Source organism: Aegilops tauschii, chromosome 7 (assembly GCF_002575655.3).
Source record: "Aegilops tauschii subsp. strangulata cultivar AL8/78 chromosome 7, Aet v6.0, whole genome shotgun sequence".
NCBI lineage: Eukaryota > Viridiplantae > Streptophyta > Magnoliopsida > Poales > Poaceae > Aegilops > Aegilops tauschii.
This window is the reverse complement of record NC_053041.3, coordinates 49,383,473-49,497,229: the sequence shown is the minus strand read 5'-3', so window position 1 is coordinate 49,497,229 and position 113,757 is coordinate 49,383,473. Positions and strand designations below refer to the sequence as shown.

Genomic DNA, 113,757 nt, shown 5'->3' with positions numbered 1-113,757 from the left:
TCCAAATTCTAAATACACATTGAGAAACAAAAAAGACAAATCTGGATGTGAATAGTGACATTATGACTTTTGTCTTTTTGACACTATTCATGCTGGATTTGTCTTTTTTGTTTCTCAATGTATATTTGGAATTTGGATCTGAAATTTTTAGGGATTGTACACTCATGTGATGTCAACATCCACAATTTTTTCCAGAATTTTTTGAAACATTTAAAATTGAATTTTCGAAAATGGTATCATGGTATCACCTAAGGGATGGTATCATGTGATATTTTCCCGTGGGCTGATAGCCACTGCAGCTTAACAACGCTAGTGCCATACCGTGCAAGAGGGCGTCTATTATCTGTTTCTTTTTTTGCGTTTTTTTCGTTTTTGTTTTTCTGTTTCTTTCTTTATTTTATTTTATTTTTATAAAAATAGCAATTTTAAAAAAGTTCAGTATATTCAATACTTTGTTCGGTTTTAAAAAAGATGTTCGACTTTTTTCGTTCAGGTTTCAAAAAACATTTCATTCTTTTCAAAAAATGTACAAATTTTTGTTTGTGTTTCAAAAACTTGGTCAGAGTTTCAAATTTTGTTCGTGATTTTCATAAAATGTTCGCGTTTCCAAATTTGTTCATTTTTTCAAAAAAAAATTTGGAATTTCACATTTGTTCCCATTATTCAAAAATTGTTCGTGTTTTTAAAAAATTTGTTCGTGTTTTCAAAAAAATGCTCCCAGATTCAATAAATGGTCAGCTTTTCAACTTTTTGTTCAGAAATTTTCAAAAAAAGTTCTTGTATTTACAATTGTTCACGTATTCAAAAAATTTGTTTGGAGTTTCAAAATTTGTTCGCGTTATTTGACAAATGTTAACTCTTTGAAACATTACTTACCTTAAAATTGTTCATAATTTCCATGATTTGTTCGAATAAAATCAAAAAGTGTTGAGTTCTGGCACTGTTGTTATTCTTAGATATTAGCACTGTAAATCGTACAATTGGAAAGTTGGAATCATTAGCACACATGGAAACTAAATAAAGCAGTGCATAGCTTTTTCAATTTTTCTGTTCACATATTCAGAAAATATTCCTGTCTCCCTTTTTTTTCTTCAGGAATTCAAGAAATGTTGATACTTTTTCAAAATATACATTAAAAAACGTTCGCCCCAGTAACTAATTCAGATTCGCTACAATAGCTAATTTGCTACAGTACTGGTTCCAGTTCGCTACAGGATGCTGTTTCTGTTTTACATTTATGGTTAGTTCTTTAAGCTATGCACTGCTTTGTTGACAACAGCACTGGTTAGTTGGAGTGGCTACTAGTGCGTGCTAGTACGCAGCTAGTCTCAGGTTCGATTCCTGGGTCACAAGCGTTTCATTTTTTCTCCTCTACTTTTGCGTCCTGCAGTAGAACTCCATGGGCCGGCCCAGTCCCTCTCTGTGCGGTACAAACGACGTATGTGTCTGCAGAATATCCTATTCGCCGCATTTTACCTCGAACAGTCGAGGTTTCGCACAGAGACTCGCGAGCGAGTGGTAACCTGGACCCGGCCCTTTAACCTGTTCCATCGTTTCCGGTTTTGGGAAACTCTTTTTCTGGTTTTAGGAACCTTCTAGCAGGTTCCATGAACCAGTTTTCAGGTTTATTTTGTTTTTTTCGTTTTCCTATTTTTTTTCTTCTTTATCTCCTCTTTTCTTTTCCATTTCTGTGTCTTTTTTTTCTTTTTTCGTTTCTTTTTTATATTTCAATTTCAATTTCTTTTTTAATGTTCATATTTCAAAAATTGTTTGGAAACTTCAAAAACATTGTGCTTTTCAACAATTTCAATTTTTAAAAATGATCGTGTTTTCAAAAAAAAATCATATTGAAATATGTTTGCATTTAAAAAAAATCGGCAATTCAAAAATTGTTCGGAATGTTTTTGTTCGTTTTTACAGAATTTTAAATAATGGCCGGGTTTTTGAAAAATGTTGCTGTTTTCAAAAATTGTTCACAAATTTTAAAAAATGTTTCTCGTCTTCTAACTTTTGTTCACGTATTAAAAAATTATTCGTGTTTCAAATTTGTTTGGGATTTTCAAATTTTTCAAATTTTGAAATTTGTTCTAAAAATTCAAAATATGTTCATGATTTTCAAAATTGTTCCCATTTTGAAATTTTGGCCCAAAATTCGAAAAACAATCATGTTTATGAAAAAAGTACAGAAATTGTTCACAATTTTTAGAAAATATTCTCGTTTTCTAATTTTTGATCATGTATTAAAAAATTGTTCGTGTTTCAAATTTCTTTGGGATTTCAAAATTGTTCTTCATTTCGAAAATTTTATAAAAATTCATAATATATGCATGACTTTAAAAATTGCTCCCACTTTAAAATTTTGTTCAAAAATTCAGAAAATGTTCATGTTTACGAAAAAAGTTCAGAAATTTGAAATTTTGTTTGACATTTCACAAAATTGTTTGGGTTTGTCAAAAATGTTTTGAATATTTGTAAATTAAATCAAATTTTGGAATTTTGTTCAGGATTCTTTCAAATAGGTTTAAGTCCGCTACCGCTATTTAGTGTTATAACCTCGCGATGCATATTTATCACGAGTCCTCTTTAGTTGTAGTGGCTAGCAGCGAGCGCACTTGGGAAGGTAGTCCTTATTCCCACGTTTCAGCAAAGCAAACGGCGAACTACCTTTTCTCCGACTTTTTACCATCACATTCGCGGGGCACCGTAATGGGCCGGCCCAGTCGGGACGCACCCTGTGCTATAGGTCACCTCTTTGCCGCAGAATGCGGCACATCGGGGCTCACTGTGTGTGCTCCTGTTCGGTGTCGTAAGTGCCGGAACAGTTCCCTGTCCCTCATATATAAGGAATTTGATAGTGGGCCGGCCCAAAAAGAAAATACTCTTGGGCTGGCCAAAAAGTTCGGCCCACTATCATGTTTGGTGCTAAAAGAAGATGAGCGCTTGATTGTACATTCTTGAGGACAAGTTGAGCGGTCTCGTTCGTTTGCATTTGACCAGTCAACCGATGACTTAAAAAAAAGATAAAAAACAAAAAAGCAAAAAATAAATAAATCAAAATTACAAATATGTTCACAGATTTTTTAACAAGTATCATGAACTTTTCAAAATGTTCATTGATTTTGAAAAAAGGTCATCAAATCTGAAAAATGTTCAGCGATTTGAAAAAATATCATCAAATATGAAAAGAAAACCATTGATTTCAAAAAATATTTGATTTTAAAAAATAATTGAAAAATAAAAAGAAGCAGCAAAAACGGAAATAAGGAAAACAGAAAGAAAAAGAAAAAAGAAAAGGCAAACAGAAAGAAAATAAATTACTACTGAAAAAAGGAAGAATACCAGGTGAAAAAAAACCATCGAAACCTATCCAGGAAACCAGGTGGGATCCTAGCCCAGAAAACCGATGGCGCGGGAGGAATGGGCCGACAGCCTACTGGACTAGCAATGGCGAGGGGGGTGTACGGCCGCTACCAAATACACTGCATTGATCCTTAAAAAAACAAATACACTGTATTTGGTGCTTAACGCGCCAAATAGGAAAGGCTACAGCCGCGTCCCTTACACCTTAAGAATTGGTGGGTTTCACGAATGATATGTACCACCCGTGGCAAAGTTGTCAGGCCCAGTTGCGCTCGTTAGGGGGTTCCTGGCAGTTCTTCGGAATAAGTTTCTAACGGTTTTTTTGTTTTTTGTTTGGTCTTTGGAAGCTGGTTATTCTATTTTTTCTTTTCCTTTTATAGTGTTTTTTTCTTTCAGTTATTTATTTTCCTTTTTTCTTTTCAAAACTTCGTGTATATTTTATAAATTTGATAGTTTATATAATTCATGAATATTTGAAATTCATGTACACTTTAAATGGAGAACATTTATTAAAATCACAATTTCATTAGATTTCGTGATTTTTTTGCAATTTCTCAGAAAAATCAAAATTGTGACCACTGTTTCATATGTGTGAACATAGCTTTTCTAATTCATGAATATTCTTTGAATTAATGAAAAAAATCAATTTTTGAATAATTTCCAAATTCAGGGACGCTTCTTAAATTGAAACACTTTGTTTGGGTTCATGAACTTTCAAAAAATAAAAATAAACTGTCAACAATTTTAAAAAAAGAAGTGAAAAAATTATAAGAAAAAAGGAACAAAACTCAGTTGTGTGTGCGTTGGCTCGTGACTAGTGGCGGAGCTTGGAAAGGGCCTACGAGGCCATCGCCCCTACCCGATGAGAAAAATAACGCATACCTCCTCCGCCATGAATTTCCCCCAAGCCCTGCCACTATTTAGGCGCTTGCGGAGCAACGTGAGGCTTCATGGTTGAAACGGGCCATACATATCAGCTCTTGGTGGGTTTGTTTGGACGCCACGTATATACTCCCTCCATGCCAAAATGTAAGATGTTTTTTGACATTATCATAGTATCAAAAAACGTCTTACATTTACGATGGAGGGAGTATGCTTCACATGTAGTGAAACTAAAATGGGTAAATGTCCAGGGACAACCCAACAAATACGCAAAAAAGAGAGAACATCATATTTCAATCTTGATCTCCTGGCCTAGTATAATTTACAACCCTAAACTCCAATACCGTCAACATTACAGTCCTAACCTCTCAAAACAGGACAACTTTCAACCCTGTGTCCCTCAAACCAGTTTAATGGCCGGTTTTGACTTGTTTTGAAGAGTTGACCACCTAGTCAGTGCCTAGACATCACCAAAATTCACCCCAAAATAAAATGAAAGATAAAAAAGAATTTTTTTCTCAAACATGAGCGCTGCCATGATGATAATTCTGAGAAAGTTTGAATTTTTTTTCCAAACAGAATAAAAAATACAACAAACATACAAATTCAGGACCATTATTGGTCAAAATTTGACCAAAAGGAAAATTCAGGACCATTCTCAAAACTTTTCCAGAATTATCAGAATGGCAGTGCTCATTTTTGTGATTTTTTTTTCAAATTTCCAGTTTTTGGTCATTTTTTTAATATGACGGCTGACTAGGCAGTCAACTCTTCAAAACCAGTCAAAACCAACCATAAAACTGGTTTGACGGACACAAGGTTGAAATAGTTACAACAAAAAATTTATTGTTGGCCGCGAATGTATTCGCCAAACTTGTGTGCCCACCACCTGTCAAACCGCAAATACAAACCAAAGATGTTCTTAAATTTCCGGGGGTCATCTTCGATGGTGTAACTGTTGAATGATAACCATCTTTGATGGTGTAACTGTTGGAATGTAACACTCGCTTCATGTGTCCTAGTTATGCAAAAAAAAAAAAAAATCCAGAAGTACATTGTAATAACCATCTTCACGTGTTAGTAGTAGTTAGTCTGATAGTTTAGCTGAATTTGTATTAGTTTTCATGTCGCAAGATTATCTGTGTTAGACATAATATTATATAGAATTTGATACAAAAGCCGGCTAGACTCTTGTAGAGTACATTGTAATAGAGAAGGTCATAGCCAAAATAGGATTCGTTTTGGCTAGAGTGCCCAAATCTGCTATCTATTTGAATGATATATGGATGAAGGAAATAGATACTAGAAAGATCAGTGGGTTGGAATGCAAGCCTTTCGTGTGTATTTTGTTTGGGAAACGTTTTACGCCGGCTGACCGGCTTAACTTTGAGCCGGTCGCTCCCGCACATGGCCCTGGGCCCATGTGTGCTGCGCGCTCGCAAGGCGTGTCACTGCTTCCTTTGCTTGTCCATTTGTCGTTGACTAGGCCACTACGCCCATAACTTCCTCTTATCTCCTCATCTCCTCCACAAAGCAAGGTGCGTTCATGGCCACCGCTGGACACAGCTACCCAGCACCGCTGGATACATATACGCCTCGCGTTTTTCGTTGTGAATCTGGTGTTGCGGGTTGCGGGGCCGCCGACGGCAGCTGGCCGGAGCCGAGGGAGCTTCGAGCGTGAGGCTACAGTGCTGCAATCGGCGAGATGCGGGGCGACCAGCTGCGCGGCGAGGTGTCGGGTGCTGCGACCGCCTATGCGTGGAGCTAGAACCGGCACGCGGCCGTGCAGCGACCAGCACATAGCGGTACTGCTACCAACACGGTGTGGTGCTACGACCAGCGCGGCGGCGACGGCCACCGTCGGCCAAAAAGGTACAACCATCTATGTCGATGGATGTAACTAGCGGTTACCAATGCTACAACCCCGTCCTCGGCACTGTGGCGACATGCACACCGGCGATGCTACGACGGCAAGACAAGGTGCTACTACCGGCAAGTTTTTTTGCTGGAACCGATGGCCAATCTTGCTGGAACTAGCCGACACAGAAGCTACAATGGCGGTTCGCCGGATGCTGCGTGCACGCGCATCATGTGCTGGAAGCGACGAGCAATTTTGCTGGAAGCCGCTGGCCATTTTGCTGGGAACAGCAAGCCTTTTTTGCTAGGATGGTGGAGCGGCGAGCTACAACCATTGTTCCGGCGACGGTGTTGTGATTTTGCTACAACCGGCAATGAGAAAGCTACAACCGGCGCCCGGATTTGCTGCATCCGGTGAAGTGCGGCGGCGACGGCGGCTCTGCGTTTTTGCTGCAAACGGCAACCAGAAAGCTTCCACTGGCGACCGCATATGCTACAGCCGGGGGATGACGGTGAAGTGTGGCCGGCGGCAATGGTGAGCTACAACCACCTTATTTCTTGCTGCAACCGGTGATTTGGATTGCTGGATCCGGTGACTTGGTTTGCTGGAACCAGCATGCTCCGGAGCCGACGGGGGCGGAGACGACGTGCAGGCATCGAGGTGAGATGGAAGCAGGGCTACTCGGGAGCGAAGGCGATGAGCCGACGGGGGGCGGAGCCCACGTGCGGGCACCAAGGTGAGATGGAAGCGGGGCTGCTCGGGTCTCGGGAGCGAAGGCAGCAAGCCGGCGGGGGGCGAAGACGACGTGCGGGCACCGAGGCAAGATGGAAGTGGGGCTGCTCGGGAGGGAAGGCGGTGAGCCGGCAAGGGGCGGAGATGCGGCGAGCGGTGGCGAGCAAGGAAGGGGCGGAGATCCGGCGAGCTTCGACGCCGGTCATGTCGCTCGTCCATGGCAGTTCTCGTTCCTGCTCTCCCGATTTCAGATTCACGGGCAAAAGCGAAAAAAAAATAATACAACGGGGACATTGGATCAAATCTGACGGTTTAAAAAGTTTGTATTGGACGGGTGAGGTGTGACCGGCCGAAAGATTAGGCCGACGCGCCGGCGCCTATCAGCGCCCATTTTGTTTCCATTGTAAACTTTAATTGAGTTGGATTGGGCTATCGGAAGGGCACAAGTGATCCTCGGGACTAAAGTCTTGCACGTGGACATGCCCATCCGTTTCCTGTCATTGTGGACTTGTGGTACACTCAATCAGATGGTACTGTTTAATTTGCGGTATTGCTATTTACCAGATAGCTAAAATATTACCCCCTTTTTGTTTCATGATAAGACCAGACACACACTAAAAGAAAGCATGGATCATTGTATCACATATTTTGTCTGAAAATTTTCTAACACAAAAAGAAGGCAGAACCACATATCCTATATGTTTACATCTTATCCAACCAATGGACACGACTCGTGGCCTGGGGAACTTTTAATCCCTTAAAAAAAGCTAGACTTCCATTTTTTTATTTACGAGTTTTTATTTGCTTCGCAAAAATGTTCGAGCATATAGAAAACCTCGTATGCTTTTTTTAAAAGATTGTCCATATTTCTAGTTCACATTTCCGATTACTGCAAACAATTAGTCTTGTAACTCATAGAAAATGTAATCATGTGTTGTAACAAAAATAAAACAAAAGGAAATGACCAAAAAAAAAGAAAAATAGAAACAATTATTGCAAAAAGCTGTCAGGTGTTAGTTGGCCTATGGTCCATGAAGGCCAGCACGCAGAACGCTGCGTTGGCTGGTTTTGGCCGGGGACGGCCCACCTATTTCTATCGTTCTACAAACCACTCAAATCTTGCTCAAAAAAAAAAAAAAACCACTCAAATATTACCCAAAAAAAACCCCACTCAAATCTCATACGGCCAGCCCAACTCAGTCGAATAGGTGCAGGCTTTGCGCCATCCTCGCCTCCGCTGAGCCGTTATACCGACGCCGGTTGTGTCATCGTCCAGCGCCGCCTCCTGTTCTTACAATGGTATATACTATTGTTGGAGTGTCATATTGACACACCTATTTATTTCATGCTACAGAAATACAAATAGAAGAGATTTTATCCATTACTATCCAATCAATTGATAATATACATCAATGCTTCTGCGGTCAGATTTTTAAGCATGACAACTTGAATGTTTTTTATGGCAAATCATTTTGTCGTCAGGATGACAATTTTCTTTCGTAAGCATGACAATCCCTGATGAAAAAACTGAACTTGACAAGGATTTGTCATGCTTGTTAAATGAAACTGTCATCCTCGCGCAACATAATTGGCCATCTCGAGTGTTTGTTTTGCCATGCTAAAAACTCGGACGTTCGATTTGTAACAAAATCCTTAGTATAGCGACTCCAGGAAAAGACAAGAACTACAGAATCATGACTGACTGTTCTGTTTTTTTTGCCATCCTTTATCTAGTTTATCGGATCATAAAGCACCGCGTTCAAAATATTGAATACTACGCAATCTAGCCAAAATATTCAAATACGTGTCAGTTTAACAAAAATCTTACACACTGGTTCTATCTGATGAGTGATGACAGTTATTCCCATGTTCTTCTTTGGGTGATTATTCCTCCTCACATTGTACACAGTTTTTTGTGAAACCAGTACATAAAAATGTGATTTGTGATAGCTTTCCATGAGCCGACCCCCCCCCCCCCCCCCCCCCCCCCATCTTATCGTTTCCGTTCGAAAGCAAAATCAAACATGAACTCTCCAAGATTATGTATATACAGTGCAATTTATCATTACCAAGAATATAAATATCATCACAATCACATTGGAGCATAGACATTCGTACGTGTGCCAATTGAGACCTTGAATTTTATTTAAAATATATCCAGATGCAGGCTCCTTGTTGTAGTAAATTATTGTATGGATTAGATGTGCACGTCTAGTAATCCGTGATATGGATATGATATACACTCATGTCATTGCCGACATTTACATCAGTTGACTTAAATTATTGAAACTGAAAGTTTGAACCTATTATATATGAGTTCAACCCTTGGCAAAATATGGAGCCAAAACCTGACGAAATTCGGTTATGAAATATTCAAGTTGGATGTAAAAAACTCACATGGACATGGGAGATTACGAAATGTGGGAAGCAAGATGAGAATGGCGCATGGCCGAAGTAGGTAAGATCTGCTTTTTGTAACTCACTGTTGGTCATGAATTACCTGCTTTAGTTTGTCCTGCTTTACATTCGCCATAATAACAAACCATTAGTGTGAATCAACCTGTAGTTGGATGGTTAGGAGTATAGTGGTATCCCCAGCATTTTTCAGGATTTATTTCAGAATTTTCGGCGATGCGTGTTCTTTGGGAGGAGACGTTCCTGTCGACTACGAGGCGTTTGTGATGACTTCGTCAATCTCAAAATAATATGTCGGCCTAGTATCACGACGGTGCTCATAGGGATAGCGTTTACGTATGTGTTCATAGGGGTAAGTGTATGCGTGTATATGAGCGCATGTGTCTTTATCGTGTTCTCAAAAAAAAAAAACCATTAGTGAACGTCATACCCGTTGCAAGTAGATGGCTTGTTGGCCCTTTTTGTTTTTCTTCTTATGTAAAAACACGTCTCGCCTAGCGCCATCTGTCACTGACAAGTGGGGCCATACACATGGATACGTCTGCATACGCGTAGTGTGGTCGTATGTGCATGCATAAGTCAAGTTAGATGACTACAAAATCATATTTTCAAATTTCTAGCATCAAACTGAACATGCGATGTAAGTTATACGTCTCGCGTTACCTCTTTCTCACCATTGGGTTTCCCTTGGCGGTAGAGTGTGATGTGGAATCAGAAGACACACTCATAATGGAGATTAATAAATGGGTGGGGAAGGGGGCTCGTGATTTTAACTGTTTATTAATAGTTGACACACATCAACTAGCAGTGGCCGTGTGACTCGTGTCCGTGTGGAGTGACAGTGATCAGTTTTGCGACAACATGAGCGTCTTCCTGAAAGATGTCCCATCATTCTGCTAGTGCCTTTGGCCCTGGCATGGAGTACCAGTGGAAGCGACTATTGAATGATCATTCATCAAGATGTTGATTGAAACACCATTTTACAAGGTGAAAACTCTTGTTCACATTTTTATTTGCTAGGCTCGGCAATGACGTACTTGCGTCGTTACCTTATTAAAGCTGGCGTCTACTGCTGGTCTTTGCAAGCAGGATGAAAACCCTTTTTCAGGCTGACTACGTTAAACCTGACGATGAAAATTGACTTGGTTGTAGGTGCTAATTTCATTCTATTTTGTAATGGCTCGGCCATGGTTTTCTTTGCTTTGTACTCTGGTTAATAATCAATAAGAATGGCCGTGTGCACGTATAATGCAGACCCCGGGATTCAACCTCCTTTAGAAAAATCAACACTTGACACAATTTTTTTTTTTTGACGGGAACACTTGACACAATTAATTTCACTGGTGCCATGCATGTCAGTTGTCCTAAGATATTTTTTGCAATTCCAGATGAATCTGCTAGATCAAACTCTCCTGGCAATCAGCAGTGCCTGCCAGCAACCCCATAAATTCATCAAGACAAGAGTCCATGACCGATCTGGCGCCACAATGCCACAACTGGGAGAGTGGACTGCAGAAACATATACACCTGTCTGCATATTCATACTTTATTATCTCGTGTGCCGCGTGTTACTTCATAGCCTGTTGTGTCGTGTGGTGTCTATTTAAGCACTACTATCACATCAACGAATTCCCAAAGCAACACATAGCAACCACACACTCATCAAGAGCCCGGAACAGAGAAGGAGAGGGTCCGGGAGAGCGATGGCGGCTCAGGCAGACACCATTGAAGTTCCCACGGACGCTGAGCTGCTACAGGCGCAGGCTGACCTGTGGCGCCACAGCCTCTACTACCTCTCGTCCATGGGGCTCCGGTGCGCCGTCCAGCTTGGGATCCCGACCACCATCCACCGCCTCGGCGGGGTCGCTTCGCTGCCCGACCTGATGGCCGAGCTGTCCCTTCCATCGGTAAAGATGCCGTTCCTCGGCCGGCTCATGCGCGTGCTTGTCACGTCGGGCGTCTTCGCAGCCGACAAAGATACCGAGTCCGGCGGGGAGCTCTACCGCCTCACCCCGCTGTCCCGCATCCTTGTGGACGGCGTCGACGCGGATGAGCACCACAACCAAAAATATTTCGTGCTTGGCGTGACCGCGCCGCATTGCGCGGAGGCGGCGTTGGGGCTGGCGGACTGGTTCAAGAAGGAACTTGAGCCACCAGTGCCGTCACCCTTCGAGGACATGCATGGCGCCCCAATCTTTGATGAGAGAACACCACTCATGGACGAAGAGTTTGACGCCGTTGCCAACCAAGGCTTGGCTGCCCACGACAACCTGGGGATTGCCACCATACTGCGAGAGTGCGGTGACATCTTCAAGGGGCTTGAATCTCTGACTGACTGCTGCGGCGGCGATGGTACAACGGCGAGGGCTCTCGTCAAGGCTTACCCGCACATCAAGTGCACTGTGTTAGACCTTCCGAAGGTGATCGACAAAGTCCCAACTGATGGTGTCGTTAACTATGTTGCGGGTGACCTGTTCCACACCGTCCCATCTTCTCAAGCCGTGATGCTCAAGGTATATATAACATGACAAAGCATGGGAAATTCTTACATTTTGGTCTTACAACTCATAGAAGTCACACTTACCCACCTTTCATTCTTTGAACCTTACCTATATATTGTTGCAGCTTGTGCTACATTTCTGGAGCGACGAGGATTGTGTGAAAATCTTGACCCAGTGCAAGAAGGCCATTCCTCCGCGCGACGAGGGAGGAAAGGTAATTATCATAGACATCGTCATTGGACCTTCCTTGGGGCCAATAATGTTTGAAGCCCAACTCTTGATGGATATGCTCATGATGGTGAACACAAGAGGGGTTCAACGGAGTGAAAATGACTGGCGCAAGCTATTCGTTGAAGCAGGGTTCAAAGACTACAAAATTGTGAAGAAACTCGGAGCTCGATGCGTTATCGAGGTCTACCCATAAGATGACGTGCTCTAAGAATATGAATAAAGGAGAGGTGTTTGTTTTTCTAAATGAATAGCTTCATGGATCTTGTAAAGTAGCTACAGCGTCTGAATTAGCTGCCATATGGTCCATGTAAGGTTCATTTAGAGAAGTACTAAAACACTGTGTGTGTGTGTGTTTAGTTTTTACCATGTCGGTGGGCTTCCAAACGTCCAACAACACTTTCTTGTTGTTTGCCGTCCATATTATGTATTGTTGACACATTATCTTTTTATATCAATAACGATATTTTCCCTTCATATTAAATGCAAAAGCTAGAAACTAGAAATCAACAAGGAGACTCTTTGTTTGACGGCACCAAATGTTCGTGGACAGCGGGCGGCCATCTAACCGTAGCCAATAAATGTCCGCCCAGTTAGTCAACTCGGGTCAATTCAATAAAATTATTCTTCTAACATCATATTCTCATTGTTGTCCAAATCCTCGTATCACTAACAAATGCCTATGATCAGGAAAACAAAATCATCATGCAACACTTGAGCTAGTCCTAGAGCCAAGACTACAAATCAGGTTTTACCGTTTATTATTTTACACGTTCTTATGAGTTTTTCCCCGGATCACATATTTAAGAGCGATAGCAGTTATAGCATAGAATATGAACACATAATTATAAACATGGAAATAAATAGTACAAATATTATTGCCTCTAGGGCATATTTCCAACACAAATCTCTTCAACTATAAAAATATATTGTCAATCTACAATCCTTCTCTCAAACCACGGAATTGAGTTCTTTTGAACTTCTGATTCTTCAGAATCAAGCGAAAAGAACTGGCCCATAGTTGCTTGGTGCTGGACTGGGTTGCATGATGTTCCAGCCGGCCTGACATCTCCTTTGGTGGCCAAGAGAGTTTATTTCGTCGTTCTTCCTTCTTCCGATTTATTTTTTCCTTGCTCCTTTGTTATCTTTGTTTCTCAACCTCCATGAAGGTCATGACACCAAGCAGCTAACTCCTATGGTGCTTCATGCGGTTGTTCTTGATCTTGAATATGTTCCGCTCGTGCTAATTGTGTAGTTGTTCTTCAAGAAAAAAATGCTTAGGTTTAAGCTTGATTTTATTTCCTTTTTATTCGATTTTCTCTTTTGCTTCAGTGTATGCATAAATATACCTTTGTAACAGCGCACTGGCAAATTATTTTCGGGGGTGCATGTTGAGGTGATCGAATTTCATCAGACTGGTGAAAATTCCTCAGATGTTTGTAGAGAGAGAAAATAATTCCATTACTTTTCAGTTTCTTGTGATAATGAACAAAAGATTTGGGCTGCATTTGTCGCGTGCATGATTGCATGATGATCAATGAAGCTCCTTTTATGAGTTGGGCTGCTCCTCTCCTATCATTATCGCACTATACCACAGGTTATTCTTTTCAGTTACTGTTTTCTTGTCTTCTTTTCTAAGAAATAGCTATTTTTGTCAGCATAATATTAAACAAGAAATTTCTTAAGATCATGTACAAATAGAACTATAACTTGTTTATCCTTCTCAAAATATGGATATAAGAATAAGCATAAATCATCGTACATACACTGGCTGAAATCTTGAATTATGAAAATTATCCACATTGAGGCTAAGATTAATAAAATATTTAAATGATAAGATGTAAACTTTGGGTAATGTGAAGAGTGCATAAGATGACATTTCACCAAACCTTGTCATTTCGTCCCTTTTCAAAACAAGAGTACATCATGTGGACATATCACACATGCACATGAAAACCACCACATGAATGTGGGAATGTATCTGTTGCACCGGGGCATTTGGTGCTACTGGTGCACCGGACCCCGTAGCACATTTGAAGTTATACAAAATAAATCCGAAAACAAATTAGTGCATTGACACAACATCACTGTATTTCTCATAAAAATTCAAATCAAAATTTGAAACATTGCTCGAGATACAAAAATGAAAAATTCGACATCGAATAGTACATAACACAAGTTGGGCTTCAGATTTGGCCCATTAGCACATTCATGTCGAATTTGTCATTTTTGTATCTCGGCCAAATGCCCGGTGCACTAGATACACTCCCCATACTCACACAACATATACTAAAGATCAGAGTCTCTAGGCGAGTTTAAATATATTTAACAAAATCCACACACCTTTAGTTGCCGACGGCTATATATGTTGCTTATTTGAATTTATTGAACTTGAATGTTTAACTGCTTTAAGTGAAGTTCAACCTGGATTGAAGCTGAAAATTAATGAATTTAGCAGCTGGAAGTCGTGTGTACAGAACTTTGCCAAAATCCAGCCCATCTCCAAAATATTTAGTGGCTTTGTAATTATTTCAGTATTATTTTCCTTTCATCTTTATGGATTGTGTGTATCATGTCCGTGCGAATGGCGATGCATTTGATTCAATAAAACATACAACCAACTCTGTTCTCCATCAATCCGGTTGTCTATATACTCCCTTCACAAGAAGATATGAAGATTGAAATAACCAAACATGCATGTCACTCAGTGGTTGGATCCGGCGAGGCCCAAGCTCTGCAGTCTGCAGACGGAGAGGTCGTAGACGTCGGTAACAGTACCCTGGTGGGCCGTAAGCGCATGGGCAGCATTCTGATGGGGCCAGAAATGGCAGAGACGATGGCGGGGGTGACAGCCTGATGGTGTGGACAATCGGGGCAGACTGAGACACCCATGATGGAGATCTGGGGGATCGCAAACATCAATAGTCCACGCAGCAAGTGTCAGTTGTCTTCAATATTTTTTCTGCAAGGTTCTAGAGATAAGATCTGCGAGATCAGACTCCCCAGGCAATCAATAGTGTCAACTATCAACAACCCGTTTAAATAATGAAGATCTGATGAAGGTTTTTTTTTTTCCAGGGAAAAAGAGTTTATAAATCAAGCACCTAAGGGCATGTACAATGGTTGATAAGATAGTCTTATCTTCACTCTTGCATGTAATTTAGAGATGACAAAAAAAACATGTCTACAATGGGTCATATCTTAGCCTTATCTTAAATAACTAGCTATTCCTAAAAACATGATGAGACATATTGTGCTAAGAGAGCATCTCTTGTCTTCTCTTATTTAAGAGAAGACTAGCCTTTTCTTATGATTTCTCTCTCCTCCACCCCATCATTTATCCTACGTGGCATTGCTAAGATAGAACCATTGTACATAAGGAGTACCAAACATGTCCTCACCAGGCTCAGATCGAAGTCATGAAATTAGCTATGAAATGACTCTCAGAGTTTTGCTCTCTCCTAATGTGCTTGATTACAAACTCGCTTCCTTCAACCACATTAATTTATCAATTCATGAAGATCTGATGACACATGACAGTTCTGACGCCACGTTACTACAATTGGGACAGTGAACCGTGTGTCTCCTGAGACTGATTTGGGCTGCCTACACACTTACATATTCATTTTTTTATAGTCTCGTGTGTCGCGAGTGATTAATTTGAACTGACACCTTTCGCTCCGCAACTAACTAAACATTTACACGATTTACTCCTCAACAGTAGTAGGCTAGCAGCTATATAGAGACACTTGCATGCTACGCAAAGTCACACCAAGGAATTCTCAAAGCAACACAATCAGTCACACAGTCTTCACATAATTGAACAGAGAAAGGGAGAGAGAGCAATGGCGGCTCAGGCTGAGACCATCGAGGTACCCTCGGACGCTGAGCTGCTGCAGGCACAGGCAGACCTGTGGCGCCACAGCCTCTATTACCTCACCTCAATGGCGCTCCGGTGCGCCGTCGAGCATGAGATCCCGACGGCCATCCACCGCCTCGGCGGGCTCGCCTCGCTGCCCGACCTGATGACGGCGCTGTCTCTTCCCTCGGTCAAGATGCCGTTCCTCGGCCGGGTCATGCGCGTGCTCGTCAACTCGGGCGTCTTCGCAACCGACAACGACTCGGAGTCTGGCGTGGAGCTCTATCGCCTCACCCCGCTGTCCCGTGTTCTGGTGCACGGCGTGGTGGCGGACGAGCACCATAGCCAAAAGTATTTCGTGCTTGGTGTCACCTCGCCGCACTACACGGAGGCGGCGCTGGGGCTGGCCGACTGGTTCAAGAAGGACACCGAGCCACCGGTGCAGTCACCTTTTGAGGAGAAGTTCGGTGTGCCACTCTTTGATGAGAAAACTGCGCTCCTTGACGAAGAGCTCGACGCCGTTGTTAACAAAGGCCTGGCTGCCCACGACAACCTGGGGATTGCCACCATATTGCGGGAGTGCGGTGACATCTTCAAGGGGCTTGAGTCTCTCACTGACTGCTGCGGTGGCGATGGTACGACGGCGAGGGCCCTCGTCAAGGCTTACCCTCACATTAAGTGCACTGTTTTAGACCTTCCAAAGGTGATCGACAAAGCCCCAACCGATGGTGTCATCAACTATGTTGCAGGTGACCTGTTCCACACCGTCCCACCATCTCAAGCCGTGATGCTCAAAGTATAACATGACAAGCTACAACTCATAAAATTCAGGCTTATTCATCTTTCATTCTTTGATTCAAATTTACCTATTTTTATAGCTTGTGCTACACTTTTGGAGTGACGAGGATTGTGTGAAAATCCTAGCCCAGTGCAGAAAGGCCATTCCTCCTCGTGAGGAGGGAGGAAAGGTGATAATCATAGAGATTGTGGTTGCACCTTCCTTAGGGCCAGTAATGTTTGAAGCCCAACTCCTGATGGATATGCTCATGATGGTGAACACGAGAGGTGGCCAACGCGATGAAAAACACTGGTCTGAGCTATTCAAGAAAGCCGGATTCACAGACTACAAAATTGTGAAGAAATTGGGAGCTCGATCCGTCATCGAGGTCTATCCGTAAGATGTTGTGCTTTAAAAGTAGAAATAAAGGAGGTGCTTATTTTTGTAAGGGAAAGTTCCACGGGTGTTGAAGTAACTGAAGTATAAAGATTAGTTGCTTTAAGGTCCATGTGACGTTCGATTAGAAAAGTATTAAAGCACTTGGTATTATCATATATATGTGTTTGCCATGTTGGTGTGCTCCAACAACGTCTGCTTGTAGTTTGTTGTCGTGCCTATCATGTATATGCCGTATTCTATTACTATCCGTATAAATAATATCATTGGTTATATCGTGCTAAGTTGAAAAATTGGAACTGCATGAATCACCTGGCTAGCAATCCACAATATGATAAGTAGAAATAGGAGAAATGCAAATGAGAAAGGTGATGTATGGGGCTCTCGAGGTAGCTCAGTGCAACACATATACCAATGATATAAAAGATAAAATAGGAGCAGGTAAAAGAGATGAAATAGTTGAAAAAATTTGGTAGTCTAAATGTCTCAGATATTGCCATTGCAATCTCTATTCCTAATGGTTTTTCGTCCCACCTCTCTTGGTTTTTTTCGTCCTCCCTCCCACCTCCCACCTCCTAGAGATTCCCCCCTGAACCGACGAGCGGCAAAAAAAAACTGAGATTGCGATGCCCCCAGGGTGCAAACCTCCGGTCAATCGATAGAAAAACGGATGTAAAAAAATCTACGAAGAAAACCAACGAAAAAAAATCGACTTGGACTCGCACGCACGAGCGAGAACGACGCCACACCACCAGATCCCTTCGCAGCCGCCTCACACTTGCGTCCCTGCGCAGGCTGCGCTACCAATCCCATTGAGGACCCGCCGTCGATCACGTCCAGGATCCGACGCCGATCTCGCGTGCTAGGGTTTCCTTGTGCCGCCGCCTCGCTCCTCAACCAACCGCGCCTCCTCGTCCAGGATCCAAGCTTGCCGCTGGCGACGAAGCGTACGGCACCGCCACGGCCGTGCTCGGTCGCCTTCAGGAACCCGCCACGCGCTCCGAGGCGAGGGACTCCTGGGCTCCTTCCATCGCCGCTTTGCCGATGACCCCACTGCCGGGCAGGAGGAGTGCTTCCGCGCCTCCAGGAAACCGCCACGCGCATCAAGGTTAGGCGCCTCCTGGGCTCCGTCCGTCGCCTACCTGCAAGGTCGCCCCCCGTATTCCAGCAAATCAAATGTTGGTCCAGCCTTCAAGGATGAATTAAACCTTCTGTACCTGAAGAATTGTTTCCATAGGTGAAGAATCGTTTCCACCTGCAGAGGGTGCCGTGCGGGCAAGGGTTTCGCCGGTCTGTGGTCGGCTGCGATGAATTGGGCGTCCTCCTGTCTTTTCTTCGTGTGGGTGCTATTTGTTCGTGTGGACGGAGGTATCCGTGCTGGGGTTCGTGTGGATTTAAGATTGGCCGGCATGGTTGATTCGGATTAAGATTGGACTATTCCTAAACATGCCAAATGTTGCCTGGATGATTGGGATTAAGATTGACTAATCCTAACCATGCCAATGTTGTGCTTGCAGTGCTTCTTTGGCACCGGCACAACTCTGGTCAAGTACCTACTCTTCAGGTTTGTCTTCTTCAGCCTGTAGCTCCTAAACACCAGATGGCTGATTTTCGGGATGATGCAGGCATGAATGGGGATTCCTAAATTGGTGCTTCAGTGTCGAATTATTGTTGCTTATACATAGGTTCAGAATATGCATCCATTGCTCAGAAAAAATGCATATACATCTATGATATATACAATTTCGAAGGACGATTTTGTGATCAATTTCATACCACAAGAAATGATCAAAATGAGCAATTATCGACATGGCTCATGCTAGCAATGATAGCCATGTCCTTGGTTCTTACTAAATTACTCGCGCTGAAGTAATGTGTCTTTATGTTGGTCCTTCAGTATTTGTAATGTTCTATTTAATTTAGTACTCTCTGATTTGATTTTCATCCTTCTAACAATCTTTCTAATGTTTTCTCTTGCATCATATATGTGCAATGCATTAAAATATGGATGACATTGTCATGCACTTTTATTGTTAAATGATCATTATTTTTTCTCATTGTTATGTAGACTCATGATTTTTCAGAACATCAATTTCCTAGAGGTCTTGTTTTGATTTGGAACCTGAGTCGTAATGGAAAAGTGCCATCTTGCTAGAACCGATTCCCATGCCCAACAAATTAGCGCCATCTTTATATAACACTCATAAGCAATTTTGGCAATTGCTACATTGCATCTAGGTGACATGGTTTTCCATTATCAAGCTGTAAAAACCTTCATACAGAGCGCGTATATATGGTTTGGAGCCATTAGTATTGCATAAATTTGTTGCACATACATGGGAACTTGTTTTCTATGATCAGAAGCTAATTCAGTAAGAATCTCTTCAGTTTTCTGGAATCGCCTTGAGGACGCAGAAACCAATTTTGTAATTGCTGCTTATTCCTTTTGGTATTATCTAGTCCTATGTGATAACCATCAAGAACAGCGAGCCAAATATGATTCCTTCTTAAATTATCAAGGATAATATGCAGTTTAACTTCTAATGTATACTATCCTATTGTTAACTTGTTGGGGAACGTAGTAATTTCAAAAAAATTCCTACGCCCACGCAGGATCATGGTGATGCATAGCAACGAGAGGGGAGAGTGTGTCCACGTACCCTCGTAGACCGAAAGCGGAAGCGTTAGCACAACGCGGTTGATGTAGTCGTACGTCTTCACGATCCGACCGATCAAGTACCGAACGCACGGCACCTCCGAGTTCAGCACACGTTCAACTCGATGACGTCCCTCGAACTCCGATCTAGCCGAGCTTTGAGGGAGAGTTCCGTCAGCACGACGGCGTGGTGACGATGATGATGTTCTACCGACACAGGGCTTCGCCTAAGCACCGCTACGATATTATCGAGGTGGATTATGGTGGAGGGGGGCACCGCACACGGCTAAGAGATCCAAGGGATCAATTGTTGTGTCTCAAGGGGGTGCCTCCCTCCCCGTATATAAAGGAGTGGAGGAGGGGGAGGGGGCCGGCCACCCTTGGCGCGCCCCATGAGGAGTCCTACTCCCACCGGGAGTAGGACTCCCCCCCTTCCATGTTGGAGTAGGAGAGGAGAGGGAAGGAGGGAGAGAGAGGGGGCGCCGCCCCCCTCCTTGTCCAATTCGGACTTGGAGGGAAGGGGCGCGCGGCTGCCCCTTAGCCGCCTCTCCTCTTCCACCACTTGGGCCCATGAGGCCCAATAACCTCCGGGGGGTTCCGGTAACCCCCCGGTACTCCGGTATATATCCGATAACCCCCGGAACCATTCTGGTGTCCGAATATAGTCGTCCAATATATCAATCTTCATGTCTCGACCATTTTGAGACTCCTTGTTATGTCCGTGATCACATCCGGGACTCCGAACTACCTTCGGTACATCAAAACACATAAACTCATAATATAGCCATCATCGAACTTTAAGCGTGCGGACCCTACGGGTTCGAGAACTATGTAGACATGACCGAGACACGTCTTCGGTCAATAACCAATAGCGGAACCTGGATGCTCATATTGGCTCCCACATATTCTACGAAGATCTTTATCGGTCAAACCGCATAACAACATACGTTGTTCCCTTTGTCATCGGTATGTTACTTGCCCGAGATTCGATCGTCGGTATCTCAATACCTAGTTCAATCTCGTTACCGGCAAGTCTCTTTACTCGTTCTGTAATACATCATCCCGCAACTAACTCATTAGTTGCAATGCTTGCAAGGCTTAAGTGATGTGCATTACCGAGTCGGCCCAGAGATACCTCTCCGACAATCGGAGTGACAAATCCTAATCTCAATATACGCCAACCCAACAAGTACCTCCGGAGACACCTGTAGAGCACCTTTATAATCACCCAGTTACGTTGTGAACGGGAGTTGCATAATCTCATAGTCATAGGAACATGTATAAGTCATGAAGAAAGCAATAGCACAATACTAAACGATCGTGTGCTAAGCTAACGGAATGGATCAAGTCAATCACATCATTCTCCTAATGACGTGATCCCGTTAATCAAATGACAACTCGTGTCAATGGCTAGGAAACATAACCATCTTTGATCAACGAGCTAGTCAAGTAGAGGCATACTAGTGACACTCTGTTTGTCTATGTATTCACACAAGTATTATGTTTCCGGTTAATACAATTCTAGCATGAATAATAAACATTTATCATGATTTAAGGAAATAAATGATAACTTTATTATTGCCTCTAGGGCATATTTCCTTCAGTCTCCCACTTGCACTAGAGTCAATAATCTAGATTACACAGTAATGATTCTAACACCCATGGAGCCTAGGTGCTGATCATGTTTTGCTCGTGGAAGAGGCTTAGTCAACGGGTCTGCAACATTCAGATCCGTATGTATTTTGCAAATCTCTATGTCTCCCACCTGGACTTGATCCCGGATGGAGTTGAAGCGTCTCTTGATGTGCTTGGTTCTCTTGTGAAATCTGGATTCCTTTGCCAAAGCAATTGCACCAGTATTGTCACAAAAGATTTTCATTGGACCCGATGCACTAGGTATGACACCTAGATCGGATATGAACTCCTTCATCCAGACTCCTTCATTTGCCGCTTCCGAAGCAGCTATGTACTCCGCTTCACATGTAGATCCCGCTACGACGCTTTGTTTAGAACTGCACCAACTGACAGCTCCACCGTTCAATATAAACACGTATCCGGTCTGCGATTTAGAATCGTCCGGATCAGTGTCAAAGTTTGCATCGACGTAACCATTTACGAGGAGCTCTTTGTCACCTCCATAAACGAGAACCATATCCTTAGTCCTTCTCAAGTATTTCAGGATGTTCTTGACCACTGTCCAGTGATCCACTCCTGGATTACTTTGGTACCTCCCTGCTAAACTAATAGCAAGGCACACATCAGGTCTGGTACACAACATTGCATACATGATAGAGCCTATGGCTGAAGCATAGGGAACATCTTTCGTTTTCTCTCTATCTTCTGTAGTGGTCGGGCATTGAGTCTTACTCAACTTCACACCTTGTAACACAGGCAAGAACCCTTTCTTTGCTTGATCCATTTTGAACTTCTTCAAAACTTTGTCAAGGTATGTGCTTTGTGAAAGTCCAATTAAGCGTCTTGATCTATCTCTATAGATCTTAATGCCCAATATATAAGCAGCTTCACCGAGGTCTTTCATTGAAAAACTCTTATTCAAATATCCCTTTATGCTATCCAGAAATTCTATATCATTTCCGATCAACAATATGTCATCCACATATAGTATCAGAAATGCTACAGAGCTCCCACTCACTTTCTTGTAAATACAGGCTTCTCCAAAAGTCTGTATAAAACCATATGCTTTGATCACACTATCAAAACGTTTATTCCAACTCCGAGAGGCTTGCACCAGTCCATAAATGGATCGCTGGAGCTTGCACACTTTGTTAGCTCCCTTTGGATCGACAAAATCTTCCGGTTGCATCATATACAACTCTTCTTCCAGAAATCCATTCAGGAATGCAGTTTTGACATCCATTTGCCAAATTTCATAATCATAAAATGCGGCAATTGCTAACATGATTCGGACAGACTTAAGCATCGCTACGGGTGAGAAGTCTCATCGTAGTCAACCCCTTGAACTTGTCGAAAACCTTTTGCAACAAGCCGAGCTTTATAGATAGTAACATTGTCGTCAGCGTCAGTCTTCTTCTTGAAGATCCATTTATTCTCGATGGCCTACCAATCATCGGGCAGGTCAACCAAAGTCCACACTTTGTTCTCATACATGGATCCCATCTCAGATTTCATGGCCTCAAGCCATTTTGCGGAATCTGGGCTCACCATTGCTTCTTCATAGTTCGTAGGTTCATCATGGTCTAGTAACATACCTCCAGAACAAGATTACCGTACCACTCTGGTGCGGATCTTACTCTGGTTGACCTACGAGGTTCAGTAACAACTTGATCTGAAGTTTCATGATCATCATCATTAACTTCCTCACTAATTGGTATAGACGTCACAGGAACCGGTTTCTGTGATGAACTACTTTCCAATAAGGGAGCAGGTACAGTTACCTCATCAAGTTCTACTTTCCTCCCACTCACTTCTTTCGAGAGAAACTCCTTCTCTAGAAAGGATCCATTATTGGCAACGAATGTCTTGCCTTCGGATCTGTGATAGAAGGTGTACCCAACAGTCTCCTTTGGGTATCCTATGAAGACACATTTCTCCGATTTGGGTTCGAGCTTATCAGGTTGAAGTTTTTTCACATAAGCATCGCAGCCCCAAACTTTAAGAAACGACAACTTTGGTTTCTTGCCAAACCACAGTTCATAAGGCGTCGTCTCAACGGATTTCGATGGTGCCCTATTTAACGTGAATGCGACCGTCTCTAAAGCATAACCCCAAAACGATAGCGGTAATCAGTAAGAGACATCATAGATCGCACCATATCTAGTAAAGTACGATTACGACGTTCGGACACACCATTACGTTGTGGTGTTCCGGGTGGCGTGAGTTGCGAAACTATTCCGCATTGTTTCAAATGTAGACCAAACTCGTAACTCAAATATTCTCCTCCACGATCAGATCGTAGAAACTTTATTTTCTTGTTACGATGATTTTCAACTTCACTCTGAAATTCTTTGAACTTTTCAAATGTTTCAGACTTATGTTTCATTAAGTAGATATACCCATATCTGCTTAATGTTGGGAATCGTAGCATAATTTTAAAATTTTCCTACGCTCACCAAGATGCATCTATGGAGTCTACTAGCAACGAGGGGAAAGGAGTGCATCTACATACCCTTGTAGATCGCGAGCGGAAGCGTTCCAATGAACGTGGATGACGGAGTCGTACTCGCCGTGATCCAAATCACCGATGACCGAGTGCCGAACGGACGGCACCTCCGCGTTCAACACACGTACGGTGCAGCGACGTCTCCTCCTTCTTGATCCAGCAAGGGGGAAGGAGAGGTTGATGGAGATCCAACAGCACGACGGCGTGGTGGTGGATGTAGCGGGTCTCCGGCAGGGCTTCGCCGAGCTTCTGCGAGAGAGAGAGGTGTTGCAGGGGAGGAGGGAGGCGCCCAAGGCTGTAGGTTGCTGCCCTCCCTCCCCCCCTTTATATAGGCCCCCTTGGGAGGGGGGGCCGGCCAAAACCCATCTAGGGTTGGGGGGGCGGCGGCCAAGGGGTGGAAAGGGGTGCCTTGCCCCCCAAGGCAAGGGGGAAGCTCCCCCCTAGGGTTCCCAACCCTAGGCGCATGGGGGGAGGCCCAAGGGGGGCGCCCCAGCCCACTAAGGGCTGGTTCCCTTCCACTTTCAGCCCACGGGGCCCTCCGGGACAGGTGGCCCCACCCGGTGGACCCCCGGGACCCTTCCGGTGGTCCCGGTACAATACCGGTAACCCCCGAAACTTTCCTGGTGGCCGAAACTTGACTTCCTATATATAATTCTTCACCTCCGGACCATTCCGAAACCTCTCGTGACGTCCGGGATCTCATCCGGGACTCCGAACAACTTTCGGGTTTCCGCATACATATATCTCTACAACCCTAGCGTCACCGGACCTTAAGTGTGTAGACCCTACGGGTTCGGGAGACATGCAGACATGACCGAGACGCCTCTCCGGTCAATAACCAACAGCGGGATCTGGATACCCATGTTGGCTCCCACATGTTCCACGATGATCTCATCGGATGAACCACGGTGTCGAGGATTCAATCAATCCGTATGCAATTCCCTTTGTCAATCGGTATGTTACTTGCCCGAGATTCGATCGTCGGTATCCCAATACCTTGTTCAATCTCGTTAGCGGCAAGTCTCTTTACTCGTACCGCAATGCATGATCCCGTGACTAACGCCTTAGTCACATTGAGCTCATTATGATGATGCATTACCGAGTGGGCCCAGAGATACCTCTCCGTCACACGGAGTGACAAATCCCAGTCTCGATCCGTGCCAACCCAACAGACACTTTCGGAGATACCCGTAATGCACCTTTATTGTCACCCAGTTACGTTGTGACGTTTGGCACACCCAAAGCACTCCTACGGTATCCGGGAGTTGCACGATCTCATGGTCTAAGGAAAAGATACTTGACATTGGAAAAGCTCTAGCAAACGAAACTACACGATCTTTTATGCTATGCTTAGGATTGGGTCTTGTCCATCACATCATTCTCCTAATGATGTGATCCCGTTATCAATGACATCCAATGTCCATAGTCAGGAAACCATGACTATCTGTTGATCAACGAGCTAGTCAACTAGAGGCTTACTAGGGACACTTTGTGGTCTATGTATTCACACATGTATTACGATTTCCGGACAATACAATTATAGCATGAACAATAGACAATTACCATGAACAAAGAAATATAATAATAACCATTTATTATTGCCTCTAGGGCATATTTCCAACAGTCTCCCACTTGCACTAGAGTCAATAATCTAGTTACATTGTGATGAATCGAACACCCATTGCGTCCTGGTGTTGATCATGTTTTGCCCTAGGGAGAGGTTTAGTCAACGGATCTGCTATATTCAGGTCCGTGTGTACTTTACAAATATCTATGTCTCCATTTTGAACACTTTCACGAATGGAGTTGAAGCGACGCTTGATATGCCTGGTCTTCCTGTGAAACCTGGGCTCCTTCGCAAGGGCAATAGCTCCAGTGTTGTCACAGAAGAGAGTCATTGGGCCCGACGCATTGGGAATCACCCCTAGGTCGGTAATGAACTCCTTCATCCAGACTGCTTCCTGTGCTGCCTCCGAGGCTGCCATGTACTCCGCTTCACATGTAGATCCCGCCACGACGCTTTGCTTGCAACTGCACCAGCTTACTGCTCCTCCATTCAAAATATACACGTATCCGGTCTGTGACTTCGAGTCATCCAGATCTGTGTCGAAGCTAGCATCGACGTAACCCTTTACGACGAGCTCTTCGTCAACTCCATAAACGAGAAACATATCCTTAGTCCTCTTCAGGTACTTCAGGATATTCTTGACCGCTGTCCAGTGTTCCTTGCCGGGATTACTTTGGTACCTTCCTACCAAACTTACGGCAAGGTTTACATCAGGTCTGGTACACAGCATGGCATACATAATAGACCCTATGGCCGAGGCATAGGGGATGACACTCATCTCTTCTATATCTTCTGCCGTGGTCGGGCATTGAGCCGTGCTCAATTGCACACCTTGCAATACAGGCAAGAACCCCTTCTTGGACTGATCCATACTGAACTTCTTCAATATCTTGTCAAGGTATGTACTCTGTGAAAGACCAATGAGGCGTCTTGATCTATCTCTATAGATCTTGATGCCTAATATATAAGCAGCTTCTCCAAGGTCCTTCATTGAAAAACACTTATTCAAATAGGCCTTTATACTTTCCAAGAATTCTATATCATTTCCCATCAATAATATGTCATCCACATATAATATGAGAAATGCTACAGAGCTCCCACTCATTTTCTTGTATACACAGGCTTCTCCATAAGGCTGTGTAAACCCAAACGCTTTGATCATCTCATCAAAGCGAATGTTCCAACTCCGAGATGCTTGCACCAGCCCATAGATTGAGCGCTGGAGCTTGCATACTTTGTTAGCATTCTTAGGATCGACAAAACCTTCCGGCTGCATCATATACAACTCTTCCTTAAGGAAGCCGTTAAGGAATGCCGTTTTGACGTCCATCTGCCATATCTCATAATCATAGTATGCGGCAATTGCTAACATGATTCGGACGGACTTCAGCTTCGCTACGGGTGAGAAAGTCTCATCGTAGTCAACCCCTTGAACTTGTCGATAACCCTTAGCGACAAGTCGAGCTTTGTAGATGGTCACATTACCATCCGCGTCCGTCTTCTTCTTAAAGATCCATTTGTTTTCTATGGCTCGCCGCTCATCGGGCAAGTCAGTCAAAGTCCATACTTTGTTTTCATACATGGATTCTATCTCGGATTTCATGGCTTCTAGCCATTTGTCGGAATCCGGGCCTGCCATCGCTTCTTCATAGTTCGAAGGTTCACCGTTGTCTAACAACATGATTTCCAGGACAGGGTTGCCGTACCACTCTGGTGCGGAACGTGTCCTTGTGGACCTACGAAGTTCAGTAACTTGATCCGAAGCTTCATGATCATCATCATTAACTTCCTCCCCAGTCGGTGTAGGCACCACACGAACATTTTCCCGCGCTGCGCTACTTTCCGGTTCGGAAGGGGTGACTATCACCTCATCAAGTTCCACTTTCCTCCCACTCAATTCTTTCGAGAGAAACTCCTTCTCCAGAAAGGACCCGTTCTTGGCAACGAAGATCTTGCCTTCGGATCTGAGGTAGAAGGTATACCCAATAGTTTCCTTAGGGTATCCTATGAAGACGCATTTTTCCGATTTGGGTTCGAGCTTTTCAGGTTGAAGTTTCTTGACATAAGCATCGCATCCCCAAACTTTTAGAAACGACAGCTTAGGTTTCTTCCCAAACCATAATTCATACGGTGTCGTCTCAACGGATTTCGACGGAGCCCTATTTAAAGTGAATGCGGCAGTCTCTAAAGCATAACCCCAAAATGAGAGCGGTAAATCGGTAAGAGACATCATAGATCGCACCATATCCAATAGAGTGCGATTACGACGTTCGGACACACCATTTCTCTGAGGTGTTCCAGGCGGCGTGAGTTGTGAAACTATTCCACATTTCCTTAAGTGTGCACCAAACTCGTGACTTCAATATTCTCCACCATGATCTGATCGTAGGAATTTTATTCTCCTGTCACGTTGATTCTCAACCTCACTCTGAAATTCTTTGAACTTTTCAAAGGTTTCAGACTTGTGTTTCATCAGGTAGACATATCCATATCTACTTAAATCATCAGTGAGAGTGAGAACATAACGATATCCTCCGCGAGCCTCAACACTCATTGGACCACACACATCGGTATGTATGATTTCCAATAAGTTGGTTGCTCGCTCCATTGTTCCGGAAAACGGAGTCTTGGTCATCTTACCCATGAGGCATGGTTCGCACGTGTCAAATGATTCGTAATCAAGAGACTCCAAAAGTCCATCTGCATGGAGCTTCTTCATGCGCTTGACACCAATGTGACCAAGGCGGCAGTGCCACAAGTATGTGGGACTATCGTTATCAAGTTTACATCTTTTGGTATTCACACTATGAACATGTGTAACATCACGTTCGAGATTCATCAAAAATAAACCATTGACCAGCGGGGCATGACCATAAAACATATCTCTCAAATAAATAGAACAACCATTATTCTCGGATTTAAATGAGTAGCCATCTCGAATTAAACGAGATCCAGACACAATGTTCATGCTCAAAGCTGGCACTAAATAACAATTATTGAGGTTTAAAACTAATCCCGTGGGTAGATGCAGAGGTAGCATGCCGACGGCGATCACATCGACCTTGGAACCATTCCCGACGCGCATCGTCACCTCGTCCTTTGCCAGTCTCCGTTTATTCCGTAGTTCCTGCTTTGAGTTACAAATATGAGCAACCGCACCGGTATCAAATACCCAGGAGCTACTACGAGTACTGGTAAGGTACACATCAATTACTTGTATATCACATATACCTTGGGTGTTGCCGGCCTTCTTCTTGTCCGCTAAATATTTGGGGCAGTTCCGCTTCCAGTGACCACTTCCCTTGCAATAAAAGCACTCAGTCCCGGGTTTGGGTCCATTCTTTGACTTCTTCCCAGTAAATGGTTTACCGGGCGCGGCAACTCCCTTGCCGTCCTTCTTGAAGTTCTTCTTACCCTTGCCCTTCTTGAACTTGGTGGTTTTATTCACCATCAACACTTGATGTTCTTTTCTGATCTCCCCTTCCGCTGATTTCAGCATTGAATATACCTCGGGAATGGTCTTTTCCATCCCCTGCATATTGTAGTTCATCACAAAGCTCTTGTAGCTTGGTGGAAGCGACTGGAGGATTCTGTCAATGACCGCGTCATCCGGGAGATTAACTCCCAGCTGAGACAAGCGGTTGTGCAACCCAGACATTCTGAGTATGTGCTCACTAACAGAACTGTTCTCCTCCATTTTACAGCTGAAGAACTTGTCGGAGACATCATATCTCTCGACCCGGGCATGAGCTTGAAAAACCAGTTTCAGCTCCTCGAACATCTCATATGCTCCATGTTTCTCAAAACGCTTTTGGAGACCCGGTTCTAAGCTGTAAAGCATGCCGCACTGAACGAGGGAGTAATCATCAGCACGTGATTGCCAAGCGTTCATAACGTCTTGGTTCTGTGGGATTGGTGCATCACCTAGCGGTGCTTCTAAGACATAATCTTTCTTGGCTACTATGAGGATGAGCCTCAGGTTCCGGACCCAGTCCGTATAGTTGCTGCCATCATCTTTCAGCTTGGTTTTCTCTAGGAACGCGTTGAAATTGAGGACAACGTTGGCCATTTGATCTACAATACATAATATAAAGATTTTAGACTAAGTTCATGATAATTAAGTTCATCTAATCAAATTATTTAATGAACTCCCACTCAGATAGACATCCCTCTAGTCATCTAAGTGAAACATGATCCGAGTTTAACTAGGCCGTGTCCGATCATCACGTGAGACGGACTAGTCAAGATCGGTGAACATCTCCATGTTGATCGTATATTCTATACGACTCATGCTCGACCTTTCGGTCCTCCGTGTTCCGAGGCCATGTCTGTACATGCTAGGCTCGTCAAGTCAACCTAAGTGTATTGCGTGTGTTCCGAGGCCATGTCTTTACATGCTAGGCTCGTCAACACCCGTTGTATTCGAACGTTAGAATCTATCACACCCGATCATCACGTGGTGCTTCGAAACAACGAACCTTCGCAACGGTGCACAGTTAGGGTGAACACTTTCTTGAAATTATTATAAGGGATCATCTTACTTACTACCATCGTTCTAAGCAAATAAGATGCAAAAACATGATAAACATCACATGCAATCAAATAGTGACATGATATGGCCAATATCATTATGCTCCTTTGATCTCCATCTTCGGGGCACCATGATCATCTTCGTCACCGGCATGACACCATGATCTCCATCATCATGATCTCCATCATTGTGTCTTCATGAAGTCGTCACGCCAACGATTACTTCTACTTCTATGGCTAACGCGTTTAGCAACGAAGTAAAGTAATTTACATGACGTTATTCAATGACACGCAGGTCATACAAAATAATAAAGACAACTCCTATGGCTCCTGCCGGTTGTCATACTCATCGACATGTAGGTCGTGATTCCTATTACAAGAATATGATCAATCTCATACATCACATATATCATTCATCACATCTTTTGGCCATATCACATCACATAGCACTTGCTGCAAAAACAAGTTAGACGTCCTCTAATTGTTGTTGCAAGTTTTTACGTGGTTTGTAGGTTTCTAGCAAGAACGTTTCTTACCTACGTATGACCACAACGTGATTTGCCAATTTCTATTTACCCTTCATAAGGACCCTTTTCATCGAATCCGTTCCGACTAAAGTAGGAGAGACAGACACCCGCTAGCCACCTTATGCAACTTGTGCATGTCAGTCGGTGGAACCTGTCTCACGTAAGTGTACGTGTAAGGTCGGTCCGGGCCGCTTCATCCTACAATGCCGCCGAAACAAGAAAAGACTAGTAGCGGCAAGAAGAATTGGCAAACTCAACGCCCACAACTACTTTGTGTTCTACTTGTGCATAGTAACTACGCATAGACCTGGCTCATGATGCCACTGTTGGGAATCATAGCATAATTTTAAAATTTTCCTACGCTCACCAAGATGCATCTATGGAGTCTACTAGCAACGAGGGGAAAGGAGTGCATCTACATACCCTTGTAGATCGCGAGCGGAAGCGTTCCAATGAACGTGGATGACGGAGTCGTACTCGCCGTGATCCAAATCACCGATGACCGAGTGCCGAACGGACGGCACCTCCGCGTTCAACACACGTACGGTGCAGCGACGTCTCCTCCTTCTTGATCCAGCAAGGGGGAAGGAGAGGTTGATGGAGATCCAACAGCACGACGGCGTGGTGGTGGATGTAGCGGGTCTCCGGCAGGGCTTCGCCGAGCTTCTGCGAGAGAGAGAGGTGTTGCAGGGGAGGAGGGAGGCGCCCAAGGCTGTAGGTTGCTGCCCTCCCTCCCCCCCTTTATATAGGCCCCCTTGGGAGGGGGGGCCGGCCAAAACCCATCTAGGGTTGGGGGGGCGGCGGCCAAGGGGTGGAAAGGGGTGCCTTGCCCCCCAAGGCAAGGGGGAAGCTCCCCCCTAGGGTTCCCAACCCTAGGCGCATGGGGGGAGGCCCAAGGGGGGCGCCCCAGCCCACTAAGGGCTGGTTCCCTTCCACTTTCAGCCCACGGGGCCCTCCGGGACAGGTGGCCCCACCCGGTGGACCCCCGGGACCCTTCCGGTGGTCCCGGTACAATACCGGTAACCCCCGAAACTTTCCTGGTGGCCGAAACTTGACTTCCTATATATAATTCTTCACCTCCGGACCATTCCGAAACCTCTCGTGACGTCCGGGATCTCATCCGGGACTCCGAACAACTTTCGGGTTTCCGCATACATATATCTCTACAACCCTAGCGTCACCGGACCTTAAGTGTGTAGACCCTACGGGTTCGGGAGACATGCAGACATGACCGAGACGCCTCTCCGGTCAATAACCAACAGCGGGATCTGGATACCCATGTTGGCTCCCACATGTTCCACGATGATCTCATCGGATGAACCACGGTGTCGAGGATTCAATCAATCCGTATGCAATTCCCTTTGTCAATCGGTATGTTACTTGCCCGAGATTCGATCGTCGGTATCCCAATACCTTGTTCAATCTCGTTAGCGGCAAGTCTCTTTACTCGTACCGCAATGCATGATCCCGTGACTAACGCCTTAGTCACATTGAGCTCATTATGATGATGCATTACCGAGTGGGCCCAGAGATACCTCTCCGTCACACGGAGTGACAAATCCCAGTCTCGATCCGTGCCAACCCAACAGACACTTTCGGAGATACCCGTAATGCACCTTTATTGTCACCCAGTTACGTTGTGACGTTTGGCACACCCAAAGCACTCCTACGGTATCCGGGAGTTGCACGATCTCATGGTCTAAGGAAAAGATACTTGACATTGGAAAAGCTCTAGCAAACGAAACTACACGATCTTTTATGCTATGCTTAGGATTGGGTCTTGTCCATCACATCATTCTCCTAATGATGTGATCCCGTTATCAATGACATCCAATGTCCATAGTCAGGAAACCATGACTATCTGTTGATCAACGAGCTAGTCAACTAGAGGCTTACTAGGGACACTTTGTGGTCTATGTATTCACACATGTATTACGATTTCCGGACAATACAATTATAGCATGAACAATAGACAATTACCATGAACAAAGAAATATAATAATAACCATTTATTATTGCCTCTAGGGCATATTTCCAACAGTCTCCCACTTGCACTAGAGTCAATAATCTAGTTACATTGTGATGAATCGAACACCCATTGCGTCCTGGTGTTGATCATGTTTTGCCCTAGGGAGAGGTTTAGTCAACGGATCTGCTATATTCAGGTCCGTGTGTACTTTACAAATATCTATGTCTCCATTTTGAACACTTTCACGAATGGAGTTGAAGCGACGCTTGATATGCCTGGTCTTCCTGTGAAACCTGGGCTCCTTCGCAAGGGCAATAGCTCCAGTGTTGTCACAGAAGAGAGTCATTGGGCCCGACGCATTGGGAATCACCCCTAGGTCGGTAATGAACTCCTTCATCCAGACTGCTTCCTGTGCTGCCTCCGAGGCTGCCATGTACTCCGCTTCACATGTAGATCCCGCCACGACGCTTTGCTTGCAACTGCACCAGCTTACTGCTCCTCCATTCAAAATATACACGTATCCGGTCTGTGACTTCGAGTCATCCAGATCTGTGTCGAAGCTAGCATCGACGTAACCCTTTACGACGAGCTCTTCGTCAACTCCATAAACGAGAAACATATCCTTAGTCCTCTTCAGGTACTTCAGGATATTCTTGACCGCTGTCCAGTGTTCCTTGCCGGGATTACTTTGGTACCTTCCTACCAAACTTACGGCAAGGTTTACATCAGGTCTGGTACACAGCATGGCATACATAATAGACCCTATGGCCGAGGCATAGGGGATGACACTCATCTCTTCTATATCTTCTGCCGTGGTCGGGCATTGAGCCGTGCTCAATTGCACACCTTGCAATACAGGCAAGAACCCCTTCTTGGACTGATCCATACTGAACTTCTTCAATATCTTGTCAAGGTATGTACTCTGTGAAAGACCAATGAGGCGTCTTGATCTATCTCTATAGATCTTGATGCCTAATATATAAGCAGCTTCTCCAAGGTCCTTCATTGAAAAACACTTATTCAAATAGGCCTTTATACTTTCCAAGAATTCTATATCATTTCCCATCAATAATATGTCATCCACATATAATATGAGAAATGCTACAGAGCTCCCACTCATTTTCTTGTATACACAGGCTTCTCCATAAGGCTGTGTAAACCCAAACGCTTTGATCATCTCATCAAAGCGAATGTTCCAACTCCGAGATGCTTGCACCAGCCCATAGATTGAGCGCTGGAGCTTGCATACTTTGTTAGCATTCTTAGGATCGACAAAACCTTCCGGCTGCATCATATACAACTCTTCCTTAAGGAAGCCGTTAAGGAATGCCGTTTTGACGTCCATCTGCCATATCTCATAATCATAGTATGCGGCAATTGCTAACATGATTCGGACGGACTTCAGCTTCGCTACGGGTGAGAAAGTCTCATCGTAGTCAACCCCTTGAACTTGTCGATAACCCTTAGCGACAAGTCGAGCTTTGTAGATGGTCACATTACCATCCGCGTCCGTCTTCTTCTTAAAGATCCATTTGTTTTCTATGGCTCGCCGCTCATCGGGCAAGTCAGTCAAAGTCCATACTTTGTTTTCATACATGGATTCTATCTCGGATTTCATGGCTTCTAGCCATTTGTCGGAATCCGGGCCTGCCATCGCTTCTTCATAGTTCGAAGGTTCACCGTTGTCTAACAACATGATTTCCAGGACAGGGTTGCCGTACCACTCTGGTGCGGAACGTGTCCTTGTGGACCTACGAAGTTCAGTAACTTGATCCGAAGCTTCATGATCATCATCATTAACTTCCTCCCCAGTCGGTGTAGGCACCACACGAACATTTTCCCGCGCTGCGCTACTTTCCGGTTCGGAAGGGGTGACTATCACCTCATCAAGTTCCACTTTCCTCCCACTCAATTCTTTCGAGAGAAACTCCTTCTCCAGAAAGGACTCGTTCTTGGCAACGAAGATCTTGCCTTCGGATCTGAGGTAGAAGGTATACCCAATAGTTTCCTTAGGGTATCCTATGAAGACGCATTTTTCCGATTTGGGTTCGAGCTTTTCAGGTTGAAGTTTCTTGACATAAGCATCGCATCCCCAAACTTTTAGAAACGACAGCTTAGGTTTCTTCCCAAACCATAATTCATACGGTGTCGTCTCAACGGATTTCGACGGAGCCCTATTTAAAGTGAATGCGGCAGTCTCTAAAGCATAACCCCAAAATGAGAGCGGTAAATCGGTAAGAGACATCATAGATCGCACCATATCCAATAGAGTGCGATTACGACGTTCGGACACACCATTTCTCTGAGGTGTTCCAGGCGGCGTGAGTTGTGAAACTATTCCACATTTCCTTAAGTGTGCACCAAACTCGTGACTTCAATATTCTCCACCATGATCTGATCGTAGGAATTTTATTCTCCTGTCACGTTGATTCTCAACCTCACTCTGAAATTCTTTGAACTTTTCAAAGGTTTCAGACTTGTGTTTCATCAGGTAGACATATCCATATCTACTTAAATCATCAGTGAGAGTGAGAACATAATGATATCCTCCGCGAGCCTCAACACTCATTGGACCACACACATCGGTATGTATGATTTCCAATAAGTTGGTTGCTCGCTCCATTGTTCCGGAAAACGGAGTCTTGGTCATCTTACCCATGAGGCATGGTTCGCACGTGTCAAATGATTCGTAATCAAGAGACTCCAAAAGTCCATCTGCATGGAGCTTCTTCATGCGCTTGACACCAATGTGACCAAGGCGGCAGTGCCACAAGTATGTGGGACTATCGTTATCAAGTTTACATCTTTTGGTATTCACACTATGAACATGTGTAACATCACGTTCGAGATTCATCAAAAATAAACCATTGACCAGCGGGGCATGACCATAAAACATATCTCTCAAATAAATAGAACAACCATTATTCTCGGATTTAAATGAGTAGCCATCTCGAATTAAACGAGATCCAGACACAATGTTCATGCTCAAAGCTGGCACTAAATAACAATTATTGAGGTTTAAAACTAATCCCGTGGGTAGATGCAGAGGTAGCATGCCGACGGCGATCACATCGACCTTGGAACCATTCCCGACGCGCATCGTCACCTCGTCCTTTGCCAGTCTCCGTTTATTCCGTAGTTCCTGCTTTGAGTTACAAATATGAGCAACCGCACCGGTATCAAATACCCAGGAGCTACTACGAGTACTGGTAAGGTACACATCAATTACTTGTATATCACATATACCTTGGGTGTTGCCGGCCTTCTTCTTGTCCGCTAAATATTTGGGGCAGTTCCGCTTCCAGTGACCACTTCCCTTGCAATAAAAGCACTCAGTCCCGGGTTTGGGTCCATTCTTTGACTTCTTCCCAGTAAATGGTTTACCGGGCGCGGCAACTCCCTTGCCGTCCTTCTTGAAGTTCTTCTTACCCTTGCCCTTCTTGAACTTGGTGGTTTTATTCACCATCAACACTTGATGTTCTTTTCTGATCTCCCCTTCCGCTGATTTCAGCATTGAATATACCTCGGGAATGGTCTTTTCCATCCCCTGCATATTGTAGTTCATCACAAAGCTCTTGTAGCTTGGTGGAAGCGACTGGAGGATTCTGTCAATGACCGCGTCATCCGGGAGATTAACTCCCAGCTGAGACAAGCGGTTGTGCAACCCAGACATTCTGAGTATGTGCTCACTAACAGAACTGTTCTCCTCCATTTTACAGCTGAAGAACTTGTCGGAGACATCATATCTCTCGACCCGGGCATGAGCTTGAAAAACCAGTTTCAGCTCCTCGAACATCTCATATGCTCCATGTTTCTCAAAACGCTTTTGGAGACCCGGTTCTAAGCTGTAAAGCATGCCGCACTGAACGAGGGAGTAATCATCAGCACGTGATTGCCAAGCGTTCATAACGTCTTGGTTCTGTGGGATTGGTGCATCACCTAGCGGTGCTTCTAAGACATAATCTTTCTTGGCTACTATGAGGATGAGCCTCAGGTTCCGGACCCAGTCCGTATAGTTGCTGCCATCATCTTTCAGCTTGGTTTTCTCTAGGAACGCGTTGAAATTGAGGACAACGTTGGCCATTTGATCTACAATACATAGTATAAAGATTTTAGACTAAGTTCATGATAATTAAGTTCATCTAATCAAATTATTTAATGAACTCCCACTCAGATAGACATCCCTCTAGTCATCTAAGTGAAACATGATCCGAGTTTAACTAGGCCGTGTCCGATCATCACGTGAGACGGACTAGTCAAGATCGGTGAACATCTCCATGTTGATCGTATATTCTATACGACTCATGCTCGACCTTTCGGTCCTCCGTGTTCCGAGGCCATGTCTGTACATGCTAGGCTCGTCAAGTCAACCTAAGTGTATTGCGTGTGTTCCGAGGCCATGTCTGTACATGCTAGGCTCGTCAACACCCGTTGTATTCGAACGTTAGAATCTATCACACCCGATCATCACGTGGTGCTTCGAAACAACGAACCTTCGCAACGGTGCACAGTTAGGGTGAACACTTTCTTGAAATTATTATAAGGGATCATCTTACTTACTACCATCGTTCTAAGCAAATAAGATGCAAAAACATGATAAACATCACATGCAATCAAATAGTGACATGATATGGCCAATATCATTATGCTCCTTTGATCTCCATCTTCGGGGCACCATGATCATCTTCGTCACCGGCATGACACCATGATCTCCATCATCATGATCTCCATCATTGTGTCTTCATGAAGTCGTCACGCCAACGATTACTTCTACTTCTATGGCTAACGCGTTTAGCAACGAAGTAAAGTAATTTACATGACGTTATTCAATGACACGCAGGTCATACAAAATAATAAAGACAACTCCTATGGCTCCTGCCGGTTGTCATACTCATCGACATGTAGGTCGTGATTCCTATTACAAGAATATGATCAATCTCATACATCACATATATCATTCATCACATCTTTTGGCCATATCACATCACATAGCACTTGCTGCAAAAACAAGTTAGACGTCCTCTAATTGTTGTTGCAAGTTTTTACGTGGTTTGTAGGTTTCTAGCAAGAACGTTTCTTACCTACGTATGACCACAACGTGATTTGCCAATTTCTATTTACCCTTCATAAGGACCCTTTTCATCGAATCCGTTCCGACTAAAGTAGGAGAGACAGACACCCGCTAGCCACCTTATGCAACTTGTGCATGTCAGTCGGTGGAACCTGTCTCACGTAAGTGTACGTGTAAGGTCGGTCCGGGCCGCTTCATCCTACAATGCCGCCGAAACAAGAAAAGACTAGTAGCGGCAAGAAGAATTGGCAAACTCAACGCCCACAACTACTTTGTGTTCTACTCGTGCATAGTAACTACGCATAGACCTGGCTCATGATGCCACTGTTGGGAATCATAGCATAATTTTAAAATTTTCCTACGCTCACCAAGATGCATCTATGGAGTCTACTAGCAACGAGGGGAAAGGAGTGCATCTACATACCCTTGTAGATCGCGAGCGGAAGCGTTCCAATGAACGTGGATGACGGAGTCGTACTCGCCGTGATCCAAATCACCGATGACCGAGTGCCGAACGGACGGCACCTCCGCGTTCAACACACGTACGGTGCAGCGACGTCTCCTCCTTCTTGATCCAGCAAGGGGGAAGGAGAGGTTGATGGAGATCCAACAGCACGACGGCGTGGTGGTGGATGTAGCGGGTCTCCGGCAGGGCTTCGCCGAGCTTCTGCGAGAGAGAGAGGTGTTGCAGGGGAGGAGGGAGGCGCCCAAGGCTGTAGGTTGCTGCCCTCCCTCCCCCCCTTTATATAGGCCCCCTTGGGAGGGGGGGGGGCTGCCAAAACCCATCTAGGGTTGGGGGGCGGCGGCCAAGGGGTGGAAAGGGGTGCCTTGCCCCCCAAGGCAAGGGGGAAGCTCCCCCCTAGGGTTCCCAACCCTAGGCGCATGGGGGGAGGCCCAAGGGGGGCGCCCCAGCCCACTAAGGGCTGGTTCCCTTCCACTTTCAGCCCACGGGGCCCTCCGGGACAGGTGGCCCCACCCGGTGGACCCCCGGGACCCTTCCGGTGGTCCCGGTACAATACCGGTAACCCCCGAAACTTTCCCGGTGGCCGAAACTAGACTTCCTATATATAATTCTTCACCTCCGGACCATTCCGGAACCTCTTGTGACGTCCGGGATCTCATCCGGGACTCCGAACAACTTTCGGGTTTCCGCATACATATATCTCTACAACCCTAGCGTCACCGGACCTTAAGTGCGTAGACCCTACGGGTTCGGGAGACATGCAGACATGACCGAGACGCCTCTCCGGTCAATAACCAACAGCGGGATCTGGATACCCATGTTGGCTCCCACATGTTCCACGATGATCTCATCGGATGAACCACGGTGTCGAGGATTCAATCAATCCGTATGCAATTCCCTTTGTCAATCGGTATGTTACTTGCCCGAGATTCGATCGTCGGTATCCCAATACCTTGTTCAATCTCGTTACCGGCAAGTCTCTTTACTCGTACCGCAATGCATGATCCCGTGACTAACGCCTTAGTCACATTGAGCTCATTATGATGATGCATTACCGAGTGGGCTCAGAGATACCTCTCCGTCACACGGAGTGACAAATCCCAGTCTCGATCCGTGCCAACCCAACAGACACTTTCGGAGATACCCGTAATGCACCTTTATAGTCACCCAGTTACGTTGTGACGTTTGGCACACCCAAAGCACTCCTACGGTATCCGGGAGTTGCACGATCTCATGGTCTAAGGAAAAGATACTTGACATTGGAAAAGCTCTAGCAAACGAAACTACACGATCTTTTATGCTATGCTTAGGATTGGGTCTTGTCCATCACATCATTCTCCTAATGATGTGATCCCGTTATCAATGACATCCAATGTCCATAGTCAGGAAACCATGACTATCTGTTGATCAACGAGCTAGTCAACTAGAGGCTTACTAGGGACACTTTGTGGTCTATGTATTCACACATGTATTACGATTTCCGGATAATACAATTATAGCATGAACAATAGACAATTACCATGAACAAAGAAATATAATAATAACCATTTATTATTGCCTCTAGGGCATATTTCCAATACTTAAATCATCTGTGAAGGTGAGAAAATAACAATACCCGCCGCGAGCCTCAACATTCATTGGTCCACATACATCAGTATGTATGATCTCCAATAAATCAATTGCTCGCTCCATAGTTCCGGAGAATGGCGTTTTAGTCATCTTGCCCATGAGGCATGGTTCGCAAGTACCAAGTGATTCACAATCAAGTGATTCCAAAAGTCCATCAGTATGGAGTTTTTTCATGCGCTTTACACCAATATGACCCAAACGGCAGTGCCACAAATAAGTTGCACTATCATTATCAACTCTGCATCTTTTGGCTTCAACAGTATTGAATATGTATATCACTACTATCGAGATTCATCAAAAATAGACCACTCTTCAAAGATGCATGACCATAAAAGATATTACTCATATAAATAGAACAACCATTATTCTCTGATTTAAATGAATAACCGTCTCGCATCAAACAAGATCCAGATATAATGTTCATGCTCAAGGCTGACACCAAATAACAATTATTTAGGTCTAATACTAATCCCGAAGGTAGATGTAGAGGTAGCGTGCCGACGGCGATCACATCGACTTTGGAACCGTTTCCCACGCGCATCGTCACCTCGTCCTTAGCCAGTGTCCGCTTAATCCGTAGTCCCTGTTTCGAGTTGCAAATATTAGCAACAAAACCAGTATCAAATACCCAGGTGCTACTGCGAGCTCTGGTAAGGTACACATCAATAACATGTATATCACATATACCTTTGTTCACCTTGACATCCTTCTTATCCGCCAAATACTTGGGGCAGTTCTGCTTCCAGTGACCAGTCTGCTTGCAGTAGAAGCACTCAGTCTCAGGCTTAGGTCCAAACTTGGGTTTCTTCTCTTGAGCAGCAACTTGTTTGTTGTTCTTCTTGAAGTTCCCCTTCTTCTTCCCTTTGCCCTTTTTCTTGAAACTGGTGGTCTTATTGACCATCAACACTTGATGCTCCTTCTTGATTTCTACCTCCGCAGCCTTTAGCATTGCGAAGAGCTCGGGAATTGTCTTATCCATCCCTTGCATGTTATAGTTCATCACGAAGCTCTTGTAGCTTGGTGGCAGTGATTGAAGAATTTTGTCAATGACGCTATCATCCGGAAGATTAACTCCCAGTTGAATCAAGTGATTGTTATACCCAGACATTTTGAGTATATGCTCACTGACAGAACTATTCTCCTCCATCTTGCAGCTGTAGAACATATTGGAGACTTCATATCTCTCAATCCGGGCATTTGCTTGAAATATTAACTTCAATTCCTAGAACATCTCATATGCTCCATGACGTTAAAAACGTCGTTGAAGTCCCGGTTCTAAGCCGTAAAGCATGGCACGCTGAACTATCGAGTACTCATCAGCTTTGCTCTGCCAGACGTTCATAACATCTGGTGTTGCTCCTGCAACAGGTTTGGCACCTAGCGGTGCTTCCAAGACGTAATTCTTCTGTGTAGCAATGAGGATAATCCTCAAGTTACGGAACCAGTCCGTGTAATTGCTACCATCATCTTTCAACTTTGCTTTCTCAAGGAACGCATTAAAATTCAACGGAACAACATCACGAGCCATCTATCTACAACAACATAGACATGCAAAATACTATCAGGTACTAAGTTCATGATAAATTTAAGTTCAATTAATCATATTACTTAAGAACTCCCACTTAGATAGACATCCCTCTAATCATCTAAGTGATCACGTGATCCAAATCAACTAAACCATAACCGATCATCACGTGAAATGGAGTAGCTTTCAATGGTGAACATCACTATGTTGATCATATCTACTATATGATTCACGCTCGACCTTTTGGTCTCAGTGTTCCGAGGCCATATCTGCATATGCTAGGCTCGTCAAGTTTAACCTGAGTATTCTGCGTGTGCAAAACTGGCTTGCACCCGTTGTAGATGGACGTAGAGCTTATCACACCCGATCATCACGTGGTGTCTGGGCACGACGAACTTTGGCAACGGTGCATACTCAGGGAGAACACTTTTATCTTGAAATTTAGAGAGAGATCATTTTATAATGATACCGTCAATCAAAGCAAGATAAGATGCATAAAAGATAAACATCATATGCAATCAATATAAGTGATATGATATGGCCATCATCATCTTGTGCTTGTGATCTCCATCTCCAAAGCACCGTCATGATCACCATCGTCACCGGCGCGACACCTTGATCTCCATCGTAGCATCGTTGTCATCTCGCCAACTATTGCTTCTATGACTATCGCTACCGCTTAGTGATAAAGTAAAGCAATTACAGGGCGATTGCATTGCATACAATAAAGCGACAACCATATGGCTCCTGCCAGTTGCCGATAACTCGGTTATAATACATGACCATCTCATACAATAAAATATAGCATCATGCCTTGACCATATCACATCACAACATGCCCTGCAAAAACAAGTTAGACGTCCTCTACTTTGTTGTTGCAAGTTTTACGTGGCTGCTACGTGCTGAGCAAGAACCGTTCTTACCTACGCATCAAAATCACAACGATAGTTCGTCAAGTTAGTGCTGTTTTAACCTTCTCAAGGATCGGGCGTAGCCACACTCGGTTCAACTAAAGTTGGAGAAAATGACACCCGCCAGCCACCTGTGTGCAAAGCACGTCGGTAGAACCAGTCTCGCGTAAGCGTACGCGAAATGTCGGTCCGGGCCGCTTCATCCAACAATACCGCCAAACCAAAGTATGACATGCTGGTAAGCAGTATGACTTGTATCGCCCACAACTCACTTGTGTTCTACTCGTGCATAAACATCTATGCATAAAACCAGGCTCGGATGCCACTGTTGGGGAACGTAGTAATTTCAAAGAAAAACCTACGCATACGTAGGATCATGGTGATGCATAGCAACGAGAGGGGAGAGTGTGTCCACGTACCCTCGTAGACCGAAAGCGGAAGCGTTAGCACAACGCGGTTGATGTAGTCGTACGTCTTCACGATCCGACCGATCAAGTACCGAAAGCACGGCACCTCCGAGTTCAGCACACGTTCAACTCGATGACGCCCCTCGAACTCCGATCCAGCCGAGCTTTGAGGGAGAGTTCTGTCAGGACGACGGCGTGGTGACGATGATGATGTTCTACCAACGCAGGGCTTCGCCTAAGCACCGCTACGATATTATCGAGGTGGATTATGGTGGAGGGGGCCACCGCACACGGCTAAGAGATCCAAGGGATCAATTGTTGTGTCTCAAGGGGGTGCTCCCTCCCCGTATATAAAGGAGTGGAGGAGGGGGAGGGGGCCGGCCACCCTTGGCGCGCCCCATGAGGAGTCCTACTCCCACCGGGAGTAGGACTCCCCCCTTCCATGTTGGAGTAGGAGAGGAGAGGGAAGGAGAGAGAGGTGGGAAGGAAAGGGGGGCGCCGCCCCCCCTCCTTGTCCAATTCGGACTTGGGGGGAGGGGTGTGCGGCTGTCCCTTGGCCGCCTCTCCTCTTCCACCAATTGGGCCCATGAGGCCCAATAACCTCCGGGGGGTTCCGGTAACCCCCGGTACTCCGGTATATATCCGATAACCCCCGGAACCATTCCGGTGTCCGAATATAGTCGTCCAATATATCAATCTTCATGTCTCGACCATTTCGAGACTCCCCGTTATGTCCGTGATCACATCCGGGACTCCTAACCTACCTTCGGTACATCAAAACACATAAACTCATAATATAACCGTCATCGAACTTTAAGCGTGCGGACCCTACGGGTTCGAGAACTATGTAGACATGACCGAGACACATCTCCGGTCAATAACAAATAGCGGAACCTGGATGCTCATATTGGCTCCCACATATTCTACGAAGATCTTTATCGGTCAAACCGCATAACAACATACGTTGTTCCCTTTGTCATCGGTATGTTACTTGCCCGAGATTCGATCGTCGGTATCTCAATACCTAGTTCAATCTCGTTACCGGCAAGTCTCTTTACTCGTTCCGTAATACATCATCCCGCAACTAACTCATTAGTTGCAATGCTTGCAAGGCTTATAGTGATGTGCATTACCGAGTGGGCCCAGAGATACCTCTCCGACAATTGGAGTGACAAATCCTAATCTCAAAATACGCCAACCCAATAAGTACCTTCGGAGACACCTGTAGAGCACCTTTATAATCACCCAGTTACGTTGTGACGTTTGGTAGCACACAAAGTGTTCCTCCGGTAAACGGGAGTTGCATAATCTCATAGTCATAGGAACATGTATAAGTCATGAAGAAAGCAATAACAACATACTAAACGATCAAGTGCTAAGCTAACGGAATGGGTCAAGTCAATCACATCATTCTCCTAATGATGTGATCCCGTTAATCAAATGACAACTCTTTGTCCATGGCTAGGAAACATAACCATCTTTGATCAACGAGCTAGTCAAGTAGAGGCATACTAGTGACACTCAGTTTGTCTATATATTCACACATGTATCATGTTTCCGGTTAATACAATTCTAGCATGAATAATAAACATTTATCATGATATAAGGAAATAAATAATAACTTTATTATTGCCTCTAGGGCATATTTCCTTCATAACTTTCAATGTATATTGGTGTTCTTGTCGCCAACCATTAAAATATTGTTAACTGGAAAAAATCTATCAACGTTTTTGTAGGTAAGAAGTTCAGGAATCAAGATGAACTGGCTTTCTACAAGTAAACTGATGATGAATCACTATCTTGTCTTCATTGTTAAGTACATTTACAGGTTAGGCCTGCTGTCTTAGGCTGAGTGGTAGTTTTACTAACAAAGATATTACAAACAAAATTTAGAAGGATTTGGAAGTTTTACACTACAAAATAATGGTAGTAGCCTGTTTGGGGCTGAAAGGGTTCTGCTGCAGTGCAAGTTACTTGAGAGAAGAAATTGTACAACTTAAATAAAATCCTCGTTGTACTACCAACTCCACATAAAAGGCATCAGAGCCCTCCATGGAAGCATCCAATCCTCGCTGTACTACCAACTCCGTCGGGCGCTCCTGCTCCATACGCACAATCTCGCCGATGTACCAGGTACGATTGATCTCATGGAGCTACATTCAGTCCTGTCGTTTTGATTTGCAAGCTAAATTCACTTTTGCCATGTTGAGAGACTTAATATTATCTGTGTGTCTGCAAGCGTAGCTGCCATCATCATTACCTTGTCCATATACGAACAGTCTATTACCTGAGTCGGGTTTCAACTCAAATTGTGGGAATTACATATATTAACTGCTTGTTGCCTGCTCTGTTCCTACTTGGTGTGGCCACATATAAGTCTTCTGATTGTTTGAGATATTTTTTGAGAATCCACTGAATATTATTCCTATGTGATTGTGTGCTGTCGATCAGATTTCTTTAAGACCCACTGAGATTTAGCGGACCGTGGATACATCAAGGCACCAAAACTGCAGTACTTCCCGATGTGATGTGTGTGGCTCAGATGGGCACATGCCTGTTTACGAAAGAAAACACAACACATTTAATTCCTTGTTTTGGTCCAACAACAATATATTGTTGCCTCTTTGATGAATAAAGGTCCGTGTATCCTTTAGAATATTGTTACTTGACTGTTCTGATCTTCCACTGCTGTTTGGAATTTTGTGGATCTATGGAAATGTTATTTTTGTATGTATGTGGTGTGTTTGTAGTTGGAATCCTGAATTCTATGTTTGTAGTCGCCATGGACGGGTGAGATCTAGAGACGGCACCGCGGTCGCGAGGAGCAGCGGCTGAGGAGAGGCAACAATAACCCGTGCGTGGGTCGCGAGGGCCCGAGCATTTGGGAGAGGGGATGGAGCGGCGACTGCATCGACCCGCACAGTTGCGAGAGCGGATGGAGCGATGGCTGCACTGACGTGCTTGTGGAGGTGCCGGTATGCCCCCTAATTTTGAGCCTGGAACGGTCCTTGCTCTACCTTGGCCTCAAGGGTGTTCATCTACTTGTTGCCGTGCTCTGGAATCTGGACGACGCACTAATGCAGGTTTGATTTTATTTTTTTTGCATATCCCTGAATTTTTAGAGCCGTGATTTAAATGCTGCCGTGTGTGCCATCGTGTCCTGTATAATGATTTTTATTGAGGCACTGCTGCAACCCAGTTTGCTTATCAAATTGATGCAAGAAACGATCTAATACATAGAGAGTACAAATCACTAATCTATATATGCCCTGCAGTACGTGTGCGTCTGGATAGGTAGAGATGGATAAATTTTGTATGTTTTTGTTCCTGGTTTTTCCCATCGATTATGGATTTGGAAGCTAATCCTGGAATGATTCAGTTGCCTGATATATTATGGATTTTCAGTGAGCACAAGCCTGCAACCTTGAAGGAAAAGCCATTGCCGCTGATGACATGATACTACGGGTGAGATTTTTCATGTTTACTTTGTTATGTATGAGATTTTTCATGATACTACGGGTGAGATTTTTCATGGTTGGAGGAAGAGGAGTGAATTCCTGGTTTAAAAAATTGATAATGTCGATTGATGTGCATGATGATCCTCCATGTATAATATGTATGCCCCGGTTCCGGTATTTTTCTTTAGTTAACTGTTGGTCAGTTCGCCAAGAAGCTTTGTATTCCTGTTAACTATTCCTTTAGGCGACACTAGCTTTTCTTTTGTTTCTTCAACCTATTTCATAATGTAAATAATTTTCAGACTAACTCTTAAAATTTTGGATGACTGCGTTTCAGATCTTCAGCCTCAATTGGTTGGCCCATTTATATTTTGCAACATTTATTTATGCCGTTTCCTCCCAAGAGTAATAATTTCGGTTTCAGATGTGCTAAAATTCTCATCGTCACAAACCTTTCAAGGTATCCAGTATTACACTCATTTTGTTTCAGCATAATCCTATATATACTATGCTATTTTTTATATTAAACATATATGCTTGCTCTCCTCGAAAGTTAATTGCTCTAGACAAGCAACAACAGACATTTTTTAATGTCCTACTTACGTGCAAATTTTCGTCAAGAGAAAACATTCATAATGCACAATAATTAAAATAAATTTTTCATTGAGAGAAAAGGTAAAATAAAATCAGTGCTATTTTCTCACAGTAAGTTAGTTGGAGATGAATTGGGATGACTCGGGCATTACAACGAACAGTTTGTAAATGATGTACCGGCCAGCTGACTTATGTATCTTGCAGTGTCGGCGTCATACTTCTGTACATAGAAGGATGGATTTGGTAACAATCACTTGAATAGTTCTACTAATTTGGGTTTCCTGTATACGTACCTTGACCCTTTGTTCCTCTACACCAGCAATGCTTGAGGATTCACTGGATGTATTGAGATCAAATTTTGGATGTCAATTTGGATACTCAGATTACACGACCATCTGTGCATGCATAGATTAGATGTTTTTTCATGGAATGTTTTGACGTATGGTGGTTTTTCATACACTCTTTTCATTTTTTATCTGGTTAGGGTGAACAATACTATTTAGGTGATTGTGAAAATGCAGGCTACAGTACTAAATTTTCATAAGGTTTGTGAAAATACATTTTTCTACATTAAGGATGTGCCCAGCTTCCATGGCAGAGTTTAGTTGGTTAATACATTAGTGGGTGTGTTATGTATTCGCAAGGTTGTGTCCAGTATAAGACTTAATTCCTTGTAACCATAAATGTGAGCTAGGAAGAATAAAATTTCTGCTCTAATGAACTTACTGTAGAGCGGAGCAAGACGATCGAAGAGAGGGAGGGATTACAAATGTTTCATTCATGGCAGAGTTAGAAGTAGAAAGAGCAATGTAGATGGACAATTATGCTTTCTTAAGAGTATATATTTTTCGTGTGAACTATATTTATTTTTCCGTGGCAACTGCAGTTGGTCTTGAGATTGACAAAGTCGCAAAAACATCGCCTCCCATTGAAAGAATATTTCCCTGCCACCACAATTGTTACTATTATCAATTGTATGTGATAGTGAGAGAATATTACCTTGAGGTGTTTTAATGCACTATCATTGGTGGATAGGAAGGGTATGAACCATGACAAACAAGAGCAATGACTATGTGATAGCAAGGTCAGAGGTGAGGTCGAAGGGCTATCAGAAAATAGGAGGTAGGCAAGGAGAATGAAGATGATGTCATGTCTTGTTGCGGTGGTGATCCATAAGTAAATACTCTTTTTGCGGTCATGTCTCACGATGATGCAAGAGTAATTTTGTCCTACCTTGTCTATAATTGTGTGCCTTGGTCACCGTGCCAAAAATAATACACCTTAGATAAAGAATCAGAGTGAGTAGACATGAACAAATAGATCAAAAAGATTATGTTATGTCTTCCCACAATTTTGGTATGTATCTAAAAGTATATTAGCTATGTATGTACTCCTAAAAAAGCTGAGGTACTCCATCTTGGTGGAGAAGATAAAAATGCCCACAATTTATGGTCTTGTGCTCATCTATTTTTGTATTGCGCCCGTAGCAACGCACGAGCATTATGCTAGTGGTAGTAGTATCTGAACTGATGATTGAATGTGAGAGCGGTACATACCAGACATGGACTAGAGATGGGTCTCTCAAGTGGTGTGCTATTGTTGGAAGAGTGGTAGTTTTGCATCCGAAAGTCATGTTCTGCTCCCGAGCTCATTTGAGCTCGGGATGAACAGAAAATCGAAAAAAATGAAAATCATTTCAAAAAATTCTGATTTTTTTTGGGTGGAAACATTGACACAAATTCTCGGTGCTTGCAAAATTTCATCCAAAAATGACATTCGTACAAGTCGTGGCAAAAAAAAACAAATGAGTACTCCAAAATGTTTTTGGAAATAACATTTTTGGGGCATCAATTTTTTTTCCCTGCGACTTCCACGAATATTTTTTTGTGATGAAATTTTGTGAACATTGAGAACTTCTGTCAATGTTTGCACAAAAAAAAATCAGAATACTTTGAATTATTTGTAAATTGTTTTAAGGGTTACTGTTCACCCGAGCTCATTTGAGCTCGAGCTCAAATACATCACGTCCTTTTGCATCTCTGCATAAGCTTGCTATTCCTTCCTGGTTCAAACCCATAATATGGCTTGCTTACCTAGGTAGCGACGCTCTGGCTATATATGCCATTGCCACCCTCTTCAAGAATGAGAGGAGGCAGGATTGTAACTACGGGAAATGCAATAGCATTCTTGAAGTGGTGTGAGTGACACTTCTCCTGGTGCACCTTTGCGGGCAGGATGGCACTACCGCCTACAACATCGCAACGAGCTATGGACAACATGTCCTCACCACAGTGTCCTAGGCAAGGTTTTCAATTTCAGTTTCAGAAAAAAAATCGCAACAGCCGAAATCACTAAAATTCCGTGAATTTAGTAATTTCGGTTTGCATTTCAGCCAAAGGCTAAAATATTAACTTGAATTTAACCAAAATTTTGAAAAATATTTTTTAAAATATTTCAATTTCTATGTACTACTAAAATTGCTGAAATATTTTGGCTGGAAGGTAAATATTTTAGTTTCCACTGAAATTAATGAAATTCAGTGAATTTCATCGAAATCTCACCGAAAGTGAAAACCATGGTCACAGGTCGCCGTAGCCACGTACATGTTCTGAAAATCATGGCATGGTGACAACAAGAGGTTGTTGCCGGCATCAATCTTGTTCTTCATTCCAAGGATTCTCAAATGCATGGGGAACCCCTTGGCTCTCAAGAGCGCCAACATTGATAGTCTAGTCAGCTCTTCTAGCCCTCTTTCGAGGAGGACCACAGAAAGAGAAGGCGGAACGAGTTCACTTAAAGACTACGTACGTGCAGAAAGGAAATCAGCTATCCCTCCCGTCCCTCCCGAGTCGCCCCCGTGCGGCGGCTGGGAGGCCTCCAGATCCCGTCGCCCCCAACTCCCCCTCTCGTCCTCCTCCTCCCTCGCCGCCGCCCGAGGGCGCGGCCAGGCAAAGCCTTGCCGTCGCCGGCGGCGGCGGGGACTAGGTGTCCTCCCGCTCGTGAGGAGCTGGCGCGGGCTGGCGCCCCCGGGCCGGAGAGTGGCGTGCGGCCGGACGTCACGACGGGGACTGGCGGCGCTCCGGCGATCCCATTCCCCATGGCAGGCGGCTTCAAGATCTGGGGCGCCACGGTCGCCATGGACGGCGGCGGCGCGGCCGGATCTGGGCTCAGGCGTGAGCTTGGTCTCCGGGTCACGGTCGGCGCGATTGCGAGTGCGACACGTCGGCATCTTTGTCTGGTCCTTGACAACCCGGACAACTCCGGGGGAAACCCTAGATCTCCATGGGATCGAGCGATGGCGGTGCTCTTGCGTCGTAGTCCCTCTTCAGGGCATCGTTTTTGAGTTTGCTATGGTCGAAGGAACCAGCGAGGCCGGCGTCGTACGCCCGGTGACGCAACTGCCGATGAAAATCGCGCCGACTGCGATCATGGCGGACGATGGCGGCGTCTTTGATGTCGTTTCCTTGTCGAGGCATCGTTGTTGCAGTTGGCGTCATCAGGCTCAGGATGCTCCAGGGGAAACCCTAGATCTGGGTCTCCCGGATCGGACGATGATGGCGTTCTTAGTAGCGCTTTCCCTCATGGGGGCATCGTTTTGGAGCAAGTGATGGCTGGAGGTGACAAGAGGAGGAGCGGTGATTTATCACACACATTGATGGTGTCAGATCTCGATGGCATGGCGCTCTGGAGATTAGGCGTCTGATGTGCGATGATGGACTCGCGCAGGAGGTCGACGCTGTCTGGCGTCGTGGTGGCGTCAGCGGCAGCTAGACCGGACAGCGTTCATGCAACAGTACAGCTCTGAAGATGGATTGGTGGCAGGTGGCTGCGACGGCCTCATACCCGGCAGGCGTCTTGGTTGAGGAACACGCCGGACTGGTTGGTGCCCATACCCGGCAGGCGTCCTGGTTGGGACCTCAGGTCTTAGATGTTAGGTCTGGCTGCGAGGTCTGTTTGGTATTAGGCCCAGACTATCAGCATCACTTCATCATTTGGATAGGAGTAGCGACACTTTTATTGCCTAGACGGTGACTTCAGTCTTACTATTGTATGACTTTGTAAGGTCTTGTGTGAATAATTAATAAGTGGTTGCATGCATTGTTCAGATGCAAAGGCGGGGTCCTCCTCTATTTCTAAAAAAACGTACGTGCAGAAAGCAATGACAGGAAGGGCTTTTGTCTAGACGAACCCTCATCATCAAGCACAAGATCATGACGCGGTTAACTTTGTGGCCGACAACAATCTTCTTGATCAGACATAAAAAAAAGATGATGTTGTGGATCTTGAGACTGATGGCCATCTTCTTGTCTAGACTACATCTTTTTACCTTTTTGTTTATTTTATTTCCAAATGTTGATGATGTTTGAAAAAATGTTTCAAAATTAGAAAATCTTCTTGTTTTTTTTAAGGTTTACATTTTTAAATGTTCATGAAATTATAAAAAGTATCAAATTTAATTTAAAAAATGTTCATATTTCCTTTAGGAAATGTTGACAGATTTAAGATTTAGTACTTTGGAAACATATATTTCGTTTGCTTAAATTTTCACAACATTTACAATGTTAGATTTTTTTAAAAATCCCTCTGTCCCAAAATAAAGTGTATCAACTTTAGTACAAAATAAGTGATCACTAAAGTAATGATCTAAACGCTCTTATATTTCTTTACAGACGGAGTACAAAATAAGTGCAGTACTAAAGTTGAGACAGTTATTTTTTGACATAGGGAGTAACTCATATACATATAAAAAATGTTCACGCATCCTTGAAATTTGTGCACACGTTTTTATAAAATTGTTCATGTAATTTTAAATTTCCAACACTTATTGTAAAAATGCATCCATATTCTTATATTAAAAAACAAAAGAAAGAAGTAAACCGGAGTAAACCCAGAAAACTAAAAAAGGTAAAAATGAAAAACCGGGTGGAGGCAGCCCAAAAATGAGCGTCCTCGAGGCTGAGGATGTTCCCCTAAAAAAAACTTCCTGCGTATCATTGCTGCAGGCCGCAGGCGCCGCCATCCCCTGCGGCAGCCGGCAACCCCCTTACCCCTCCCCTGCTCCGACGCCGGCCACCACACCAGCACTTTCGTCCTCCTTCATCCCCTGCGACACCCCCATCCCACCCCTGCCGTACGTCGCCGGCCACCAATACTCTGCTCTGCCGCCATCCCCGCGACAGCCGCCCGCCGCACTCCCGTCCGCCCCCTGCCACCACCACTGTCCTTTGTGGTCACCTACTCCGCTGCCTGGGCTATTATGCCTGGCTACGTTTTGGCCGGAATAATTTCGAAGGAGTTGGAGGCCGAAGAAGAGTTGATTTCCTTGTGCAGTACGGGTTGTGAGGAGATCCGTTGCGGTTTGTGCAGGCAACGCAGTTCAAAAGAAGTAATTTTTATATTCCTAGCTTGTTTGTTGAGGAGGCATTATCCGGATCCTCCTCCTTTTAGGATTTGTAGCTCCGGCCTAAATAAATAGAGGAGCCGTTGCCACGGACCCAATAAGGTCGAACTGCCCAGCCTAGGCGTCCCGACATCAACCGAAGCCGGTTGCTGATCGATCAGCCATGAAGAACAAAAGCGGTCGCCGCAGGCGCAATGTAAGTTTTTCTCTTTTGTGCTTGATGTTTCCGCTTCATGTAAGGCTCGTCCTCATAAGGCTGGTTGTTCATTGTTCCAGCTAAATGCACACCAAAAAACAACTCCAAACAAAGCCGCTGCTGGAGATGGGAACGAAGACATGCTTAGCAAGCTGCCCAACGACCTTTTGCTCAACATTCTAGAGAGGGTGGACACGCTCGACGCAATAAGGGCCTGCGTCCTATCCAAGCAAATGCTGAAGCTCCCCACCATGTTCTCACACTTCTTCCTAAGTGTTAGTTCCATCCCAGCCTACCATGACAAGGCTCGTGTTTCCAGCCTCAGCGTCAGCGACATGCTCCGAACCAACACTGTTTTGGCACATGTAACGGATAACATCTTGAGCACAAGGAGCCCGGAGATCGCCATCAGCAAACTCAAAATCAGGTTCATTTTGATGCAGCGTGACTCCCTCGTCATTGGCAACTCTGTTGCCCGCGCCATGGCAACCCAGAAGGTTGATGCAACCGAGTTTGAGATTGTGACAGAGAAGGCCTATAAGATCTGCTCTCCTGATGATCTCCTCCAGTACGGGAAGCACTTCAATGATTTTATCGGTGCTTGTCCGGATGCATTTGCCGGCCTTAGGTGCCTCGATCTGGCTGCGCAATATGAAGTTTGGTGAACTAGACATCCCCAACATTCTCAGCACTTGCAAGCTATTGGAGTCTTTGCGTTTGACCCATTGCGACTCAGGGATCCATTCTGTGCTGCAAGTAGAGCATGCTCGACTTATTGAGCTCGAGGTTGACAATGGGAAATTTGAGAGAGTTGAGCTGACATGTCTGCCAAAACTCCAACAGGTGACCTATAATAATTGGTTCTCTTATGAAGATCCCATGTATTTTGGTTTTGTGCCACAACTTTCAAAACTGAGCCTTATTAAAACTGGCTCCCGTTTTCAAAAGACCCTTGAGTTAAGTCAGTTCCTTGTTAATGTTCCTTCCATAAGCGATCTCCATCTGGATTTTAGAAGTGAAAATATTTGGGTTATCCCAGAAAGCCCGGAACTGCTCACCCCTGTGCTCGGCAAACTACAACTTGTGAATCTGGATCATCTTCCTGAAGGATGTGATTTACCTTGGACAATGTTTATTCTTGAAGCTGCACACTCCCTCAAAGAGCTGTGCATCACAGTATGGGATCATTGCTGCATAATGTTCACAGGCACAGAGTTCCGGAAGGAAAATGGTTTGTGCGACAAGGCAGACCTGAAGTGGAAGCCTTATACCGCTGGTTTCAAGCACAAGAATCTGGTTAAGCTCACCATCTATGGCTTCCAGCCCGACGACAACTTTGTGCGACATGTACGACATTATAAGTTTATCTAGATTCTCATCATGTTCCAATCACGTGACATTGTAAATTTATCAGGATCATCTCCATGTTCTGACCCATAAGACATTGTAACCTTTTCTCGGTCATCTTCATGTTCTGACCCATATGACATTGTAAGTTTATCTGGATCTTCTTCATATTGTGACCCATATGACATCGTAAGTTTTTCTGGATCCTCTTCATGTTGTGTCACATATGACATTGTAAGTTTATGTGGACTCCCTTCGAGTTCTGACCAATATGACATTGTAATTCTTTTTGGTTCCTCTTCACGTGTTTTTTGTAAGTTTACCTGGACCCTCTTCAAGTTCTGGCTCATATGACATTGTAAGTCTTTTTTGGATCCCCTTCATGTTCTGACTCAGAGAGCTCCTTTAAACCATCTTCAAGTTGAGATGCAATATGAACATGTTTATCTCCGTTATCATCTTCTAGTTTGCCTCTTCCATATTCTGGTCCAATTTTCCGCAGTCCTTTGACAAACTTGAGGTCACTGGATCCAATAGTAATGTCATCTAGAGAGGAACACACCGGATGCACATATGAAATGATAATGATTATGAGTAGTTTCATAGTAGTAAGAACAAGTAGCACAAATTCAAATTAGACGAGGCACTGAACGCATGCAAACACAGTAATTATGCTAAATACATAGACTGTATTGTGGCGATCTATCTGTGCATTAGAGTCATCACAACAACAACAATAACAACAACCACCCAAACCAAACACATGTTTGCAGTATGCATAGAGAAATAAATGAAATTAATCATTGATATCCATATGTGTATGGAAGAGATAGATTGAAACACAATCTTTTACCATATCTAGTGAACATTGTATTCGATGCATCTAGACATTCATTAATCCCCAAAAAAAATCTATTAGTTTTAGTCTTGAACTATGTATGGCGTAGGTTTAATTTACAGTCAGGTCCAAAACCATACAACATCAATTATCAAAACCATTGAGATGTACAAAGAATATGTTTCGTGATATTTCTGTGCATTAGAGTCATCACAACAACAAAACTAACCGAACTCACGTTTGTGCAGTATACATGCAGAAATAAATGAAACTAATATTTGATATGCATATGCCAGTGAAAGGGCTAGACCGAAACACAATATTTTATTTTAGTGAACAATGTCTTTTATTGCATCTAAACATTTATTAATCGCCATTTATTTTTTACTATTTTTACTCTTCAACTATTGCTTGGGTTTAATTCTCACTCAGCTCCGAAACCATTAAGTTATACAATCGATTATCAAACCAATGAGACCAGGATCGCCAAGGTTAGATTGTCTCTGGGTGGAATAGAAGTCATCGCGCGTGCCTATGCAGGAGAGAGAGAGAGAGAGAGAGAGAGAGAGAGAGAGAGAGAGAGAGAGAGAGAGAGAGCATCTTGTTGGGCTATCAAATCACTGATAGCTGGGGGCATTGGAGTTTTGGGAAGCACTGCCTCCCAGTACTTCGTTGGCGTTAACGATCGCGAGTTTGGCGATGTCGCCATGGCAGCATCAGTGAAACTCGCATGCTGACTGTCTCCTCCAGCAATCTGCAGTCACCACAACGAGTAAGAACGTGTACACTAACTACATAGCTACTCCCTCTTGTAAAGAAATATAAGAGCGTTTAGATCACTAAAGCAGTGATCTAAACACTCTTATATTTGTTTACGGAGGGAGTATCAAATTCGTGTGTGCAGAAAAATCTGATAGAAGAATATGCATGCCGTATAAACCAGTGCTCCTATATATACTCACCAAAAGAAGTGATATAAGTGGCAGTAATAAATCCATGGCGTGTGTTGTTATGTGTTGCATCGCCAGATAGACGGGGGCCCTATTTATAGTCCAAAGAGGGAGCCAGTGGCATAAATTATTGCTTTGAAATTAATATAAATGTCACTAACACTGCAAGCTGGCCTATACTGAGCACTGACGTGAGTGGCTCATTAACATAATAAAAAATAAATGGTGGTTTGGACACTTTTTTTTTGCCAATGCAGTGCGTTGGACGCTGACCACTTGTTGCGTGCGTTCTCTGCGTTTGTTTCTTTATTAGATATAAGACCTGTGGTTGTGTAATCATCTATCGATCAGATATGCTGAACGATATACCCTGCCGACAGATGTGAGCAAATGAACGTTACATGGGCCATTGTCTCGCATAATGTTCGGTGGTCTCAGAATTTTGATATAATTTTTATCATCTTTGAGGTGCTTTGTACGTTTGGTGAATTTTGATAAGTTGTACTACTAAGTTAGTGACTATTAATGGATCGGGGGGAATATCATTTCAGTTTTGCATCCAAATAGTCGACCATCCAGACATTTCTGTAGTGCTGCAAACTTGTGTGTGTCCTTCAAAGAAAAAACTTGTTCGTGTAGGAGTGCATATCATTAAACACATATTTATACTTTATTGTCTCGTGCGTCGCGTGTGACTGATTTGAGTCCCATGTACAGTTACATATTCATACTTTATATACCCATGCGTGCCGCGTGATTTACTTTAGCTGTCACCTTTGCCTCCACGGTTATCCAAACATGAATACGTTCGCTGCTCCTCAACAGTAGCTGAGCTACCGATGCTGGTAGGCTAGTGCTACCAATTTACTATCAACGACATTTGCATAGACACCAGTGAGCTCTCAAAGCAAGCAATATATAGCACCACACACTCGTCATAGAAGTATAGAACTGAACACAAAAGGGGAGAGTGGCCAGAAAGAGAGGAGCAATGGCGGCTCAGGCACAGACCATAGAGGTTCCCACGGACGCTGAGCTGCTGCAGGCACAAGCTGACCTGTGGCGCCACAGCCTCTACTACCTCTCCTCCATGGGTCTACGCTGCACCGTTGAGCTCGAGATCCCGACTGCCATCCACCGCCTCGGCGGGGCTGTCACGCTGCCTGACCTGATGTCCGCGCTGTCCCTTCCCTCGGCTAAGATGCCATTTCTCCGCCGGGTCATGTGCGTGCTCGTCACGTCGGGCATCTTCGCTGCCGACAGTGACTCCGGGTCTGAGGTGATCTACCGCCTCACACCGTTGTCCCGCATCCTGGTGCACGGTGTAGTGGCGGATGAGCACCACAGCCAGAAGTATTTTGTGCTTGGCGTGACCTCGCCGCATTATACGGAAGCGGCGATGGGGCTGGCCGGCTGGTTCAAGAAGGACCATGAGCCACCGGTGCCGTCACCCTTCGAGGACATCTTCGGGGTGCCGCTCTGTGATGACAGAACGCCGCTCCTAGACAAGGAGCTGGACGATGTTGTCACTCAAGGCTTGGCTGCCCACGACAACCTGGGGATTGCCACTGTAATGCGGGAGTGTCATGATCTTTTCAAAGGGCTAGACTCATTGACTGACTGTGGCGGTGGTGACGGCACGACGGCAAGAGCCATCATCAAGGCTTACCCACACATCAAGTGCACTGTGCTAGACCTTCCGAAGGTGGTCGACAAAGCCCCAACGGATGGTGTCGTTACCTATGTCGCAGGTGACTTGTTCCATTCTGTCCCATCAGCACAAGCTGTGATGCTCAAGGTAGATAGTAACAATTCAAGAGAGAATGCTTAAATTTTTGTCTTACAAAAATTATTATTTGGAACTTGATCTTGATGCTTTGCACATTATTGCAGCTTGTGCTACACTTCTGGAGCGATGAGGATTGTGTGAAAATCCTAGCTCAGTGCAAGAAGGCCATTCCTTCGCGCGAGGAGGGAGGGAAGATAATAATCATTGAAATTGTGGTTGGACCTTCCTTAGGGCCAATAATGTTTGAAGCCCAACTCCTTATGGATATGCTCATGATGGTGAACTCAAAAGGGCGTCAACGGGATGAAAATGAATGGAGCAAACTATTCACTAAAGCGGGGTTCACGGACTACAAAATTGTGAAGAAACTAGGAGCTCGATGTGTCATTGAGGTCTATCCATAAGATATTGTGCTATAGGCACGTGAATAAAGGGAGTGCCTATTACCATAAAGGTAAGTTGCATGGACCGTAACTAGTTTAAGTGCCCAGCTTAATCCATTGCTTTATGGTCCGTGCAATGTTGGCTTTGGGAAGTAATAAAGCACTTGGCGTGCATCTTCTATCATGTTGCTAAAGATGGTTTGTTGTATGTCATCGATCTATTATATGTTTTATAAGAAATATCTTCTTGACCCTTCTGGCAGCTTTTGCCGAGTACTGGACTCGATAAAGGTACCCTTAGGCTGCGCTTGGAATGGATGTAATGAAATGCGGGTGTATTTTCTATTCGGGTGTAACTTACCCGCCGAGTGCAGTTCCCAGGCGGAACCGAAAACGACGGGCGGAGGCTTGTATTCTCAAGTGTATTTGGAATGAAAACGTTAATGCAAACAGGGCCTTACCAAGTGCTGCTCTCGGCAGCTGCGGCGCTTGGATGCCCACTGTCAACATCCAAGATGTAGTTTGCCAAGCTTGTAAGTTGTGTACAGATGGTTTGCCGAGTTTCATTTGCCGTGCGCCCATGAGTGGGAGCTCCGGCTCACAGCTTGGAACTGGGCAAAGACGAGTAGTGTCTTCTGATTCATAAAACAAATGACCATAAGCATGACCATGCTTTGACTTTCTATTCTCTGAGTGCCCTAAAGCAAAGCCAAGAAAGCTAGTTGCTGTCTTGTTCTTGATCGCGTACGTCCATACCCAGCAGAAATTGAGAGAAGTGCATATTTCAATCCCGAACTCTTGCCCTAGTCTAATTTACAACCCCGAACTTCAATACCATCTAAATTACAACTCCCAACTCTCAAAACCGACCAGAATTCAACCCTTCTCTCCCTGTTGACCGGTTTTGGCCTAGTTGACCGGTTTTGACCCGTTGACTAGTGAACAGTAAATTTTAAAAAATAAAAAAATTCGTTTTTTCTTTCATAAGGTGAAAAATAGAAAAGTAGTTTTTCTTTTTTGAATTTACTATTCACCAAGTCAACAGGTCAAAACCGGTCAACTTGGTCAAAACCAGTCAAGAGGTAGAGAAGGGTTGAATCCTGACCGGTTTCGAGAGTTGGGGGTTGTAATTTAGACGGTATTGAAGTTTGGGGTTGTAAAGTAGACTAGGGCAAGAGTTCGGGGTTGAAATATGTACTTCTCTCGCAGAAATCCCATGGATTGGATCCGATTGGAGCTAGCTGTTGTGAAGCCAATACGGCGGTAACATGGAGTTGCAGGTGAAATCGAGCGCCGTGACGTTGGGCCAGAAGAAACGGATCTGACATGCCAGTCGCGTCCAGTACTTGACGGCCACCAGCCCGCCCACCTCCCACCGCCCTCCATGGTGGCGCGGCCGGCACCGTCAAGCGGCACCGCCATGTAACCCAGCGACTGGCAGCACTACTCCGCTGCCTGGGCTATATATTATGCCTGGCTACGTTTTGGGCGGAAAAATTTCGAAGGAGTCGGAGGCCGAAGAAGAGTTGATTTCCTTGTGCAGTACAGTACGAGAAGAGAGGAGATCTGTTCTGGGTTTTTTTTTTTTTTTGAGGGAAGGAGATCTATTCTGGTTTGTGCAGCAAGCGCAGTCCAAAAGGAGTAAATTTTATTCCTAGCTCGTATGTTGAGGAGGTACAATATGGATCCTGTTGCGGAGGTATATAATCCGGATACTCCTTTTTGGATTTGCAAAGCGGAAAATCTACCGTGCACGGGACCTCCCGTGCCTGCATCGGCCGCTCGCTGATGGATCATGATCCGAGCGCCGCTGAAGTTTTTTTTCATTGTTTATTGAATACTCCTACATTGGAGAATGCCAATACAGCACAATACAGCGTACAATGTGTTAGATTGTACTCTAGCAGTTGTCCTTACATGCGTACGTATGTCATCATTTTACATAAAGGTGCAAGAGAATGAATAGACAGTATATTACATGCATATCCATTTGTTCTATCCCTCTCCCACTAAAAACTTCCATTTTATTTTTCATGTGAAATGTTAAATGACTCATTACTTTCGAATCAAATATTTGTTTTTGAATTTTTTTATATATTTGAACTCCTAGTGCCAAAATCTTTAAAACAAGACCAATCTTTGTTACATTTCAAACAAGTTTAAATTTTAACGTTTCATATTTCATATGTGAAACAAACTTATTTCATTAGAAAAATGTGTAACAATTTATTTCAAAAGAGTGAAATATGTCTGGAAACATTAATTGAAATGGATGTGGCACTGAAACTGTTCTGAAGCTTAAATGGATGTGGTCAGGAAATTTTAATTTCCAATTTTAGTTTCCCACTATTATATAATGTTGCATTTCAATTTCATATTTCAGTCTCACATTTATTGAAATGGAAGCGGTACCGAAGCTGGTATGGAAATTGAAATGGATGTGGTCTGGAAATTTCATATTTCATATTTCAGTGTCACATTATATATTAGTTGCACTCCAAGTTCATATTTCAATCTCACACTAATTATAATGGATGTGGTACTGGATCTGGTCCAAAAAAATGGATGCGGTCTGAAAATTTCAATTTCAATTTCATATTTCAGTCCCCACTATTATATATTGTTATATTTCAATTTCATATTTCAGTCTCACATTTGTTGAAATGGAAGCGGTACCGAAGCTGGTATGGAAATTGAAATGGATGTGGTCTGGAAATTTCATATTTCATATTTCAGTGTCACATTATATATTAGTTGCACTCCAAGTTCATATTTCAATCTCACACTAATTATAATGGATGTGGTACTGGATCTGGTCCAAAAAAATGGATGCGGTCTGAAAATTTCAATTTCAATTTCATATTTCAGTCCCCACTATTATATATTGTTATATTTCAATTTCATATTTCAATCTCACATTTGTTGAAATGGATGCAGTACCGAAACTGGTACGGAAATTGAAATGGATGTGGTCTGGAAATTTCATATTTCATATTTCAGTGTCACATTATATATACTAGTTGCATTCCAATTTTATATTTTAGTCTCACATTAATTGTAATGAAAATTGAAATGGATGCGGTCTGGAAATTTCATATTTCAGTCTCACATTATGTATACCAGTTGCATTTCAATTTCGTATTTTTAATATCACATTAATTGAAATGGATGCGGCACTAAAACTGGTCTGGAAATTGAAATAAATGCTATCTGAAAATTTCAATTTCATATTTCAGTGTCACATTATATATACTAGTTGCATTCTAGTTTCATGTATCAATCTCACAGTAATTGTGAAATATGTTTTCTTTTTAGTTGAGTGAAATATGTTATTTGGAATAGGTGAAATAAAATTACTTGAAATGTATACAATATTGGTCTTATTTTACAGTTCTTGATGCGAACTATTCAAATGTATAAAAATATCACCAATCAGATTCATGGTTCAAAATATATCACTCTCCAAAAAATTCATTATGTATGTACTAGTTGGTGAGAGAGATAAGTAGGTGCGAGAGAAAAATAACTACTATTCAAATGAGAGGAGAAGTGACCGTGGACGCAAAAGGTGGCCAGAAGACATGCCCAAAGATGAATACAAAAGAGCATATAGCAATACTATAGCCAATACATAACTGCATGGTCAGGAATCTCCAACAGATCAAGGGCGCATACATGCACGGGACCTCTCGTGCACGGGAGAATTCCTTTTATCTGAAGAGGTATTGTTATTCTGGCCTTGAATGAGCAGCGAACTTGAAGATGATTACGACACTTCGTTAAGCTATGGACTATCTCTTATATGCTGGATCCAGAAAGATTGTTCCTTATTTTGAAATGCTTCGAAAATCCTCTAATCTTTTGTGATGCTAGCATTTGTCAAGACATTGAAAACCTGACCTGGGTAGACTTGGTTGAATTATATCATGCATCATAGTTTGTTAACTAACTTTGCCAGGTATCTTTAGCTCGAACTCTGTGAATGACCCTGCAACAATAATGATGTTGGTCGAAGCTAAAAGCTGAAAATGTAGCGTGTTGCCGGCTTCCATAATGTCAGAATTCTAGTCGTAGGGGCACGACGAGAAGGTTCAATTGCTGAGGCATGCACCCCCCCCCCCCCCCCCCAGCGTCGCTCTGCCCACGGGCGACTCGGGAGCCCTCCTCCTCCTCCTCCCCATGCCGCCGCCGGTGCTCCTTGCAGGGCAAAGCCCTAGCAAATCTGCTGGCGGGACTTCGCTCCCAGGCGGCCTCCCCCCTCGAGCGTGCGGCTCGATTAGGCTGACAGAGCTATGCTTCTCCGAGCCTAGGGTATCGCGATGGCAGCCTTAGATCCATAGGGTCGGGCCTCTGGACCTGGCGTGGCGAGCAAGCGGGCGGCGCGACGCGACCCTTGGGGGGCGCGGGTGCGGCTGCTTGGTTGTGCCCCGACTGATCCGGGTGGCGGAGGCTGCGGGCGCCAGCGCGGCGGCGGCCATGCTCGATGGCGACAAGGTGTAGGTGGTAGGTCCCCGCGAGGGCGCCGCTAGCCCTGCTCGACGCGTCCCCCTACGGTTGCCGGCCTTGTTTGGCAGCCATCCGGGTGCTGCTGCACTGCGAGGACCGGTGCTTCCCTACATCGACGGTGATGATACGTGGTTCCCCTCTCGGTGCTGGTGGTCCTCTCTGGCGATCTGCTTCCCTGTCTCCTGTCTGCTCTGCTTCAGCGGTACTTGGGGTTCTGACCTTGGGCCGGAGCGAAATCCCTGCGCGGTGATGGCCTGCGCTGACAACGGCGACACCTGAGGGTGCCGATACCTCCATGGAGGCGCTGTCATGGCCCGGACTGGACCCTCTCCTCGAGCACCGAGGGAGACCTTGGTCCAGTTCATTGGACAAGGCAGCGGCGGCGTCTCAACGATGTTCCCTTTTTGAAGGCGCTGCTTGGGTTGACCTTGGAGTGCCTGATGCAGCAGCTGGAGATGGTGGCCTCCCCCGTCTTCCCGGCGAGGCTTGCTGGTAATGCGATGCTGTGATGAGGGCTGCAACATAGAGCCTGGGTGTCTGGGGTGCAATGTACGCCGACGTCGGCATTTCCAAGATGATGGCTTTGCCCGTTATGGCGGGGTCCTGCCATCCACCTGCCGTCTCCTAGGCACATATGGGTGGAAGGTACGTTGGTCCGGAAAACCCTGGAGATGTGGTCTTCTTCATAGATGTGGTCTTCATATAGGCGCCTGGCAACAGCTATGACGCGGCCATGAGGCTCTGAGTCTAGCTACCTCGCCATTGATGGTTGGAGGTTGGACAAGGCAAGACCTTTCGTTGTTGCGGTCTGTAGTTGGTTGTACCTCCTCACCTGTTGTTTTGGTGAGGACGATGGTGTGTGTGTGTGTGTCCCTCCTCCCGAGATGTTGTACCTGTACTGCTGTTCTCTTCTTGTTCAACTAGGTAGGAATTGCGGCTTGCCGCACCCGGCAGAGGTGCTGCCGGGTTCAGTCATATCCACCACGCCGGGTACAATCATATCCAATTCGATAATATAGTCATTGGAGCATTGAAAATATAAAAAAAACATGATATTCAACACAAGACCACACTAATATCACAATCACAAAGCTGGATGCAAATAGAACAATAAACACAGTCATATCACAAACGGATCCCATATAACAACTCAACACAACCAGCTACATACATCTCACAGTCCACCATAGTAATACAATAGATACATGTAGCAACATAAAGGCCAAGAAACGAACAGCATGAGCATACAACCTCTCCTGCATGAGCGATTGGAATGTACTCCCTCTGTTCATAAATATAAGGGTTATATTTAAAAACCAAGGGAGTAGAACCTTAAATAAACTCATCTTTAAATATCAGTTTAATCTTACAGTTAATAGTGTGTGCATAATGAATCTTGCAGCAGGCATAGGGAAAATGCATATAGATGCTTTTTTAAGGTCTAACATAGACGTACTCTTTTCCATGCAAAGAAACTTCAGAAAATCATTAACCACCGAAGAGAAAAGGTTGTTAGTCAAGGTCAGGTCACTCACCACCTTCATGTAATTTCTTCGAGGACTTCAGCATCAAGGAATAGCGCCATACTTCTCCTTTCTTCTTCTCTAAATGAAGTGACGCTTTGCTCATTCTAATGATGGTTCTATGACGACGGGTGCTGAGACGAATAAGAAAACATATGCGTGAGTATTTCTCGTGAAGTGTAGTATAAGCTTTGAAGTACCGAGAGTTGCAAATTGAACTCAACGTCGAAATAGGTCTGAACAAAACAAAATAAACTTTTATCTTCTATGAAAGCTGGGTGCAAAATGACCAATCTGGTAAAGCCATGGGATTTCAATAATCTGTAAGATGTAATACACACAAACATTATAGCTATGAACATTGCAATTTAAAAGCCAAGCTACTCCCAAGTAAAAGTAAGCAATGTTGATGAAGCAACAAAAGGTGATAGATTTGCTATCAGAAATAAAACCATCAGAAGTTATATGCACCACAACACCGAAGGTTGCATAGCAAACCACATAACAAAACTGAAGAAAAAAGAAGCAGAGATGACATGGAGAGCAAAATAATAGATAAACAACCTAGCTGTTTGAGAAGCATTGCAAATTGAGCTCCTGAAATATCAGGGAAGTCACCGATGACATTTACCAGACAAACACTCTACAAGTTCCAGAAACACCAAGTTTTTTAGGGTTCCAGAAACACGAAGTTATAGATCAGTGCAGCATCAACTGTATATACACACACCATAACTAAACAATGTGAATTTGCGTTTACTTACGTAAATAAACCCACCTTTCTGAAGATCTCATCCAATCACCCATCAAGCATAAATACAAATTTGAGTTAGTTCATTTAAACGCAAAAACTGGATAAACCAAAGCAAGCAGACCAACAACACACTTACATAAAGTACTTAGGTAGATCCATCTCGACTACCCTGTCACTGACTCACTACTCGTCTTTTAGCACCAATATAGCAAACAAAAGAACGAAAAACTTTTCTGCAAAGAGCAAGGGCAAGGGTAGATACCAAATTTGTCTCCTGATCGACAATGGAAAAGAGCAATGTACCAAATAAAGCAAGGAAGGCAACAAAAAAACTCCTTCTGCAGGGACCAAGGACATGCCTAGAATCTATACCTATTGCTATCCTCGACACCTTGTGCAGAAAAATAAATGTGGCAATACTCATGACATCCCCATTTGTTGCTGTGCATATTAACTGGGGCAACACATGAGGTACAGGCTAGCACCCAAACTCACAATTGCACAAAGCATATGTCGGTCATCGCCATTCACTCCAATGGAATGGCGGCCACATGGTACCAATCAAAATTAAGAACACCCACATGGCAGGGCACACGACTGCGATGAATTGCTGTATGGCCTCATCATCCTTGTCGCCTCTGCCCAAATTATAAATGCCCAATAACTCTGGAACGGGACATAGACAGTTGTCCGGTTTGTCAGAGACGAATCCCATGCTGGCCATCTAAGTACAATCAGGCACCATGGTTGCAAAGCATGGCCTACCTCATCGGCGAAGAGCAGGGCCGAGGCGTCGACCCCGACGTGGTAGAGGAGCCAGGCCGCCTGCCTGCACCCCGCCATCCTGCTTCGGCGCATGTTCACCACCGGCACCGCTGCCGCCTGGCCGTCTGCCTTGCCCGACTGCATCCACGCGTAGCATATCGCCGCCACGATCGAGCTCACACCTGCTCCAAATGAACACCAGAAATCGCAAGTGAGCAAGCAATACTGGTGGTTAGATAGGAAGGCGTCGAGGTGGGCGACGCCGTCGTTGAAACCGTCAATGGCGGGGGAGCCAGAAGGTGCATGCCCTCGGGGATTATAAGTTATCGCATTGTTAAAGGTCAGCCTGACATCAACTGCAAAATCAAATGGACTTGTGTAGGAACCAGAATTTCGGATTTCGTTTTTTGATTTTTACCGGTGCTGGACGAAATGGGCGAAATTCTGTTTTTTCGGATTTTTTCGGAAAATTTCGGACGAAAATCATAAAACAAAATTTGAATTTTGGGACGAAAAATGAGCGAAATTTGCCTAAAATTTTGAAATACAACAGAACAACAAATGAGTATTCAAAACTTTTAGCAAAATATGCATGTAAAAATCAAACAGCTGAATCTATTCATCAAATCACTATGTATCAGACTGAACATCAACACTCCAGTTGCAACCATTCAGACAATAGCATAGTGGATCGATTCAGAGAGCAGCAACCATTAGAAAAGCAACATGATAGTCCAGATTAACATGTGACTTAATAGTTCAGATACTAAGAGTAACATGCGACTTAATAGTTCTACCAAGAGTCGAAACGAACACCCATAACGGTTCAGAATTACAGTCCACGATGAATTTAACACGGCATTCAAAGTTCAATTATGCCGACCCCAAAATACAAACAGAAAGTTCAATTCAGACTTCCTGTTCTTCAACTCTTCAGTCTTGCACCAAAAGTATTGAATCGAACAGAGACCTTCACTTCGGACTTCCTGTTCATCCACCCGTTAGTCTTCATCAAACCAAAAGCTCTTTTGCTCCCATGCCGCTTAACCTTGCAATTAAAGCATTGTGAATTATATAAACATAGATGGCAGAAACAACAACTCAATGATGGCAGCCGCAATTGGAACAACATATAAAATCATATGGGCAGAAACAATGTGAATTATATACATATTACAAGTAGATGGCAGAAACAACTCATAGATGACAGCCCAAATTAAAACAACATATAAATTCAGATGGACTAAAGCATTGTGAATTATATAAACATTACAAGTAGATGGCAGCAACAACTCATAGATGGCAGCCCCAATTGAAACACCATATAGAATCATATGGACTAAAGCATTGTGAATTATATAAACATCAAGTAGATGGCAGAAACAACAATTAATAGATGGCAACCCCAATTGAAACAACATTGAAAATCATATGGACTAAAGCAAACATCACATGTTTATGACAGAATATAAGAAAGTGCATAAATGGGAAATTATTGATGGGCCGTGCTCCATGGCGCTGCCACCACCGTCCATGGACGGGAAAGAGACTGGGAGGGAGGAGATTGGGAGGGAAGGAGACGAGGGAGGAGATTGGGAGGGAGGGAGACGAGGTGGATGGGAGGAGGCGGCGCTGCACCGCGCCCCCGCCTCACTCGCTAGGGTTCCGTTGCCCACAGCCGCCGCTCAGTCGGATGGAGACGGGAAAAGTGAATTTTAGGGTTAGGAGGAGATTTTTTTTTTTGAGGGGAAAAACCAAGTTTATTCCGTAAAGTCCACATGGAGTGGGATACATCTCTGGTCATGAGGAGCGCCAAACCAGACGTGGCGTCCCGGACCTCTCAAAAGAGAAAACTTGGCTAAACTATGTGCTTCATAATTCACAGCACGACTCTCAAAAGAAAAAATACAGTGAAAGGAAGAACCTCTAAGGTTTATTTCCGCGATAATTGCTCCATACGTACCGTGTGACCTCCTATTGATATCTGAGACGACTTGCTGGCAGTCCGAGGCAATAACAAAGTTTTGGATACCCATATCTTCTGCAAGGGATAACGCCTCCCGACAAGCAAGAGCTTCAAGTGTCGCCGCGTCTTCCACTCCCTCGACCACTAGGGCCGAGCTGCCCATGTAGTTTCCGGCCGAATCTCTACAAACTGCTGCCGCAGATCCTCCTCTTCTTTCCATAACCCCGGCGTCCACATGAATCTTGCACCACCCAGCAGGAGGTTTCTTCGGCCGTCGTTGAATGGGTGCGGCAGCCGCTGGTGCAGCGACCTGACCTCGTTCCATCGTCTTTATAGTATCTAGTTCTGCCAAGAAACGTCCAATAAAGTCAAAGGTAGATTGGGGGCTCTGAAATATGGCTTCATGAATAGCTTTGCGTCGGGCATGCCAGATGGACCATAGTGTAACTGCTGCAAGGATGAACTGATCATGTGATAACATTTGCATGAGAGTGAACAGCCACTGCCTCGCACTTGGCTCCGTGCTCCCTATGATTTTATGTGTGACATCCTCATCAATGAGCGCCCAAACGCTCCTTGATGATGAGCACTCTAGCAAGGAGTGACGCCATGAATCCCGGTTACCGCAAAGCCCGCACTGGTCAGAGGTAGCCATGTGTCGGTTTGCCCTGACATCGTTTGTTGGGAGGGAGTGCTTCGACAGTCTCCATAAGAACATGCGAATTTTCCCCGGCACCTCCGTCTTCCATAATCTCTTCCATGATCCCTCCTCTGCAATGGAGTTTGAAGTTCCCGCAGACCCTTCTAACCACGCCTCCCTTCTTTGTTTAGTGGCAACAAGCATCTTGTACGCCGACTTTACAGTAAAAGCTCCATTTTTCTCATAGTACCAAGCCCAAAAGTCACTTACGTTTCTTGTGCACAAAGGAATTGCTAGTACAACTTGTGCATCTATTGGCATAAAATGTTGTTGGACAAGTTGCCTGTTCCAAGATGCGGTTGCGGCAATGATGAGCTCGGACACCCGATTGGGGGGATTGGGGGCGATACTTCCAAGGGGACGAAACATCCCCTCTCGGGGCAGCCAGTTCTGACCCCATATGTGTGTTGTTTCTCCGTTCCCAATCCGTCTGATTAATCCCTGCCGTAGTGTATCCCTGCCCTCGATGATGGCACGCCAAACTTGGCTGGGATGGCTTCCTAGTTCCGCGCCCAGTATATCCGAGTTTGGGTAGTATACGCCTTTCAAGATACGAGCACTCAAGGTTTCTGGATTCTGTAGCAGCCTCCAGGCTTGTTTCGCCAACATTGATAAGTTGAAGAGTTCAAAATCTTTGAACCCCAGACCCCCCATGCCCTTGGGCTGCGTCATAGTTTTCCAGGAGACCCAATGAGGCTTCCGTTTTCCTTCCTTACTACCCCATCAGAATTTCCTAATAAGCATGTTCAGATGTTCACATAAACCTCTTGGAAGCTTGAAGCAAGACATAGAAAAGACCGGTACTCCTTGTGCCACAGATTTTACCAACACTTCCTTTCCCGCTGAGGAGATGGTGCTTTCAATCCAGCCCTGAACCTTGCTCCACAGAATTCATGCTTTTATACCACAGGGGGGTTTGTGTGGGCTGTAGTAGACCATGGGCTGGGCTGTGAGTTTAAAAGTGGCCGAATTTTTTGGGCCGGTAACGAGATGGACGAAAATCGCTGGAATTTTGGTTTTCTCGGACGAAATCCAAAACTTTGGTAGGAACCAGAATCTAGCTTCTTCTTGATGGTCCCAAGGTCCATCAGGTGCTTGATAATTTCATTATAATCTGGAATATTCAGCCTTTCCACATCTACTGGAACATTAAAAATATGACTAAATTTCAGCTTCTTCAGAATAGCTTCGCACTGCTTCAGAATTGTAGCTTCAGGCAACACTGTAGATATTTCGGGCCAGGGTTTTGTCGGCAAGAAGCGTCCCTTGGCACCACGGAGAACATGGCTCCCCCGTTGAACATTTTTAGCTCGAGGGGCAGCCGACGATGAGAAACCAGATTAAGGAAATTTCAGCTCAACGTCTAAGAATGGAACAGTTCACTGTGTTGTACAGCATTCGACTGGTAATTTGGAACAACTGATTCAACTTCTATAAGTAGACCCTGCTAACAAATGATTTATTGGATAATTTGGACTGTTGTACAAAATTTAAGAGTGGAACTAATTGCTCAGTTTCTAATTTTTTTACTTGGAACATCCACTGAATAAGGTGACCTGATTCACTGAAGCAAATAAAACAGTGCTTGGGAAAATGCTTACAAACAGTAGTAGCAAGTTAAAGATCAAGTTGGACAGGGCAAGGTCTAAATGGCATCTCCCTTTTTATAAAAGTCAAAAAGATCTTAATGGCCTCGTGACTGAATAAGATGTGCATTAGCTGCTCAGTACAACTTAACTGAATTCACTAACTCGAGGTAACAATGAAGAAAGAAGAAAACATTCATAAAATGCAGATTCTCTCTTCTTTGAACATATTGCACGACTCGGCATCTTCTTGTAGGAAAGAACAAAGAAAAGAAAGAAGGATAAAATAAGAACAAAGCCATGAACAGAGCATCGAGGAATCAGTAGAACAATTTCAACTCACCCATGTATGCGCTTCCTATAATCACTGCAAATCGGAAGAATACCAATGAAATACGGAGATGCATAAATAGCAAGATAAGGAGGAGAATGCTTGCGTAAAAAGAGAACACCCATTCAATTACCATTTCTACCCTCTACACTTTCACGCCTCTTCGACGAAAAGGAGGCTAACTGAATAATATAATACTCACTGTGATAAGAATGATATTAGTTAAACACAAAGTAATGTCAGGTTACTGGATTAATTGAAGGGACACTTTAGAAAACAAAAGGAACAGTAGAAAACAAAAGGAACAGTAGCAGGCTACCTGACTCCTCTCTGTTTCCAGCTAGGCATAATTATCCCAAAGAAAGAAAGCACAAATTACTGACACGTGATGTTAGCTAGGCCAATGACATATATACATATGAAACCGACACAAAGGCTAAGCCAATCAACAATTACTTCTGCTGTTGCACAAGCATCTAAGCACATTGAGAAAGGAACTCGACGAACTCACGAGAGCAGATAAAGTAAATACAAATTATTAATAGTGACATAAATATATAATTAGTGCAAATTCATGAGTGGGTTCACTCTTTCTTTACCAAACTATTGTGTGATGAGGCGTAGGATATAAGGCATAAAAAATAGCAATCAATGTACGAAAGAAAGTAAACCGGCGTGCAGGGCGTTCTAAATCTTAATCATGATTGTACTTGCAGGATGAATGTGCCTTCATAAGCCAAACAAAATCAGAGTTCCAGAGGAAACAATAGGCAAAAAGAGAGGACACCTAATGGGCTGAGGCCACGCCATGTCGCGCCTCCCCATGGTTGACCTTCATGTTCAAATAACCAAGTATATCACATCATTTCTGGTCCATATACCCCTGGAAAACATAATGACATCAGTTAATGGTATACACATAGTTCAAAAAAAAAACTGTGAGCATATTTTCACTAACAATACATACACCAACACCAAAATCAGAAGAAACAGAATTAAGAATATTTCAAGTGAACTTGGCACCCGATAGATTTGACAAGCCAATATATGACAACTTGTCATGTTCATATGGAAAAAAGCGATACTTGACACAAATGAATTTATCTGTAAAATTGACATAAGGAAAGAACTTGATAAGCATGATAATATACAGTCAAGCGTCGGATGGTGCTCGGCTGACAGGCATGATGGAAAAAAACTCTGGCCTCTTGAGGAGATACATGACAGAACCAAGCTCTGCCCGGAATCTCTTTCGAAGGTAGCGCCGCTCAGACGACGACAACTTAGACGGGACAAAGATCTCTTGCTTCACATCAAAGCCATCGCTATTAAGGCCGATGCACTTGCATTTTGGCGCAGATGAATCTTCAGAGTCAACACGAACAGGGCTGCCCGACCCACCTACAGTCTCTGCATACCCCATGCCCCGGTAAGCTATTTCAACGTAGCTCCGTTTAATCTGCATCTGCGGCCTATACTCCATGAGGACCGTTGGTGTCATGTTACCAGGCGCCAGCTAGGCAAAATCTGCTGAATAGTGACAAACAGCTTCAGCCACAAACACAAACACCAAACTGAAACCTATCGCGGATTGAAATGAGAGCACACAAACCGAAATTTACAGGCACTCAAATGTGGTGCAGCAAAACCCTAGAATTGCACTTGGCCCTAGGACCAATCCATACCAAGCTACCAGCCGTACTAATGAAATGAATCAGATCAGGACGGGCACAGAGTGAAATGAATCTTATCTCTCTAAATCCAAACAGGAGCTACAAATGTGCAGGTCAACGACTGAATTTCATATTGGGAGTCTGGAAGGGGATTCACCTTAGGGTTGGAGATTGAGGTTGTCGGCGTCGGGAACAAGGCCGAGACGTGCCCCGTGACCTCCCCTGCCCGGCGTCAACGACCTCGGCGTCCGCGGCTGTGGCTTGAGGACAGATCCGCCACTGTGGCTTGACGGTGAGCCGGTGAGCCCCTCCGCCCTCCCCCTGCTGCCTCCTGCACGCCGGTGGGCAGGACTGCCGCCGGGGCGCCGGGCAGGCGGGCCACGGGAGCCTCCTGGGAGCGGGACGGCGAGCGGTGGCGCGGCGAGGATTCTCCGGGCTCTGGCCGTGGCGCTCGGGGGCGGGGGGGGGGGGGGGGGGGGGGGGGGGGGGGGGGGGGGGGGACGGGAGGTGCAGGGTGCGATGGCGTGGCGACGGTGGTGCAGGGGGCGCGGGGAGCGGCGGCGACGGCTGGGGCATGAGGGGAAGGGAGGGGCGTGACGGAGAGAAGGGGGTGGTGGTGGCGGCGCAGAGGAGAGGGGGAGCTAGGGTTACGGGAGGGGAGTTGCGAGGCGAGGATGGAGCGGGGTGCGCGTGTGCGGGAGGTGACTTGCTGCACTTATACGCTAACATATGAAATGACGGAAATACCCTTGGTGGGCAACCAAAATTACATGCGGTGGCATGGCTAAGCAGTGTTCGGCTTCGATCCGATGGCCCAGTTCGCTCATCTCAATATCCGACGGCCCAGATCGCTCCACCTGAACATCCGACGGCCAGGATCGTTTTGGAAACGCAATCCAACGGCCCAGAATCCAAACGCACGGGAAGGCTCCATTTTGGTCTGGACTCTAACAATGGGATGAAATGAAACGCAAACTCTTTTGCATTTTCCCAAAAAGAATTCTAGTTGTATATATGAATGGACCTGGTGTTATTCCACATGGCCAGTACGGCCTCTTCTTTTTCTGCACAATATGTACAGACAGCTGGCAGCTAAATGGTGAGGAATCACATGCACATCTCGATATATATAGCTGAAACATCTTATAGTAATTCTCAACAAGTCTGCAAACGGTACACCTCAGGAAAATAAATGGTTTTTTAGGAGAATAGTAGGTTTTCCTACTGGATTTTTTTTATTTTAATGTAAAGAAAAGTAAATGATAAGAGTGATTTTTTGTTTATTCACATTTCATATTTTTCTGAGGAATCAGATGCACATTTCGGTGTACCTACACAACACAACACAACAGCTATATTTCCCGAGACTATTTCTGCACAAGGTCTATCTAACATTGTGTGCATCATCATCTGTTCTTGGAGCTCCAGTCCATGATGGCCGACCGGAGCGAGTGGTTGGGGATGAGGCTCTTGCTCGGCAGCCGGAGGTTGGTCATCGGCGACTTGTCCTTCATGCTCACCCATGTCTCGATCGCCTTCCGGTCGTAGGTGTACCCATCGGCGGCGACGCATGGGTCCTCCATGATTTCCTGAAGAATGGGGCAGAGGAAGTGGCCCGGCGCTGCTGACGATGATGCTGTCCGGAGGAGAAGGGCCTTCGTCTCCCTGGCGGCTCTGGCAGCGACGTCCTTGATCCGCTCCAGCGCCGGGAGGATGTGCTCGCGCAGCCCGGGCCGGTCCCTGCGCCGCATCTCTGCGCACCGCAGCGCAAGTGCGGCCAGCTCCCGCGCCTCCTCCGGCGGTTGCGTCCAGCATCTCCGTGAAGGAGTCACCGCCGTCTTCCTCCAGCGCGGTCTCCACGGCGTGGGCGAGCCCGAGCGGCGACGTCCTCCCCGTGAGCAGCTGCAGCACTACCACGCCGAGCGCGTACACGTCTGACTTGGCCGACACGGCGCCCGTCCGCTGGTACTCCGGGTCGATGTAGCAGAATGTGCCCACGGGCGTCGTGTTCCTCACCATCGTGGACTGCTGCTGGCCTCCTCCTCCTCCGGCTCCCGAGTGGTGGAGGAGCGCCGTCGAGAGGCCGACGTCGCCGACCTTGCTGGAGAGGTTCCGGTCGAGCAGGATGTTGGCCGGCTTGAGGTCGCGGTGGATGATGGGGTCCGGCCTGGCGCTGTGGAGGAAGGCGACGGCGGTGGCCACCTCCCAGGCGACCCGGACGCGGTCGTACCAGGCGAGCGGCGGCATGCCATTCCGGCGGTGGTGGAGAGCATCGTCCAGGCTGCCGTTCTCCATGTACTCGTACACCACGCAGCCGCGCTCCGGGCAGGCGCCCAGCAGCAGCAGCAGGTGAGGGTGCCGGATCTTGCCCAGAACCTCCAGCTGCATGCAGCAAAGATTTAAGATGAGATGAGCACTTGCAAAACGCAAAGTTCAGAATAAAGATACATGTTGCAGTGACAGTCCATTTCTAAAAGCTGAACTGGAATTCTCTTTGATTTTGATTAAAAACCATTGTTTTTGCCAAATTCATTTAATGAATTCCTTAAAATGTTCTAGTCACAGTCCATTTGTAAATACTGAATTGAGTGCTGTTTGATTTTTGAAAAAAAAAATAGTCATAGGTGTCTGATATTAGCCAAACTTATTTGATGAATCCTTGCATCCCTCTTTGGATTTTTATTTACACTTTCTGTTGGAGTTAATTTTGTTCAGCAGTCTTAAGATGCTCTGCTTACCATCTAAGATGTAAGATAAATATTTGATCTCACCGTCCAAGGTCACGGATGAATATTTTAGTCAAGATTTGAAGTCAAAATGAAAATAAGAACCATAGCTTTGATGTGTAGTCTAGCCAAATAGAAACCTAGATAGCATTAGTTAAAATTATATCTTTATTTATTTACCATTGTGCTTTAATGGCAATATATGATATACCTTCTCATTTCAACAGCCTGCAAATTTCATATTTTTAGCCCCATATAGTCATTTATAGGCTTTCACCTATTAATAGTAGGCACGAGTCATTGGATCATCAAAAATTAACGGCTAATATTAACTCAGTAGTGTCTTAAAATTTCTCAATTTTGTTTGCCAAAAAATAACCTCTGGGTGTAATGAGCAGATAATGAAGAACATATTTGTGTTTCCAAGTAAATACAGTACCTCTTGCTGTAACTGCTGAGTTCCAAAACCTTCCAGGGAGTTCAAGACTTTCACTGCTGCAACAGTATGCTGAAACTTAGCCTTGTAGACTGTTCCATATGTCCCCTTACCAATCACAAGATCACTTGAAAACGATGAAGTCGCCGCTTGGATATGCTCCCAAGAGTACCTATTGTACTCGGTTAAACATCGTCCGGCATTTTTCAGTCCTGTGTTGATCTCTCCAGCATTTTGGTGATCACCATCACCCTCTGTTGCTTTCTGTCCAGAAGAGCTTTGTATAGGTTGAGCTTCTCTTTCGGCCACCTCCTCTTCTTCTCTCTCCATTCGCCTTAGCAATCTCCTCACCATTTCTTCTGTCAGGTCAATCTCTCGAAGCTTGATTTCGTGCTCGACACGCTGGATGCCCAAGTTGTCGTGTAACTAACAGCAAGGTTTCAACAAGAAACGGTTAAAAACCTTGCATATTATTACACACTTTATGCCGATGTTACGTCGTCGCGCACTTGCGAGACCGGGATGTATTGCCCACTGTCATCAGAGGATGAAGAGCAGAGCAGGTCAGTGTTCTGAATAATTGCAACGACTAAAGAACAGCCGGTACACCCTTATGAATAACCCTTAATCACAAATTGCCCTCACTTGGTACAAGAAAAGCTCATATTCATCAACCTAACGATAATGCAGTACGCTCAAGGAGAAAACTCTGCACTCTGCAGGTGTGACCTTGTGACACTGTAACCATAAAATTTGTTCATAGATGCTGCCGCTGTCAAGATCAGGATCCGGAAGAGGACCCTCCCGCCGGGCACGAACTTGTCGAGGGCCCACTTGAGCGCGTGCCTGCTGCTCCTGCTCCCGCTCACCGCGATGGCCACCGAATATCAGAAACATTCAGCTCCTCTGGTTCCTGAGAAATCTCAGAGACACGAGGAAAATCCTAGGGGAGACAGAGAGGGAGAGAGAGATCTGCTGATCGACCGCGCGTGCGTACCTTGGAGAAGCCATGCGAGGAGGGTGACGGTGATCCGTGGAACCGGGCAAGGAGGCGGAGTCAGCAGGAGACGCGGACGTGGAGTGAGGACTGAGCTCAGCCCAGAGGGGAGCCGAGATGGACGGAAGGGGCGTCTCCGGTTAAGTTGGTTGGAACGTACCGTAATAAATTATTGCAACGGGCAAGGTTGGAGGGTGTGTGTACAGTGAACAAGCACGGGTAAGCCATATTGCTATGCTTACCCGCGGATGTATAGACGCCTCACTAATAACCACTCAACCAATGCTCTTTGGTTTTCTCTCCCCGGAATACATCCGTACATCTAATATATATATTTTTAGAACGGAGGCTCAAGAAGAGCCCGATTTTGAATTAACAAAGCCATCAACCGGCCAGGGATTACACAAGGCCACCAATACAACCAACTGGAAACAGAAAAGGAAACAAACTGCAGGTACACGGTGATGCCGAAGCAGCTTACAAGCACCAAAGACTACACACCCTATAGAAGTAAACAGAATAAGCACTAGCTTGTAGTCAACGGAGTCCTCCAAGTGAACTATGATCAGTAGGACAAACAGAGGGGAACTTCGGGCGGAGCCATTGCCCACCGTCGATGAACCGAGCCCTCATCTACCCTGGAAGGTGCACATCGAAACCATGCCGCTCCTCTCCAAATCCGGAGGGGACCCCTGCCCCTCGCCTTGGCTCGAAAGGCGCCGGACCGCCGGAAGATGGAATTGCCCTCCCTAGAGCAAGGAAAGGGCATGATTCTGGGCACCAAGGGAGATACTCAGCTCGACACGACACTGCACGAAGGGTACCAGATGAAAGTCCACACCGCAGCCCATTGATACAAGCACGAAGAGGAAAAACTGCACAAGGGAGCTGTCACTGAACAAACAAACAGCAAGGAGAAAATGGAGCATCCATAACTGGAATCAGATCAACCCGCAGAATCAGCTCCGTGGCCTAGCAACCGCATCTGGTTGTTGCCAACACAAAGGAGAGGATCCCTATCCCCTCCCTGCCCAAGGCAAAGACGTTGAGCAAGCAAGCACAGATCGGCTAATGGCCAAATCGAGAGGACAACGGACCAACACTAATTCAGAGACAAAGCACCATGCTCCAAATCCCTCGCCAAAGACGCGGCAACCCAGCCACCACCGCCCTGCACCACAGCACTCTCCCACCTTGCCCAAGCCGGCACCTTCAAGAAGGAGGCGGCGCACGCCGCGCCGCTGTCGACCTGCCTCCGCAAGACATGGGATTTCTCCTGGGCATGGAGCGGGAGGGAGAGGGCACGAACCTCGACGGCGCCTCCGAGGAGGGGAACGGCACCGGCCGGTGTCGCCGCCGTCGTGGCTAGAGCACACCAGCCAAGGATTTCTCCCGATTCGGTCCGCACCTCCAGGCAGCCCGACAACGGATCCGACGGCCAGAGGCCACCGACGACCAGATCCGGCGGGGCAAAGTGTTGCGTGGTGGAGGGAGACTGCCTTCAGATCCAGCCGCGAGCGAGGAGGACGCAGCACCCGCTGCGACCAGCGACAGCTCCCGCCGTCCCTCGCCACCCTCGCGGCTGAGGAAACGGAGGGCCACCACCTGCGACGCCGCTTGCAGAAGAGACAGCGCCGCCTCGCCACCCGAGGCCGCCGCCTCGGCGTCCGGAGCCCTCCGGTCGGGAGCAGCAGATCCTCGCCGCCGCCGTCCTTGACGACCCCACGGACAGCGCCGGAGGTCTCCTCGGGCGGCGGCGAGGGGGGGAGGGGGGAGGCGGGAGGAAGGTTCGGCGGCTAGGGTTCGTCGCCACCCGAGTCGCCCCAAGCGGAGCGACGCGGGGGCCAAGTGAAAAAATCTTTCCACCACCGTACATCTAATATTCAGTCAGTGTTAAATGCCAAATGGCAATGATGCACATCTGTTTTCTAACCGCCCAAATTTTTATAGGGCATTGTTTCTCAATTAGGATATTTTGTGTGAACGGCAACACATATGTGAATTATGACAATCCCATTTGGTTGATCCTCCTTTTCTTTCACACATCTTGGGATCCGTTTGGTTGTATTACAAAATTTATTCAGGAGAAACTTTCAATCTATCCATCATCTGTCATGGCACTGCAGAGAACAACAGAAATAACAGAAATTACCGCTAGGTCCATGTGGCACCTAGCGATGACTTAAAGGCGCGCCGCAGTCATCGCCCTCACTCGCCAGAGCCGGTCAAACATTGTTGTATTATATAGGAAGTCGTCGTGGTAAGCCCCCCATAGGACAAACACACTAGAACAACATTCGTCGCCAATGAAGAGAAGCGTAGATCGTAAGATCAAACTTGTAGACACATGACCAAATACTGGATCCAAACTGGTCCATCGAAGACCAGCACCGATCGAATCAAGTGAGATCTGACGGAGACACTCCACCACAGGCCCTCCGGCAATGCTATACGCACCATCAGGGCAAGGATCGAATGTGGGAGACATTATCCCTACTAGGGGAGATCGCCGCCGCCACATAGCCGCAACCAAGACGTTGAACCAAACAAGAATGAGAGAGGGGTCGCTCTTGACGGCTAGAGCCTATGGTTCTCCGCACCTCCACGGACCAAAGGCAATCGGAGGCGGGGCGGACCGGTGGCAGTGCCGACTAGAGGAGGGGAAACCCTAGTCACCTGGGAGCCTCTTCTTGGGAAGGAGGAAAACGGTTCATGAAAAGAATAGCAGACGCTGCTCGATAGGAGATATGCCATCCTTGTGACAAGTGTAGTGGTTTTGTTTTGTTGCATCCAACACATTAGTAAGTATGACCTGGTTTAATTTGCCTTATTTGGTTTTGGTTTCAATGATTATGATTTACTTTTGGAATATTTTTTGTAAGACGTCGACATAGCATAGTTCGGCAATCATAAGTTAGAATTTCATGAATTGGTTTTTTGGGAACATGAAGCATCATACTTCATCAGACGCGCAGATGCACATCAACATAGAAACCAACACAAACGAAAGTCTGAAAATCCGGCGCCAGATTTTTGGACATGGCAAATTAAACATTTTTCATGATAATTTATATTGGTGCGAAAATGACAATTTTAGTCTGCGAGTATGAGATTTTTTTTGGCAAAAATGAACTGAGACGGATTTGTCATGCCCGCCAACCAAATTTGTCATCCTCGATGAATACAACTTGCCATGAAGAAACGTTTGATTTATCATGACTAAAAACTGACGTTCCTTTTTTTTACGAGAATAACTTCCGATCTATTCATCAACTGTCAAGGTAATATACGCGTGCGCACACGCATACGTTCTCACGTACGATCCCGGGCAACGTTGGCACTGCCCAACATGAGGCAGACAAACCTGCCCCGGTAGAAACAATGATCCGTCCCGAGTCTTGACCAGAGGGGGCAAAATTTTGTGTTTTGACCCTTTTGTGAAAGTTTAGCCGGATCTAACCCTGGTTCAATTTTTTTTTGAGATCTGACCCTTTTCCTACCGCCGGGATAGACAGCGGTAAGGTATAACAGCCTACCGTCGAGGTCCCCGGCGATAAGACTTAATTGTGCCGTCACATCTGTTTAACATTAAAAATACCCTACCGCCAGAGTCTTTGGCGGTAGGCTGTGCAAACCTACCGCCAAAGAGCACGACAGTAAGCTCTGCACGTGCACATGCATAAATCCTGCAGTCACTCGTTTAAACTTTGGGCCATCCATCAGGAGCAGGCATGCATGCAGGTAACAGTGAGCTCGCTTGTCTTTTATCTCCGCAACATACACGCATGCATCAATGCATCTCTCTACTAGGAGCTACTACTAGCCCGTGCTCAAGTGTTCTCAAATCCTAAAACAAAAAAAAATCCCTCAAAAGAAAAAACTTGGAGCCTAGTAATAGCCTACATACTACTCCCACTTCTCTGCCACACGCTAGTCCTTGTTACATGCATGTAACAGTGAGCCTACTAGGAGTACTAGTTAATTTGGCGTGCACTTTTCTGCCACATGCTAGTCCCACTTGTGACATGCATGACCAGCGCCGCCACATGCTAGTCCCACTTGTGACATGCATGACCAGCGCCATAGGCTATTACGATGCGATGCCTACCTCTAGGCTCTTTGGCGGTAGGGTTGCACAACCTATCATCAAAAACTCTGGCGGTAGGTTATTTTCACGTTAAACGAACATGATGGTGCAGTTAAGTCTACCGCCAAGGCTCATGGCGGTAGGTAGTTATATCCTATCGCCAGGCATGATGTCTATAGAAAAAGGATCAGATCCTGAAATTTTTTCGGACCAGCGTCAAATCCGGCTAAACTATCGTAAAAGAGTCAATTTAGCCACCAGAGGGAGTGGACGACGTTCCGGGAAAAACACCACGCGCATTAAATCATGTATATCTATTCAAGTCGCAACTTGCGAGGAAGGAAGGATGCCATGTGAACACAGGGCGAATCGGGACCTTTCTTCCGAATAGTATAGGACAACACCACCAGCACCAGGACAACGGCCCACGGTGACGACGACGCTCATGAACTGCATCTTCCATAATCCGTAGTATATCCATCCTGCTACGTGCAGTATTATTTGTGTGTGTGTGGTCGGGTCCAGCGTTTTTTTTTTTTGAGACACTATTCTAGGGTAGATGTTTTTTTTAGGCAATCCAGGGTAGATTTTTTTTTTAGCAGTTGCAAACTTGCAATCCAGGCTAGATGCTTTTTTTTTAGGGGTCTCCAGGTTAGATGCTTGTGGTCGGGTCCTGCGTGAAAGCTATGCGGGTCGACTGGGTAGGGCTGAGCGGATGTTGTTTCGGGTGAACGCGACAGGGCCATGCCTAGACTGGGCCGGTGCATCCCCCGTTTTCGTTTTGAACTTTCATGCCGGCCCGCTTTTGTTTAGAATTTTTTTATTTTCTACTTTTATTTTAAATTTTAAAATTCATGAGAATTTTTAAGTCTCTTATTTTTGTAAAAAGATCATGAGTATTTTATAAATTGTGATTTTTGCTAAAATGTTAATACCTTTTTAAAATCGATGAACATTTTCAAGATTTGTGATTATTTTCTAAATTTATGGATATTTTTAAAATCATGATTTTCTTTGAATTTTGAGACTTTTTTTGAATTCATGAATATTTTCTAAAATAAATGAACTTTCTTATAATAGCACCCGTTTTAGATGATCCACAACTTTCTTCAGGTATGTCCACAACTATAAAAATATGACATCACTTATACTAAGCCAGCAAAATTCGAGCCGACGAATGATACTCTACAGTTTCTTCGCGTTAGTATAGAGAAATACAACATTTTTCACTCAGACTAGAACAAAGACGAACAAGCAAAAAAAAGGCAAAAAGGATGAAAAACAACACTATCAACAATTCCTAATTAGGAAATGCAAAAGGCATTACGGCCACATGCCACGGTAGATTCTGAACTACAAAACAATGTTGCTAAATCAGGTGAGTACACTGACCGACCAACCCTGAAAATCACTATGTCGAACAGCTCCGGGCTGCAAGGCAGATTGATGACCAGTAGGCATGCAAATTCCCAACCTTTAGGGTACCCTCCGACCCTCCTTAGTTCAATTAAATGAACTAAAATTTCAAAAATAATTAATATAAATTCTGAAAGTTAGTTCATTTAGTTGAATTATGGAGGGTTGAAGGGTAACCTCAAGGTTCCAAATTTGCATCCCTAATGACCAGAGGGCTCGGCTTCCCATAGCAACCATCACATATTGTGTTCGAGTCAAATTTATTGTTTCCAACAATATTTTTCCAATCAAATACCTTCTTTAAAATACATATTGTGCATCATTACAATTGGTGTATCTTACAAGTTACAACGCCTAGATATCCAACAAAATCTGGCAAATCATGTCAATTTTTTTCACAAAATGTAAAAAAAAATAGTACTCCCTCCCTTCTGGTTCATAAGGCTCACATGTATCTCTACATCATCAATTTGATCAGCGAAATATGAGTTATATATCACATAAGACATACCATTAGAAATTTCTTTCGACTACAAATTCAATGATACACCTTTTGTGATATATAACTCATATTTCATAAACCAAATTGACAATCTAGGGATACACGCAGGGCTTATAAATCTCGATAGAGGGAGTGTGCATCCACACAATGCACATGGTTAAATTTTCTAACTACACATGCAAGCCAATGTATCATCCATATATGGAAGCAACAAGCGTGCAAAGTTTTTGTTAGAAATGACCTTGTACTATGAGTTTAGATAGGAATTTTAGGTTTTCATTCGTCATGTCCAAGTTGTGATAGTGTTAGATCAAACATTGGCAAGTTCCCATATGTGTGCCTTTGAGTATGAGTAAGTTATGTTAGGCTTATCTATGTCACACTTAAAGGTCATGCTCGAGTACATATGTTATTTTCCCGATAAAAAGACACTTTTGTTAACTCATAACATCAAGGGGATATATATCATAATGAATATACGCCATGCCTCTACATGACAAGGTTGCACACAACCAACACCAACTCACACACATTATAACTAAAAAACACGAACAACAACAAAATCATAGTCGACCGAAACCATGCCTAAGGTGAGGGGTGGAGTACGTGCCTATCCGTAGACTATCCCACCACCCATGTGCGGTGAAACATCCCTGGCTGCCTACTCCAAATGTGTACACACCACCATCAACATCATATGACATGTGTACCAAGAGGTTGCATATTAAAAGAAATAAAGAATAAAAATCAAGGCTGAGATGTGCCTTTGGCAAACATGTTGACCGTTTGTATTCATGATATTTTTATATGATCGATCCTTGGTGTTAGAGCCAACACTTACTATTAGAGCAAGGTCAAATATTTGAAGTCATGCTTACTCTGGGAAGGTGACTCTACTATTTGGTGGCGCAAAAGGAGAAGCAATGGGAAGTTGTTATTTGCAAGGTGGTAGAGTACCATTGATGGGAGTGGTGCTGCCAAAGGTGTCACAACGGAAAATCTCCTCAATTTTTTTCCAAGGGAGATAGGTGAGGAAATGAGTTATGCATGTGTAAGTTAGCATCATTAGAGCAGTTGAACCATGCCATGGTCGAGGGGTTCTAAGGCGACGCATGTCACCAAGGGTAACAAATGAGTGCAAAGATAAGGTGGTAGGTGGTTATCTGCTTGTCTTGATGAGGAGACCAAGCTCAAGTATTTAGTGGGGCCAAGACTTAGTAGGTACAGTTAGGCATGCCCATGTCATACTATGAGTTCACCTTTTGAGTACATTTGCTTGGTATAGGCATGTTCACATATATATGAACATGCATATGCTATTTTTATCAACATGCCATGGTTCAAAACAACTAAGAGAAGCAAGGTTTGAGAGGTTCCTTTGGCGAAGTTCTCATCATGGGTGCTCATGATATTTGTTAGTGGTCTACCTTGCGTTTAGTACTTTAATTTCAACATGTTTATCTTGTCTTTACATCCATTCCTCTTGTGCACTTTTGAGTATGGAATGAAACACCCAACGAGAAAAAAATATGGGGAAGAACAAGTTGGCAGTTTTCCAAAAGTAAAATAAAAATCAAGAGCACACGGCCTCTCACGCCTGTATATTCAGATGTTGGTTCACATGCCAGTTGAGAAAGGGTTAAAAGGTGCATGACATGTACATTGTGTGTGTGGTTCTAGTGGCATGAGTTTACTAGGTGCCATATCCAATCGGAGTTCACATGTGCCATGCGTGTGCGTGTGTGTGTGTAAAGTTGCTAGTACATGACCGCTCCAAGTGCGGCTGATGCACATTTAACATCTTCTTTGTGTGTGTGAAGAGGACAGACAATAAATTATTTTCTTAAGATGACATGAGTACTGTAGTATGTGTGAGCCTTTTTGCATCCATACATCTTGTTTGTAACATTTGAAGAATCTCTTTATTGTGATGCATCATGATACATTCTTCCATAAAGCCTATGTGGGTCTAACCCTAATGAAAATCTAGCATCTTAATATGATACTACTTTGTTGGGAATTAGCACATACTTTGTCGTCAGGAAAAGTAAAACAAAACGAAATGGTAATTTTCATATCACTTATGTACTATCGAGTGAATTTTCCCCTTGAAATGAAGCAGCATCAACAACAAAAAAAGTGACATAAAATTAACCCCAAATCATGGTAAAGAAAAATGGAAAGTAGCTAACCAAATCTCCTAGCATTATTATCAATTGTAGGGCACACAAGTTCCTTTGTGGATAGCACAATGGTCTTACATCATCAATCTTTTGCTAACATCTACATCAAAAATAGGATTTGGACAACAAGGGACAAGGTAGTGGATATGACAGTCACCACCTTAGAGATGAGCTCTTTTTGCTTGATAGAAATTGTTTCTTCCATCAATTTTCATCAATCGTCTTCCTCTTCTCTCCTCTCCTCTCCCCCTCCCTCCCTCACTCCATCCGTCTCTCTCTCTCTCTCTCTCCACTAGTAGAAAAGAGGGCTTTGGTTTAGGCCGGGTCAGCCCATTAGTCCCGGTTCAGTCCAGAACCGGGACCAATGGGGGCACTGGTCCCGGTTCGTGAGGCCAGGGGCCTACCGGGCCTCGCGGGGGCATTGGTCCCGGTTCGTCTGGCCCCTTTGGTCCCGGCTTGAACCGGGACCACAGGCTGCCCTTTAGTCCCGGTTCATGCCACGAACTGGGACCAATGAGGTGCCTATATATACCCCTCGCCCGCGAGCAGAGCACTCCAGTGCTCTGTTTTTCTCAGGCCGGCGAGGGGAGGGCTTTATGGTGCTCTAGCTCACCTCCTATGCACATGAGGTGTTCGATGAAATGCCCGAGCCACAGTAGTTAAGCTTTCTCCTCTCGAAGCTCGACCTCAAAGCTCCATTTTCCTCGAGATTTGTCTAGGTTTAGCGGCCCGTCACGTCCCATTCCCGCCTTCACCGCCGTCGATCGCCCGCGCCGATCTCGTCGCCGGCACCACCTTGGTGAGCCTCTTGTTCTTATCTTCTTTCTGAAAGAAAAAATTCTTACTTTAGATAGATACTTGTCTAATTTTCTTACTATTGTATTGCTTGTTATTATATAGTGCGATGGTTTTGGTATCCGCCCCCGTTGGCCCTCGTCCTATCTATGATTCGGATGTGGTATATATTATCTTTATAACTATTGGTTCATTTATTGTTTATGAAAATTATGCCGACCAACGTGACATAGATTTTATTTATCTAGGAGGTATGTGAACCGGAAATTCCAACTGGCCCTATTGTCGAGAGGTTAAATTTAGTTGAAGAAGAAAACAATTTCTTGAAGGAAAAAATAAAAAAAATTGAGGAGGAGAAGATGATATTGGAGTTGCATGTTGCGGATGTCGTCGATGATCACAAGATCAAGATGGATGCAATGCGCTTGAAGATTAGAAAGATTAGAAAATATGCCATTCATACCGAGGCTTGGTATCATTATGCCGTTGGATCAATTGTTACCTTGGTTGCGATTATGATCGCATTTGTTTTCGCATTGAAATGTTTTACATAGTTTCAATGTATGGTTTAATTAATTAGATGCTCTGGAGGGCTATATGTTGTTAGATGAGAACTATGTATGTACTTTGGTTTTAATGTGATGATGAACTTCTATTAATTTGGTCACTTAATTATCTATTCATGATGTTCTATAATGGTTTTTGACACACTTAATTATATATAATACACGCAGATGAACCGGCAATGGATGTACGGTGACAGACACACCTCCGAGTACATTAAGGGCGTGCATGATTTTCTCGAAGTGGCTGAGGCAAACAAGCAGAATGGTTTTATGTGTTGTCCATGCCCTACATGTGGGAATACGAAGTCTTACTCTGACCGGAAAATCCTTCACACCCACCTGCTTTACAAGGGTTTCATGCCACACTATAATGTTTGGACGAGGCACGGAGAAATAGGGGTTATGATGGAAGACGGCGAAGAAGAAGAGGACGATGACAGCTATGTGCCCCCTGAATACGGTGATGTTGCAACGGGGGAAGCTGCTAAAGATCAAGAGGAACCAGACGATTTCCCAAATGATGCTGCAACGGGGGAAGCTGCTGAAGATCAAGAGGAACCAGTGCCCGATGATGATGATCTCCACCGGGTCATTGTCGATGCAAGGACGCAATGCGAAAGTCAAAAGGAGAAGCTGAAGTTCGATCGCATGTTAGAGGATCACAAAAAAGGGTTGTACCCCAATTGCGAAGATGGCAACACAAAGCTCGGTACCGTACTGGAATTGCTGCAGTGGAAGGCAGAGAATGCTGTGCCTAACAAAGGATTTGAGAAGCTATGGAAAATATTGAAGAAGAAGCTTCCAAAGGATAACGAATTGCCCGACAGTACATACACAACAAAGAAGGTCGTATGCCCTCTAGGATTGGAGGTGCAGAAGATACATGCATGCCGTAATGACTGCATCCTCTACCGCGGTGCGTACAAGGATCTGAACGCATGCCCGGTATGCGGTGCATTGCGGTATAGATCAGACGAGATGACCCTGGTGATGTTGACGGCGAGCCCCCCGGGAAGAGGGTACCTGCGAAGGTGATGTGGTATGCTCCTATAATACCACGGTTGAAACGTCTGTTCAGAAACGAAGAGCATGCCAAGTTGATGCGACGGCATAGTGAGGACCGTAAGAAAGACGGGAAGTTGAGAGCACCCGCTGACGGGTCGCAGTGGAGAAAAATCGAGAGAAAGTACTGGGCTGAGTTTGCAGCTGACCCAAGGAACGTATGGTTTGGTTTAAGCGCAGATGGCATTAATCCTTTCGGGGAGCAGAGCAGCAATCACAGCACCTGGCCCGTGACTCTATGTATGTATAACCTTCCTCCTTGGATGTGCATGAAGCGGAAGTTCATTATGATGCCAGTTCTCATCCAAGGCCCTAAGCAACCCGGCAACGACATTGATGTGTACCTAAGGCCATTAGTTGAAGAACTTTTACAGCTGTGGAATGGAAATGCTGTACGTACGTGGGATGAGCACAAAACAGGAGGAATTTAACCTGCACGCGTTGCTGTTTGTAACCATCAACGAATGGCCCGCTCTCAGTAACCTTTCAGGACAGACAAACAAGGGATACCACGCATGCACGCACTGTTTAGATGACACTGAAAGTATATACCTGGACAAATGCAGGAAGAATGTGTACCTGGGCCATCGTCGATTTCTTCCGACCAACCATCAATGTCAAAAGAAAGGCAAGCATTTCAAAGGCGAGGCAGATCACCGGAAGAAGCCTACCATGCGTACCGGTGATTACGTACTTGCTATGGTCAATGATTTACACATAATCTTTGGAAAGGGTCCCGGCGGACTAGCTGTTCCGAATGACGCTGAGGGACACGCACCCATGTGGAAGAAGAAATCTATATTTTGGGACCTACCCTACTGGAAAGACCTAGAGGTCCGCTCTTCAATCGACGTGATGCACGTGATGAAGAACCTTTGCGCGAACCTACTAGGCTTCTTGGGCGTGTATGGGAAGACAAAAGATACACCTGAGGCACAGGAGGACCTGCAACGTTTGCACGAAAAAGAGGGCATGCCTCCGAAGCAGTATGAAGGTCCTGCCAGCTACGATCTTACGAAAGAAGAGAAAGAAATCTTCTTTGAATGCCTTCTCAGTATGAAGGTCCCGACTGGCTTCTGGTCGAATATAAAGGGAATAATAAATATGCCAGAGAAAAAGTTCCAGAACCTAAAGTCTCATGACTGCCACGTGATTATGACGCAACTGCTTCCGGTTGCATTGAGGGGGCTTCTACCGGAAAACGTCCGATTAGCCATTGTGAAGCTATGTGCATTCCTCAATGCAATCTTTCAGAAGGCGATTGATCCAGAAATCATACCAAGGCTAAGGAGTGATGTGGCGCAATGTCTTGTCAGTTTCGAGCTGGTGTTCCCACCATCCTTCTTCAATATCATGACGCACGTCCTAGTTCATCTAGTCGACGAGATTGTCATTCTGGGGCCCGTATTTCTACACAATATGTTCCCCTTTGAGAGGTTCATGGTAGTCCTAAAGAAATATGTCCGTAACCGCGCTAGGCCAGAAGGAAGCATCTCCATGGGCCATCAAACAGAGGATGTCATTGGGTTTTGTGTTGACTTCATTCCTGGCCTTAAGAAGATAAGTCTCCCTAAATCGCGGTATGAGGGGAGACTGACTGAAAAAGGCACGCTAGGAGCGGACTCAATAATATGTAGGGACGGGCATTCTTGGTCTCAAGCACACTACACAGTTCTACAGAACTCTACCTTGGTGACCCCGTATGTCCATGAATACAAGAACAGTCTGCGCTCCAAACACCTGGAGCAGTGTGACGACTGGATTACATGTGAACACATCAGGACTTTCAGCAGTTGGTTGGAAACATGTCTCAGAGGTGACACCACTGTTTGTGATGAGTTGTACTCGTTGTCCAGGGGACCATCTTCGACTGTATTGACTTACAAAGGATATGAGATAAATGGGAATACATTTTACACGATCGCCCAAGATCAAAAGAGCACCAACCAAAACAGCGGCGTCCGCTTTGATGCAGCAACCGAGAGGGGAAAGGACACATATTATGGTTACGTAATGGACATATGGGAACTTGACTACGGACATGATTTTAAGGTCCCTTTGTTTAAGTGCAAATGGGTCAATCTGTCAGGAGGCGGGGTACAGGTAGACCCACAGTACGGAATGACAACAGTGGATCTGAACAATCTTGGGTACACTGACGAACCGTTCGTCCTAGCTAATGATGTGGCCCAGGTTATCTATGTGAAGGACATGTCTACCAGACCAATAAAAAGAAAAGATAAGGAAGCGAATACATCATACGATGAGCCAAAGCGCCACATAGTTCTTTCAGGAAAAAGGGACATTGTGGGAGTGGAGGGCAAGACAGACATATCTGAAGATTATGAAAAGTTTCATGAAATTCCTCCCTTCAAAGTCAAGGCTGACCCAAGCATCCTGATAAACGATGAAGATTATCCATGGTTACGGCGCAATAAGCAAATGACACAAGCGAAGAAAAAGTGAAGACTTTCTCCCGCAACTATTATGATGATACCATGCCAACTTTGTAACAGACGAGTATGATACCATTGTCCGTTTTGTACACGAAGTGCATCCAGTTTTTGCCGTAACCCTCTCAACTTTCTTGCACATGCTATGTGGATGAAATGATGATACCATGCCAACTTTCAACCTTTTCAGAGTTCATTTGAAATGCTTTTCAATTTCAGGGTCTTATAGCTCAAAATAATCAATAAATGCATGAAAAATAACAAATGAAGTCAGAAAGGGTTGAAAATTGATGATGTGGCTTTGAATGGTGCATTTTGAACACACAAAAAGTCAGGAGTTCAAATAAATTTTAAAAAATGAAATCCCTTTGTAACAGACGAGTTTCCGTATGAAACTCTGATACTTCGAAAGAGATTGTCCGTTTTGTACACGAAGTGCATCCAGTTTTTGCCGTAACCCTCTCAACTTTCTTGCACATGCTATGTGGATGAAATGATGATACCATGCCAACTTTCAACCTTTTCAGAGTTCTTTTGAAATGCTTTTAAATTTTAGGGTCTTATAGCTCAAAATAATCAGTAAACGCATGAAAAATGGTGCATGAAACATAATAAATAAAATAAATAAGTAATTAGAAATAAAATAATATAAAATTTAATAAAATATATAAGTAGAAACAAAATAAAATAAACTTTAATAACATAAATAAAATTTATGAAACTAAAATTATCAAAGTATTTTCTGTTCAAAACATTATAAGCAACCTCTAGTATTATTGAAACTAAAATTATATAAAATTGATGCAACTAAAATTATCAAAGTATTTTCTGTTCAAAATCATTGAAAGCAAAAAGAATTTTCATAAAGAACTTTTTTTGTTAGAAACTTTAATAGCAAAAAGAATTATCATAAAGTAAAATAAATAAGTAATTAGAAACAAAATAAAATAAAATAAATAAGTTTTTTGTTCTAAGTAGAAACAAAGCAAAATAAATAAAGCAAAAAAGAAAACAAAAAAACAGGCAAAAAATAAAAATTATGCCACCTACTGGGCCACCACGGCCTGAATACGACTAGAAACCCATCCATGGGCAAGGATTCAGGCCTGCAGAAGGCCCAGTAGGCCCACAGGCATGTACAGAGAGGTTAGGCCCGTAAGCCTGCTTTAGAGAGGAGCTCGACAGCTCAGGCGCACCGCACCTTATAAACAGGCGCGGCTCTCTCTCAGCTAGCGAGGTGGGACTAAACTCCCACCACGACGCCGCTGTGCAAGGCTTTCCGTCCCGGTTGGTGCCACCAACCGGGACTAAAGGGTGCCTTTGGTCCCGGTTGGTGGCACCAACCGGGACCAATGCCCCCCCTTTAGTCCCGGTTGGTGCCACCAACCGGGACCAAAGGTGTTGGAAATATGCCCTAGAGGCAATAATAAATAGGTTATTATTATATTTCCTTGTTCACGATAATCGTTTATTATCCATGCTAGAATTGTATTGATAGGAAACTCAGATACATGTGTGGATACATAGACAACACCATGTCCCTAGTAAGCCTCTAGTTGACTAGCTCGTTGATCAATAGATGGTTACGGTTTCCTGACCATGGACATTGGATGTCGTTGATAACGGGATCACATCATTAGGAGAATGATGTGATGGACGAGACCCAATCCTAAGCCTAGCACAAGATCGTGTAGTTCGTTTGCTCAGAGCTTTTCTAATGTCAAGTATCAGTTCCTTAGACCATGAGATTGTGCAACTCCTGGATACCGTAGGAATGCTTTGGGTGTACCAAACGTCACAACGTAACTGGGTGACTATAAAGGTGCACTACAGGTATCTCTGAAAGTGTCTGTTGGGTTGGCACGAATCGAGACTGGGATTTGTCACTCCGTGTAAACGGAGAGGTATCTCTGGGCCCACTCGGTAGGACATCATCATAATGTGCACAATGTGACCAAGGAGTTGATCACGGGATGATGTGAGTTACGGAACGAGTAAAGAGACTTGCCGGTAACGAGATTGAACAAGGTATAGGGATACCGACGATCGAATCTCGGGCAAGTAACATATCGATAGACAAAGGGAATTGCATACGGGATTGATTGAATCCCCGACATCGTGGTTCATCCGATGAGATCATCGTGGAACATGTGGGAGCCAACATGGGTATCCAGATCCCATTGTTGGTTATTGACCGGAGAACGTCTCGGTCATGTCTGCATGGTTCCCGAACCCGTAGGGTCTACACACTTAAGGTTCGATGACGCTAGGGTTATAGGGAAAGTATGTACGTGGTTACCGAATGTTGTTCGGAGTCCCGGATGAGATCCCGGACGTCACGGGGAGTTCCGGAATGGTCCGGAGGTAAAGATTTATATATGGGAAGTCCTGTTTTGGTCACCGGAAAAGTTTCGGGTGATATCGGTAATGTACCGGGACCACCGGGAGGGTCCCGGGGGTCCACCAAGTGGGGCCACCAGCCCCAGGAGGCTGCGTGGGCCAAGTGTGGGAGGGGACCAGCCCCAGGTGGGCTGGTGCGCCCCCCACCAAGGCCCAAGGCGCATGGGAGAGTGGAGGGGGCAAACCCTAGGTCCAGATGGGCCTTAAGGCCCACCCTAGTGGCGCCCCCCCTCTCCTCCCCTTGGCCGCCCCTTGGATGGGATCTAGGGCTGGCCGCCTCCTCTTGGGGTGGGAACCCTAGAGGGGGCGCAGCCCCCCCCCTATATATAGTTGAGGTTTGGGCTGCCCAAGACATATGAGAACGTCTCTCTTTCGGCGCAGCCCTACCCCTCTCCCTCCTCCTCCTCTCCCGCGGTGCTTGGCGAAGCCCTGCGGGATTGCCACGCTCCTCCATCACCACCACGCCGTCGTGCTGCTGCTGGATGGAGTCTTCCCCAACCTCTCCCTCTCTCCTTGCTGGATCAAGGCGTGGGAGACGTCACCGGGCTGCACGTGTGTTGAACGCGGAGGCACCGTTCTTCGGTGCTTGGATCGGAATCAACTGCGATCTGAATCGCTACGAGTACGACTCCCTCATCCGCGTTCTTGCAACGCTTCCGCATCGCGATCTACAATGGTATGTAGATGCACTCCCCTTCCCCTCTTTGCTAGATTACTCCATAGATTGATCTTGGTGATGCGTAGAAAATTTTGAATTTCTGCTACGTTCCCTAACAGTGGCATCATGAGCTAGGTCTATGCGTAGTTTCTATGCACGAGTAGAACACAAAGAAGTTATGGGCGTAGATGTTGCCAATTCTTCTTGCCGCTACTAGTCTTATCTTGTTTCGGCGGCATTGTGGGATGAAGCGGCCCGGGCTGACCTTACACGTACGCTTACGTGAGACAGGTTCCACCGACTGACATGGACTAGTTGCATAAGGTGGCTAGCGGGTGTCTGTCTCTCCCACTTTAGTCGGAACGGATTCGATGAAAAGGGTCCTTATGAAGGGTAAATAGAAATTGGCATATCACGTTGTGGTTTTACGTAGGTAAGAAACGTTCTTGCTAGAAACCTATACAAGCCACGTAAAAACTTGCAACAACAATTAGAGGACGTCTAACTTGTTTTTGCAGCATGTGCCTTGTGATGTGATATGGCCAGAAGATGTGATGAATGATATATGTGATGTATGAGATTGATCATATTCTTGTAATAGAAATCACGACTTGCATGTCGATGAGTATGACAACCGGCAGAAGCCATAGGAGTTGTCTTTATTTTTTGTATGACCTGCGTGTCATTGAATAACGCCATGTAAATTACTTTACTTTATTGCTAAGCGCGTTAGCCATAGAAGTAGAAGTAATCGTTGGCGTGACAACTTCATGAAGACACAATGATGGAGATCATGATGATGGAGATCATGATGATGGAGATCATGGTGTCATGCCGGTGACAAAGATGATCATGGTGCCCCGAAGATGGAGATCAAAGGAGCAAAATGATATTGGCCATATCATGTCACTATTTGATTGCATGTGATGTTTATCATGTTATGCATCTTATTTGCTTAGAACGACGGTAGTAAGTAAGATGATCCCTTATAATAATTTCAAGAAAGTGTTCCCCCTAACTGTGCACCGTTGCGAAGGTTCGTTGTTTCGAAGCACCACGTGATGATCGGGTGTGATAGATTCTAACGTTCGAATACAACGGGTGTTGATGAGCCTAGCATGTACAGACATGGCCTCGGAACACATGTGAAACACTTAGGTTGACTTGACGAGCCTAGCATGTACAGACATGGCCTCGGAACACAAGAGACCAAAAGGTCGAGCATGAGTCGTATAGAAGATACGATCAACATGGAGATGTTCACCGATGATGACTAGTCCGTCTCACGTGATGATCGGACACGGCCTAGTTTGACTCGGATCATGTATCACTTAGATGACTAGAGGGATGTCTATCTGAGTGGGAGTTCAATAATCAGATGAACTTCATTATCATGAACATAGTCAAAAGGTCTTTGCAAATTATGTCATACGCTTTAGTTCTACTGTTTAAGATATGTTCCTAGAGAAAATTTAGTTGAAAGTTGGTAGTAGCAATTATGCGGACTGGGTCCGTAAACTGAGGATTGTCCTCATTGCTGCACAGAAGGCTTATGTCCTTAATGCACCGCTCGGTGTGCTGAACCTCAGCGTCGTCTGTAGATGTTGCGAAACATCTGACATACACGTTTTTGATGACTACGTGATAGTTCAGTGCGTAATGCTAACGGTTTAGAATTGTGGCACCAAAGACGGTTTTTGAAACGTCGTAGAACATATGAGATGTTCCGAAGACTGAAATTGGGATTTCAGACTAGTGCCCACGTCAAGAGGTATGAGACCTCTGACAAGTTTCTTAAGCATGCAAACTAAGGGAGAAAAGCTCAATCGTTGAGCATGTGCTCAGATTGTCTGAGGACCACAATCGCTTGAATCGAGTGGGAGTTAATCTCCCAGATGAGATAGTGATGGTTCTCCATAGTCACTGCCACCAAGCTAGTAGAGCTTCGTGATGAACTATAACATATCATGGATAGTTATGATGATCCTTGAGCTATTCGCGATGTTTGACACCGCGAGAGTAGAAATCAAGAAGGAGCATCAATTGTTGATGGTTAGTAAAACCACTAGTTTAAGAAGGGCAAGGGCAAAAGGGATACTTCATGAAACATCAAGTCGTTTGCTGCTCTAGTGAAGAATCCCAAGGTTGAACCCAAACCCGAGACTAAGTGCTTCTGTAATGAGGGGAACGGTCACTGAAGCAGTACTACCCTAGATATTTGGTAGATGAGAAGGCAGGCAAGGTCGACAGAAGTATATTAGATATACATTATATGAATGTGTGCTTTACTAGTACTCCTAGCAGCACCAGGGTATTAGATACCGGTTCGGTTGCTAAGTGTTAGTAACTCGAAATAAAAGCTGCGGAATAAATGGAGACTAGCTAAAGGTGAGATGACGATGTGTGTTGGAAGTGTTTACAAGGTTGATGTGATCAAGCATCGCATGCTCCCTCTACCATCGAGATTGGTGTTTGCGTTGAGCATGAGCATGATTGGATTATGTTTATCGCAATACGGTTATTCATTTAAGGAGAATAATGGTTACTCTGTTTATTTGAATAATACCTTCAATGGTCTAGCACCTAAAATGAATCTCGATCGTAGTGATACACATGTTCGTGCCAAAAGATATAAGATAGTAATGATAGTACTACATACTTGTGGCACTGCTATTTGAGTCATATTGGGATAAAACGCATGAAGAAGCTCCATGTTGATGGATCTTTAGACTCACTCGTTTTTGAAAAGATTGAGACATGCGAACCATGTCTATTGGTATATATGCATGAAGAAACTCCATGCAGATGGATCGTTTGGACTCACTTGATTTTGAATCACTTGAGACATGCAAATCATACCACATGGGCAAGATGACTGAAAGGCCGCGTTTTCAGTAAGATGGAACAAGAGAGCAACTTATTGGAAGTAATACATTTTGATGTATGCAGCCCAATGAGTGCTGAGGCATGCAGTGGATATTGTTATGTTCTTACTTCGCAGATGATTTGAGTAGATGCTGAGTGTATTTACTTGATGAAACACAAGTCTGAATTATTGAAAGGTTCAAGTAATTTCAGAGTGAAGTTGAAGATCGTCGTGACAAGAGGATAAAATGTCTGTGATATGATCATAGAGATGAGTATCTGAGTTACGAGTTTGGCACACAATTAAGACATTATGGAAAGTGTTTCACAAGTAATACCGCCTGGAACACCATAGTGTGATGGTGTGTCCGAACATCATAACAGCACCCTATTGGATATGGTGCATACCATGATGTCTCTTATCGAATTACCACTATCGTTTATGGGTTAGGCATTAGAGACAACCGCATTCACTTTAAAAGGGGCACCACGCAATTCCGTTGAGACGACACCGTTTAGAGAAACCTAAGTTGTCGTTTCTTAAAAGTTTGGGGCTGCGATGCTTATGTGAAAAAGTTTCAGGCTGATAAGCTCGAACCCAAAGCGGATAAATGCATCTTCATAGAATACCCAAAACAGTTGGGTAAACCTCCTATTTCAGATCTGGAAGCAAAAGTAATTGCTTCTAGAAACGAGTCCTTTCTCGAGGAAAAGTTTCTCTCGAAAGAATTGAGTGGGAGGATGGTGGAAACTTGATAAGGTTATTGAACCATAACTTCAACTAGTGTGTAGCAGGGCACAGGAAGTTGTTCCTGTGGCACCTACACCAATTGAAGTGGAAGCTTATGATAGTGATCATGAAACTTCGGATCAAGTCACTACCAAACCTCGTAGGACGACGAGGATGCGTGCTACTTCAGAGTGGTACGTGATCCTGTCTTGAAAGTCATGTTGTTAGACAACAATGAACCTACGAGCTATGGAGAAGCAATGGTGGGCCCATATTCTGACAAATGGTTAGAAGCCATGAAATCCGAGATAAATGGAGAAGAAGACGGACGTGGACGGTAATGTTACCGTCTATGAAGCTCGACTTGTGGCAAAGAGTATTTCCACAAGTTCAAGGAGTTGACTACGATGAGATTTTCTCATCCGTAGCGATGCTTAAGTCCGTCGGAATCATGTTAGCATTAGCTGCATTTGTGAAATCTGGCTGATGGATGTCAAAACAAAGTTTCCTTACCAGTTTTCGTAAGGAAAGGTTGTATGTGAAACAATCAGAAAGGTTTTGTCGATCCTAAGGATGCTAAAAGGTATGCTAGCTCCAGCGATCCTTCCATGGACTAGAGCAAGCATCTCGGAGTCAGAATATACGCTTTGATGGAGTGATCAAAGTTTTTGGGTTTATACAAAGTTTGTTAGAAACTTGTATTTACAATAAAGTGAGTGGGAGCGCTACAACATTTCTGATAAGTATATGTGAATGACATATTGTTGATCCGAAATGATGTGAAATTTCTGGAAAGCATAAAGGGTTGTTTGAAAGGAGTTTTTCAAAGGAAGACCTAGATAAAGCTGCTTACGTATTGGGCATCAAGATCTATAGAGATAGATCAAAACGCCCGATGATACTTTCAAAGAACGCACACCTTGACATGATTTTGAAAGAGTTCAAAATAGATCAGCAAAGAAGGAGTTCTTGGCTGTGTTACAAGGTGTGAGTATTGAGTAAGACTCAAGACCTGACCACAGCAGAAGAGAGAGAAAGGACGAAGGTCGTCCCCTATGCTTTAGACGTAGGCTCTACAGTATGCTATGCTGTGTACCGCACATGAAGTGTGCCTTGCCATGAGTTGGTCAAGGGGTACAATAGTGATCCAGGAATGGATCACATGACAGCGGTCGAACTTATCCTTAGTATCTAGTGGACTAAGGAATTTTCTCGATTATGGAGGTGAAAAGGAGTTCGTCGTAAAGAGTTACGTCGATGCGAACTTTGACACTAATCCGGATGACTCTGAGTAGTAAACCGGATTCGTATAGTAGAGCAATTACTTGAAATGGCTCCAAGTAGCGCGTGGTAGCATCCACAAGATGACATAGATATTCGTAAAGCACACACGGATCTGAAAGGTTCAGACCCGTTGACTAATAACCTCTCTCACAAGCATAACATGATCAAACCAGAACTCATTGAGTATTAATCACATAGTGATGTGAACTAGATTGTTGACTCTAGTAAACTCTTTGGATGTTGGTCACATGGTGATGTGACCTATGAGTGTTAATCACATGGTGATGTGGACTAGATTACACTGGTAGAAAAAGAGGCTTCCATACGCCCCCATTAGTCCCCAAAACAATCGAACCGCGACCAAAGGGGTCTTTAGTCGCGGTTCGGGAGGAGACCCGCGACCAACTATCTGGGCCCAGCGCGCTCGGTCGACAGCTGGCGGACGGGAGGGGCTTTAGTCCCGGTTGGCCTGGCCAACCGGGACTAAAGGTCCCCGAAGGCCTTTAGTCGCGGTTGGCCAGGCCAACCGGGACTAAAGGCCCATCCAGCTGGCGGACGGGAGGGGCTTTAGTCCCGGTTGGCCTGGCCAACCGCGACTAAAGGTCCCCGAAGGCCTTTAGTTGCGGTTGGCCAGGCCAACCGGGACTAAAGGCCCATCCCTATATATAGGACTCAGCTCACTTCACTTCACTCAGCTCACTTCACAATTTTCAGAAGGGGGTGGTGGGTTTGCTTTTGGTTCCTCCTATGCACACAAGGTGTTTGATGAAATGCCCGAGAGCCTGAAACAAACATGATATGAAGTGTCCGAGCCACACTTGAGCTTTCTCATTTATTTTTCCTCCGCGATCGCGGTTAGCAACTTGAACCTTTCATGTGTCATTGATAAAATATGCATGTGTGTAGTTCATTGTTTAATTTGTATTATTTCTAGCTAGTTAGTTTAACAAATGCATGATGGTTAATTATATACTTTATATAATAATAATGCAGATGAATCGGCAATGGATGTACGGTCCCCGACTCTCCGGCGAGTTCACTACGGGTTTGAAAGATTTCCTCGTAGTGGCAAATGCGAACAAGCAGCAAGGTTTTATTATTTGTCCATGTGCTGTCTGTAAGAATCAGAAGGGTTACTCCTCCTCAAGAGACGTTCACATGCACCTGCTTCGGCACGGTTTCATGCCAAGCTATAATTGTTGGACCAAGCATGGAGAAAGAGGGGTTAGAATGGAAGAAGATGAAGAAGGGGATGATATCGATGACAACTATCATGATCATTTCGGTGATACTTTCATGGAGGATGATGCTGAAGGTGGGGAAGGGTTAGGTGAAGGTGAAGAAGAGGCACATGATGAGCCCGCTGATGATCTTGGTCGGACTATTGCTGATGCACGGAGACGCTGCGAAACCGACAAGGAGAGGGAGAATTTGGATCGCATGTTAGAGGATCACAAAAAGTCGTTGTATCCAGGATGCGATAATAGTCTGAAAAAGCTGGGCTGCACACTGGATTTGCTAAAATGGAAGGCACAGGAAGGTGTAGGTGACTCATCATTTGAAAATTTGCTGAAAATGTTGAAGATTATGTTTCCGAAGAATAACGAGTTGCCCGCCAGTACGTACGAAGCAAAGAAGGTTGTCTGCCCTCTAGGTTTAGAGGTTCTGAAGATACATGCATGCATTAACGACTGCATCCTCTACCGCGGTGAATACGAGAATTTGAATGAATGCCCTGTATGCACTGCATTGCGTTATAAGATCAGAGGCGATGACCCTGGTGACGATGTTGAGGGCGAGAAACCCAGGAAGAGGGTTCCCGCCAAGGTGATGTGGTATGCTCCTATAATACCACGGTTGAAACGTCTGTTCATGAACAAAAAGCATGCCAAGTCGTTGCGATGGCACAAAGAGGACCGTAAGTCCGACGGGGAGTTGAGACACCCCGCTGATGGAACACAATGGAGAAAGATCGACAGAGTGTTCAAAGATTTTGCAGCTGACGCAAGGAACATAAGATTTGGTCTAAGTACTGATGGCATGAATCCTTTTGGCGAGCAGAGCTCCAGCCATAGCACCTGGCCCGTGACTCTATGCATCTACAACCTTCCTCCTTGGTTGTGCATGAAGCGGAAGTTCATTATGATGCCAATTCTCATCCAAGGCCCTAAGCAACCCGGCAACGACATCGATGTGTACCTAAGGCCATTAGTTGAAGAACTTTTACAGTTGTGGGCCAGACCTGGTGTACGTGTCTGGGATGAGCACAAAGGAGAGGAATTTGACCTACGAGCGTTGCTTTTTGTAACCATCAACGATTGGCCTGCTCTCAGTAACCTTTCGGGACAGACAAATAAGGGATACAATGCATGCACGCACTGCTTACATCAGACTGAAAGTGTACGTTTGGTTAATTGTAAGAAGAACGTGTACCTGGGTCATCGTCGGTTTCTTCCCCGAAATCATAACGTAAGAAAGAAAGGCAAGCATTTCAACGGCAAGGCAGATCACCGGCCGAAGCCTGTGGAACGTACTGGTGCTGAGATATTTGATATGGTCAAGGATTTGAAAGTCATCTTTGGAAAGGGTCCTGGCGGACAATCAGTTCCGCGGGGAGTTGACGGGCACGCACCCATGTGGAAGAAGAAATCTATATTTTGGGAGCTAGAATATTGGAAAGTCCTAGATGTCCGCTCTGCAATCGACGTGATGCATGTTACGAAGAATATTTGCGTGAACCTGCTAAGCTTCTTGGGCGTGTATGGGAAGACAAATGATACAAAGGAAGCACGGCAGGACCAGCAACTTTTGAAAGACCCAGATGACCGGCATCCAGAATGGTTTCAAGGTCGTGCCAGCTACGCTCTTACCAAAGAAGAGAAGGTCATTTTTTTTGAATGCCTGAGCAGTATGAAGGTCCCGTCTGGCTTCTCGTCGAATATAAAGGGAATAATAAACATGGCGGAGAAAAAGTTCCAAAACCTGAAGTCTCACGACTGCCACGTGATTATGACGCAATTGCTTCCGATTGCTTTGAGGGGGCTCCTACCGGAAAATGTTCGAGTAGCCATTGTGAAGCTATGTGCATTCCTCAATGCAATCTCTCAGAAGGTAATCAATCCAGAAGATCTACCACGGTTACAGAACGATGTGGTCCAATGCCTTGTCAGTTTCGAGTTGGTGTTCCCACCATCCTTCTTCGATATTATGACGCACCTCCTGGTCCACCTAGTCGAAGAGATTTCCATTCTCGGTCCTGTATTTCTACACAATATGTTCCCCTTTGAGAGGTTCATGGGAGTATTAAAGAAATATGTTCGTAACCGTGCTAGGCCAGAAGGAAGCATCGTCAAGGGCTATGGAAATGAGGAGGTAATTGAGTTCTGTATTGACTATGTTCCTGACCTTAAGCCGATTGGTATTCCTCAATCGCGGCACGAGGGGAGACTAAGTGGAAAAGGCAAGATCGGAAGGGAATCCACGATATGTATGGACGGTCATTCTATGACTGAAGCACACCACACAGTTCTGCAAAATTCCAGCTTGGTGGCTCCGTACTTCGAGCAACACAAGAATATTTTACGCTCGGACAACCCGGGGAAGCCTGAATCCTGGATTAGAAAGGCCCACATGGAGACTTTCGGCAGTTGGTTGCGAAAACATTTAATGAATGACAATGATGTTGGAGATCAGCTGTACATGTTGGCCAAGAAACCATCTTCGACTATAACGACTTTCCAAGGGTACGAGATAAATGGGAATACATTTTACACCATCGCCCAAGATAAAAAGAGCACCAACCAAAACAGTGGTGTCCGCTTTGATGCAACAACCGAGAATGGGCAAAAGGTCACATATTATGGTTACATAGAGGAGATATGGGAACTTGACTATGGACCCTCCTTTAAGGTCCCTTTGTTCCGGTGCAAATGGTTCAAGCTAACAGGAGGTGGGGTAAAGGTGGACGAGCAATACGGAATGACAATGGTGGATTTCAACAATCTTGGTTACCTTGACGAACCATTCGTCCTTGCCAAAGATGTCGCTCAGGTTTTTTATTTGAAGGACATGAGTAGCAAACCGAGGAAACGGAAAGATAAGAAAACGATCAGTACATCATGCGATGATCCAAAGCGCCACATTGTTCTTTCAGGGAAAAGAAACATCGTGGGAGTGGAGGACAAGACAGACATGTCAGAAGATTATAATATGTTTGGTGAAATTCCGCCCTTCAAAGTGAACACTGACCCAAGCATTAAGTTAAATGATGAGGATGCTCCATGGATACGGCACAATCGTAAGCAAGCAGGGACACAAGGGAAGAATTAATGTGTAATAATTTATTGTACCAAACTTTGTATTTGGTCGATGAACTGAATGATGTATCAAACCTTTTATCAAACCTTCAAGGGATTTTAAAATGAATTAGTTTTATTTTTCTGATTTTTTTGATATATAATTGTATTTTTAAGATTTTAAAATGAATTAGTTTTATTTTTCTGATTTTAAAAGGAAAAAGGAAGAAGAAGAAAGAAGGAAAAAGGAAGAAAAAACAGAAGAAAAAAGGAAAAACAGAAGAAAAAACAAACAGAAGAAAAACATAAGAAAAAAACAGAAGAAAAAAACAAACAGAAGAAAAAAAAGAAGAAAAAAGGAAAAAGGAAAAAAGGAAGAAAAAAACAGAAGAAAAAAACAAACAGAAGAAAAACATAAGAAAAAAACAGAAGAAAAAAACAAACAGAAGAAAAAAGGAAAAAGGAAAAAAGGAAGAAAAAAACAGAAGAAAAAAGGAAAAACAGAAGAAAAAAACAAACAGAAGAAAAACATAAGAAAAAACAGAAGAAAAAAACAAACAGAAGAAAAAACAGAAGAAAAATGGAAGAAAAAAAAGAAGAAAAACAAAACAAAATAAATAAAGCAAAAAAGAAAACAAAAAAAGGCAAAAAATAAAAAATATGCCACCTACTGGGCCACCACGGCCTGAATACGACTAGAAACCCATTAATGGGCCAGGATTCAGGCCCGCAGAAGGCCCAGTAGGCCCACAGGCACATAGTGACAGAATAGGCCCGTAAGCCTGCATTTGAGAGGAGCTCGAAGTGGTGAGCGCAGCCGCGCTTATAAACCACTGTCGAAGCCTCTCGGCTAGCGAGGTGGGACTAAACATCCCACCGCACCGCGCCAGTTCCAGCACAGACCCTTTAGTCCCGGTTGGGGAGGAGGACCGCGACTAAAGGGTACCCTTTAGTCGCGGTTGTTGTCCCCAACCGCGACTAAAGGGTCTTTCTGCGCGGGAACTAAAGCGGCGCCAAAACCCTTTAGTCCCGGTTGGGGAGGCGGACCGCGACTAAAGGGTACCCTTTAGTCGCGGTTGGTGTGGCCAGCCGCGACTAAAGGGTACCTTTAGTCGCGGTCCGCCTCCCCAACCGCGACTAAAGGTGCGTCTATAAATACTGCACTTAGCAGTTTCGCCACTTCCCATTCTCCTCTCTCTCGACGCCGAAGCGCTGCCCCGACGCCGATCGACGCCGAAGCCCTGCCCCGACGCCGACGCCGACGCCGAAGCCCTGCGCGCCGCCGCCACCGTCCCCAGTGAGCGCCGCCTCCGCCCGTGCCCTGCCCTTGCCCGCCGCCCGTGCCCTGCGCCCTTGCCCGCCGCCCGCCGCCCGGCGCCCTGCCGCCCGCCGCCCGCCGCCCTGCGCCCTGCCGCCCGCCGCGCGTCGGCAGAAGAAGAAGAAGGAAGAAGAAAAAGGAAGAAGAAGAAGCAGAAAGAAAAAGGAAAAAGGAAGAAGAAGAAAGAAGGAAGAAGAAAACAAAAGAAAAACAGAAGAAAAACAAGAAAAAGGAAGAAAAAAGGAAAAAGGAAGAAAAAAAAGAAAGAAGAAAAAAAGAAAGAAGAAAAAAAGAAAGAAGAAAAACAAAGGAGGAAGAAAAAAAAAGGAAGAAGAAAAACAAAGGAAGAAGAAAAACAAAGGAAGAAGAAAAAAAGAAAGAAGAAAAAAAAAGGAAGAAGAAAAAAAGAAAGAAGAAAGAAAGAAGAAAAAGGAAGAAGAAAAAAAGGAAGAAGAAAAAGGAAGAAGAAAAAAATGAAAACCAAATGAAAACCAAAAGAAAGAAGAAAGAAAAAGGAAGAAGAAAAAAAGAAGAAGAAAGGAAGAAGAAAGGAAGAAGAAGAAAGAAAGAAAAAAGAAAAAGGAAGAAGAAGAAAGAAAGAAGAAAGGAAGAAGAAGAAAGGAAGAAGAAGAAAGGAAGAAGAAGAAAGAAAGAAGAAGAAAGGAAAAAGGAAGAAGAAGAAAGGAAGAAGAAGAAAGAGGAAGAGGAAAGGAAGAAGAAGAAACAAAGAAGAAAGAGGAAGAAGAAAGGAAGAAGAAGAAAAAAAGAATTTTTACTTAAAGAATCTTATTTTTTAATTCCTCCTCCTCTATGTCCCCTTAATCTTATTTTTTAATTCCTTTATACTTAAAGAATTTTTACTACATGCAGGAGTGACATATGGCGGACGATAGAACCGAGCCGCTTAGGGATCCGGAGGCTGAACGTTATTTAATGGGCATCATCAACAACGAGATTCCTTATGTGCCGGGCTCAGAATATGAGCAACAAGAGGATGTAGTCTCTTCTTATCTGAACCTTGATGGTGGAACAGAGATTGTCGATGATCAAGAAGGTGAAGGAACGGACATTGTCGACGGAGGTCAACCGTCAACAACCGACGATCTCGAATTGCAAGTAGCAACCACCTCCGGCGAGGTATATATATACATTGAGCCTCTCGTGATACAAACTTACTGAAATGTGAATACATATGTATTAACGCGCGCGACTCTCTTTCTTTTTTTAGCCCTCCGGATCGAGTACGACAAAGCGTGGCAAATCCAAGGCGATGAAAACAGGAGAAACATATGCCATTGAGTTTGTCAGTGAAACCGGCAAGCCCCTACAGCACACCTCAAAGTTTATCAACCAATGCGGAGTCGTTGTTAGAGACAACGTCCCGATCACCGTCCAGGAATGGAAGGAGCCAAAGAAGGCACGTCTTGGTTTCAGTTTTGTCGACAAGAGAACGAAAAAGGATTGCTGGAGAAAGCTTATGGAACATTTCATTCTACCTCCGGAATACAACAAAGTCGATGAATTCGGTAATGAGGTTCCGGGTGGACGTCAGAGGAGGAGGCTAGTTAAAGAGTTCGCTCTTCAGAAGATGGGCGAAGCATTCCGGAACTTCAAGAAAAATTTAACCCGTGACTATGTCAACAAGGGCAAGACTCCGGATTTCAATGGACAACATGAGAAACTGAAAGATGATTGGCCAGAATTTGTGAGGCAAAAGCAATCGGAGCATTTCAAGGAAATATCAAAAAAATAAGGATAATGCGAGTAAGAAAAAGTTCCATCATATTATGGGGCCAGGAGGATACCGCCTTTCGGAGCCTAGGTGGCAGAAGATGGAGGAGGACCTGAGGGTGCGAGGAATCCCTCTAGGTACAGAGGGATGGGACCCAAGGGCCAAAAGCTGGTGGTACGGGCATGGGGGATCGCTAGACCCGGAGACAGGGGTGTGTGTTCACCGGCAGAGACAGTTTGCTCCCACCCAAGCCCTTATTGACGCAATGACCCAAGCTCAAGAGGGCTTGATCAAGTTCAACAGAGAGAAAGACGCACTGACAACAGCCCTCGGGAATGATGAACACGGAGGACGTGTACGAGGCAAAGGCAAAGTTCCGTGGAAAGTAGGGTTTTCCCAGGACAATGACCCGTACTGTTACAGAAGCCGTAAGAGAAAGACGGACCGGGATGCAGATCTTATGACGAAGTTTGCATCGGAACTCCATGAGTTGAAGCAGACCGTGCATGAACTAGTGAAAGAAAAATCGGCTGCAGGGCCGCATGAAGATCATGAAGCGGATCGCGGAAGCCAGCAGCGGAGAAGCAGCGTGGCTTCCACGGATGCCCCGCCTGGTGCTAGTGCACCGATGATCGAGATTCGTGCACCGGAGCCTCACTACCCCGTGGATGATGTAAAGGAGATGAAAGAATGTGATCTGCATTATCCCGTGGGGAACGTTTCCACGAAGGTAGCTAGCGGCAGTGCTTTACCCTGTACACCTGGAGCACTCCACCACAACAACCCCATTGCATATGGCTATGCTCGTGTCACGGTGGAAGACATAGTCCAAGGGTTTGAGGACCTGGAGATTGACAAACCTACACCCGAAGGGGAGAGAAGACTTGGAGATGTCAAGCGCCAGTTCATTCTATGGAAAAAGAAGTACATAGTGTTTCCAGGCGAGGCGCCAAGGCTAGCAAGTCCACCCCCCTCCGATGGTGGTGGTGGTGGTGGTGGCGGTGGTGGCGGTGGTGGTGGTCGTGGTGGTTCACCTACACCTCCTTCACGCCATTCGACGCCGTCCCCCGATCCACAACCTCCGGCGGGTACGACGCCCCCCAATCCTCCTCCGGCGGGTACGACGCCCCCCAATCCACCTCCGGCGAAGAAGCGGAAGCAGGCGGACAGCAAGGAAACCCGGTCCTGGACTATTAACCCGGACCCTTATGTACCTAAGACCACAAGGGTACCGGAGCCATCACTGAAGCCTCTCCTCCCAAGGCCTGGGGAACTTAGTGAAGCTGAAACCAAATTGGCCGCGTCTGCTGATTATGAGAAATGGAAGGCGGATATGAAGGCGAAAAAAGAGCCTGAGCCCAAGCAAGTATTCACTGAGAAGCAAAAGAAGTGGGCTAAGGATTTTTTGACGACACCGTCCCAAGCCGAGCTGAATATGCCTGACGACTATGGACATGAACTTCATAGGCAAGCAAAAATATTGAAGGAGGAGAAAGAAGAAAGTAAAAAAAGCGGGAAACAAGTTGACCAGCTCGGGATGCAGAAGAAACAATCGATCCCCCCGCTCATAGTGAAAGCCGGTCCGGAAGAGGACCCCGAGATCATAGCAGCTGCGGCAGCACTTGGATTGACTGTACCGGGTGCCATGAAACAAGCGTCCGAGATTGGTTTGACTCTTCGTGCCTTCTTAGGCCTTGAGGATGCGCCAGTATGTGAGATAGCATTACAATATGTGCGGAATGGGCCTCTCGTCGAGCCTGCGCGGGAAAAGAGTCTACCACCACAAATGCGAAATCTGCTACGTTGGTACAAGCAATTCATAACATGGGCCGACAAAGAATATGTTTATGCGGATGTTACAGATGAGCATCACACCAAACGGTACTCTGTAGAAATTCATATGAGTGAATTGTTCCAGCTGTTCAATCTGCGTGACCTCGACAAATCTATGCTGAGTTGCTACGTTCTGTAAGTGATTTATTTCTACCTCATCTCGTTCTTCATTGCCTGCACTATATATATATATATTGTCCTAACTATATTGTTGCGTACGCTATTATGCAGATTGAAGATTTGGGAATGCAAAATAAGAAACATCCATGATGTTGGGTTCATTGACCCACATATCGTTAATGGACATGTGTTACAACATCACCCCGAAGACGTGGAGAAAGACCTGTACAAGTTTCTTAGAAAGCATCAACTCAAAAGTCATATTCTATTTCCTTACCATTTTGGGTGAGTGTTTCTCTCTTGTGCCCATTCTCTTTTGTTTACTCCATGCATGGTATGTCTAATCGATGAGTTATGCATGACTGTGCATGTAACGTGTCCGCAGGTTCCACTGGATTCTGCTAAATATTGAACTTCACACCTCCAGAGTTCTAATCATGGACTCTATGGATTCGGATCCAAAGCGTTGGGCCGACATGAGAAAAATGCTGCAAAAGTAATTATTTTCAATCATTTGAGCTCTATATCGATCGGTCTCTTTCGTTCATTTCCTAATATCAAGTAACTAATAACTTCCTTATTCATTTAATTTTCTTTGCCCTGTAGGGTTTGGAGACGGTTCTCAGAAGAAATTGTCGGTGAATTCAAACATGAGCTAGATTTCAGAAGGTTAGTTAATGTGGATAAGCAGCCACCGGGGACCAATATATGTGGATACTATGTTTGTGAGAACATCCGGAGACACACCACGGAGCGGAAGGCATCGGATAGCGTGCGGAACGCGACGGATAACTTGCGGAGGAGGCTTAGTCCAGAAGCTCGCTTCCGACCAATTCAAGAAGAATTAGCAGGATTTTTCATGAGGGAAGTCATCAATCCTAAAGGAGAACACTATACCGAGGACGAAGAAATTTATATGCATACCTGAGATTGAAACTTGTACGAAGTTGTATATGGTCATCCATCCTAATTGTGTATGGAAACTTGTTCGAAGTTGTATATGGTCACCCGAGATTGAATATATATTATATATTCCTCTTGAATTCTTCTTGTTTGAAATTTCATATGCATGTATATAGTAGCGTAAAATATGTGTACTGAAACTTTATCAAAATTAAAATAAAACACAAAATATAATATAAAAGAAATAAAACACTCCAAACTAAAAAGAAACCAGGTTTAGGGGGGCTAAAACCCTAAACCTGCGGAGGAGCCCTTTAGTCCCGGTTGGCCACGAGAACCGGGACTAAAGGTCCTCCGCCCCGACGGACCACGGGCGCCCACGTGGACGGGCCTTTAGTCCCGGTCAGCCACAAGAACCGGGACTAAAGCCTTTAGTCGCGGTCCGTAAGAGGCGCGACTAAAGGGGGGGTCTTTAGTCGCGCATATTTAGTCCCGGTTGCACAGCCGGGACTAAAGGCTGTTGCGAACCGGGACTAAAGGGCTTTTTTCTACCAGTGTTATTGACTCTAGTGCAAGTGGGAGACTGTTGGAAATATGCCCTAGAGACAATAATAAATAGGTTATTATTATATTTCCTTGTTCACGATAATCGTTTATTATCCATGCTAGAATTGTATTGATAGGAAACTCAGATACATGTGTGGATACATAGACAACACCATGTCCCTAGTAAGCCTCTAGTTGACTAGCTCGTTGATCGATAGATGGTTACGGTTTCCTGACCATGGACATTGGATGTCGTTGATAACGGGATCACATCATTAGGAGAATGATGTGATGGACGAGACCCAATCCTAAGCCTAGCACAAGATCGTGTAGTTCGTTTGCTCAGAGCTTTTCTAATGTCAAGTATCAGTTCCTTAGACCATGAGATTGTGCAACTCCCGGATACCGTAGGAATGCTTTGGGTGTACCAAACGTCACAACGTAACTGGGTGACTATAAAGGTGCACTACAGGTATCTCCGAAAGTGTCTGTTGGGTTGGCACGAATCGAGACTGGGATTTGTCACTCCGTGTAAACGGAGAGGTATCTCTGGGCCCACTCGGTAGGACATCATCATAATGTGCACAATGTGACCAAGGAGTTGGTCACGGGATGATGTGAGTTACGGAACGAGTAAAGAGACTTGCCGGTAACGAGATTGAACAAGGTATAGGGATACTGACGATCGAATCTCGGGCAAGTAACATATCGATAGACAAAGGGAATTGCATACGGGATTGATTGAATCCCCGACATCGTGGTTCATCCGATGAGATCATCGTGGAACATGTGGGAGCCAACATGGGTATCCAGATCCCGCTGTTGGTTATTGACCGGAGAACGTCTCGGTCATGTCTGCATGGTTCCCGAACCCGTAGGGTCTACACACTTAAGGTTCGATGACGCTAGGGTTATAGGGAAAGTATGTACGTGGTTACCGAATGTTGTTCGGAGTCCCGGATGAGATCCCGGACGTCACGGGGAGTTCCGGAATGGTCCGGAGGTAAAGATTTATATATGGGAAGTCCTGTTTTGGTCACCGGAAAAGTTTCGGGTGATATCGGTAATGTACCGGGACCACCGGGAGGGTCCCGGGGGTCCACCAAGTGGGGCCACCAGCCCCAGGAGGCTGCGTGGGCCATGTGTGGGAGGGGACCAGCCCCAGGTGGGCTGGTGCGCCCCCCACCAAGGCCCAAGGCACATGGGAGAGTGGAGGGGGCAAACCCTAGGTCCAGATGGGCCTTAAGGCCCACCCTAGTGGCGCCCCCCCTCCTCCCCTTGGCCGCCCCTTGGATGGGATCTAGGGCTGGCCGCCTCCTCTTGGGGTGGGAACCCTAGAGGGGGCGCAGCCCCCCTCCTATATATAGTTGAGGTTTGGGCTGCCCAAGACACATGAGAACGTCTCTCTTTCGGCGCAGCCCTACCCCTCTCCCTCCTCCTCCTCTCCCGCGGTGCTTGGCGAAGCCCTGCGGGATTGCCACGCTCCTCCATCACCACCACACCGTCGTGCTGCTGCTGGATGGAGTCTTCCCCAACCTCTCCCTCTCTCCTTTCTGGATCAAGGCGTGGGAGACGTCACCGGGCTGCACATGTGTTGAACGCGGAGGCACCGTTCTTCGGTGCTTAGATCGGAATCAACCGCGATCTGAATCGCTACGAGTATGACTCCCTCATCCGCGTTCTTGCAACGCTTCCGCATCGCGATATACAATGGTATGTAGATGCACTCCCCTTCCCCTCGTTGCTAGATTACTCCATAGATTGATCTTGGTGATGCGTAGAAAATTTTGAATTTCTGCTACGTTCCCCAACAAAAGGCCGCCGCTTCCCGCCCTTTGGGCTGCTGAAAAGAGGCCATTGGTCCCGGTTGGTGCCACCAACTGGTACCAATGCTCTTTGTATATAAGCTAGACTTGTAAAATTTCACAACTTCACCGTCAGTTCGTGCCCGACGCCCCAGCGCTGCTCCTCGTCGCCGTCACCGCCGCCATCATCGCCCCTGCCTCCGACTCCGTCGCCGCGCCGCCCCTGTCCCCGACCACGCCTTCGCCGCGCCGGCCCCTGCCCCGCGCCCGAGCCCCTTCCCGCGGCCTGCCCCTGCGCGCCGGCGCCCTCGCCTCCCCCGCCGTCGCCATCGCCAGACGCCCCCGCTGTGAGCCGTTGCGCCGGTCCAGCTCTGTTTTTATTTTGTATTAGATTAATTTTTTGTTCATATATATAAAATGTATATTTGTATGTATGTGGCTATATGTAAGTTCAGAGCATGTTTTTATTAGATTAATTTCTTATTAGATTTATTACATTAATTTTTTTGTTCACAACATGTTTTTGTTCATATATGTATTTTTTTGTTCATACGTGTATTAATGTTTTTGTTGTATATATGTAATTTTTTTCAAGGTATATATGTATGTGGTAGCTATATATGCATGATGAGGGGGGTGGGGGTCGATATACCCCCTCCCCGATAATTTCAACATGAGGGGAGGTCGATACCCCCTCCCCGACAACATTTTTTAGAAAAGTTTTATATATCTAGCTAGGAAGAAAGGAAGAAGGGATGAACTAAGAAGAGGATTAAGAAGAAAAATAAGAGGAGAAGAAGGAATAGAGGAGAAGAAGAAAAAATAGAGTCTATTTTTTCTTCTTCTCCTCTATTCCTGCTTCTTCTCCTTTTTTTTCTTCTCCTCTTTTTTTATCTTCTACTTCCTCTTCTTAATTTTTATCGGGAACTCCATTCCAAAATAACTTCGACATGATGGGCGGTCGATATATATACCCCCTCTCGACCGTGATAACTTATACCACGGGAGCACCCCCGGCCCTCTCGCTCGACCAAAACTCTCAAGGACACCCAAACCGTAGAAAAAAACGATGTCGGTCTCCTACCCCCTCCCGCCGCGCCCCTACCCTTGAAGCGTTGACGAGGCCACCCCAAACCCGGAATAAGCTAGGTCTACGTTTGCACTAATATATCCACCTGCTGTCATGTTTGGGTAATAATTGCCATGTTGTAATATTTGCAGAAACAATGGAGCACGGACGAGACGAGGTAGCAGAAGAGGTGTTGGGGGACATAATCTTAGCCGGAGGTGATGTCTTGTCGTATCTTAATGACAGTGATGGTTTGGAAGAACAGGGTGAAGAAGCAGGCTACGGTGATCGAAGAGTGGAGGAGGAAAGACATGATTATGATGGCTCCGGTGACCCAATGCTGGTGCAAGAAGGAGCCCGTGGTGACGGCTCCGGTGACCGAACAGAGTCCGGCCAGGTAAATATATTAGTTAAGCCTATGCTGACTAGCTAATTGATGCATTCATTGTTTTGGTATGTACACATATTAATTAACTCTCGTCTTTCTTCTTTTTTCTAGCCCTCCGGATCGAGCACAACTTCGGTAAAGAGACGAGGCCCGAAGAGAAATTTGCGCTCGGATGAAAGGTTTGAGATCACAGCAATCGCGCGCGATGGCCAACCGATTGAACCCATCCGGACAAAGGAAGCATTTGCTGCTCAGTGCGGGGTTCTCGTTAGGGACAAGATCCCGATCAGCATCCACCAATGGTATAAGCCTAAGAAGGAAGACCCTGAGGTGTCTTATGTCAATGATATGCAGAAAGATGATCTTTGGACTGAGCTGAAGGCAAATTTCACCCTACCGCCAGAGGAGGATCCGGAGAAGCCAGTTAAAGAGCAATTAATCAAGTCTCATGCTCTTAAGAAGATGGCAGACCTATTTAGGAGGTGGAAGAATGAGCTGAAAATGTTTGTCGACAAAGAAGAGACACCAGAATTCATCGGCCGGTATGAGAAGATCAGAGATCACTGGCCCGCATTTTTGGCCCACAAGACATCGGAAAAGAGTAAGAAGATGTCAGCGACAAACAAGAAGAATGCTGCGAAGAAGAAGCTTCACCATCGCACGGGGTCAGGTGGCTACCTCAAAGCTCGGCCTAAGTGGGCCAAGGCTGAGAATGATCTGCTTGATAAAGGGATCGAACCACAGACAATGAACTGGCCAAACCGTTGCTGGACTTGGTTCTTCGGGGCTGGCGGAAAATTGGACCCTGTATCAGGGAGGTGCGTTTGGACGGACGAGCTTTTGAGAATACCAGCCAAGAGGCTTCAGCACTATATCGATGCAGCGCAGGAAGGGACGTTCGTTCCAGACAGAGAGAACGACGAGCTCACAATGGCCCTCGGGAATCCTGAGCACCCGGGACGGACGCGAGGCACGCCAGGCTCCGTTTCATGGAAGGCTGGTTTTTCGGACGCAGGCGGTTACAAAAGCCAGGAGAGGAGGAAAAAAGTGGAGCAGACCCAAATTCAGAAGCTGCACAAAAGGGTTCAAGCGCTAGAGGAACGAGACGGCAATCGACATGCCGAAACTACCCCCGAAGCTACCCCGCCATCTCAGCGGAGAAGCAGCGTGGCTTCCACCGAGCTGCTTCAGCCAGAGCATGTCTTGACGGCTCCTGCTAGCTACCCCGTGGATGCTATCACGGAGTCTCAACATTGCCACCTTATGACGCAATGGATGAAATTCAAAGTCAAGGCGGTTGTTGGCTCTGTTTTACCTACTGAACCTGGCGCAACCTACCACTGCCGGCCGATTCCAGAAGGATATGCTAGGGTGATGGTGGATGAAATAACGGACGGATTTGAGGACGTCGAGCTTGACCACCCTACCGGTGAAGGGGATACTCGGCTGGGCTCTGCTCTGAAGACTCCATGCCTATGGCGGAAGGAGCTCATCAACCTTCCGAACTGGACGCCTCCGGTGAGTAAGGGCACTCCGCCTCCTCCTCCGGCGAGTGATCAGGGCACTCAGCCTCCTTCTCAGGCGCGTGGCGGCACTCCGCCTCCTCCTCCGGCGAGTGATCAGGGCACTCAGCCTCCTTCTCCGGCCCGTGGCGGCACTCCGCCTCCTTCTCCGCCTGCGCCGGCACGCCAGAGCAGCCAGCCTCCTCCTTCTCCGCCTCGTCAGCAAGGGCGGAAGAGACCCGCCGCCGCTCCGGCTGCTCCGGCGCGTCGTAGTCCTTCTCCTCTGCCTCGTAAGCAAGGAAAGAAGACAGCCGCAGCCGCTCCGTCTGCTCTGCCGGCGTCTAGCAGTACAGTCAGAGGCGGGAGGCAATACAGATTCGGTCCTTCTCTGAAGACTCCAGAGAAGTTACCATACGAGAGGACCGAGGAGGAAACCACGAAGATCGTGCGAGCCGAAGTGACGAACTTCTTTGAAGGGGTGAAAGCAAAGAAACATCCACCTCCGGAGGAGAAGGTAGATCCGGTGAAAGCGAAGCGCACTCTGGCTGCCCTGACAAAACCACCAAAGTCTCTGCCGAGAGGCAACTATGAGCGCATTATTGCAAAGACATTTGCCGAAGCGGAGCGGTCGGGAAGTACTGTCAGTGATCAAAGGTTAAAAGAACGACGAGCTGGGAAAAAAATTGCCCATCTCGGCGAACAAGCGAACCAATCGTGCCCCCCGCTCAAGGTGTCTAGCGACATCGTCGCTGCAGATCAGAGGATGGTGCCCGGTTATAGCAATCTTGAAAATTACCTACCCGACGATGTACATTATGATTTCTTGGAGGTGGACGAACACAAATACCATTACGGGAAGCCTCTCGTCAAAGATGAAAGATCTCTAACAACGATGATGCGAAGATTACATGATTGGTACATGAAAACCTGCAGAGAGTCTGGGGGGAGGAATACTTTGACGCTGAGAGTTAAACCGGAGCATGACCTCGTTGGAATTGAACTGTTGAATGTTCCATTTGAGGAGTTCTTCTAGTTTTTCAATCAAAAGGCCCTCGATAAATCAACGATCACTTGCTACTGTCTGTAAGTAGTACTACTTCTGTCATTAAGTCTCTCTACATAGGTCAGCTCTTTCATTGCATGTATTTATAATTATCCTCACTATATTATGCAGATTGAAGATCGCCGAATTGAAGAAAAGACAAATCGGTGATATTGGGTTCATTAACACAAATCTCATAGATGCAACTGAGGTTAAATATCATGCCGAAAATACCGAGGCCAACTTGCTATGATCGTTGGTAATAAATGAAAACAAAGATATAATACTCTTTCCTTACAACTTCAAGTGAGTGTTACTGTCTTGTGCATATTCGGTTTCCCTTATTAGTCCAGGTTATACTAATGTAATTGATGACTTATGCATGCGTGCGCAGCTTCCACTATATTCTCCTAGAGATTAAGCTTGAGCAGGGAGTAGTAACCGTCTTAGACTCGAGACGAAAAGATCCCCAGGACTATGCAGACATGACTCAAATGCTCGAGAAGTAAGTTAAATCGATCATTATCCACCATATCAGCAACTTTGTTCATTTCCTGATATCAAGTAATTGTTTTCTTTGTCTGGCAGGGTTTGAAGAAAATTCACCAAAAAAGCTCCGGGACTGCCGAAGAAGCTGCAATTTAGACACCCGAAAGTAAGTACTATAGTAGCATGTTCCGCGCATCTCCTAGTGATTCAAGCGCTAGTTTCATCAATACCATTTAGCATGATTGCTTATCAGTTTGATTGACCTCTATTTCTTGTAAAGTGGTTGTGGCAGGAACCCGGGAATAATTACTGTGGATACTACGTTTGCGAGTCCATCCGCTACACGACCTGTGAGCGGGGCTACTCTGACGAACAATATGAAGTGCGTAA

The 113,757-nt window shown here is 45.0% G+C and overlaps 4 protein-coding genes, 3 long non-coding RNA genes and 2 pseudogenes across 8 annotated transcripts; 5 read left to right on the top strand and 4 right to left on the bottom strand.

The window, feature by feature from the left end:
• Window positions 1–10,870: 10,870 nt before the first annotated feature.
• LOC109760702 (daphnetin O-methyltransferase 1) lies at window positions 10,871–12,467 on the top strand. The gene is made up of 2 exons (XM_020319511.4): window positions 10,871–11,760; window positions 11,873–12,467. Exons 1-2 carry the CDS (start codon window positions 10,951–10,953, stop codon window positions 12,170–12,172), a joined length of 1,110 nt encoding a protein of 369 aa, XP_020175100.1. The 5' UTR covers window positions 10,871–10,950; the 3' UTR covers window positions 12,173–12,467.
• A 3,269-nt stretch (window positions 12,468–15,736) lies between these two features.
• Window positions 15,737–17,275, top strand: LOC109760704 (daphnetin O-methyltransferase 1). Of its 2 annotated transcripts, none has more exons than XM_040397342.3 (2): window positions 15,737–16,584; window positions 16,714–16,858. In XM_040397342.3, exons 1-2 carry the CDS (start codon window positions 15,822–15,824, stop codon window positions 16,734–16,736), a joined length of 786 nt encoding a protein of 261 aa, XP_040253276.1. In that variant the 5' UTR covers window positions 15,737–15,821; the 3' UTR covers window positions 16,737–16,858. The 2 variants fall into 2 exon arrangements, with proteins under 2 accessions (XP_040253276.1, XP_020175101.1); XM_020319512.4 differs by having other exon boundaries at window positions 15,738–16,631; window positions 16,714–17,275.
• Window positions 17,276–49,554: 32,279 nt separating this feature from the next.
• LOC109739388 (uncharacterized) lies at window positions 49,555–54,994 on the top strand (annotated as a pseudogene).
• A 1,133-nt stretch (window positions 54,995–56,127) lies between these two features.
• Window positions 56,128–57,614, top strand: LOC109739387 (probable O-methyltransferase 2). The gene is made up of 2 exons (XM_020298477.4): window positions 56,128–56,987; window positions 57,083–57,614. The coding sequence occupies exons 1-2, from the start codon at window positions 56,181–56,183 to the stop codon at window positions 57,380–57,382; spliced, it is 1,107 nt and encodes a 368-aa protein (XP_020154066.1). The 5' UTR covers window positions 56,128–56,180; the 3' UTR covers window positions 57,383–57,614.
• Window positions 57,615–61,325: 3,711 nt separating this feature from the next.
• LOC109767661 (uncharacterized) lies at window positions 61,326–62,164 on the bottom strand (annotated as a pseudogene).
• Window positions 62,165–62,943: 779 nt separating this feature from the next.
• Window positions 62,944–63,645, bottom strand: LOC141026592 (uncharacterized). The gene is made up of 2 exons (XR_012188950.1): window positions 63,403–63,645; window positions 62,944–63,151 (listed from the first exon to the last, which is right to left on the bottom strand). It is a non-coding gene; the product is annotated as an uncharacterized lncRNA (long non-coding RNA).
• A 1,977-nt stretch (window positions 63,646–65,622) lies between these two features.
• On the bottom strand, window positions 65,623–71,853 carry LOC141026416 (uncharacterized). The gene is made up of 2 exons (XR_012188500.1): window positions 71,323–71,853; window positions 65,623–70,375 (listed from the first exon to the last, which is right to left on the bottom strand). It is a non-coding gene; the product is annotated as an uncharacterized lncRNA (long non-coding RNA).
• A 486-nt stretch (window positions 71,854–72,339) lies between these two features.
• On the bottom strand, window positions 72,340–75,451 carry LOC109767662 (putative U-box domain-containing protein 53). Its single transcript, XM_073503086.1, has 3 exons — window positions 75,325–75,451; window positions 74,331–74,861; window positions 72,340–73,547 (listed from the first exon to the last, which is right to left on the bottom strand). Exons 2-3 carry the CDS (start codon window positions 74,679–74,681, stop codon window positions 72,450–72,452), a joined length of 1,449 nt encoding a protein of 482 aa, XP_073359187.1. The 5' UTR covers window positions 74,682–74,861; window positions 75,325–75,451; the 3' UTR covers window positions 72,340–72,449.
• Window positions 75,452–102,722: 27,271 nt separating this feature from the next.
• Window positions 102,723–103,691, top strand: LOC141027707 (uncharacterized). Its single transcript, XR_012189438.1, has 2 exons — window positions 102,723–103,075; window positions 103,167–103,691. It is a non-coding gene; the product is annotated as an uncharacterized lncRNA (long non-coding RNA).
• Window positions 103,692–113,757: the final 10,066 nt, after the last annotated feature.

Bases quoted from the DNA above. Each gene is read 5' to 3' on its own strand.
- LOC109760702 (XM_020319511.4), top strand. From the start codon at position 10,951: ATGGCGGCTCAGGCAGACACCATTGAAGTTCCCACGGACGCTGAGCTG. The intron at 11,761-11,872 runs GTATATATAACA...ATATTGTTGCAG, and splicing joins CTCAAGCCGTGATGCTCAAG to CTTGTGCTACATTTCTGGAG.
- LOC109760704 (XM_020319512.4), top strand. From the start codon at position 15,822: ATGGCGGCTCAGGCTGAGACCATCGAGGTACCCTCGGACGCTGAGCTG. The intron at 16,632-16,713 runs GTATAACATGAC...CTATTTTTATAG, and splicing joins CTCAAGCCGTGATGCTCAAA to CTTGTGCTACACTTTTGGAG.
- LOC109739387 (XM_020298477.4), top strand. From the start codon at position 56,181: ATGGCGGCTCAGGCACAGACCATAGAGGTTCCCACGGACGCTGAGCTG. The intron at 56,988-57,082 runs GTAGATAGTAAC...ACATTATTGCAG, and splicing joins CACAAGCTGTGATGCTCAAG to CTTGTGCTACACTTCTGGAG.
- LOC109767662 (XM_073503086.1), bottom strand. From the start codon at position 74,681: ATGGTGAGGAGATTGCTAAGGCGAATGGAGAGAGAAGAAGAGGAGGTG. The intron at 73,548-74,330 runs GTACTGTATTTA...TGCTGCATGCAG, and splicing joins CTCAGCAGTTACAGCAAGAG to CTGGAGGTTCTGGGCAAGAT.